Raw genomic sequence first — 144,179 nt, 5'->3', positions numbered from 1 at the left:
ATGGAGCACAGGTGTGGAAGCGCCTAGTACGGAAAAGTAAAGACTGAGTACCACTTTGCGTCGTAGTGGTTTTCAAGCTAACGAAAAGGTTTCTGCTTGAGTTGAGAACACAGAGGGCTATGGAGCGCAAATTGGTAATAGTAACGTTAGAGATAGGAAACGCGCAGAGTGGGTCAGAGAAATAACTCAAGTTAATGACATTTTAGTGGAAATCAAGAATAAATGGACATGGGCAGGGCATGTAGTGCGAAGAGAGGACAACCGATGGTCACTTAGGGCAACTAATTGGATTCCAATGGATGGAAAGCGTGGCAGGGGGCGACAGAGAGTTAGGTGGGCGGATGAGGTTAAGAAGTTCGCAGGGGTCAAGTGGATGCGGCTAACACAAGACCGGGCTAATTGGAGAAATATGGGAGAGGCCTTCGCCCTGCACTGGGTATAGTCCGACTGACGATGATGAAAATGTATACAAAAGGGTTGGATAGAAAATATTTCTGCGCAGTGAGAGGGAATGTCGAGTCCCAATTTCATGTTAGGTATGCTAGCTGTTCTGTCATCTTTCAATACAATGAAGCGAACAGAGTTATTTTGAAAGCGTTCAAGTGAATTGACTAGGATTTCCTGATAAGGATCCCAAACAAGCGTTGTGCATTCCAACTTTGATCGTATTAGTGTGTTATTAAGCAGTTGTTTCAGTATGAATGGGGTCTTGAAAAAGTTAGAGCTTAGATAACCCAATATGCGGTTAGCATTTTATGTTTTGCTTTGAATATATGAAGCGGTGGACTGTATCAGATGAGCTTTTTATGAACCCCAAGCAATTTGTAGAAGTAGACCTATTGCAAGCGTTTATTATTTAATTAATAGGAATTCTGATTTTAACAATCCTTGAGACTCGCATAATTTTACACTTGTTAATGCTTAGCTTCGCTGACCATGTATTACACCAAGTTGCTACAGTTTTAACATCAGTTTCCGAATTGAAGAATCGTCATTAATATCTAAAATTATCGAATAATGCGCAGTCAGAGTTTATGAGGGAGGAGAAGTCACTGATATAACTAATAAAGAAGCGGCCCAAGAACTGTGCCTTGTGGTGACGGTCTTTAACCAGATCAAAGGTTGTAGAAAATTGAAGGTCGAGTATATGTTTTCTTTTTCGCCTTTTTTGTGCAGTATATAGTTTCTAACAATGCGAATGGGAAATGCGGGCATCAGAGGAGGTCAAGGCTGACCGGCATCCTCTTCGTCCTTAAGGTTGAGTGGGCTCTATGCAGAAAGCGGCCTTCCCTATTTCTCCGATTCTGAAGCTCATAAGGCGAACCTATCCGCTACTGCCAGGCTGGAGCTATCTCGCAAACAGCGTCAAGACGGGAAATGCCAGAAATGTACTCTCGTGCCTCTGGCCACGGACAACTGGTACGGAGTAGGCGTGCGAGTCTAAAAGGTGAAGCCTCGCTGGTACATACTAATCTGAGTTGCCGATACGAGAAGGATCTCCTCTGCTTTTTGAAAAGTGCTGGATCGGCAGTGGTTTGGTTCGGCTTATGGGGTTCAACGTCCCAAAGCGACTCAGGCTATGAGAGACGCCGTAGTGGAGGACTCCGGAGATTTCGACTACCTGGGGTTCTTTAACGTGCACTTACATCGCACAGCACACGGGCACCTTGCTTTTCGCCTCCATTGAAAAGCGGCCGCAGAGACCGGGATTCGATCCCGCATCCTTGGGAGGCGTAGTCGAGCGGCCTAACCAGTGCGCCACACCGGCAGGCAGATCGGCAGTGCAGGGTTGACCAGGCGGCGAGACGTTTTCTCTCTCCCTTCTCTTCGTCTTTGTCAACGTCTTAATCACCACCAGTATGAAAACAACCGTCACAGAAGTTTAGTGGAATGCGTACTGTACTCGATAATCGATTTTTTCGCACGCAGCGAAGTACTGGCCAAACTGGCAGGTGTGCAAATGATCGTGGAGTCGAAGACAGGCATGTGTCATGTATCCAAGCTACGACCCAGCACCATTTGGATCTCCGCCTTCGGTGCTGCTTCGCTGCGCAGAGAGTGTAGAAAGCAGTCTGCGTCACCCAAGGGATGGAGCAGTATGAAATAATCAACGAAAACTGAACTAGGAGAGCAATCGATGGTTTTCGGGTAAAGTACACTTTCCGACTTGTTTTTATACGGGTTCATGTTGCTCTATTTCAGCACAGAAGTTGTTTCAACAGCCTAGAAGCTGCGGCGAGGTGTCTATTTGGAACCGCGATGCGCTACTCGAGCGTATTACACAGGGGCGACGCGTACTATACGTTCTTCGTGCGCATACGCTGCTGCAGTAGCTTCGCCACTGCATCCTTTTCAAGTATCGAAGACGGGGATGCCGGCTAACCGCTAGATGCCGCGAACATCCCAACAACTATATCTATTATCGCGTTGTTCGCGTGAGCAGGAAGTTGCAAGGTGGGTCAGAAGCACAAGATCGCGCTGGAGAGTTTAGAAGGCAGCTTGATCGGGTCTGCTTTGAAGAGATAGATATCAGCAACGGACTTTATAAATAAATAAACTCCACATCTGTTTATCCGACCTTGCATTCTTTTGGCTATAACAGGAGTTGGGCGGCGCGCAGAGTGACGAAGCCGGTTCGAGAACAAACGCAGGAAAGGACTCCTTTATTTTCGCAGACGAACTAAATTTAGGCAGCTTTTTAGATGACGTAACAAAAAAGAGCCTATCGCATTTTCCACGTGTAGTTACAGTGCATAATATCAACGGGGCAAGTCCACTTACTACGGACTTCGAACACAACGAAAAAATCAGCTTGACAGCCAAGTTCATTATGCTTAAGCGTCAGTTTCTTGACAGGAAACAGCCTACTGAGCATGATGGATAAGAGGGCGCAGACGGAACGTGGACACAGAGAAGAATACAACAAGACAAGCGCTTGTCTTGTTGTATTCTTCTCTGTGTCCACGTTCCGTGTGCGCCCTCTTATCCATCATGAACAGCTTTCAACTAGCCCAACTTTCCCTTCTGCAGCCTACTGAGGTTCCGTTAGACGCCGAACTCAGACCGATCTTTTCTTCAACTGCTTCGTTTGCATTCCTGCAGCCGAACTGATGTCTAATAGTCGCTAATATCTACAGTTAGGCAAATAATAAATTTTCTTGTCTGGCGCTGGTTTGCAGTACGAGTGTCAACTGCTGCAACTGGATGCTTCACGCGGCTAAGTGAAAAACTGCTACAAATTGCAAAGCGAGTCATGTCTGTGTCATCCCCATGATCCAGTAAAAAAAAAAAAAACTTTTGATAGCAATAAAATACGCAAAAAAAGACGGCCCCTTGTACTGCAGTGAAGCCTACACTGCGTGTAAGGGCGAATTCCGCATGTCGTTAGCATAAGAGGAAATATTTCGCTTCACCGAGGATTGACTGACAGCCTGGAGGAAACCTTAGTGACCAAATAATGACGGTGAAAGTGGGATCTGCACGAATCGGAAAACCTAGGCACATGCGAAAATTCACATCCGTCAGTTTCTAGGAGCAGGCTCTAGAGCTTGCTTTTTCGAGCCCGCTTAATAAATCAACGGCATGCAATTTCGAGCAGAGCTGCAGAGATTATGTAAAGTGGCCAGCTGATTAGATATTCGGGTTCTGTCGTTTTAATGTTGTTTCGCGTTATATCGTGGAATCTGTATCGCCTCATTCCTGCATTCTGTCGATCTACCAGGGCTTAATTTCACAAAAAAAAAAAAAAGAAAAGGTTAACAGCGCCAACAAATAGACACTCACAAATTGGCACACAGGATAGGCGCTGACTTCAACTTCTTTTTGGAAACAACACCACATGCAAACTACTTCTTCAACAAACAAATGCTCCTACACCATCGGCTTCATATGCATAACATTTTAGGCCTTCCTTATCTTACCAAAATTCAAAAGACGACTTTCACTACTAAATAGTGATAGAGATGAGTCACTGATACATTCCGAACCTATTCCTGTTCCTATTTCCTTTCCTGTGTGCCTATTTGTGAGTGTCTATTTGTTAGCGCTGTTAATCTTTCCTTTTATGAGCAATGCATCAACTAGACCAGCAATTAGTTTTACTTAATTTGACAAGTTTTCAACACATACATTGGAGTGTTAATAAAATATTTTACTTTAATCTCCGCGTCGATTGCTACCGAAAGAATTCACCTGCGCCTCTAGTTCTCTGGTTTTCTTTTTGGCGAAAAAGTAGCTTCGCAAAGCAAGCGAGTGATCGCGCAAAAGCGCACTTCGTCCCGGAAAATGTAATGCTGCACGGCCGAATCGCCAAAGCAGCTGCCAGCTATACGCCGGAGCCTGATTAGAGGCGCGCTGGCGATATTTGCTGTATCGATGTCCCGAAACTGGGTGACTCGGGCGACTGCCTAAGCACGCGCGCTATCCGGGATATTTCCTCGCTGTAATAGAGCGGGCCTCTCCGACCCCCAGCTGGGCTTCGAGCAAAGCGGCAGATTGGCCGGCTCAGCGGCGCCAGCTGCCACGGCCAGCCGACGAGCTGGCACAAGGTGGCGGCAAATGAAGCCTACGGAATGCGAACGACCAAACCGAGGGTATCAGGGCAAGAAAAAGAAGGTGCACCGTTAATCCTTTAACCCCCAACCGCCCTTTGATGTCGGCGAGACGCTGCTTAGAACTTTCGCAAACAGGTCACCCAAGAAAAAAAAAACGGGGGGGGGGGGGGGGGGGGGGAGTTATTTTAGCGTTGTCGTAATGATCCACGGTTAGAGGAGCCTTTGCTTCCTGGAGAAAAACGCGTGTCATGATGAGGCACTGTTCCGCAGGCCCTTCTAATTAAATTAAACTGGCTGACGTTCCCCAAATTTTCAATGAAGCTTTTAGAAATGCAACCTTTTTTCTAGCTTATAGTACTTCCTTCCTCGCCGAAATTCGGCTTCCGCGTAAGCATTTGAGGTTGAACCGGCGTGATACACGGCTCGTGGACTGGAGAAGTGTTGGTTCCATCATGGATCGTGTGTCAAACGACTATGAGGCATCAAACATTATTAAGCGCGGTTGTCGCGCGGCGAGCTTGCCAACGAAGCAGTTTGGTGCTGCAATGTCACTTGATGCGCTGAACTCAGGTGAAAATTGAGGGCACATCTTATAAGGAGCTATTCGTTTTTTCATTTGACATGGTGTGGTGACAGCATGGCAGCAGCATCAGGCAAAAGCAACGAGCGGCCGGTTATAGAAATCACGAGATAGCGCCGCTCGCAGCTCGTACCGGCTAGTGCTGAGTTGCGGCGATGAGCCAATGGCCCGGTTGCTTCCGACGGACGCTTGAAAGTCGCACCTTCACCAGCCAGCAACAGGGACCGATGCAAGAGCAAATGAACGCGGAATGAGAACTTGTAATGAATCCTTGCAGAATACTGCCCCTGATTCAAACAGTGGTGTGGGCTGGCCTTTTACGGGGTCTTGACGCATGCATAGGACAAGCCGAATCATAGGTATAGTGGCCACGAACTGCGAGTCAGGCCGAGCGGCTATAGGGAAAGGAAGTTCATTCATCCTTTGCTGACCTCGGAATGAGTCTCACAAGCATCTTCTTTAATCATTTCGCTTGATTTTCCTTTTTAAATGACTCGAATTTATCCACCATTAAATCGCGCGTAAAGCTACAGTGGAAATGTTGCAGGTGTTTTAAAAACCGCCATCGGGTCCGTCGTCCGCCTCCTCGGCAATGACCTTAAGTCTATTATGAGAAATCACATTTAATGTTTATCACACAAGTCAAAGCAAGTAAAAATGTGAATGTGACAACACGTCCAAGCCTTAAAGCTGAGCCGATGAGTGCGCTTAGATAACTGCTAAAATGAAATCGTTATGCTGGGATGCATCGCACAACTTTGCTCGCGTACTTCTGCATGCTATCCACAAAACTTAATTTCATATGGAAAGTTCCAGCCATTCAGTTCGAAATTAAGTGCTTACTTTTTGTTCTCTGAAAAACAGTTACGCCAAATTCACATAACGCTCAAACATACAGGGTGTTTTTTTATTCGTTTACAAGCTCACATTTAAAAAATCTATGAGAGATATAAGTATAGGCGGTCTCTTTACGTAGATTTTACAGAAAAGTGGGCATCATGTACGTGATAGAGCTCTATGATTAGACGATCAAACAATAAAAATTAGCGTATCAACTTTTACTCCCCATTTTAGAAAACAATATTGCGAAACTCAAGGCAGCATCACAGATGAACCCCGTTTCTAAGTTTTATTAGTCGGCAGTATGGTTTGATTTATCGAATGCTAAAGATATGCATTTGAAAGCTTGTTGAATCGACTTTTCAGCATTTCCCATTCATAAACTGGCATCTATCGCATTTCATATATGGACGCTGGATGTGTATTTGATAACGTTGAAAAGGTTATCATTACTTTAGCGACATTATCACGCTATTTTTTGTTCTCACTTTACATTGAAAAAAGAGCCAAGGGAAAAGCCGTTTAAACACGGCTTTGCAGGTTGTCGCAGCTAAATTTAGGCAAGGGTTAAAAAATACAACATTTGGCGTAGGTCAGGGAAACCATTTGCATACATGTGCCAGCTGTCGTGCGAACCACGGGCTTTTCTTATCTTGGAATTAGCTAATTCGTAACTAAAATAATTGTTCTAATTTACTAAATATTGCTTCTAAACAATAAATGTGATTTTTAAATTGAAGGGCACTTTCTGAAGCTGCCAATTTATTTCCGATAAAGAAAGCCCACGTGCTTTTTTTTTTTTTTTTTCAAGCTCAAATGAAAGCCACCGAAACAAACTAGCATGAAAAAGCTATCACGTGACAAATGTGTTCGCGCACTTAGATTGTGTTGCGCCCAACCATGGTGTGAGTGAACGAAATTAGCTGCGGCCCTGACTCAGCAGCCCAGCTCCAGCTGATATGTTGACGATGGTTGCAGCGACCGCGGCGAGCTCGCTCTGCAACTCTCACCGTCACGTGCGCCGACTGGCTGACGCGGGCGAAGACACCACCGCAGGCCAGGGAGATACGGCTGCATCTCACTTCTTTCACTCAAACCACGGTTGAGATCAGCACAATCGTAGTGCACGAAAGCATTCTTTGGAGATCGATGTGAGGCTTTCTCCGTCGCAAATGGAGGGGGGGTTAAAGGTTATATCCAACTTTGCAAATCACATTTATTGTCTAAAGTCAATACTTAGTAAATTAGAAAAATTATCTTAATTACTAATTCGTTGATTGCGAAATATGAAATTGCCTGCTGTGCACCAATTGGCTGGCAAGCTGTACTGTATACAAATGGTTTCTCTCGCGTACCTCAAATGTTTTATTTTTTTAACCCTTGGCTAAAGTTAGCTGGGACATCCTGTGTAATTATGCAATGCGGGAAAGCCCACTGAACGAGCTTTCGAAAGTGCCTTGACATTCGACATGTGGACCACACCACCGGCTGAGAAAACTTAAAAGCGGCGCTCGCTGGTCATGTGGACACCATTCAATTTTGCAAAATGTCTCCTTAAAATCAAAATTTAAATATATGATTAGGAAGGTTTAGGTAATGAATCGTCTAATTATTAAGGTCTGTAATCTAAATGTCCGCTTCGCTGTTAACGCAGACCTGCGTAGCCCCTACAAGTGTAACTTTAATAGTTTTTTTTTTTAAATACAGGTTTGTAAATGGTAAAAAAAAAAGATCCCCCGTCTTACTCTTTGAAAAGTAGCAACTGCAAACAAATTTATTGTACGCTTGGAGCAAAAGTTGTAAACCAAACCATCACATCCTAGCTTCTACTTACGCTCAGACTAACGGGATTAATGAGGTTATTTGTGTTTTTACATGTAAGACACTTGTTGAAACACACCTTGAACACGTGAAAATCACCGAGCTCAAATATGGTTCAAATGTGAGGAGTGGTCTATGGAAAATGCAGGGCCCGTATTCCGAGTTTGCATCGTTATCGAAGTATCGCTATCTCACGTGATCTCGAGTCATCTGATTGGTCGAAACCCCGGAACATGATGTTGACACCTCTTCCGGTTCCGTAGTGGCAACACCCGGTTCCGGCGTTTCCACCAATCAGATGGATCGAGGTCATGTGAGATAGCGACACTGCGATAACGACGCTAACTCGGAATACGGGCCCAGTTCTGGTAGCCGCTTTCTAATAAGCGGCACTTTGTCGAAGGACATATTAGGGAGCTGGGCTACGGCTGCCCCAGAGCGACAGCGGCGAAAGCTTTAGTTCAGGATTTTACATCGAGCAAGAGCCGATCGGAGCCCGCGGAGAGGCCTCTTTTTATGGGTAAAATAAAAGGATTCAATCAATCAAAGCGCGGCCAGCGGTTCTTTTCGGAAAGGTCGCACGCTGTGGGCAAGAGAGAGAGGAGGGGGGGGGGGGGGGGGGAGGGGGGGGAGAGGGGAGAGGGGGGGGGGGGAGGGGGAGGGGGGGCTAAAGAACGGAACCGTAAGGAATTTAGCTAGGCAACGTCCAGCAGGCTAGAAAAAGTCGTTGGAAGCACTAAGCAGAAGAGGTCCCCCGATTAACAAAACGAGGTTATAGCCACGTGCGCACAGGAATTGCCTACCGAACGTTGAGAGAAAGTTCATTTGCTTAATTTTGTTTTTGATGCGGTCTTTCGTTGCAGGAGAGAGAGATCTCGAACGCTAGAGGTGTTAACGTTAGAGAAGGGTGAAAGCAAGGTGGCTTTTAAGAGCAAAATGAACCGTGCGCGCTTTCGGTAGAATTAATGATATCATTAAGTTTCCCGCTTTCATAAGTGACTCAGCTGTAATTGCCCGCTCTTAATATATACAAACTTGCTTTTATTCCGAGCACAATTATTAATGAAATGAATGCTACGGCCGATAGCCATATTTTGTTGCATTTGTTTTATCGTCGGGTAGCATAAGCAGTATGGCGATACTTAGCTTGTCAGTACATACTTTTAAAGCATATATTTACGTTTCCATCTACAATGTTGACGAAATGTTAAGGAGCTCGCATAGGTGCTCCGGATATCGGCGTTCTTCATCGCCCTGATAGTGGCCTTCCTCTGAACCGTGCATGCGTGTTGTTGTTACCTAAATGGAGTACCAACGTATGTTGCCACTTGGTGGTGAGGAAGTATACTTTGAAAGCAAATTTTTCGTTCGGCGCCTGCTCACAGCGCAAGTGGAGCAGTTCAGCCATAGTAGCGCCATCGGAATGAACGAGGTGGCAGTTGGTTTGGTTTGTAGGGTTTAAGGTCGCAAAGCAACTCAGGCTATGAGGGACGCCGTAGTGGAAGCTGTAAGGTCACTCTGGTTAGCGCAGGGAGTTTTCGGAGCGTCCGTCGCCGAAAAGCGAAGGTCCTGGAATTCGCGAATTTACAAATCCACGCGGCACCTGGCGGCGAAGGAAAGAAACGAGGAACGAGGAGTTGAACCTTCCTTGCCCTCCTCGTCTGCTTGATGAAAAACCGCAAGCACAGCACTCATGAATTCAGGAAAAGAAAGAAAAGAAAACAAACGGAAAGCGTATTCCGCAGCGTCCCACAGTGCCAGCACAGTAGCACATCGTTTAATAAATTTCCTTCGTGTTCTAATAATCGGCGCAGCAGAATTCCATGCATTCTTCACAGGTCGTGATAGAAGTGAGGCCGACTATGCTATTTATCTCGCTAGCGTTTGTGGTAAAACGGTAAAACTGCTTATTCCCTGTTATCAAATAGCTCCTCCTGAGCTTCCTATAAGGCACGTAACTTCGGTGCAACTCTTTTGCTCGTGTTCGCTTTTGCCATCACAATGCCGGCACGCATGCTGAGACAGCTTGACCACAGCGCATGTCAAAGCTCATGCTACTAGGAATGCCATCACCAAATGCGCGTAAGGAAGCCGTCTATGGCGATCGGCTTCTTTCGCCGTATTTTTTATTAAAACGAGCCAGCGGCACCGAGCTCAATTTTGGACCGCGCTCGTATACGAGAGGGGCAGGCCGCATTACAGCTTAGCGTACTTGATCCCTGTATGGTTAGTTCTGAGACATCAAGCGGCCCATCCAAATGCTTTTATTATTATTATTATTATTATTATTATTATTATTATTATTATTATTATTATTATTATTATTATTATTATTATTATTATTATTATTATTATTATTATTATTATTATTATTATTATTATTATTATTATTCGTAGAAAACAGTAAAATTCACCGGTGACAACACACACCTGTAAGGTGCTCATTTGGTCAGATGCTTACCTATGGTTCACATCTCATCAACTCAGAATTAGTAGTAAATAGTGTGGTATAAAAAAGAAGAACCGAACAAGGGTAAATAGGGTACGCCTCAGGTCGCAGATGAGCCAACGTTTCGACAAGTGGACTTGTCTTCGCAGACGAAGACAAGTCCACTTGTCGAAACGTTGGCTCATCTGCGACCTGAGGCGCACCCTATTTACCCTTGTTCGGTTCTTCTTTTTTATACCGTGCAAACCATCTTCTTCCTTTCGTTCTAGTAAATAGTGTGCTTACACGTACACACTTCGTCTATAATTAGCCTAGCCTTTAATCAAACTAGGGACATTCAGATTAAGTGGCGAAGATATTGGAATTGCGAGTTTATTCATGGCGCCAATAATAATGAAACCGAAAGAACGAGCCCTTTACATACAGTTTTTGCCAAAAGTAACCGAGCAGCCCAGCCGTCCGACGGAGCAGACGCTGGCTGGGCCTAGCGGCGGCGTGGCGGTCGCCGCCCATGGCCGCTGCTCCCCAGCTGCGAGTGTGAGCTTACTGACGTAATCCTGCGCCCTCGCTATCTTTCTTGGGATGATAAAATGTGAGCGGGTAGCATGTGCGGCGTCCGATTTCGTGCCTTTGGAGCATTGTGCTAGCCATGGAGGGCGCTGTGCACAGCAAAACTTGTTCAACGTTCATATTGGGCTGGCGCCGTGAAAGTGCGCCCTTCGTTGGAACAACTTGCGCGTTGGATCCCAGTACACAGCTTCTAGATAAAACGATTTGGAAAGTGGTTGTTTTTCTCTCGTTTGGAATGTTAGCACAGTGAGATAGGGCACGGATATTGAAACCACGATCTGGTGTATCCCGCGATTTCTAGTATTCGATGGTGACGCTTCGTTGAGCTAGAACGAAACAAAAACGAGACAATATTTTCCGCTGTTTCAAGTGCGGCTATGCCTGTCTACGTAATGCGGCGGATCCGCCATAGTCGCAGTTGCCGCCGCTTGCTAATGCACAGAAATGCGCAACGGTTTTCGCGATTTCAACGCCAAACTGTATGCCGGAATGAGCATAGCAGCTGCCTCAAAAATGTAATTGTTCCCTAGCATATGATCTCCCCAGGATGTTACAAAGGATGCATACGACGTTTTTCTTCCACTTGCACTGAAATTCCCTCCAAATTAAGCTTCACCTTTTTGCGGCCAGGGAGTTCAGTAAAGACGGGAGTCTCAGGTCTGCGAGCTTGATCTTGCGTGGCACTCAAAGGTTCCATTCCAATATCTTATTTACCGAGTTACTGATGACACCACTCTGCCAGCGGGCACTAAGCTACCAATCAAGTAATAGCGAATAACACAAAAATAGTTCGCAGTTCAAAAGTCACGTGTCAGGTTGTCTCCTCATTTCCGGAACATATTGCTGTTAGGTTGGTCAGATGATGTTCCTGAAAAAAAAAAAAATGGCAGCACTTATTGAGAAAATGGGTGACGTATGTTTGAGGTGTGAGAACAACGTTTTTATGCAGTTCGCTCATCAAAAGAAGAAATTGGCCGGAGGTTAACGCATGAACGTGATTACCAACGCGAAAAACATTGCGTACATGTTGTACGTTACCAGATAGCGCGAAATACGGTATGTAGCATGAGGGCCACTTGAAACAGCTGGAAATCTTTTATTTTTCTATCTTGCAGCTTAACGAAGCCTTACAACAAATCCGGTCGTCACAACAGACGACTAGGGATCGCAGGAAAAAGCGCATCGATTTTACGTAATCCATTGCCCCCCTTACTTTCCCGACAATTACAACGACCAGAATAGCATGTATTTGCCCATTCGTTGAAACTACGGGAGCACTGTACAGATATTAAACGCGAAGGCATTATAACGCAAAGCGCAGCTTCACAGCGCCAACCAAAAATAAGCTTTGAGCGAATTCCTCGGTAGCACAGTGCTCCGAAGATGACAAATCAGGTGCCGCATATGATACTCGCTTACTTTTTATCATCCCAAGAAGGAGAGCGAGGCAGCATGCTTACGTCAGTCAGCTTACACCAACGCTTACACTATTACTCCCTATGTGTAAGCACTATGTGTAGCACTTGCTGCCGGAGAGCAGCGGCCAGCGACGGCGATGGTAGCGCCGCAGCACGGCCCCGTGCCTGCTCCGTCAGCCGGCGAGGCTGCTCGGTTACTTTTGGCAAGAACGGTACCTTTCATCCGTTTTGTAATAAGTTTGGTTTTAGGTTCTTTCATGCATTTGATAAGTATAGACTAAATATTGATGAGTAAAGAAATGGTATCAATAAAGTGAATGAATGGTACTTTAGACGTATCCATGCACACATCACCCTGTCAGCTGCCATCATATAGAAGCCTACAGGCTTCTGTGAAATAACAGTGAATGCTGATCAGCCACCGATGCACGCAACTTCCTTTAGTAGCATAAAATGGAAATCATCTGTTGCATTCTTTCCCGGACACGTGCAGATAATTGTAAAGAAAAATTTGTAGCTCAGTTGCACTACAGGCTCTGACCCACAAAACAGCTTTCAAGTGGAATTTGCTACAACGAGGCCTATCCATCAGCTCAGGTACACAAGAAAGCCAACGCACGCATTAATTTTTTTTTTTTTTTGCGCTTTAATGTGATACGTTCTTGCACAGCAGCTACGGTTTAATTAATATTTCTTCTAGCTGTACCAAATCAGCCGGCACAAACACTGTTCTCCTTGTGCCTCCTGTACCTGATGCCTATCTGTCCACCCTCCTGATTCGCCCAGAAGACTCCATATCTTTTACTCAACTTGCCGATTGTACTACTACTGGCATATATATCCCGATTAGTAGTCACTGCCCACGCAGGAATGGTTTTTGTGAAACCGACACAGCGTGATCTGCAGTTTATTTATTTTATTTATTTGAAATACCCTGAAGGCCCAATAGGGCATTACATCATAATCGCATCATAATTACATCATAGTTGCATCATAATCGCCAGCATTAGCATTATCGGCTAAGCAGCCGATTCGATTTAAGCAAAAGCCAATTTAACTGCATTTAACGTGCGCGGTGCACAGTGTGAAGTTAGAATTTTACTTGAAGTCATGACACTATCAAAACCTGAGGAGAGATATTTGCAGATGTTTTTGAAGTCTCGTACCTCTGACTTCTTGTGGTTCATGAGACCGAGGAAAGGCAAATGTTTTGCACAACGTGTGGATGCAACTTCAGCACATTTCGTTTTGGCGAAGGTGATTTGAAACTGAAGCTGAGACTAAAACTGAATTCTGATCACCAGTGTGCAACAGAACACCCCAACACCTGAAGCTAGTGAGGGGTCATCAGTTTAGATCATGTGCTGAGTAAGACTATACTCCGACTATTTTTTGAAGCTAGCAAATTGTCCTATTGCAAAGTCCCCGCTAAAGAGCTCATTCGACACTGCCTGAAAATGTGGGCGAACCCCACTCCGCCCAGTTGAATTATCCCGCTCCTCGGTGGCGCAAATAAAATCTCCCGATTTTTTATCTCGCCAGGTTGGCAGCGTGCCAATGATGTCTGATTTATTGTTCCGTTCGTTTTTAACATAAAAATACAGCCGCACTTGCGGTTGCAGCCTCCTTAGCGCTAAATAAAAAGCAACGAGTTAACTTAGAAGGGTGTCATTTTGTTTTTGTTTTTTTTTTTTTTCAGCAAACGGCACACTGTTTTATAAGGCTTTAACGTGTCCGGGTCTGCATGATATGCAAACATACTGTGCGCGATTGTTTTCCATTATATCGCATGCTTCCCTTCAACAATTTTACTCTTTGCACCATTTCTCACTTTTTTTCGTATACACCTTTTTGAGGCTATATAAGCAACGACAGCATGTGTGGCATTGCTCGAGTAGTGCAGAATCATAAAATGGCATCAGGAAAACTGAATAATAACATACATGGAAGGCATGTGCCATGACGCGCAGCATACAACGCGGCTTGCCCTGTGGTAGAGCTTACCTGAAATGCAAAAATGCAAGCCACGCACAAAGACAAGCTCATTAATTTGACCTCCTTCTGCTGTACATCCACAGTTCTTCCACCGTCACTGGATCCATGCCTCCTGCCTTATGCTTTCACCTCGAATTGTCGTAAACATCAATGCTACCTCTAGAGAGAGAGAGAGAGAGAGAGAGAACAACTTTTATTTAAAATGCCTGCAGAATCGGTTAGGCTCCCTCCAAGCAGGGAGGACAAGCTTTTACCGTGACGCGGCCACTACGTCAGTCTCGTGCGTTGTGCTCCTTGAGGTCTTAATGAATTTATGAAGCAGTGTTCTCCCGCTACAACCCCACCATCTCAATCATCAGCTTGCAAAAAAGAAGAGAGGGGGGGGGGGGGGAGGAATTGTGTTGTTTTTCTACGAGTAGGCACACTAACAAAAGCACAATGCATGGATTATTTTTATTCTACAGAATGCATTGAACACCAGGTGTCCTCATGATAGCTCTGCACCTTTCTCGTCTGTTGTAAACTTCGAGCACCAGTGCTAAACACATCAAGTGCTTTCAATAGGAAGCAAACTCAGAGATGTCATTTCCATCAAACAGCAGAGTATATACATAAATGGCGCTAGTGTTCACACCTGAGAGCAATTTACGATGTCACCTCATAGCATTTACCTGTATGAGCCAATCAAATCCCCACTGCACAACAACCACATACATATTTACTCACAAAGCATTATTGCACTCATCAAAGCCCAGTGTTAAGAATACATACCAATCTCCACCAGCAGGAGCCGCACAACACTGGCGAACACCGAAACACAGGGCAGAAGGCAGAGTGAGACCACCTATAGGACCGCTTTCTCCGCACACTGATGCATTCAAGCACAGTGAAACCTCAAGCGAATGAAATACAGAGTACTTATCCAAAAGCTTTGATCAAGTGAATCTTTTCCGAGGTGCCCAGAACCAACAACAGCTGGTTTGAAAGATTGAAAGAACAAATAATTCATTCTGGTGGTATTTCAATTTATGTCCTAGAGATTTAACTCTTACGTGGAGTATAGTTATAATGTACAATCTTAAGCTACTTTAAGGCCACCCGCCCCTCCTACACAAAAAAAAAAAAAAAAAAAAAAAAAGAAATGAAAGCAGCAGCCGTACTGAACTTCAATAATAACATTAATAAAAAGAAGGCATCGTTTGGATCTCCGAACACAATGGCCTGGAATTCAACGATTTGGAGCACGTTTTGGCCTGAGACCTAAGTAACAGGGCAGACCTCAGAGGCAGAATCCAGGCTCTCGTTGCAGAATAGATATTCAATGTTAACCGTGGAAGCCGACCTTAGCCTAGAGGCAATGAACAATAATTTCAGAGTTGTCATTACTGAGTGAGCGGTAGAAGTAGGTGGTAGAACTGTTAGATATGATTCCAGTAAACTATCTAAAGAGATGAAAGATTTGATTAAGAAACGCCAAAGTATGAAAGCCTCCAACCCAACAGATCGGATAGAACTGGCAGAGATATCAAAGCTAATCAATAAGCACAAGGTGGCCGACATAAGGAAGTATAACATAGGGAAAATTGAGCATGCTCTGAAAACGGTCGTAGCCTGAAAGCGGTAAAGAGGAAATTATGCATAAACAGAAATCAGATGTATACACATGAGGAACAAGGCGGGCAATATTATTACTAACATGGACAAGATAATTAGGGTAGCCGAGGAGTTCTATACGGACCTCTACAGGGGCCAAAGTAGTCAGGACAAAAACGAAATTGGCTGTAGTGAAAAGCAATCAGACGTTCCGCCAGCAACGAAGGACAAGGTTAAGAAAGCCTTAGAAGCTATGAAAAGGGAGAAAGCAGCTGGGGAGGATGAGATAACTACAGATTTGTTGAAGGACGGAGGGGATATCGTGCTAGAAAAACTGGCAGCCCTGTATACGCAATGCCTGATGACGTCGAAAGTACCGGCGTCATAGAAGAACGCTAATATTATCTTGATTTATGAGAAAGGGGATGCTAAAGACTCGAAAAATTACAGACCAATCAGTTTACTATCCGTTACGTACAAGGTGCTTACTAAGGTAATCGCTAATAGGATCAGGACAACCTTAGACTTTATTCAACCAAAGGATCAGCAGAATTTCGGAAAGGGTGCTCTACCATCGATCCCATCCACACTATCAACCAGATAATAGAAAAATCCCTGGCATATAACCAGCCCCTATACATAGCATTCACTGACTACGAGAAAGCATTTGACTCGGTCGAAACCTCAGCAGTCATGCAAGCATTGCGAGATCAGGGTGAAGGTGAGCCATATGTGAAAGTACTGGAAGATATCTGTAGTGCCTGCACAGCAACCATAGTTCTGTTCAAATAAAGTGATAAAATTCCAATTAAGACAGGTGTTAGCCAAGGATGCACGATCTCCCCAGTGCTATTTACAGCTTGCTTAGAGGATGTATTGAAACTCATCGAATGGGAGCAGTTAGGCACCAGGATCGATGGAGAATATCTCAGTAATATGCTTTTCGCCGATGACATTGCCTTGTTAAGTAACTCGGGAGACCAAGTTCAACTAATGATTAATGATCTAGACAGGAGAAGCAGAAAGGTAAGCCTAAATATTAATATGCAGAAGGCTAAGGCAATGTTGAACAGCTTGGGAGAGGAACACCAGTTTAAAGTATGTAGTGAAGCACCGTGGGCAAATATATGTACTTAGGACAGGTAGTGACCGCAGATCCGGACCACGAAAGAGAAATAACTAGGAGAATAAGAATGGGATGGAGCGCACTTGGAAGGTACTCAAACGTTATGACTGGCGGCTTACGGGTGTCACTTAAGAAGAAAGTGTATAACAGTTGCATCCTACCGATAGTCACTAGTGGAGCTAAAATATGGAAGATAACGTAAAGAGTTCTACTTAAGTTGAAGACAACGCTGAGGACTATATGGAATGAAAAATGGTCGGTGTAACGTTAAGAGATATGAAGCATGCAGAGTGGTTCAGAGAAATAACTTAAGTCACTGACATTCTAGTTCAAATTAAGAAGAAATGGGCATGGACAGGACATGTGTACGTAGCGTGCGGAGAGGACAACGATTGTCTCTAAGAATAACCAATTTGGTTCGAAGGGCAGGTAAGCGTAGCGGGGGCGGCAGGAAATTAGGGGGTGGATGGGGTTAAGAAAATCGCAGGGGTCAAGTGGATGCAGCTAAATACGTAGTGGCTGGCTCGTTGGTTCATCGACTACAGCGCAGTATAGCAACACGGCCAGAACAAGAGAGACGGACGCAAACACGGGCGCCTGCGTTTGCGTCCGTCTCTCTTGTTCTGTCTGTGTTGCTGCTGCGCTGTAGTTCTGCTCAGGATGCAGCTAGCACAAGACCGGGTTGATTGGAGGAAAATGAGAGAGGCCATCGCCCTGCAGTGGGTATAGTCCGGTTGATGATGATGATGATGACGACGACGACGGCATACCAGCAGTGGGAGGCGTCGTTACGCAGAGAGGGCTTGGACTTCCAGACAAGGATCGTCCACCTGGTCCGTGAGACAACAAAAGCCAGCGGAGCCCAGAACTAAGAGAACCGACCAAACTACTTGTCACTTTTCAGTTGTGCATTGTCACTTGTCAGTTCTTCCTCCTTCTCATTAACACTGGAGATACCAGCGCTTAATAGTAAGGCTCCTCGAATTCTCTCCACTTACGTACTCCAATTAAGACATCATAAACAAATAAAGAAACCATCTCTAGAACTAGGCCTCTCTATAAATATTATAAATACGCGACGTGTCACCCTACGGGTCAACGCTGTATCCGTTGTACCCCGCACCTCCACCACTTGTAAGACAGCACTTCAACGATCGTCTGTTCTTCCAGTACAACCTGGCACACAGTGCGCGATGCTCCGAGAAGCGGCGAGTGATGATGATGATGATGGGTCTGTACAGATAAAAGAGGTGGAAATTCGCGCACTGCGCTCACAATACTCGTCGGTTGACGTTTGGTTTTCCGACTTCTAGCTGTCGCGCCAGTTATCCCGTGCGTGAGTTTTCTACCTCCCGCACATTCCTCGGCCATGGCCTTTCTCCTATTTCTCGTCTGCGTCGTCTGCAATAATGGACCCTGATCAAGGTGTATTCATCTTGAGCGGATGCGAAAGACACGGCGAATAACCCCGAAGGCATCGACTGAAAGAAGCGGCAGCAGTAAATTGGAACCATGTGCGCGAAGGCCTTGACCTTGCTCGCGCACGCCCGAGAGGCTCATTTAGCAACTCGAGCAAACGATTTTCATAGCTGCTGAAATTGGGCCCGTGCCATCGTGGCTGCCGCGAATGGCAGCCTATGGTGGCCCGACACTGACCGTGACATCACGATAGTTGTGACGTATATCCTACAGGAGAACAGTTCCGAAAACTACCACTACGCGCTGACCAATCAACCTGCGAATTTCAAAAACTGATTGTTTTTAATTTATATTATATTGCTGGCTTCGTTTTAAGGAGATATACTTAGGGCGAACGCTGAAAAGCATTTCTTCTGCACATTGAATACGTTTACCAATTGTCTTCGAACCCATTTCCTGGTCCATTTGAGAGAGCGTTGTGCTGAAAAAGGTGGTTCCTGGTCAGGCTTCATTAACGGGAAAATACAGGTCCCGGATTTTGGAACTGCTGTGAAGAGCGAGCGGTGAGTTCGAGCGTTAGTAGGGCGAGCCACCTTTCAGCTGAAAGTTTAGCCGAGACAGTTTGTTACCTTTCGGTGTATACGCTTCTATATTGTTGTTTTTGTGTATATTAGGGTTGAGTTACTCTGTTTCGCCGCATGTAATCGTCCATCGCCTTCGTGTCTATACAACTCATCCTATGCCAAATCGACGTGAACGTCGAAAGAACTGAGGTGAAGAAAAGAACACCAACTTTACTGCACGGCTCTGGAAATTTCGACCACCTGGGGTTCTTCCTTGTGCACTGACATCGCACAGCACACGGACGCCTGGCTTTTCGCTTCCACCGAAACGCAGTCGACGTCGCCGGGATTTGATCCCGCGTCCTTGGGTTTCACAGTCGAAGGCCCTAGCCACTAAACCAGCGCGGCAGGCCAATTACTATATATATATATATATATATATATATATATATATATATATATATATATATATATATATATATATATATATATATATATATATATATATATATATATATATATATATATATATATATATATATATATATATGCAATTAAATTAAATTTGCAGATAACGCCCTTACACGTCGCGAACAGTCTGAAACATCGTAGAATAGGCGGTGCATGTTCACAATCGCACACGAACTTAGTCGCGTTCAACGAGCATATGTATGCACGACTACTCGCCCCCGGTTCACCGAATAGCGAATGATGACTCCATGTGCTAGAGTAAAGAGTGTAAGTTCAAGAAAACGTTACAATACACACTAAGTAAAAGATTAGGAATCGCTATAGATGCTCCTGGTGGCTTAAAAAATTTAAATTGTGTGTTTATCCGCTCTCGAAGACAATTCGCGACTAACTTTATGAGATAAATAGGCGTAGACCTTGGATATTTTGCAGCGCATGATCATTACAATGATTTTTAAAATGAGCCCAGTAAGTAAAATCTAAGAACTGAGTTAATTGGGGGAGGGAGTGGGAAGCTGATCGAATGTACTTACGATTTAACTGAGACGACTACCTGATGTTGGGGGTCCCTTTCGGGTGAAAGCTTCGGCATTTGAGCCAAGTGATATATAGAGAGATAGAATAAACCTCCGTAGTTACCTCCTTTAATTATTTGAAGGTCTAGTAGCTACTCAAATTCTCATTACAGTTCCTATACTTGCTTCATGCACACCTGTTCATGGGCTTATATGCTGACTTGGCTTTTGTCTTTGGCCGATGAATAAAAAAAAAAGTAGGCACAACTGCTGTGCAGAGGAGGTAACTGCATGTCTCTGCAAAATCTCCTTAGAAGGCCGCGCGCAATGGAGTCGATATTGCGTTCCTCGCAGAGCTGGGCCACTTCGTCCACGAAGGCTTCACCCGATAGGGACCCACAGCCGTCTATTCGATTAACTCTGACCTGTCCCCATCTCCTGAGTAAAAGGTACTCGTCCTCTTATTAACGAAAACCTTGCTTGTTTGTTTTCATGGGCGTTCGTGCGTGTGTCTGGCTCATATCTGGCATCACAATCACCGTCATAAGGCGGCGCTCCAAGAGACGCAGGAGATGGTTCGTTGATTACCCCTCTTCGTTACTGATCGGTTAAACCACCACGATGGGAAGAAGAGGCGTAGTTTGATCAAGTGCGGGTCCCGTCGTTTCCACTCAAAGAAGAAGACGGGAAAGGAGCCACCGCTGCGCCGAAATGTTATTTCGCTCGCGTAGGAGCGTCCTGCTCTGCCGACGCAAGCATGCGCTCTGACGAGGTTTTCATCGTTAATCCGGAGTGCATTAATCTTCGCCGTGGCGGCGTTCCATCGCTTTTACCTCCCAAGATTTCTCTGTCTCGCACTCTTAGCCAGCTCCTGCTGTCCATCATTGCTCAGAGGCGTGCCAGGCTATTTCGAGACCCAACTACTTTTCTCTATTATCAAAAAATAAAAATAAAAATGAGGCTTATGTCTGTTCGGCACAGTCTTTTCATTTCTACACGCTAGCATGGTACTTAAACTCACTCATTAAGCAACAATTAACAGTATCTGGATATTTTATTGCATGCTCCAGGCTCCTTCACATTATACAGCTTATAAATTATTAAGCTCTCTATTTTTTTTTTATTGCTTACCAGTAGAATGATGGCTTGACCGAAGAAAAATGTTTATGGAGCAAGGAAAACATTCTTTCAACATTTCCTAATGATGCCCAGTGTTCGCTCATGCAATCGTTCCTCACACCAAACCAGGTACAGCCTCTGTAGAAGTATACAGTTCTCTGGGTTTTCTTCCAAGAGACGCATTGTAGCTTCTTGCCCATCTTCAGTGTTACAGCTCTTTCTTGAAGCTGACAGGAGCTCTTGTGCTCACTTCTTCGTAGCGCAGGGCTTCCAGGGGAGCATTGCATTGCTTAGAACCAAACATCTTGGGCAGTGCAATATTTGTGGCAAATTATGTCCGGCCCCATACAGTTTCGTTCAAACGATCACTCCCGCAAGTTGCTTAACAAAGCTCCTCCGTTAAGCAGTCACCGGTACTACATTGGCTCATAACAGCTTCAAGTCATTATCACTGTCCTTGTTACACTAGTTATATTAAAGGGATATATGGCGCTAGCGATCCAACACTGGCGCGGGCAAAATCAAACTGAAAGCCTCAAGGCTGCTTTCTCCATAGCGCGTGGTAGACAAGCCCCACACCACAACGGGTATTTAACCATAGCCGCTGTACTTTGTGCTACGTGGGTGGTGTTTGTATTTGAAGCAAGCGCATCCTACTGACGCCGCTAAGTGCGCCTACAAGACGATTGAGAAGAACTGAGGCTGTACGATTAGTTTGTTATTTCTTTTGCTGCCTATCCCAGCATCTATTCCAAGAAAGCTCTATTCAAGCTTTTTAACTTGAATGTGGCCAGAACGTGGACGCACGAAAAAAGACAACTGGAGCCGTATTGTATAAGGATTCATTATTCATTTTGTATTTGCATTTGGTAACGACGAAGCCGCGGTTTTTCAATTGTCCGTAAAAATCTACCTCAGCATTATATGCATGAGGAAGCCATTGCTTAACCAGTGCGCACACCGAATGGCTATACTATCGTCGACGGCGGGACCTGCTATATATAGTGATTTTTGTAGCCGGCCGCTGACTGCTTTCGTCTGGAGCTGCCGCCATGTCGACGTGACGCCAAATGGAAAATAGTCCTTGTAGAATACCGCTCCTGGACGTAGCGTTCTATCCTCACTGACTGATTTCGTCTGGTGCTGCTATCATGTTGAGGTAACACCAAATAGAAAATGAGTACTGGACGTAGCGTTCTGTCCACATTGGGCGCATTTTGCTTTACAGAGAAATGCAGAGCCGACTGACCTCTTTTCTCCGTTCCTTCTATTAAAACACACGCCATGAACAGCGAGAGCATTGCAGGCGGCACTGGTTCGTCTCGAGGCGCGCCACTGGGCCCTAGCGCCTCTTTTCACGCTTTCCGTTCCTCCGTGGCCGTTTTGCTCTTCATCGAAAAAATAAAAAAAAAAAGAAAAAACAATGGACCGCGAAGCAAGAATTCAAGGTCGCCAAAGACTCTGAGCAATCTCTCATTACGGGAATCGGCTTAACCCTGCCACGCAGGGTCGCGCACGCGGCCAGGTACACGACATAGTGCGGGGGGAAAAGCGGAAATGACGGCGGTGGCACCAACATCGTTAGAAGTTGTTTGTTCAGCGTGCGGCGCGTCGCTCTGTTGATCACCGAAACAGCGATCGATCGCGCATCGCCAAGGAGCGCGCTAAGAATGGGGATGAATGCTGCCGGGAGGGAAGGGGACGCCTAATGGGGACGCGAGAGAGGCGACCACGCTCTGAATGGACCCTCTCCAGACGTCGCGACAGATGAAGCTCTGAATGTAATCAATACCGTCTCAAAAGACCGTATGCCATTCTGCGGAGATAGAAGCTGTCCGCTGACCGTATCGTCGACGGAATTTAAAAGCCATTTAGGGAAGCGAGACACTGGTATACCTGCCACGAGTGCGATTGGATTTCGGGGGCAGGTGAAGGGAGGCCAACACGCAACCGCTTGCCAAGAGTGAATGAAGCCCGGCAGCGGTTGGTCGTTTCCTTATCGCATAACCTGGGGGGGGGGGGGGGGGGGGGATCCCATTACAGCGAGCACCGAAAGCTGTTCTTGTCACGTGCGACCGAGCTCTGTATCATGGCTTAGGCACGAAATGAACAAATGCGGGTCATACGCAGGGGGACCGTGAGAGCGCCCTTCGTGGACTTCAGCTACGGGACGAGATATAGCCCCTTCTTCCTTGACCCTTGCTTTATCTCTCTCTCTCTTTTAATGAGACAGGCGCAGTGCGCACTCTCATCGCCGTGAGCTTAATATCCTTTTCTCTTCTTGAAATTCGACGTATATCCCTGTAATTTTTCGGTTGCTTCTTGCGCTAAAATGCAAAAAAAAAAAGAAAAAACACAAAAAAATGCTTACTGGTCTGTATTCTGGTCATGACAAATGATCTCATTGCTCCGGCACACATGGGGAGTTGTTGCAAGGACGCCATATTTTATGTCTGTGTACTTGACAGAAAATAATGAAAGAATGCTTGCACAGTACAAAAGGTGTCAAAGTAAACAGCTGCGAAAAACTTATGGTGTGTCAAGAATGCGAAATTAACGACTCAACAAGACTATACCACAATAGAGAGGTTTAGTTTGCCGGAGACTTACTGACGTGCACGCGTATACCACTTTACCATACCCCTCCCACACAGGCGCAGTGGCCGCAATTGCACTCACCTCTGTCAATGCGCGTGCGCAGGAGGGGTCCGGCAAACCGGCATACGTCTACGTCAGTACAAAACTGCCACCACCTCGCGGTACGTTATTATTAAAATGTTATTATTTCGTTGTTGTTATTGTTATTATTATTATTATTATTATTATTATTATTATTATTATTATTATTATTATTATTATTATTATTATTATTATTATTATTATTATTATTATTATTATTATTATTATTATTATTATTATTATTATTATTATTATTATTATTATTATTACAGCCCTGTCCATCCACCAACGGCAATTCATTACAGGCGCCCTGGGAAACGCGAAAGCTCCACGCGTGTTTCGCTAAGATGCAGTGTAGTATAAAATGGGGCTTTTATTTCCCTCCTCATTTTTCTTTTCTCCTCCACGTATCATACGAATAGGCTCGTTTCGCCGCACTCATTGCGAAAAACAACACGAGAGGCCACGTTGCCCTTTCGTGAAACGCGGCGCAAGGATTTCTCTCTGGCCACTCAACGCTTACCGCTACGCAACCAGCCTTTGTTAAACACAATATTAAATACACTTCCATTTGGATTACTGCTTCAGAGGAGAGTGTTTCCAAAACAAGCCTTGCGTCACCTTCAGGCTTGCGTTGACCAGTTCATGGCATTTCGTGCCGCCTGATCAACGTCATCTCTACCCTGAGTGCGGTCTTAAGATCCCGCTTTTAGCTTCAAGATGAAAGATAAAGGGTTAAGTGTGGACAGCTTCTCCTTATTATTCATTTACACACGTACACCATAAATTAACTGCTTGTCTGTTTGGTTATTTCTTTTTGCAAACTAATTGTCTACATCGCGACGAGTGAAGTTAGATGGCATGGAATTAAGTTGCATATCATTATTATTCCATGCAATACTGACCTGTTGGGTGCTTTGTATATTGTACTCTTTTGTGGCCCTTTGCAGTATTGTTTTGGAAACGCAGCTCTGTGATTGCAATGCTACTTATCTCTCTCTCTCTCTGTCTCTCTCTCTCTCCCTATCTCTCTCTCTCTTTGCATCTTTATCAGGCAGGGAACAGACCTGGATCTATTGTTCAGGGGTAAGACCATGATGATTTTGGCTACGCCACACATGCTTCATCAAGGAACGACGGCTAGCTACGCCGTGAACTATGGTAAACCTTCGTGACAAGACTACGGCTGTCAAATCCCGCTCGTGCGATCACATTCTCAAAGAAAAAGAAGAAACATAAATGAAGGCGCCCTTCCGCTGCGGAACTCCTGCGAGTTTCCCACAAATGCGTCCTTGCCAGCACTGCCGTGATTCGAGAAACTGCAGGCGCGTGTAGAGACCCAGGCTGGTGGCCAGAACGTGAAGTCACAAGCACTTCTTTTCTTTTTTTTTTTCCTCCTCGCATTTATTCAATTTGAAGATAAGGTTGGCCAGACATTCCGGCGCACCCTCTGTGCACGCGTCGCTTTTCGGCCACCGAGGCTGATCGAAGAGTGCGCGGCGACTACAGCGCAGGCATTGATGCCAACAGTTCGGTCCAGGACAGAGCGAGCACAATGCAGGCGTCCGCTGCGCAGGAAACAGGACGCGATAAGACAGTGCGTACCCCGTTGCCGCCTGTCCTTCCAGCAGTGCCGCGTAGTGGAATGAAATGGGAAAAGTGGAAAACCAAGCACCACGCAACACAAAAAGACAACAGGAAGAACAAAAACTCCGCGACCAGGCAAAAAGCAAAAAGGTAACCTTGCGTTTGGAGATGCGAATACAGGAGCTCGGAATTCACATCTCAAGCGGAAGAGACCCCGAAACTGAATTCTATTGGACAAGGCGTTACGAGAGTCTAATAATCTGGCCCACTTTGCTCACGCAGGGATACTGCTTTCGTAGTTGGGTGACATGTTTCTATCGCGAAGTGCCCTGACCAAGCAGTGAAGTACAGCACAAGACCAAACGTCAACAGCACGTACAAGCTAGCATATGTCGCCACTGTATTAATCTACTCGCCGGAAAGAGGCCTGTGTAATAGGAAGACCCACTACACGCACATAATTTCCTGGAACTGGGCCAGTACACAGAGGTCCTATTTTTACTAGCATTGCTTCTCAGCAACATCCGCAGACAAGAAAAATCGCTTTCTGCATCTCTCGCTCGCCTCCGAAGGGCCGCGTCCGAGACATTTGTTCTTTTCCGAATCTCTTTAGTACTCTTCGAACACCCTTTAGCACGCTAATGTAATGGCCAGAAGTGGTTCTTCTATCCCTTTTTACCCTCTGACCCCGATCTTTTACCTCTGATCTACGCAGTCGCGCAGCCTCATGCCTCACAAGCATGCTTTAACACTATAGACGGATTTTTTTACCAGTAGTTTAAAGCGGAATCTCCTACATGACCAGCGATTTAGGTCACTGCGCTCAAGTCCTGCTGATAACGCCCAGGCACAAACATGGCTCGGACATGACTTGCAGTATAAAGTATTTCTTTCGGAAGCGTCCTAGAGGCACAGTACTTCTTAGGCCACTGGGCGGCACTTGGCGTCCAGATTAGCCTGCGTCGTCCACAGTGCGTGCGTGTGGCACGCGCGCGCGCGCACCATCCGATCATGCAACGGCGCTCTGTCAACAGGTACAGCAGCAGCCAGCAGAGCCGAGGGGCTCCCGATCGTCGGGAGCTGAGCCCTCCTCCTCGGAGCAGATTACGACCTTCGCTTGCGATCCTTCCCCGCCAGAAAGGGTCTGCGCGTCCCGGCCGACCCTTTCCTGACCGCGCACGGGACGAGGGGGAAAATTCGATATTCCTTTGTAGGCGGGCGCTGCCGGGCGCCGCCGCCAGGGCGACGCTTCCGTCGAGGTGCCCGGCTGGCCAAACCGCCATGTCCGCCTGTTGGTTAGGCCTCACCTCGCAGCGAGTCGCCGCGCCGGAGCCCGAGCAGCGCTTGCAACGCGATTCGGGGCGCCCGGAGGCGGCGCAGCCCCGCAGGCCCCGTTCGCCGCCGGACGCAGGCCTCTCGCACCGACAGCAAGCATCCACGGTGAGCTGGAGTGCAGCGCGCGCGCGCCTACGGGCGAGTGGCGGGCGTCCGTGCGTCATACGGACAGCACGCGTGACCAGCGGTCTCTTCGTGCACCAAAACAAAAATTAAGGAGGCAGGGCATGAGGGGCGACGCGTGGCGCAAGGGGGGCGACGGTGGTGGTGAAGGGTCCGAGGCACCACCGCGACCGTCGCCCGCTTCGGGGGCCCGCCGCGCTTTTTATACCTCTGCCCGGCTGTCTCCACGAGGAGCGATCGCGGCCTGTAACAACGGCTGGAGCGCACGGAAGCGCTCGCAGCGAACGCCGACGCAGCAGTTCCTCTTGCTCTTCAAGAGGGGTGCGTCTTGCCCCGACCTCCGAAGCTCTGCAGGCCAGTTGGCGTGGCAGGCTCATTAGTGCTCACTCTTCCCTTCCAAACTGTTGCCCCGGCGATGGTCACGCATGTCGCGCGCTGTTTGAAAGGCTTCGAGTCGCGACTGGGCAAACTCGAACAAATGCGATGCGTTCGGTACTGTCAAGGGTGGGTTCATGGGTTCACGCGCCGCCACGTTGAGCCCCCTGCGTTCAAAGTGCACACGCAGGCACAGAAGAGAAGGCCATCCCCTTTATAGCTGCGGAATTTGAGGACAATGTTTTAGCTCAAGGCAGCTCGCGCGACATCGGGGCGACGCCCCCGCCCCCTCAAGGTTGTTTTTCATGAAATGATATCTGCCCCGGCCTTCTCGCCCAAGTTAACGAAGTGACCCGGTGGACAACGTCATTTACGCGCGGTCTCCAGTGTGTGTGCGTGTGTGTCTCTGTCTTTGTGTGTGTGTTGCCCTGTGTTTATGCAGTTCGGGTCGATACTGATCCCGTTCCGGAGAAGAGAGCGAGAATAAAAAAAAAAAGAAGTGGGAGAAGGGTGCTGGCAGACTCCAAAGAAGGCGAAAACCAGGCGGCCAGAATGTCGTCTACACTGCGCTGCTCAATTTCTAGGCGTAACTCAATAGCTGGCCGCACGGGGGATCTGCACTGGACTTCATTTCATTGAAAGCGCGTGACTGCTTCGGTCGCTGGCACCTCATCGAGTTTTGGGGAACCTGCCACGAAGGAGCATATTGCACTGAGCAAAATGAAACTGCGGGAAAGATTCGAAGTTTATAGCAATTGCCACCCCAGCACGATGAATTTAGGATCCATAGGCTGGAGAATATTTCAACGTATAATGTGAATACCCCATGCGGTTATCCGAACGCATAGACAAAGAAGTAACCTTTTATTTTTTTGCGAAATCTCAATGCACGCGCGGGTCATTGCGTATTCTAGTAGCTGAAGCAATGCTCAATGACGTGCGTAGCAAATGGCTGTATTGCGGTCATATTGTATTCGGAAGGGTACTCCGCTTTGATGCGCGTTGTCTCCTTCGTCGAATGACTGAGTTGTTGACAATCCAGGATAGAGCGAGAGGGAGATGTTGACAGTGCGATTTGCCAACTATAGGCGCATCTTGCCTGTGAGCAAGGTGCCCACATTTGCGCCGTCAGGGCTTACCACTGTGAGAAGCGGTACCTTATCTCATTTAGAAGCTCAGCTCGAAGAGCTGATGGGAGCGCAGCGAACTCCTGAACAAGACACGTTCCACAGTCACATGGGGCGCGCGAATGCGAAGTCAGTAAGGGTCCGGTACATACTCACCTTCTCAGGCCAACTACGTACGGATGGCCACATTTTATGAGCGTCTTTGGTGTCACTTAACAGAAACGTGTCTGCAAAGTGCCCAGCTGGCGGGCAGCAGGTTCGCACAGCTCCGTTTCGTGATATCTAACGAGTAGGTATACTACGGAAATGAATACCTCGGTCCTAGCCACGCACTGAAGAACTCTGACCGTCAACGCGCCAGATGCTACGTGTGCGCTTCTTTTCAGCCAGAGCCGGGCCTTTCTTTATATTGATATGCCTCACACCGCGTGGCACAGAGGCGGGTCTCACTTAGTAAAGCATGTGCTGCCACGTGGTTTGGCTGAGTCAGATGAACAGTGACGCTTTGTGAGTGAAACATCACAAGCATAACCTGGCATGTGGCGTTGTCAGGTGCCGTACACTCACTGGTCGCCCCACTGTGCGACATCACGGGGCCCGAGTTGGCAGGCAATGCAAACTTGGGCTTCGCCTATGAGATATGGGAGATCAGAATGCAGCCCTCCAGGACCCTCGACTCCCACACGTTGTCCCTGTAGAAGATGCCGGGAGTTCTTTCGTATAATTATCCCTGGTGGCTTACGACTGTTCGCCAACGAGTATGTGCGAGATAGGCACAAATGAAGGAATTAGTAGAATAAGCGAGTAGCAAATTGCATGTATACGCGAACAGGGATCAGCAAGAAAAATAGAGATGGGAGCCATTAACGCTGTCTCGTCATTCCCTTAAAGGCGGAGCTTAAGTGTTCGTAGTTGTTTCTGCTTGCGCAGACAATGCGTGGCGCATGGAAAGTATCCGTTCATTCCAGCAAGTTCCACGATTGTTTTAATGTAGCTTCATTCGCTTGCTTAATCGTATACCGATAGCTTCGTATGGACGAACGCGGTTGCCCTTACGTTGTTCGAGTAATGTACGTGAATCCTCAACGTCACCGGTTGCATTTGGAAAGAGAGAAACTATGACCTAATGGTGCGCCCATATAAGTTCTGCCCGAAAAAGAGAATGGGAATATGGACCCCCCCCCCCTCCCCCAGTCGTAGCAAACGCGAAATAAACGATTGTGCTGCCAACAAGGTGGCTTGCTTTCGCCAGGTCTTGTCGCGCACTGTAGCTTGAACCAAGCCGCGAGATTTTAGTTGTTGTTGTTAGGGGGGATGTACCTACGCCATAGTGCCGGCCATTTGTGGTGCATGAAGCACGGCAAAAGGCAGTAGCCTTTACTAATCTAATCGACTTAACGTTATCTGTTTCGGCTTGCACCGCTGAGCTCTGCACTGCAAAATGCACCCGTGACGTTACTTGAATACCTCCTGTACTACGGATTTCGTAAAAATAAACAGATAGGTGTTTTGTACGTTGCTCACTAGTTAAAGGAACACTGAAAAAAAAAACTATCCATGCAATTACTGTTTTCAGCAAAAACTGATTGCCTGGCTCCATCTGGCTGTTTACCATGCACCGAACGATGCAGTTATCGCTGATAATATTTTATTAAAAAAAAATTTCCGCCGGTGGATTTAGGCCGCTTAGAATGATTGCAGCCGTAGCGAAGCTCCAGGATGCGCAAAAAAAAAAAAAATCAAAATCCGTGTCGACGCACGTATTTTACTTGTGAAGGTGGCCGGTGAGGGCGACGCTTGTATTTTATCTTTTTGTCCTTTTAGAGTGCTCCGTCTTCGGTGGGAGTATTGTCTCGATATTTCGTGATCAGAAGGCGCCATTCTATTAATGCAGGCTGATTTCAATGTTCCTCCCCCCCCCCCCCCCCCTGATGTTGCTGCCTTATTTGGAATACGTTTACTGTAGGAAAGAAATTGTTTTGGGGATCGATAAAAGAAGCGTATAAACCCGAACAGTTTCCAACATGAGGGTGCAACACACGCTCTTCTATACTTGTTAGTTTATAACTGAAAACATATGGAAAAAATGGCAGAATTTAAATTAAAATAACCAGTGACCAGCAGGATTGTAATACACTGCAGCTGCAACATTCTTTATTTTCCCCAGAAAACCGCTATAGTTGTTAGAGTTACCAATTAATTAAGGCTTCCACGTAGAACCTGAAGCAAAGTTTGTGTATGTTGTGTTAACATTTATTCAAAGCATATAATTAAATTAGGACGCGTTATGTAGTCAACGTTCACAGATGATTGAACGAGTCTTGGTGCACCCAACTTCAGAAGCGGCTCGCTGTAGCCATTGCATCATTTCTGTGTTCTTTTTTTTTTTTTAATCTGCATTAAATATACCGAAGCACTTCGTACACAGAGAGATATCTGGGTGATACGTGAAAGCCGCAAGATATTACTGACGCCTTGCAACTTAAATCGTCCCAGATTTTGGTTCACAGAATGTGCATAACAACGACCGACGTGCTTTGGTGTTTGCTCGGCCATTGGCATGTACAACGGCTCGTACCCGTACCCTATAAGTGCCTGGGTAAAACGCGCCTGTCGCCAGCCAAACCCCGGCTCCGTTTCGTAACATGATTGCAGCGTCACCCCGCTCGCGAACCACCGGAGGCTGACAAACTGGCTTCTCTTCTTTGTTATCTCAATCGCTCTTTTGTTTTTTGTTTTTTTTTTTGTTTGTTTTTTTTTTTTCGTCGTTCGCAGCACGTGCTTTGTGCCGTCGTCATGCACGAGGGCGCCCGGAGCACGCGGAACCTGCTTGCGACAGGGCTCGGTTGGATCGCGTGGGTGTATACTGTGGACTCTGCAAGCAGCCTTACGAGCACTATATTTGAAGTTGCTCTTATTTCGCCTATACTTCGCGTACCATTCCTGTTTGTAATGCTCATTGAGTCGTGAGGAAATTCTAAATGAAAGCAATTCATTTACTTTCTTCTTTTCATCACGTTTATACTCTCACACGCTAAATACAGCACTGATGCGTGATCCGAATCGACGCGCCACGTCTTGCGACAGAGGGGCGGAGCGACATCCCAAAGGCGGCGTCTACGTCTATACGCAGACGGCGCCGAGTTTCCACGATCGCGGAGGAACACCAGTGAGGGGGAGGGGAGCGAGAGTGTGCGTGGAAAGGGGAGGAGCTTCCGATCAGCTTTCTTGGTTTGTGCATGTCACTAATGGACCTACCGCAGTGCGTTTGACGACTACGTGAAGTTTGGCAGGCAGACGAGTAAGATGCAGGCCTCCACCATGCGTTTCCCGATAAGGCGAGAGTTCGCGTCCAGCCATCCCTTTGTATTGAATGTCATGAAATATTTTCGACGTAACCGCTTTCATGGATAGAAATAAAAGCAATTTCTCACTCGCCCCAAACCAAAATCCAAACTCTGCATCCGACCTGGAAGTAATTCCGCCCATTACCGCTTTATGCACTAGTGTATAGCAGGAGCATCGGCTTGTCTGAATGGCTAATGTGTACGGCAATGTAATGCACCCGGCTTTGGCACAACATCGACCACTCTATCATCAACTCGGTTTCACTCCGCCCGCATCCATCCGCATGTTGACATAAACCAGTAGGCCGTACGGGAGGAAAATAAGCGCAAAGCAGACGAACACAAGACAGGACAACGCGCTTTCGACCGAATAGCCCAGCAACAAATTTTACACCGGTAGACCGGACCGTCTCCTTCTCTGCTCGCAGCTGCCTTGCAGTTGCGCTGTTCAGACCAACAGCGTGGCGCAGAATCAAAAGCTTTATTCTATCCATACATTGGGGCATTGGTGTTCAGCGAAGCCAGTGGCTCGAAATACAAAGCAACCTTGTAACGCACGCTTGTAACGCACCCTTATTACGCACCCTTGCGAAGGGTGCTCAGAGGTGTCAACTAGCTGGAAAGAGCCCACGTTCGCGCTCAAGTAGACGCGCAAGGTTTTACACTCCGCTGGGAAACGTTGCGAGCGTTTAGGTCACTTCTGTGGCCCAGACCTGCAAACATGATCAAGGGCTTTCGATCGGATTATTTCACGTCTGCGGATTTGTGTACAAGGGCAGGATGCTTACAGCCCTTAGGCAAACATGGGACTTTCCCGGTCTCAAGTTGTTATTTTTCTTTCGTTGTTGGTGTTCGCCGGTCGGTATAGCCGGCTGCTTCTGCGGCCCGATGGTAAGAAAGAAAATTCTTTGGGCACTTAAAGCTATGCCTTCGTGCCATTTCATTCCGATTCTATACTCGGCGAAGCGTTTCAACTCCTATGTCATTCTTCTGAGTGCACATGCGTTCTTATTCTCACGTCGTCTTTGAGAAATGCAGTATTGGGCCTTGCATTGCTTCATTTCTAGGGCGACAAGTCGGCGCATGTAGTGGCCACCACTTTTGCTCCTTGGTTTTGCTCCATCGACGCCGCGCAGTGCAATTTTCTGCATTGGCTTCGTACCGTCGTTATTGGATTATGCATCCTGTCCACGACTCCTCTTTTGCGCGCGCTGCGGTCAAGCGGTCGATGTGTTTAGCGTGTCAAGCCACTTACGCCGGAGTGGTACAATCGATCGATTCGCTGGCATTGTCGATGCATTTTGAAGGACCAATGGTGCGTACAAAGCCGGAGCGCAGATCTTTCACTGTCAGGAATGCAAGTTGATTTAAATTGTTTAAAAATAACCCGTGGGTTGTTGTGGCATTGCTCGTAACCACCAACTGCGTCATGGACCCCATGTACGCAATACGCAAATAACCTTGTGCATGTATATAGTCAGACAGACAGACACACGCACGCACACACAGTCAGTGCAGTGCTTTTAATCTCATCGTCCTGCATGTTATGTTGGCTCCATTCATTCAAAGGCTAAATTCCGCACACATTTTTAATTCGCAAGCTTTCAGACGTGTCAGCTGACGTCCGTGTTGCCCGAGGTTTGCTCACGTATTCTCACAACACATATGCGAGACTGCGCCTATACTGAAAATTCATTTTCCACCGACTGCTTATTAAATTACCGGCATGTTGTCTGACGCTGCTACCACAAACGATTGAGAAACGAGATTTTGAGAGAGCTCCTTCGCAAGAGTGTACAGATGTAATTTCAGCCCGCATACATCGTACGAAGGCAGCCATTAGCATAACACTGTCGCCATTGGATTTAAAAAAGGCACCCGCATCAAAGTTCTGCATCGTGACGCGCGACTTATCCGCAAAGTCTCTCATAATTGGCTCCCGCGTTGTCACATTCACATCGCTCATGCTTATCCTTGCTCGGAAATGACCTTTTCAACGGGATGCAAAGCTTTGGAGCGTACCTCATACCAACCAAATGCGAACTTGGAGGCCGCTGTGTCCAGAAAGTGGCTGCCTGTATCGTATACCGTGAGCTGACTCCGGCTACTTGCATAAAGACGCGGACGTCGCAAAACAATGTCACTTTCGGGAGTAGGCGACGGCTAAACACGCAGGAGAAAGAGAAAGCAAGCGTGACTGAATAGCGGACGACGTGACGCGCATAAGCAGGCAGCACGGATACTTTCGACTGGACTTACGCAATGCGATGGCAGCGCCTCAGAGCGCTACTGGCATCGGCGAACCCAAGCTGAGACGGATAAAAAGCAGGTAGCAGAAAAAGACAAAACGGCTAAATTCGCGATGCCGTTGCATAATGCAGTTTGTGCGCCCTGCATGACGCTCGTGTCGTTACGTATACACCATCTTTATGTCAATTTATCTGGGAAGACTGTTTCGCAAACACATGCATCTCAAAGCGGCACCGGTTCCCGTTAGTTCTGCACGAACGTTTTATGAAAAGCCTAGTACTGGAAAATTCGTTCATATTTATCGCAATTCAAATGTTGTTCGTAATCGGAGTTGCGATAACATTAACTGGTGAGTTATATCAGAAGATGCGTTGTGCCGTCCTGGCAGGCGAGGAGTGACGCATATGTTACCATATATGATACGTTCTCTACACGAAACGCTCGGTTTTAACCTTGTCTTGTATGGAGGAGAATCGTTCTGCGGTATCGTGAATTTCGAGAAATGTGCGATAAAACACGTCACCAGATTCTCTCACAACCGCTCATTTAGGCACCTGAAACCGCTTCTAGTTGCCTTCGTCACCATTTGTGACTTGATTCACTGTAATGAAGATGTCTGAGAGGATCGCGGAAAGCCTCCCTCTGGAGAAAATACCCGCTTCCCTTGCGCTGAGAAAAAAAAAAAAACTACTTCGTTTACGTAGAAACCTGGAGGTAGTTTGTTTGCAGCCACTTTCCTTAATTCGTAAAACAGGCATCTTGAGAAAAACAGAAGATTCGTTAAAAAAAAAAAAAAACTGTGTCTTCAATTACTGGGGCCACGTGCAGTTTTGTACGACAGATAGCCTGTAGTACAGACGTCACAGCCTGAATTACGCTGAGAATGTGAGTTTTTATTCAAAGATTATGTATGAACCATATCTCGTCAGAAGGCGTAGAGGGCACAATGCCAAGGGCACTACCAATGCGTTACAACTGCCACAATGCCGGTACGTTATTCGTAAGTGGTTGCCCCTGCTTATATACTAGAATAATAGAACTCTCATTACGAGGCCAATCATGATTGCCTATTTATCCCAGTTATTTAATTTAATTTCAATCGCAGTGATAGCGCTTTTGATGAATGCAGTTAGTTTATGGGGTTTAAGCAATGAAAATGCGCAAATGAAGGTATGGGCAAGAAGAGCACAAGGACGGGAGCATGAGGTTTAACACCCCAAACCGACTCAAGCAATAAGAGACGCCGTAGTGGAGGGCTCCGGAAATTTCGACCACGTGGGGTTCTTAAACGTGCACTGACATCGCACAGCACACGGACTCCTTGCATTTCGCCTCCATCGCCGCGGCAGGAATTCGATCCCGCATCTCTGCGCATAGCAGTCGAGTGCCCTAACCACTGCGCCACCGCGGCGGGTCACTTTGATGAATGCGGTTTAGTAGGTGAAGCTGCTGATAACTGCTATTACAAAAAACATTGTTAGTGCTGCGTTGGTTGTACAACATGGAGATGCTCACATGAGTGCAGTGAAATGGACCAGTTGGATGCAAATGGGGTCGCGCAGTTGGCAAAGGCTGAGTGTCCAATTAGGACCAAATAATGGCGGCGCCCATGCATTCTATCGCACTGTGAAGCTCCCATGGGGACAACATAGCAAATACACAGCACCATCAAAGTTTTCAAGATACGGAAAAAACAAGGACTAAATATGGACGAATCGCATGTTTTCCGCTTTATGGCACATGTCATGACCTAATTATGAATTATTGTACGATAGTAAGCTTACGGAATTTATTTTTACAGCGTGTTTGAAAACGGCGCGTTATACAGAGCACTGTGACACCTCCACCCTCTTCAGAGATGTGAGCAGAACCGGCCTCATCCTGTCTGGCTTGACGATTAGTTCTGCGGCCTGCTTTGTCTCGCGTTTTACTTGACGTTTAAATGCGAACTGTAAAATAGAAAGTCCATATACACTTGCCTATAGAAAGACGCGAAGCCAGGAGCTCTCATTGGGCCTCGAACTTATGCCGCCAGGTAATCGCCATTTTTTCCTATTTCGTTGGGCTTCAGCTTGAACACTCGCTAAAAGCTAAAGCTGATAAGATAGTAGAACGCGCTTATAGCGCTTCCCTGGTCGTTTTGCCTTTCGGTGCCCTTATCGCTCCACTAGTGTGCTACCTCATGTCACAAGAAAAGAAGTAGTGAGCTCGGGATTGATTTATTCGTACCAACGGCTAATACATGCCATGAGCGTCAAACGAAGCGAAAATCATCATCATCATCATCATCATCATCATCATCAGCCTGATTATACCCACTGCAGGGCGAAGGCCTTTCCCATATTTCTCCACTTAACCCGGTTCTGTGCTAGCTGCATCCACTTGACCCCTGCGAACTTCTTAATCTCATCCGCCCACCTAACTTTCTGCCGCCCCCTGCTACGCTTTCCTTCCCTTGGAATCCAGTTTGTTACCCTCAGCGACCATCGGTTATCCTCTCTTCGCACTACATGTCCTGCCCATGTCCATTTCTTCTTCTTAATTTCCACTAGAATGTCGGTAACTTGAGTTATTTCTCTGACCCACTCTGCACGCTTTCTATCTCTTAATGTTACCCCTACCATTTTTCGTTCCATAGCCCTCTGGGTTGTCCTCAACTTAAGTAAAACTCTCTTAGTTAGCCTCCACGTTTCAGCCCCATAGTTGAGTACAGGCAAGATGCAACTGTTGTATACTTTCCTCTTGAGCGATACCGGTAAGCTGCTAGTCATAACCTGCGAGTGCTTGCCAAATGCGCTCCATCCCAATCTTATTCTTCTTGTTATTTCCTTTTCATGGTCCGGATCTGCGGTTACTACCTGTCCTAAGTAGACATATTCGCCTACTATTTCCAGTATTTCGCTACCTAATGTAAACTGCTGTTCCTTCCCGAGGCTGTTGAACATTACCTTAGTCTTCTGCATATTGATTTTCAAGCCTACCTTTCTACTTTTTCTGTCTAGGTCATCAATCATTATTTGCAGTACATCCCCCGATTTGCTTAGCAAGGCAATGTCATCAGCAAATCGCGAAAATTCCAGTACTTAAATTAGCCGACGATTACGATACTCTGTAATGCGAAATATGAGCGCAGTCCTCCAAGTATTTTAGCTCTGCAATATGCTGAGGTAAAGGAATTGAGAGACGTATGTTTCTATATAATATGTGCCGTTCGAGCATATATTCAATACTGTAACCGTCTTTCAAATAGCGCTCAGTCCTTTCCCGGTTTTTCATTTCTTACAAAGGAGGCGCTTTCATGACACCTGCCGTCTTTCGACGACCTCACCTGAAGCGGCGAACAGGTGACGTGGGCGCGTTACTCTCCTGCGCGCATATTTCCACCGCAGAAAAAATTGAGGGATGTTCTTTAAATGGACCACGAAATGGCTACGAAAGCCGGTGATAAGCATTTTCAATGTGTAGAACGAATGCTTTCGGGCATTCGCCTTAGGTAGCACTCCTTGAGACGGGGCCAGCAGTTTATTCATTTCTGAAATTTTCAAATTCTAGGGTTCGCGCGTAGTGGTATTTTTGAGCTATTCTCCATTATTGTATACGTCACGATTATCATGATGGCATGGTAAGTGAGAGGCCATGAGAAGCTGCCATTCACTGCAACCATGACGACTACAACGTCGGTGGCACACTCCCGGTACCTAGAAAAGTCGTCTGTGCTGTGTGAGCCCTTCGGGCGTACGCGAGCGAGGTCAATGCCTTCGCACACAGGGTTTACTGCTGCCGCATCTTACTGACGGCGGTTTCCGTGGCCGTGTTTTTCGCGTCCACTCAAGATAAATACGCCTTGCGTCGCTGTGAGCATGCAGTGCTGTCCTTGCAGACAACGCAAACGAGAAGGTATGCACGAGCGAGGTATGTTCGGGAGGGAGAAAAGCCACGCTCTGGAAAACGGGCACGACAACCGGCAAGCCCAGCATCAAACGCTGACGTATTTACTGGCGGGGCGCAGTGCGCGAGCTTTTTTCGGTATTATTCTCGTGTCTGGGAGTTATGAGTTTAGAAGAGAGAGGAGGAGCGTCATTTTTAATCGCCGATATCTCCGGTGTCGATGAAGCTAGCTCAAAAATTCTTGCCATGTGGTGGCGAGTGATGAAAGCCTGTCTCTCGCCAGCAACCTCGGTAAATGGCCTCTTCTGGTCGGGGTCGACCGCGTTAATGGTTCCCCGTCTGCGTCTGGCTTTTCGGATGCACGTGAGCATAGATACAGCTTGCTGCTCGCTTAATTACTGATCTTTTAATTTCTGCCCCTATTATTTCACGCACATATTCACCTTGCACATGCACAGCATACAGTCGTAAGCTATGTCCAAGATGTGAAATAACACCCGACATAGAAATGAAGCGCCGATTCAATCAAGCCCCTCCCAACGTCCCTGCCTGGCCTAGGGTTTAAAAGTGTGGCTCAAAATGGTACCAGGGACGATTCCCATTTCGCCTTCCCATTTGGCAGCTTCCGAGTTAGAAGCTGCCAACCAGGGTAGCAGTAAATTCTACCTGTTGTGTCTTGAATAGTTGAACCTGTGGCCTTTATGTGCCCTCAACAAGCCATGTCCTGTCTTAACGACCGCTGATCTCATGGCATTAAATAAGCTGTTCCCTATATCCTGCGCCAGACCCCCGGACGATAAGTTATTTTCACGGATTCCAGAGCATCTCTGCACATCATGTATAACATGCTGGAGAAAACCAATCATCAGCCTGTTTCCCTTGTCATCGGTTATCTGCATCATTTGGCTATTGCCGCAGGCCACTGCATAACATTTCAGTGGATACCAGCCCACTGTGGCATTAAAGCCAATGAAAAAGCCGATGAGCGGCTCGTAAAGGCCACCAGCATCAAATATACATTCGGACCTTCTTCACGAAATTTGATGCATGCCAACTGGCTAAAAAATTTGCTACCGAAGCAAAGTATCGACGTTGGAGCTTGCCGACAAATCACTATCAATTTCTTTACTCGATTGACCTACATCTAAGATCAAGACTCCCTCCAAAATTTCCTCGCCAACTAGAAACTCTTTACTACCGACTGCGCCTGAACTGCGCATATACAAATGGCTTGAGATACCGTTTTGGTCAAATGAACAGTCCGCATTGTGACAACTGTGGTTCGGTTGAAACTGTGCAACATATCCTGCTTAAGTGCACTGCGTACGCTGACGAGCGTGCGTACTACGAACATAGCATGGAAAAGCTCTCCCCAGTGCATTTAACAATGGACATTGTTTTAGGTCCCTTAGCCTGCCCTAGGCAACAGAGACTCGCAATGTTTGGACTTCTAGACAAACTCTAAGTTCACCTTGAATGTTAACCTCACGCTGTGAACTCTCTATGCACATTTATCGGACTATGCATTTCATCGTTTCATTTTATACCATTACTCCACGATGAACCCTACAATGCATTTAATGGTCTCATTCTATCTCCCCCTTAATTTCTTTTAATCTCCTCACCATTATTTTTCAATCTTTCCCTCCCCAATTCCCCTTCCTACACAGAGTACCATGTCAGCGAAATTTAAACGCCGGCTATAATCTCTGTTTTTCATTAAAGGCTCTCTCTCTCTCTCCACCTGTTGTGTAAAGGGAGTTGGCAGGGATTCAATCCCTGTCAACACCCTTTCTCGCTCGCAACGCTCACTTTCAACAGCGGCGCCAGGTGCCCCGCTGAACGGGAGCCTCAACTCTCCCGCGCTGATATTACGCATCAGCCGACGCGCCCTTCCTCACTCTCCAGCCCCATCCTTGGCTTTTTTTTTTTTTTTTTTTCCTCGCCGTTGTGCGGGGTGCACGCCTGCGCTCTCTCTATGACTTCCTGCTCTCACGGTATAGTCAACCTTCAGCTCTTCCTCGTATCACCATCCTGTGGTTGAGCATTCTTCATCTCTCATCAGGAATTCCTCTTTACACTGTATAACCGCCTTCCCGGTACTTGCCGGGGCAGCCACATTCCTTCGCCACTACCACACAGCCCAAGCCAGTAAATAACCGACCGCCTCTGACTCTCTTTCCTTTCTTCTAAATGCGGGGAGAGGATTTCTATCTCTCCACCCGGCCACTTGTTATCCGGACAAATGGGCGGTTACGCCGACGACCACGCCAACGACTACGACGCTCAAACCAGGAACGGGCGCCTAAAAAGAAGTGTAGGAGAGGCTCATTAACACGTTCAAAGTGCGGCAGTCGTACTTTCAAAGGGAAAATCAACTACGCTATTACTCACTTTTTTAACTTGCAGTTCATATATGTGAGTTGCCTTGTTCGTGTTGAAATTGATGCCAGTAGTACATCTTCCGTTATAATTTCTAGGACATTGCCGCGAGGATCATTTCACCAAATCACAGCTGACAAGCAGTGCCGCCGAGTTGGGCCCATGATTCTTCATCTCCCGACAGTACGCCTGTAGAATCCCATTCATAGCTCCCGTAACGCAGATTCCTTACCCTTGTAATGATAGCCGCTAGTCAAGGGAAAATCGCACTTAGAAAGGGTATGCTGAGACCATTTTTTTTTTTTTTTTCAGTTTTCACATTTACCTTGGAATAGGAGTTGATATTCGCAATGGATGAACTGTAGTTCCGCGACCGAAGGAAGTGAGCAGCAGTTTGTATAGATCAGGTAGCGATCAACGCGCGTCTGCTTCCACTTGTGACTCCTCCTGTTTAGTGCAAGTCTGTCCTTTCTTGATTTTTTTTTTTTCTTTGCCCGTCCTCGCAGACGTTGTAGGTTAGGAAGTCTATCGTACTGATGGCGGTGAAGTACTGGTTCATGAATGCAAACGAACCGGATGTGTCCATTGCTTGCGCGCATGTCTTGTCTCAACTTGTTACTTTTGTGGACGGGAAAACATTAAATGCCCCGTTCTCCGGGAAATCACTCGTTGTCTCGCGCTGTGAGCGAAAAATCACGAGCATGCCCGACGGGCTGTGTGACGTCACTAGATCACGCGACGTTGACGAATTGTCAGGCGCTGGCAGCTAGGGCTTCGCCTTTGAGGTGGGATGATGAGATCGGTATCCAGCCCTCCGCGATCCTCGGTTCCCGAGTTAGGCTTCAAACACATGCTGTCCCTACTAGGCCAGGCAGACAAGTTCGTACGGCTCAGTTAAAGCAGACCTTTATATCTACTCACGGTGGTCTTTCCATATTGCGGTAGCATACGACTCTGTGCTAATGAGTATGAATGAAATAATCGAGCCACAAATAAAAAAATAATACCAATTAAGCGAATAGCGAAGTGCATATACCGGAGCCATTAACGCTGCCGCTCCATACCTTTAAAGGCGGAGATTAAGACCCCCCCCCCCCCCCCCTCGCTTCCCTCAAATTTTAATTATGGCGATACTGTTTAACACATTATTAGTATACACGGTAAAAATAAACAGGAGGAAAAATGCAACGCTGCGCCTTAATAAAATTGGGAAACACACACACACAAAAAAAAAAAAAACTACAAATGTTGAAGGATGTGTTGACTTCTTTGCATAGCACCGAAGTAAATTAAAAAGTGTGCTTTACAGGCGAGAGAAAAAAAATCGGCTGATACACTTCAGTACTTACCTGTGAGAATGCCGAAAGCATAACGTTACCTTACATTAACTAGTCTGTAATGTGTTGAGTCATGTTGTGATGCGTAATGACTGCGAGTCATGGTTATGCGCAACATTTTCACAGACTTCACATTACGTTACTGTTTAAAGGGCTGAGTTATGCTACGACCGATCTGTCAGTGCCCGGTCATGTCACCTGTCAATTACCCATCGGCCTGAGAATGTTCGTAAATTACGCGCCGTGACCGCAGCCGCCGGCTTTTGTATTAATGGAACATGTATTCTCGCATAAAATAAAAGGCGAGGGGGGGCGGGGGGGGGGGGGGGGGGGTCGTGCTTTTTCTTCTAGAAACCCACGTGTATTGAAGCAGTAGGCAAGTAGGGTCATATGTCTAGCGGCAAACGAACTGTTCCTCTCAGCAACTAAATTGCTTTGAAGACGTTCAGTCTGGCACCTTATTCGTAAATTATATAGTGTCGCCCCTCCCCCCCTCTCTCTCTCTCTCTCTCTGTTGCTTCTGAGGTGCTTTTAGCTCCCATTCTCGATAATCTCAGGCTAATGCAGAAGAGCACAGACACACTAGTTTTCATCGGCGTACTGAGTCGTCAAAGGTAATCAATCGCACTTGAACGCTACGAGCCATACTGTTTGCACATCTCAACGCAGCCAGCGTTCCCTCATGTGACCTTTTCCCGAGCGCTGTCATTGAATTCGATAAAGTCATAGCGAACACTGCGTGTGCGAGCCTGACCAAGATGTTCCAGTCTGACCCCATCCGATGCTGGCTATTATACTTGGTGATGCTCGCCCGGCGTATGTTTGTTTAAAAAGGCGTCTGCCGTTTCGCAGTAGGAGTGTGCGGCTTCAATCGGATTGCCGTCAGTGGTGGAGGCATCGGCGTGACTGGGATGCGCATTTGCAGAACTGCTCCTCTGTAAACGCCTTGGCGCGCTCGTGCCTCCACGGTCGACTCGTGTAAGCACCTCTCATCGCGCGAAAAGAGAACCAATGAAAAGATATGCAAAAATACTTGCTAGCTTTTAGAGGCGTGATTTCATTTTCTTTGTTAAGTATTCCTGAAAGGCGAAAAACCAGCTCTTTATAAAACGTACTCGCTTTCCTTCAAGAAGGAAACAGAATCACAGCTGGCTCGTTTAGATCACCTCGCTGAGGGTAAGATTCGTTCATTTGTTTCAGTGTTACGAAAGCCGCTGGCTGGGTATAGAACTAGTGCCCTTACTACTGTATTGAAGAAGCGTAGCTTGATGGGCCAGTTGTTGCGTGGTTACGGGAATAACTAGCGAAAAAAGAAGCATTCACAAGGAGAAGCAGTACACAGGGTGACGCTGGAACCATGTCTTCGTTATCATACAATTATTCTTTCAAACAAGCAGACAGCTACAGATACAAATATAGTAAACATATCGCGTTTAATAGCAAATACCTGCATTTGATGCAATGATGGCGTAGAGGTAAATCATCCGAATCTCTATGCCACGCAATTATCTACCGCATAAAGAGAGCAATCTGCGTGTCGATGGATCGAATGGCATAACCAAGCGGTGCGGCCTGATACCCGTGGCCGTAGCTAACAACGCACTCCCTCACCGTAACAGGGTTGGACCACCCAGTTTTAGTGCTTGGACACCAATATGAATTCATTAATTAACCCCCGGCCCTCAATCCCATCGCTGCGGAGCAAGGGACTAAGGGGGTGCTAAGAATTACTGGCTTCGGTCAGAGCGCAATTGGAAACTGAACTTGATTCAGTGCTATAAAACCAGTCCGCCGAGTCTAGCCGTTCTGTTCAAGAAACAGGAAGCGAGAAACCAGATGTCGTAGGGCCTAGGGATGACGGGGAAAGCATATACTCTGCTGTGGGCAGACGTGGGATTCTTGGTAAATAAGGATGTAGATGGGAATATAAATTCTGCAGTATTAACAAGAGGGTAGCAATTATCGTAATGAAGCCTAATAAGAGGTGCAAATTGAAGGCGGCTCAGGTCTACGCTCCTGCATCTAGCTGTGATGATCAAGCAGTCGAAAGCTAATGTGAAGCATGGAATCGGCTATTGGTAACGTAAAAACACAGTATACTGTACTGGTGGGTGACTTCGGTGCCTATGTAGGAAATGTAGGGAAGAAACAGGCTAGTGTCCAGGCATTGAGTGATTATGGCATATGTTCTAGGACTAGCAGGGCTTAGTTAATAGCAATGACAGGTTCGCACAGCGAAATAATTCGCAGATCATGATTGCCTTTCACCGGTAGTGGACATCCAAGAGCCCGAATGGCGACCATAAATATGAAACAGACTTCACATTGCGCGCTCGCCCTGGCACCGTGCAGGATGTGGACGCAGATGGGAAGGTTGGTTTTGTTTCATAAGGTTCAACGGCGCAAAGCAACTTAGGCTATGGGTTACGCCGTAGTGGAGGGCTCCGGAAACTTCGACTGGCTGTTTATTTTTTTTTAACGTGCACTGACGTCCCACAGGTCACGGGCGCCTCGCTTTCCACCCGCACTGAAAAGCGGCCGCTGTGCCCAGGATTCAATCCCGCGTCCTTGTGTTTAGCAGTAGAGCGCCGTAACCACTGAGCCACCGCTTCAGGGACGCACAGGAAGATGCGAAATTGTGACCAGGATGGTAAGGTCGAGACTCAGGCTATGCTTCAAAAGGGAACGGAAGAAATCAGCAAAGTAAAGGAATTCTGAATCTCGCTGCAGAGAGAAGGGAGAGAAATAACATTGTTTGCACCCATCAAAAGGTTGACGAGGATCCGACGGTCCCAGCCGTGTCCTCCCCCTCAGTCGTCGGCCATCCCGGCCTACGGCTGAGGGGAAGACACGGCTGAGACTCCTGGACCTCAGCAGCGGCCAGGTCGAGACGGCGAATGTTTTCACGTTGTCCTTTTCCGCCCTGTTTGAGAATTATGGCCTCCCAGGACACATATGTTCTGTCAGAATTTTCTTTACTTTGCCTACTTTAGCCGAGGACGACGACCTCAGAGTTCAAGCAATTAACTATAATCTCAGAAATATCATTACAGAGTGTGCTGTAGGAATAGGCAGTATAGTATATTTACCGGATACCGGTACGCTCTCTTAAGAGACGGAACATCTGATTAAGAAAGGCCAAGACAACTCACAAACAAAAAAACTGGCATAGCTATCAACGTTAATCAATAATTGTGCGGTAAGTGACACAAGGGAGCTTAATATTTAGAGCGTTCTCTAAAAAAACAGATGCTGCCTAAAGACTCTAAAGAAAAAACCAGGCATAAATGGAAATCAGATGTATGCGCAAAGAGACGAAGAGGTCGATGTCATTACCATTGTGTATAACATAATTAAAGTAACCGAGGATTAAAGTGCCCTCCAGAAGATTGCCTGACTGTAGTTCAATATGTCTAGCATCAGATCCGCCGTAAACGTTATCCTCTTGTTCATTATAAGAACTTCTGGCGCGGCGTGACGTAAAAGTATCTTCTTGACGAAACATTTTGGATCTTGCTTCGCAGGTCTCTTATTTCGGTGTAAGAGATCAAGTAGTCCGTCGCCACTATCATGTACATTGTTGCCGGATGTCGACGTGGGGAAGGGGTCAATAAATGCATGCCGAGATGTTGGAAAGGTCTCGTTGGCTGTTGGATTGGCTGTAGAAATCCTGCATCTCGTGCCGGTGATATTTTACGGTGTTGGCAGTCGCGGCAGCTCTTGACGTAATGTACGCTGTCAGCCGAGTGAAGCGGCCAGTAATATATATTCTGAAAGGCGGAGGGTGCGAGTAAATAGACGAGGTGGATAGCTGTGGGCTCATCGTGGGACGCCTGTACGATTTCCTCGCGAGTGTCTGTATAGCGACGACAAGAGGGTAGGAGGTCTTTTTAGGCCTAAAGCTTTTCTTGACAAGGATACCGTTATGATGAGAAAAGATCAATCCACGTTTGAACGCTTTGGGTGGTGAAGACTTGCCGTCCAGGTACTTTACGAGGCGCTGCAACTTGCGGTGTGCACGCTGACGTTGTGCGAAGTCGCTGGTGCATACATGATTCCCAAAAAGGCGTTCCCTTCATCATCTATCGGTGACTTCTCGACAGCTGGTATCGATAGACAGTCCGCATTAGTGTACTTACGTCTAGACGTGCCGATGACGGCGATAAACTCCTGAAGACCTATAGGCTCCATCGAGCGAAGCGGCCAGTGAGGTGTCCTTTAAACTGGTGAGTCAGTGCACAGAGCCTTGTGATCGCTCACAACCTTGAACAGCCTTCCTTACAAGTAGCCGGGGAATATTGATGTAGCCCAGACGACGGTCAGGCACCCTTTCTCGGTCGTGGAATAGTTAACCTCGGCTAGGGTATAGGCTTTCTCCAACTCATTGTTTTTCTGTGCGAGGAAAGCACGTAGGCCCACATGGCTTGCGTCGAGGACTAGAGGGGGCTGTAACGAAGCTTTGGTTGTCTGACGGCTTCTGCTTGGGACGTTTCCCATTTAAATGGCACATATGAGTCTGACTTTGTCAACTTGATCAAAGATTCGTGATGCGTTTCTGACAAATCGTCTGTAATAGGCGCATAATCCAAAGAGTATGCATACAGCTTTTTTGTCGGCAAGCTTCGGAAACTGTGCGATCGCATATTTTTTCTGCGGGTATGGGTGGACTCTGTCTTTGTTTATGATGTGACTTAGGAACAACAGCTCCTATATTAGGTGAAGTGACACTTTTCTGGTTTCAAGGTTAGCCCTGATGACTTCATTATTTGCGGCACTGTCCGACGCCTTTTCAAGTGACGTTATACGTTTGAAGAGAAGATAACAAATTTGCCTGTTAAAGTCTGCCAGAACCATGTCCATTACTCTCTGGAACATCGCGGGGAGGGCAGAGACATATAACGGCGTCACCTTCAACTCGAAAAGGCCACCTGGCATGATAAACGAAGTCTTCTCGTTATCTCTTTCTTCGACCTCAATTTACCAGCAGCCGTTATTCAGGTCCATCGATGAGAAGAACTTGCCGCTTCTAAGCCGGTCCAGTGTGCAGTAAATGTGGGAGACGGGGTGGAGATCCTTTTCTGCTAAGTTGTTCAAGCGGCAGTAATCGACGCAGAATCGAATTGCACTGTTTTCTCCTTCATCAGAACGATCGGAGCCGCTCAGGCACTCTTCTATGGCTGGATGACGTTTTTACAAAGAATTTCCTTCACTCGGCAACTTGGCGTTGTCGCGGTGATACACGGCAGAGGATTTGGCGGAGAGGTCGGGCGTGTGTATCAATGACAATGCGGTGCTTAGCAATCGCTGTTTGCCGCACCTTCGATGAGGCCGAAAAGCATTAGCTATAGTTTCGAAGAAGAGTGCAGATCCAGTCTTGACTAATGGTCATCGTGTTGGTTAATTAGGGAGTGCGAAGACGTCTTGAATGTCTACTAACTCGTTCACAAAAACAATCGACGGGCCTTTGTTGAGACGCCGGTATTCTTTGGTAAAATTCATCACCAGCGCTTAAGCTTGTCCATTCCGTAAACGGAAGATAGCGAGCCCTCGTTCTAAGTGCAACTCGGAGGTTTCTCTCGATGAGGCCTTCGACGGTCTGGATGTCTGCTGTACCCAAGAGAATGATTTCGCGTGATCGGGGTGGTACTCTCACTTCATTGAAAATATTTAGAGCAACGCGATACTTCAGAGTAGTCGTAGCACGTATGGATTGGTCCATCGACAACTTCATGATCTTCGATTGTTCACTCAGAAAGTCCATACTCAAAATCACGTCGCGGGAGCACTGCTGCAAGACCACGAAGCTGTTAGGTGAAGAATGTCCATTTAATGTTACTCTTCGATGAATCGCCACGATGGTGTAATAAGGTGACCACCAGCGGTGCGGATTAGCGGGCCATCCCAAATGATCGCTAGTTCCTTGAGCTGGATGGATAACAGCCCTCTGATGATAGCAGTTAGCGCTCGTGTCTACCAAGGTAGCGATAGTGCGGCCGTCGATAGCCACTTCATGGTCAGTTGTTGCACGTTGGTTTCGGAGTCCGATCAAGGATTCGTCGTGTGCTGAGGTCACAGGTGAGGCTGGCCATTGTCATTTAACTGGGCGGCGGTCGTCGAGGCTGTCTTCGTGTCTTTCTCTTACTATCTTTGTGTTGTGCCGTCAGTGGCGGCGGATCTTCGTTATTTCACCGTGAAGCAACCTCACCAAAAGGCTGCTGTCTTCAGTTTCTCCTACGGTGGCTATGGGACTATCCTCGCTCAGCGGCAGCGTACTTACAGCTCGGCGATACAATAAGTGTTCTGAATGGGGCAGGAGGGCGGAACAGACAGCTTGACGACACGTACTGCATGCCCTCTGCGCAGGTAGTCGTAGATTTCTTGTAGTCGTTCTCAGGGGCGGGCTCGTGGGGCGTCGATTGCAAAACAATCGTGAAGGCCGATTCGCCTGCACGGCCTGTGACGAAAAATGTGGCAGGTCACACCGCAATTTAAGCAGAGCGGGCGGTTGTTGGAAGTCCTCCAAGCGTCGCACTTCCTGGGCCTTGGGCTTCGCTCGTAGGCTGGGCGGGCAGGGACCAGGTGGCGGCGTTCGGGAACAGAAAGCTTGAACCGACGAGGGCTTGGTGTCCGTCGTCGAAGAGCTACGTAATGCAACAGCATCCCCATGGTTTGTGATTATTCCTTGGTGGCCGTAGTCGGAAGGCTTGACTGTCTCCATTTGAAGCTGTGCCGTCGTAGTGGCTTGTATAGAGTACTCAAAGTGGTCGATTTTACTGCCACATCCGGGCGTACATGGTCTTGTCATTGGTAGCTGCTCCTTTCCTAAACTCCACCATGGTTTGCGGCGACTGGCTTAGAAGGCGAGCAAAAATTCGCTCCTAGATGCCACGTATCAGCACTATCACCTTCTTTTCCTCGGTCATGTCCAGATCGGCGTGGCGAAAGAGACGTTTGTTGTCTTCGGCGTAAGCGAGGACGGGTTCGTCCTAGAGCTGAAGCCTTGATTAGAGCAGGGACTCTCTCTCTCTCTCTCTTTTCTGACAACGCTCGTGAAAGCCTTTCATAGCTCCTTCTTGAATGTGTCCTAGTCCTCCAAAGAAGTTTTATAATTTTCATACCAGGTCCGGACAGGTCCCTGAAGTACGGAAAGTAAACTTGCTCGAACTCCGTCACTGCATGCGTTCGAAGAAGAAGAGCCAGTCTTCTGCATCTTCGTCTGGCCGTTCTTGAAAGGTACCTACTGAAAAATCTGTAAGGGGCAATAACCTCACATTTTCTCACACAATCTCACTCAATTCACATAAGAAATCACGTACAAGTCGCATATAATTGCATAAGTTCTCATAGTTTCTTGTACATTATCATAAATTATGTACGATATTTTATGGTAATGATGTGCGCCTTATGAGACTCAATGCGATTGAATGAAATTTTATGAGGTTATTGCCCCGTAGAACTTTTGGTTTTTCAGTAAGCCACAGGCGGTGTCTTTTTGGCGGGCTTCATCTTGGGGTGTCACGTTGACGGGATTGAGAACCTCCATCAGATGTCGCGTAGTTTATCGGCAGTACAGCACTCGAGAAGACAGCGGAGGGCTTCATGGAAACTATTTACTGGGCTGATTTACGCCCGCAAAAGAATTGTACAGGGTCGTCCACTATAAGTGCTGTGAGGAAGTACTGCGAAAGGTACGGGTATCGGTACCCCGCACCTCAATCAAGTGGAATGGGGATTCACTAACTAGATGCCGCTGCTAGCACATGCAGCAGTCCGGACGCAGGACAACCGGAGGCGACAGCTTCAGCGCAACACTTGCACACAGGAGACCAGCGATGGCGATAAAGTGCCGCAGCACTGAGGGTTCCTCATATTTACAGTGCAAGCACGGCTGAGCGTGGACACGCTCCGCGGAGCGTCTGTGCATTAGGCGGGGCCGCGCATCGAAGCTCAGCGGCGCAGGCACACAGGGGACTAGAGGCGGTGCTCAGTGCAGTCTGCCACAGCGCGGAATAACTGCGCGCTGACAGCGCCCGAGCGCGCCCAGACTACGTTGCGGAAAAGCGCGCTTCACTATCGGACTGTGTTCCCAGTCCCGCGATTTCGGTTAAATACATGTATTGTTGCAATTTATCAGCTCTGGTTTGATTTGGTTTAGGGGTTTACCGTCCCAAAGAGTCTCAGGTCCTGAGAGACGCCGAGAGGGCCCTGAATGATTTCGGCCATCTTGAACGCGCTGACATCGCATTGCACACGTACTTCCCGCCATAAGAATGTATGGATTTGGTTAGCTTCTCTCCTCGCGGTTATTTAAGTCTATATTTGTATTTCTCTGCGTTTTACGATGAACGAAAAAAAAAAAAAGGTGTTCGCAAAAAAACATCATTGGAGGGAGGAAAAACGATTGTGGCGTGCGGGAGCAGAAAAAAAAAAATCTAGATATATTATACGGAATTTCAGCGCTACAATTAGGATCGTGTGACTGGTGTCATAAGCATCTGACTAAATACATATCATCGTTCAGCCTGCTTAATGCTAAAACCTATGACACGCATATGAATACAAATTGTATGATGGATTACACTTATTCTGGTTTCTTTTCAAACTCATTACTGGTGTTGATGATTTCCATAAGTGATTAAGTTAATTTTGAAGTGGCATCAAACAATCTGCGAGCTCTTTCGCGATAGATCGATCATGGGACCACTCCGACCAAGAAAAGCGAGCCCGATGCCATCTATGCGCCCAGGGCTTAGGAACTGCTTCTGCGACACATGTCATCCGCCTTAAACAGCACGCGCAGAAAATAAAGATGTACTTACATCGCTGTCAGAATGCTGTCCCGAGAATGACTCAGCGAAGAGCGCCAAACTGCCGAGTCCGAGGACGCAAGTTCGACCTTGGCCACGGCAGCTTCGTTTCGATGGAGGAGAAATGCAAGCCGGTCGTTTAATGAGTGACGTCAGTAGAGATTTCAGTTGGTGTATATAATCCAAAGCCCTCCATATAGGCCTCCCGCAGTTAAACCCCATGAACCAAACCGAAACTAACAAATTTTTTGCAACGCATGCATTTCACCAAAATCGTGGCACTGAGAACACAAGCTACTGACTTACCGTATAACGCGGAACCAACGACAACTCGTTGCAGTAAGCCAAGTGCGCTTTCTCGCAACGTCGTCTCGGCGCGCTTGGGACAATGTCAGCACGCAGTTAAAACCGAGTACGCTATACGCTTTCGCGATTTAGTAGACGACACTAAACACGGCCTCCGGGCCCCTGTGCGTCTGCGCTGCTCGATGCGCGTCCACGCCTAGCAGTGTTCGTATTTATAATGGACGATTCTGTACAAACCGGGGGGGGGGGGGGGGGGGGGGGCAGCACGAATTGAAGAAAATAGAGAGTTTTAGCACTGCGTACGTAAGCATACGCAGAACCCTTGCGTACGTAGGCGGCCTGCGTGCTGCTTACTGCGCATGCGTCATACGCATCACGATTCTTGCGTACTGCGTATACGTTGCTCGCGTGCGCAGAAATCCCTACCTCTGCGTGCGTTCGCTGAACCGTCTGCGTGTTGCTCTCGCGTATGAGAAAGCTCGACAGACACGTTTGGCTATATGGCCGCGCATGATAAGCAGCAAACACGCAGCGCGTGTTCGTTTCTTTTTTTTTTTTTTTTTTTCATTGCAGGCGATTTGACGTTTCGCAAGAAGTAAAATCTAATTCATTTGTTGCTCCGCAGTAGAGGGCGCGGATTGCCTTATGCGACGCACAAATTGTTTTCTATGAATGCGCTGCGCGAACGCTCGAACTTCTAGCTGGTGTATTTCGTCGCCAGGATCTCTGAAACTTTAAGCAGTAAGTACCAAGTTTCCCATGGGCTTTACACCTATAGACAAACGCAGTATTCAAGAATATGTGGAGGCGAAAGATTTCAAAGCCATTTTATGTCTTCACGGGGGCACCTATGATTTTGTTTTTGGTATAGAGCAACTACAAACATCCTAGAACAGACTGTGAAAATATGAAATGCCATTTCAAAGGCGGAGTATCTATATAACGCTGCGTGACTTATAGGGGTACGAGCTGGTAGGGATCTTAGAAAACATGTAAACACAACTTACCGCAGTATCTTTCTTGTTTAGTACAGTACCAATGGAGGCTGCTTATCATTAAATGTTGGCGAGTGCTTTGAATAAATGTGTGACAAAGTATGCTGAGTCCTTCCGCGGGTAATCTATTTATAAACGGCGCTAAAATATGTGTTGTGAAGCCGTACATACCGCACACACGCTCGCTATGCGCTGGGTGCTTTTCCCAATCGCGGAAGCTTCTCGTATACAGCTGCCGTATGTACTAAATTTTCTTAATACCTTTCATTCAAAGTAAGCAGCCTATAGACAAAACTACATTCAAAAGGCATTTTTAAACTTCGGAGGGGAACGGTTTATTGTAGCAGACGGCGGCGCAGCCGACGCTCTATTCGATCGCAGACGACGCCGGCGACCGCGAATGACATTCGTGTGAGCAGACGGACTGTTGGTCGTCTGCTGTTGTGCACGGTTCGTTTTTCGTGCCGAGCGATGACTGCTTTTAGCTTAAAAGCTTGTATCATTTGAGCGGCCGCCTTTAAGAGGGAACGTTGAAACTTTCGGAAGAGCAGACAGCTAAATTTCAGGCGTATGCAGGTTTTTACAACGCAGATTCATCAAGGCGCGTTAAATATTGTTTGGCTCCAAAAAAGCTGTAGCATATTTTGTCGTACTTTTTCTTCAAAACATTCGCTAACTTTTAACCATCTGCCGTGTTCATTGGAGCTGGCCTAAACCGGAAAATTATTTTGGTAAGTTTTCTTTGCCTATGGGCCATGGTGTCGACTTTTACGGCATACGTTTCGTGGCATTTTAAATATACTCCGCCTCTCTAATGAGACTTCGTATAGTTTCGCAGTGTATTCTCCGAGGTTCATAGTTACTTTGCACTGAATGATGACATCATAGGCGCACTTTTAACTCGGAAAACTGCTTTGGCATGACATTGTTTCTTTCGGAAAAACAGTTTGCTTCTTCGGATTTAAAATTTGCACGGGGTTGTATTGTTAATTTTCGTTTTCTACTACGTTTGCTGGGGGTAGTGCTCCGATTCGGTTAAAGTTATTAATTATATCCTCATCCTCTGTAACAACGACGAACCAAATCAGCACCTTTGCAGCATGGGTTCCATCTCTCGCCTGCCGGAAAAACAAAGAAGCGGGAGTTCCTGCGCTGGAAAATTCAGTTCTTGAATGGCTGCGAGATGGCACTGCACAGGCCACTGCGCTTGCCGCGTTAGCTTTCAGACCCCTGCGTACGTATACGCTTCCGCCCTACTAAAAGTCTTTCTGTGGCATGTACGCGACCATGGCGTAGCGTTCCGCAAAGTACGTGGGCTTTGCGTACGTAGCGCTCACTACGCAGTACTAAAACTCTGCAGCTCTAAAAGTAGCTCTAAAAAGGCAGCTCTAAAAGCAATATCGTGGAATTGCAATGTTAATTGTACAAACGTGGATATTCTACAACGAGTAGCATAAAGCTCTCAGTCTAAAGCAGCGTGTTTTGCAATCCGAATTTCCTTCCGATATTGTTGTCGCACTCGAACATGTATTGAGGTCATTTTTAGCGTTCAGCGCTAGACTATTTATAAAAGCACACAATAAGATTTAATCAGACTTTCAGCTAGCACATGCAGCGCCAATGGGATCTCCAGCCATGCAGCATGAAGAAAGTTGTCTGGCGGTAGTTCGCTGGCTTCACCCAGCGTACGAATAACAACGGCCTCAGACACATGAGAGAGAAAAAAAAAAATGGAAAAGGCAGGTGGGTAAGAAAGAAATCAAAACAAGCACGAAAAGCGCATTTCAAGAAGCGTGCTATTACGAAAGACTTCAAGCAGCATCCTAGGACATGCATGTGGCGGGCTATTTCCGCAAGGAGGGCTGCTCACCCAGTATAAACAAGTTCCACAACGACACTGCCAGTCGAAAGAATAGGGCACATTCGTTGACAAGGCCGCCTAAAGTAAACGGTTGTATTCCTGTTTATTTGTAGTGCGAAGCTGATTGACTTCACAACCATGCTCTCAAAAGCTCCACGAGGTCATGTCGTGCGCGAGTCCAAGATTTAAAGTGCAACCGTCGAAAAGTGCGCGCTACTACGCAGTTGTCAAATTCCTGCTTCTGTGTTTTTAGAATCCCAAACTGGGGGAGCCTTTATTTGGCTGGCAAGGCTCCCATTATGGACGCACCAGCGAAAATCTCTTAGGGTATCCTGCAAGTCAGGGCATTGAGGTCACTTAATGCCTTAAGGTCACGCGTTTTCCTTGGTGCTGGACCTGGTGGCAACCTGCAAGAGAACGCCTCGCACGATCACGATGTTGGTTCAGTCCTCTTCGGGGAACACTGTCTCAAGCTGTGTGCACATGCGTGCTACCGCCGCGTAGCATGGTAAAGGTGCAATTGCTTCGGGCACGTTGTTGCCAGTGGCGCGGGGCACCAAAGAACGACAGTGCGCCCCTAGCCAGTACAAAAGCAGGGGCCTACTTACGTAATCTACCTGGTCTACAGGGCTTTTCACTCATTTAACACACGGTGTTCTGCAGAATGTTACCAAGCATGGCATGTTCCATCCTCCGCTGTCACGCGCGGAATGAATAAGGGCTCGCGGAACTAGTTCGGTTTTGCCTTCCCAGACACAGTCAAACATCCAAGTGTGTAGTTCACGCACTGCTGAGGAAGGAGGAAACGCGACGTGTTGTGCAACAAACAGTAGCTTGCTGCACAACACGTTTTTCACAATGTATGCCCTCTCACCCAGAGACAAGGCAGGCAATGGCAGCCATACGCAGCGATCTTCTGGCATGTACGCAGAGAGACGCGACGTGTTCGGAGCGGGTAAGCACGTCCGGCAGTATATTAGCAGAACGCCCCCAACATAGCGCCTGATATTTACTTTCGTTCAACTTACTGCCGGAGAGAGAGGCGTACTCAGTGTACCCCCATGCAGGGAAGCTCCCCAGGCTGTCTGTAGCAGGTAAGAGCAAGGTGACGGGCATCCGAGTATGGCCGAACCCTTCACACGTCATAACGGAGCTAGGATCTATTACCAGCACGATGAGCACCGGAGGAAGCGGGAAGCCCTGCCTGCCACACCAAAGAAGCGTTCGATGGGGCGTTAGGAGTCGCGTTGCTGTACAGCAGCTGAATTTGGTGGCTTCGGGAAAATTGTGGCAGCGAAGGGTCCCTTCCAGGTACGAGTGTTCTTTGCGATTCAACGCCTTTTTTTTTATCCCGAGCTGACAACTATACCCGTTAGCTTCGCGTGCGTTAGTAAACTAAATGACGTGCCAAATTGGTACTAGTGAGGTGGAAATGCTGCGTCCGGTAAATGAGCAAGATTGCTGGGACCTATTAAGCTTAGGAAAGAGCTGGTTATAGGTCTTAACGAGCATAGCTGTCAAGATTCCGTAACCTGCGTTAAGCAGCGTAATAGAACGCCAGCTGAATGACTGTCACCTGTCTTCGTCCAGTTTTGGGGAAAACACGATCCGACCATTCCGAAACCAGCACGGAACGAAGTCCTCAGCAGGTGCGCCCTTAGAGGTGTTGATTAGCATAGGATGTACTTCTGGCCAGATGGTGCGGTAAGATTCCTAAGGTATACCATAAGTGCCTGGAGATGTGCTTGCGTTCATGCCCTGCCAGAATGGATAGCACCTCGGCTGTGGCGGTTGTTGGACGCATGAGATGCCGATTCCTTATGTGGGATGATGAACTGTTTCACGCGCTTTCTTTATCCCTGGTCTGCAACGTAGCTCGGAGGTAAACATCGGAATTCCAAAACGAGCGCTCGATGTCGCGCGCGGTTCACTGCTCTCCCTGCCACAAACACGCTAGCAACGTTTGTCGGCAATTTCTCCGCGTTCACGTCACGCTAATTTAGGCGCAATATTAAGGCGAAAGCATTTAATGCCTCATACTGTCGTTAGCAAATGTGTCCGCGTTTCGGGTGCATGCCTTATATGGGCATATGTCAATCACCATTGAATCGATACTTAATCTATAGCAATCGGATGACATCGGAACATGATTTCAGGCATTTTCAAGATAATTTCATGATAATTTACGACTGAAACTAAAATAGGCAGATGCCCATAGAAACCCATGCATTTGGAGGTCATCGTAACTACCACCACTTACTAGTTAAGGAGTGTTTAACTAACGCTAACCAGACATTAACTAGTACTAAGAAAGTGCAAGTCATTGTTGACTATCACTAACCAATAGTAATGGTTAGACGTTTCGAGACGTTCATAGCCGTCACATGGTGACGTCATCGGCCGTGACGTCATCATAACACCTCATCCGGTCATGTACAATAACCAGAAGTGATAATGACGTCACATCCGGTCGTGACGTCATGACTGGTGATGACGTCACCAGGAGATTCACTCATATACGAAGCTGACCCCGCCGGGCGTTCGATCCAGGCGTCCGTGCGACGCCTTTCATTTGGCGTTTCCTCAAACGCCGCACCACAGAGCATATATAGAAATAGACGCAGTACAGCAGGAATCAGCGGTGTTTAAAATTGGTTGACAGAAAAGAAAAGGCGCAGTATCTGTCGCAACTCTAGTTAATCACAAACAGTCTCGCAATCAATAGCTAAGCAGCGCGGCGGGGAAGGCTTCCGCCTTGAAGCACTTTAGTGAGCCAAAGTGCCCCCTGAATTTTTTTCAGATTAGGAGATGAGTCGGTTTCGCGGGCTTTAGGTTCCGCTCTGCCGTGCATGTCGTGATGCGTGTATGCAGGCACAGCAGGCGCGAGTAGCGATCACGTTGCAAAAGGCCTCCGGAGCCCTTGAACCACCTATCCCATGCGGATGCGCTGCAAGCAGTCCTTGAGCGCAGTTTGCGGCGGCCCGCACTCATATTTTCTTGAGCACATCCAGTCACGCGGTCCCAGCCTGGATTGTGCAAACAACGTCGCAACTGCATCTTGAACCTCACGCGAAACCTGCGGATGCTGCATGCAGAACCGAAACACCGAGCCGCCAGATATCGCAGCGTTCTCCTTGCCGACCGGAGAGCGGTGGTGATCCGACAAGTGACGGGCTCCTTGTGTGACGTTTAGTAGAAACTTTTGCAAAGTCTGTGACGCGAATTGTTTTCGCCTGACTACTTAAGTTTGGCGATAAATTGCTCAATTAAGAGGAACGAGATAATTAAATCTATTATGGTTATATACGCATCATGTAGCTTTTCATACTCATTTCATAACTGCATTTTTTAGCAAGTAGCTGTTGAGTAATAATAATCGTAAAGTCACCCTTGAGGAGTTAAATATCTATAAATGATCTTCCAATTACAGACAAACTTGACTTATTTTCCTTTTTTGGATTCAGCTTGTTCAGGAGGAAAACGCTTTGCACATCCTTCTTTTTCAGTTAAATAAATAGTTGGCAGTGCGCGAATGTATCGTTCTCTAACCTGTCTTGCGCCGTTTCATCAGTCTGTCACTCCCTGCATGAACACTTGACAACATGACACCGGCACTATAGGCGCTGTGCAAAGAGTGCAGGCGACTTGAACACAAAAAACGCCGTAGAAAATATTACAAGCCACATAGCTTGCGCACTGGTGCGAACGGTTCGTAGCGTCATTCCCAAGGCAGTGAACAAAGCTGGTATAAGAGCCCCAGGTCGCTTGCATGCACGGCGACTTGCATCAAGATGCGGGCACTGCGCACGAATTCTTTCAGCTTGGTCACACCTGTACTAGCTGCAAATCGTTCTCTCGTACCCTTTTTGATTGATTGATTGATTGATTGATTGATTGATTGATTGATTGATTGATTGATTGATTGATTGATTGATTGATTGATTGATTGATTGATTGATTGATTGATTGATTGATTGAATTCCACAAACAATCGGGTGCAGGGTTGTGGTGCAAAGAAGGCAGCATGTTCCGTTAATGACAGCAGCAGGGCAGGAGTGAAACTTATTTAACAAAAAATGATAGGTTAGGTTTCTGGGGTTTTAACGTCCCAAAGCGACTCAGGCTATGAGAGACGCCATAGTGGAAGACTCCGGAAATTTAGACCACCTGGGGTTCTTTAACGTGCACTGACATCGCACAGCACACGGGTGCCTTGCTTTTCGCCTCCATCGAAAAGCGGCCGCCGGGGCCGGGATTCAATCCCGCATTCTTTGGCACAGAAAGTCGATCGCCCTAACCACTGCGCCACCGCGCCGGGTTTAAACAAAAATGAAAAAGAAGAACGGCAAATTCACATGATTTTATATGTGCAGAAATACATGAAAAAAAAAAGGGAAAAAGGAACTACAAGTACATCCGTACACGGTCATTTCTTGAGGAACAAGTATATTGCACCTGGTAAGATCATTCAGTAGTAAGCTTGGCAGCCGATGCTGACCATTAATTAGTACGTACGCGGAGAGCACACCAAGTCTCTGGAGCTCGAGTTGCGTAAGGTGCTGCTCGTTTTGTGAGATTAGCTGAGGATGCCAATATTTTTTACACCTCTTCTGTAAGTTGACAATAAGCGGCGGTGTATTAAGGCATGGCATTTTAGGATTCTAAGCACACTGAAAGAGAAGCGCCGTGAGGCTTATTTAAACAATTCGTGTGAGCTGACATAGGTGCAGGACGTACACTCTACGGCCCTGGTACGAGCAGGCATACCTAGTCCAAACCATCATGCACGGCGCAAACGATGGAGGCGAATAGACGTAAGTGGTGATCAGTAACGGCGAATTCACGGCAACTTGAACTGTTGCTGCCTTGAACACACTGGAACCCGCCAACATGTTCGCATGTCTTGGGGCGCACAGCCATGGGATGGTGCACAAGATGTCAAAGGCATCAGTCATTCCGTTAGGTTTTTCTTCAACCACTCTGCAGTACACAAACACAGAACCGCGAAGCTTTTGAGACAACACGTGTACTAGCCACGACAAAGAGACTGTAGCATGTGTGTTCGTGATTAGACTACGTAGTACACACACGGCAAAACATTTTGCGCCCTTATAAGCTTGCTTTTTGTATCGACCTATAGCTCACATCGTTGCACCCCTCACAAAAGGCATTTAACCTAGATAAATCTTCCAAGCAACAGGGGCTCCATCCTCACTAACAATCGCTTTTAAAAGGGCTTTCGAACAGACACCTTTGTTAACTTTGTTGACAACACCTTTCTCACTGAAATTACGGGTGTCGTAATAGAGGGGTAGATTCGCTTGCAGTGCAGAAACAGTTGACGACGGTCGATTGTTGGTCTGGCCCGTTATCCCAGTAGGCCCCAGACAAGAGACTATAGAGCACTGCAAGCGCTCGGGCCGAAAGACTGCTGTTTTGCCGGGCTCGGGTAGGGCTCGGGCTTGACGTCTCGGGCCTGGGCCGGGCTTGAAGACGCGGGCCCAGGCCGGACTGGCACGGTTTCTTTCGGAAATGAAGGAATGCCGACGCTACATTCGTTCCAGTGGTTTATGAATAAACCGCTCTTTTGTTGGCGCCGAATGAGAGAAAGCTCATTTGTAAACCGAGTTTAATCAGCGCCACTCAATGTTTTCTCAAGTAATTTAGGACGCGCACACCTGGCGGCGTTGCAGGTGTTACGGAGCGCTGTAATGAATGACACATAGCTCGTTTGCACGAGCACGCGCCTATACTAAAGTACGCCACCCCGCTAGCTTTGCATTTTCCAGCTATCAGTGAGCGCACTGTCGGACCTAGCAGGCGCTTTGTATCTTTCAGGTTTTGTGTTACCGCTAACGACAGGACATTTGAAGCCCGATAAGAGCCGCTGGACAAGAACCTCCAATGTATTACCCGCCAGGCAGCCGTCAGTTCAAATACAGTCTTTGATTGCCTGCCTTCGCATCGCCCCCTCCATTCCAAAACAAAATAAAACAAAAAAACATCGCTACGCTACGAGAAAGTTCACTGGATAAGAGCGTCAGGAATATGCGGGTATTCAAATAGATATATGCGCAATGAACAAGCGATATTTTGCTTTTCGTTCCCAAAGATATACGGTAATGCGGCCATGAATTCTTCACGAGGATATCCTTGCACAAGAATATGTAGATTTTTGCTTTTCTCACCCTTGGCCCCTCGTGTTCTTGTAGCGTAGTTTTCGGGAGAATTCTCTTTCTATGTGATTAAGCAAAGAACTTGCCGCAAGGGCTAATTGCTAATACGAAGCCATATTTAAAACGCCTGTAATCCATCGATTTTAAAGACACATTGTGCACGGTAGCTTTAAACGAAATGTCCCGCCACAAATTTCTTTACCAAGAGTTTGCTTCTGTCGGTACCCTTCTCTACCGCGAAGAATAATTTCGGAGATTTTTCTCACATCTTGATTTAGTCTTACGTACTCGTTAAGCAATACATTTCTAAGGCGTCTGCTCAGATTTGCTTTCTGGTCTTGTCCATGTCAGCGTGGCCCGGGTCGTGCCCGCGCTTGGAATCATGGGCCGGCCCGGGACAGGCTCGGACTTCAAACGGTGGGCCCGAGTCGGGCACGGGCCTGAAAATCCGACCCGTGTAGGGCTCTACCAGAGACTCCATGAGGAGACGTTTTGGTAACCTGGTAACAGGCTCTTTTTTTTTTTTTTTCTCGCTCACTCCTGGCAACTAACAGCAGCACCGGGACTTAGAGCCGAAGCGCTGACATTCGGCTGAATGTAACTGCACAGCCACAGCCGCATCCAAGAACTAAACGTAAAAACTAAGTTATGCAAATATCCAGTGTGCGCTGAATAAAACGTCCTGAAATGAGCATTGTGAAGAGGCAGTGAAGAAATACCATCCGTTTCTACAAATGGTTTAGTCCAATTTGCTACGCAGTGCTCACCTGTGCGGTCTAGCTAGAGCCCTGTTGCACTAACCTCTGGCCGAAACGCATCCAAAGCCACGGTCCGCGAATGCGCACGCTCGCGGAAACCTCCCCGGCGGGTCGTCTGCGCGCATTTCGAGCGGCAGGCGCCGTTCTTAATGACGGCGCTGGACAGGCTTGTCCGCGAAGAATGATAATTTGATACAGGCTGCGAAGCGACGCCGCGGGACCACCTGAAGCAGCGCAAGGACATTTCGCGCGCCGCGTCACTGCCTCGTGCCACAACATGAAATTATCATTCATCGCCCAGAGGCCTACTGTGCGACCACAGTGGCTTCCCGAAACGGCCGCGAAAACGGCGTCTGACCAGCGCCCAGGACAGCGCACCTAAGAGCCGGCGGTTTGGCATGCAAATTTTTCACGAAGCCCGCTTAATTACGCGAAAGCCTTCACCGTGGAACGCACTGAAATATGCGCCGGCAAGTACTCGCCGACGTAAGGAAGCTGTGCGGAAAGACGCGTGACAAGGCACGACCCGCGGCTCTTGGGCTGCGAGGAACTTTCTCGCCCCTCGAGACGTCGGGGGGATGCGACAGTCGTCTGCCCTTGTTCTTGTCCAGGACGAAATCACCGGGTGCTTTGTTCCGAGAAGCTGCCGACACCGTGTAAACCTTTGCTCGGGAACCGACCCCGGAGAGAGTGCAGCCGGCATTCGTTTCGCTGGGAGGTGTGGTCCCCTGGGCTCAGCGCGCACTTTCAGTGAAACTGCACGAAACATCGAGCGCATTCAGAGGCTTGGCCCCTTTCAAAGTTCAACACAAAGCGACCGAAATAGCTCCTGAAAGTACGATTTTGATTCTCCTCTTTTTTACGCCGCCAGGCAGCGCAATCTAATCACCTTGATCTTTTCTGGATTTTGATGATGAGCTCAGCACAAAAGAAAAATATAACTCCGCTTGGAAAACTCGCAGAGAAAAAAGACAGGCAAAATAAATTTCCCGCATGCCGGAACTAATCAGCGCACTTTGGTGATTGCACTTTCGGAAGAAACGCGCCCAGAGGGTGAGCACACTGGCCCGGATTTGGCCTTTACGTTGCAGCCTCGCTGACCACTAAGACGGTCTCGGCGCCTCGTTCGCCAAAATCTCTTTGGGCGAAATCGTCCCCGGCGTTTCCTGCCTTTGTGTAAGCTGAGCGAAGGGAGCGAATTTGTGCAAACACCTTGCATCGATCCTGCGCAGAAAAAAAGAAAATTGATGAGCAAAAATGTGAACCTCGGGAGCCCATGAGCATCGTGCGCCTCAGAGCCGAGGAGTTTTTTTCTTCAGAGCCTCTGAGGCGGCCGTGCGCAGGAGCGCTGCGCGTTGTACAGCCCTAAGCTCTTTGTAGTGACTTTCCGATGTGCTTTACGACGCACGCATGCTCAATAGACAAGTCATAGGGTGGCTAAGCAACGGTAATCAAGTCGACAGCGTCTTGCGTGCACCAGCGCTCCTCGAAAGCCGTTCACAACTTGCCTTCCTAAGCGACGGCTTGGGAACAGCTGCATGCGCACAAAAGTAGAAGACGCGCGATATTCCAGCACCCTTAATTTCAATGTGGCATGCTGTTTGCCGACAGAAAATGTCAACAAAATTGGTACCGCGCCGCTCAACTCCCGACGTCAAGACCATTTGGCAGTGAATGGTCCTGACGCACAGCAGTTTACGGCTCGTCGGTACCGACTGGTTTCAAGGTTTCGTGGCCGTGAGATCTACTTCCGCTACTCAGTCAGAGCTCACTGCTTTCGCCCTGAGGAGGGACTGCAGCGGTGCTTTACTGATAGAAAACATCAGTCGATCTTGCAAGCACTCAACCCAATTTTCTCAGACTTCTTTTTCCCAGGGTTGCTCGATGCTCGTGCATCGCACGTGCACACACCGGAAGAGACGTGGTCAGTTGCCAGTCTTTATTAAGGCGAAAGCCTGTAAGCTCTCATCGTTGTCAGCAGGAGCTGTCGGCAGAGGCTGTCGGCAGATCGAGGGTGTCACGCTTTCGAGAGCGAGAGTTAAAAATAGATTAATAAACCCTGTCTCCACCTAGGATTGAACCTCCATTCCTTGGATCCCCAGCCAAGCGCTTTACCAACTGCACCACGCCCCGGATTGTGAAACGTTCATCATAATTCCCCTTGTCTACCATGAGGATAACGGGATTCCGCGAGTGACATATACTGCGCCTTTCCTTTCCTGTAAACGAATTATAGAACGCCGGCGAACTTTGATGCGTTCAATGAAATGCTGGTTGTGTTCGGCAAGGGGCTCGCGATGTACCGTCACGGTCATGACGTCACCAGGCGATTCATGCATATAGACCAACACCGATCTGTGACATAAATACGATGCGGTGGCGCTTCTATCGCCAGCGTGGTCCGACTAGGGGTGAAAAATAGGCTTAGCGCCCATAGGAATACATGGAAGCGAAAGATTTCAAAGCAGTTTTCTCATTTCGCAGGGCACATATGATGTCGTTATTTAGCACAGAGCAACCATGAACATCCTAGAACAAATCGTGAAAGTATGAAATCTCATTACCGAGGCGAAGTATTTTTAAAAACACCGCGAAACGTATGGGGGTGCGAGTTGAGAGGGCGACCCATAGAAATACATGTAAACACAACTTACCGCAAGATTTTGCTCGGTTCAGCAGCGTTGAACCCTTCTCATTTTTTGGTGAACGTCTTGTACGACGCCCCGACGTCATGTTGAATGCCGCACTACATTCTCTTGCAAGTAATGCAAGTCTGGCGACTTGCGGGACCGCTCACAGCACGATAAACTGACCGCGCACAGTTGCAGACGGCCATGCATCACTGGCGCTGTCGCCAGCAGACGCTCCGGAGCTGGAGGCGGCCGCGGTGGGTATCGCTAGCTGCGCTGTCGTCTGCTGGAATGCGCGAATCTCGTTCGGTCCATATTGTCGTATGGCGTTTGACAACTGCTTTTTAAATGTAATTCTGTTTAGGAAGTATCACTGGAGCGACAGTATTATCAAGCTTATTTACCCTATGCGGCAGCATATCAGACTGTAAGCAAAAATGCGCGATTCACTACACCCAGCTTGCCTTTTGGCGGTGTCTGTATTCATAACGTAGGTTACTCGGGCAGTTTTAAAAGTAGACTGCCTCTGTAATGACGCACCATACTTTATCACACACTTCTTCAAAGCGCAGGTCAACGTTTAACGACCGGCCACCACTTCTGATGCTCTGCTAAATGAGAAAAATACTCGGATCCGGTAAGTTGTGTTTACATGTATTTCTACGGGTCGCCCTCCCAACTCGCACCCCCACATAATTCGCGGTATTTTAAAAATACTTCGTCTCGGTAATGAGATTTCATATTTTGACGATCTGTTCTCGGATGTTCATAGTTGCTTCGTACTGAATAACGACATCACAGGTGCCCCGTGAAATGAGAAAACTGCTTTGGAATATTTCGATTCTATGTATTCCTATGGACGTTAACCCTATTTTTCACCCCCAGTCGGCTGCGGCGCCGCGAGCGCCCCCTTTGTTTGTAAACACGCTGTTAGACCAACACCGATCTGTGACGTAAACGCGATGCGGTGGCGCTTCCATCGCCAGCGGGGGCCGATTGGGGGTGAAAAGTAGGCTTAGCGCCCATAGGAATACATGGAAGCGAAATATTCCAAAGCAGTTTTCTCATTTCACAAGGCACTTCAGATGTCTTTATTCGGTACGGAGCAACCATTAACGCTCTGGAACAGATCGTGGAAGTGTAAAATTTCATTACCGAGGCGAAGTATGTTTAAAACACCGCAAAACGTATGAGGGTGCGAGTTGAGAGGGCGATCCCATAGAAACACATGTAAACACAACTTACCGCAACATTTTGCTCGGTTCAGCGCCGTTGAACCCTTCTCATTTTTTGGTGAGCGTCTTGTACGACGCCCCTACGTCATGTTGCATGACACATTAAATTCTCTTGCAAGTAATGTAAGTCTACCGACTTGCGGGACCGTTCGCAGCACGATAAACTGACCGCGCACAGTTGCAGACGACCATGCACCACCGGTGCTGTCGCTAGCAGACGCTCCGGAGCTGGAGCCGGCCGCGGTGGGTATCGCCAGCTGCGATGTCGTCTGCTGCAATGCGCGAATCTCCCATATTGTCGTATGAAGTTTGACAACTGTTTTTTAAATGTAATTCTGTCTAGGACGTATCACTGGAGCGACAGTATTATCAAGCTTATTTACCCTATGCGGCAGCATATCAGACTGTAAGCAAAACTGCGCGATTCGCTACACCCAGCTTGCCTTTTGGCGGTGTCTGTACTCATAACACAAGTTATTCGAGGAGTTCTAAAAGTAGACTGCCTCCGTAATGGCGCACCATACTTTATCACGCACTTCTTCAATGTGCTGGTCAACGTTTAACGACCAGTCACCACTTCTGATGCCCTGCGAAATGAGAAAAATGTTCCGGTAAGTTGTGTTTACATGTATTTCTACGTGTCGCCCTCCCAACTCGCACCCCAACATGTTTCGCGGTGTTTTAAAAATACTTCGCCTCGGTAATGAGATTTCATATTTTGACTATCTGTTCTAGGATGTTCGTTGTTGCTTTGTACAGAATAACGACATCCCAGGTGCCCCGCGAAATGAGAAAACAGCTTAGAAATATTTCGGTTCCATGTATTTCTATGGGCGCTAACCCTATTTTCCATCCCCAGTCGGCTGCGACGCCGCGAGCGCCCCCTTTGTTTGTAAACACGGTGTTGGTCTATAGACCAACACCGATCTGTGACGTAAGCACGATGCGGTGGCGCTTCTATCGCTAGCGTGGTCAGACTGGGGGTGAAAAATAGGCTTAGCGCCCATAGGAATACATGGAAGCGAAATACTCCAAAGCAGTTTTCTAATTTCACAGGTCATCTGTGATGTTGTTATTCGGTACAAAGCAACCGTGAACATCCTGGAACAGATCACGAAAGTATGAAATCTCAATAACGAGGCGAAGTATTTTTAAAACACCGCGAAACGTATGCGGGTGCGAGTTGAGAGGGCGACCCATAGAAATACATGTAGACACAACTTACCGCAACATTTTACTCAGTTCAGCAGCGTTGAACCCTTCTCATTTTTTGGTGAACGTCTTGTATCACGCCCCGACATCATGTTGCATGGCATACAACATTCCCTTGTAAGTGCTGCAAGTCTGGCGACTTGCGGGACCGTACACCGGCGCTGTCGCTAGCAGACGCTCCGGAGCTGGAGGCGGCCGCGGTGGGTATCGCCAGCTGCGCTGTCGTCTGCTGCAATGCGCGAATCTCGTTCGGTTCATATTGTCATATGGCGTTTGACAACTGCTTTTTAAATGTAATTCTGTCTAGCACGTATCACTGGAGCGGCAGTATTATCAAGCTTATTTACCCTATGCGGCAGCATATCAGACTGTAAGCAAAGCTGCGCGATTCGCTACACCCAGCTTGCCTCTTGGCGGTGTCTGGATTCATAACACAGGCTATTCGGGGAGTTTTAAAAGTATACTGCCTCCGTAACGTACCATACTTTATCACACACTTCTTCAAAGCGCTGGTCAACGTTTAACGACCGGCCACCACTTCTGATGCTCTGCGAAATGAGAAAAATGTTCCGGTAAGTTCTGTTTACATGCATTTCTACGGGTCGCCCTCCCAACTCGCACCCCCCTACGTTTCGCGGTGTTTTAAAATACTTCGCCTCGGTAATGAGATTTCATACTTTCACTATCTGTTCTAGGATGTTCATGGTTGCTCTGTACCGAATAACGACATCATAGGCGCTCCCTGAAATGAGAAAACTGAAATGAAATCTTTCGCTACCATGTATTCCTATGGGCGCTAAGCCTATTTTTCGCCCCCAGTAGGCTGCGGCGCCGCGAGCGCCCCCTTTGTTTGTAAACACGGTGTTGGTCTATACGAAGCTGGCCCCGCCGGGCGTCCGATCCAGGCTTCCGTGCGGCGCCTTTCATTTGCCGCTTCCTCGAACGCCGCACCACAGCAAACAGAAGCAGATCCAGATGTCTATGAGGCGTTAGTACAGCAGGCATGAGCGGCGTTTGAAATTGATTTATTACACGATAGAAAAGGCGCAGTATCTGTCACAATTCTCCGCGGACACATGTACCACGCCGTAAAGGAAGGGAGGAAGGTGGGAGTGAAAGAAGAGATGGAGATAGAGGTGCCGTAGTGGAGGGCTACGATCCACCGCGCTATAATAGCACTTTAGGGGCCCAAAGTGCCCTCTAGAAGTTTTCATTCGTGCTGGCAACGTAATTCTCTCGTGCATATCACACACGTGCGCCAACAGTAAATGCCTGGCAGAGAGGCATTATACCGCCAAAACATGTACCGTATCGCTCTTACTGTTACGTCACAAAGGCTTGATGGCTTATCAATCGACCAGTTTCATTTTTATCTTGCACGTTTTCTCTCTCTCTCTCTCTCTCTCTCTCTCTCCATCTTCTTTAAAACACACTTCTTGCACCCAACTCTCTTACTTAGCCGTCATGACTGCTCACAGACGTCGAGGAGAGAAAAAGAAAAGCCCGTGCCTTTGCCTTCGTCGACCAGCTTGAATACGTAAAAATACTGTGCACTCTGATATGGCTGATACGAAAGCAAGGAAGCGTGGATTTTGGGTCTTGCATTTTTCAAAATAAAATGGGGCGGGCAATGACGGGCGTTCAATCCGCAAGTTGAAATACTCGGCACGTACTTTGTAAGCTTTCATACCATGCAGTAATAATACAAAGTAACGGTTGTTGCTAAGCATCAAGAAAAAACGCCCAGGCCATGAGAAATTGAAAGGTGCATTTTAAGCTGCCGCAATGTGACGAAATATAGCTCCTGTTTAAACAATGGTCCTCGCCCACTCTCTCGCCACAGAATGGCTCAGGTTTTTAAACACAAAATTTGCGTCCAAGCACGCTTTTATTACCGCCCATCGCCCAGTATGACACTTGCGGTCAAAAAACTTACCGCGCAGTTTTTTTTTGTATTTGACTGAGGGCATAAGTTGGGTATGAGAAGAAGAAATGATTAAATGAATGGGAGAAGGTTGGCTGATTTTATTAATTACAGGAGTGAGTGATGATGGGGTCCCTGCGTCCAGGCGATATACGATGCAGGATTGCTTGCTGGTTGGCAAGCTATCGTCAGTTGCCGGATTCTTTTTGTTTACAGTTCTGGGCAGTCGCACTGCAAGTGATGAATGTCGGCTTCAACATTTTTGTCTTTAGATATCGGACACCCTGGGCAGAGATGTAAGTTCTTCCTCCGTAAATGCTAGCGTGATTTAATTGTTGCGCTTAGTTTCATCAAGAGTTCCGTGTTCAGCTCCCATATCTTCATTTTCGATGTCATTCATCTATCCGTCGTCTTCTTTTCCCCAGTAAGTTCCCGCCTTGTTTGAAGCAGTTATGTCGGATGTAGCCTCGACCTGACATCTGTGGCCACCATAGCAGGCATCATCCAACACTCTAATACAATTACAGCGCACGTTTCTGGGAAGGACAGTAGCTGGTCAGCTCTTCCCTGTTAGCTCCATGATTTCAGGGCTACCGCTACAGGGCGTTATCTCTGGGACAGGTGCAAAAACGGGGCATGCAGTATATTTTCATATTTGCTGTCTCAATTTAAAAATGTAGGGGCCCGCAGAAGCTGCACATGGCGTCGGCCAATCAGAGTCAGGGCTATTGACGAGAGCCACGACAGCGAACAATGAATGAACTGGCAACAGCACTGGCATCTACTTTTAGTGTAAAACAGCTTTAGCCATAATAACTGTGGACCTCGCGCTGCTTTGCATCGGCTGAACAGAGTGCCGGCGGGCCCCACGCATTCTCGCTTTGAGACTTCGGCACGACTATGCGTCCTCGAGCAACAGCCAGTTGCAGCGAAACAATGCATTCAAAAGTCAGCGTCCTTGCCTCTAAACATCGCCGCTGGGGCATCATCACGAAAAGCTCACCTCTTGTTTGACACGGGGCAGTGGCCGCGATTTTCTGCGAACAATACCGGACCCAATCAAACTTGAACAAAACGCTCGAATTCAGATTTCGCGCCACCGGATTGCGTCCAGTACAATTGGATCAATGATGCCATCGAACAGACTTGCATAGCGTGAAGTCATGAATGGTGTTCCCATGCACCTTCCTATGTTCCACTGTCGCCAGACTATATGAGAGCGGGTGTTTTTGTTTTTTTTTTGCGCTTCACTAGATCTAACGGCTCACAACAGTGGCGGTCATATTGAATTTTATGACGTCAATTAGTTCTCAGATTAATTCGGAGCGCCGATGCAAGAAATGCTCAACGTTCGCGTAAACGTTTACCATGCGCAATGACTAACTGGGAAGCTTTGTAGTGAAGTATATATATATATATATATATATATATATATATATATATATATATATATATATATATATATATATTGTGAGCAAGAAGATGGACCCCTTCGCTGGACGCTGACGAAGAAGTATGTGAAATTGCTATCGTGCAGATCGTCTGGTCTTAATCGCCTCGCCGTTGTCAGATGGGGAGGGGGATTGACACCCGGAAGTGCCGTGCCCCAGAGTCACATAACTAATCAGCCCATCATCATCCATTCAACACCTCCGGCAAGGTCCCTCCCCCCAGGACCAAGTGGGGTCTGGGAGAGCTTTCGCCTCACTTCCTCGCCGACCTCGACGCCGTCCTCAACGTCGTAAATTAAACCTTCTACATTTGGTGGAGTTGCGGCTTGATACCCTTGCCTCACGCTGGAGCTTCGCACCCGCACGCTACCGGCACCTCGATGGCCGAAGACGAGCACCCACCAGGCCGCCAGTCGTCTGCTCTGGCTCCTTACGCCAGCGGGACCCTGCGCTCTTCAGTGGGACTGACGACACTGACTGTGATGACTGGCTTGCTTCATACGGGCGAGTGAGTTCATACAATAAGTGGGACAATGCCACAAAGTTAACGAACGTCATCTTTTATTTGACCGGAGTTGCCAACCTGTGGTATCGTAATCACGAAGCCGATATCACGACTTGGAACTTCTTTAAGGGGAATCTTATAACCGTGTTTGGTCGTCCTGCTGTACGCAAGCTCCGCGCCGAACAACGCCTGCACGATCGAACAGCGGTTCGGCGAGACATTTGCAAGTTACATTGAAGATGTGGTCCATCTGTGCAGTCACGTCAACGCCCAGATGTCCGAGGCAGACAAGATAAAATACATCCTGAAGGGCATCGAATATGACGCCTTTCAAATTTTAGCATGCCTGGATTTGACTACTGTGGCTCAAGTTTTCAGCCTTTGACAGAGCTACGATGAACTGGTTGCGCAAGCAGCGCCTCCTCCCTCGACAGCCTCCTGCGCCGGTTGAGTCACTTTCTGGCCTCTCCGCTACATCCGAGAGCTCCTCGCTGCTGCAGCAGCTCAAAGACTTCATCCGGGAGGAAGTTGCTCGACAGATATCACTATTGCCCACAAACTGCAAGCTGTCCCGCTATTTGGCGCCCCTTCGACAGGTCATCGCCGACCGCGTGGCGGAGGCACTTCCCTCTGTCCCTCCGCCAGCGCCCATGCCTCAGCCCGCACCAGCCGTTGAGCCCCTCGCATATACGCCGACGTCCGTCCCTCTACCAAGACATGCGCCGCCACTCCTGTCAAACCGCTGACGTACGCTGCCGTCGCTGTCTGGCCAAGGCCACCTAGCTACCCTTTGGTGTCCGCTACACCTCCAGGGCCTACACAGGATTTTTTTCATGCGCCACAGCCTTTGGTTCCACCTCGTCCGCAACTCCGCAATCCTTGACGAGCAAGTGATAACCGCCCCATCTGTTATTCCTGTGGATTTCCTGGCCATATTGTCTGTTACTGCCGAAATCGCGCTCCCGACGATTTTCTGCCGTGCCGAATGCCAGCTTCCTGGCAGCCGCCCAGAAATCAGTGCGCAGCCGCCGATCCACCTGCAAATTCCGTCGCGAATGACCGTGCCACCTTTTCTCCTCGCCGCTCAACTTCGCCACGTCGCCTAGATGTCGCCGCTCCCTGTCTCCTCTGCGACAGCGTCCCAAGCTTGATCAAGAGGAAAACTGAATGCCGCAGTTCCTAAGGCGAAAACTGCGCAACCAGCGAAATGTAAAAGGTCTCACGTATCTCCCGCAAATCTGCTTGAAGTTTCTGTTGAGGGCGTTGTAGTACTGGCTTTGGTCGACGCTGGCGCTGCTGTTTCTGTCATGGCTGAAAGTCTTTGGCGTTCATTGCGCAAAGTGACGACACCTATTTCAGGATTCTCGCTATGCACGGCAATTAGTGCCCAGCCTGTAGAGCCTATAGACCAACACTGATCTGTGACGTAAGCGCGATGCGGTGGCGCTTCTGTCGCTAGGCTGGGTCGGTTGGGGGTGAAAACTAGGCTTAGCACTCATAGGAATACATGTACCCGAAACATTTCGAAGCAATTTTCTAATTTCACGGCGCACCTATGATCTCGTTATTCGGTACAGAGCAACCATGAACATCGTAGAATAGATAACGAAAGTATGAAATATCATTAACGAGGCGGAGAATTTTTAAAATACCGCGGAACGTATGCGGGTACGATTTGAGAGGGCGACTCGTAGAAGCACATTTAAACACAACTTACCGCAACATTTTACTCGGTTCAGGAGCGTTGAACCCTTCTCATCATTCGGCGAACGTCTTGTATCACGCCCCGACATCATGTTGCATGGCACACTACGTTCCCTTCCAAGTACTGCAAGTCTGACGGCTTGTGAAGCCGTTCACAGCACTATGAACTGGCCGCGCACAGTTTCATACGACAATGCACCACCGGCTCTGTCGCTAGCAGACGCTCCGAAGCTGGAGGCGGTCGCGGTGGGTATCGCCAGCTGCGCTGTCGTCTGCTGCAATGTGCGACTCTCGTTTGGTCCGTCCATATTGTCGTACGGCGTTCGACAACTGCCTTTTAAATTTAATTCTGTCTAGGATGTATCGCTTGAGGGACAGTAATCAAGCTAAGTTACTCCATTCGGCAGCATATCACACTGTAAACAAAACTACGTGTTTCGTTACATGAGCATTTTGGGGGTGTCTGGATTCACAACATAGATTATTCGGGGAGTTTTCAAAGTAGACCGCCTCCGCAATGGCGCAGCATACTTCTTCAAGGCGCTGGCCAATGTTTAACGACCGGCCACCACTTCTGGTGCTCTGCTAAACGAGAAAAATGTTACGGTAATTTGCGTTTACTTGTGTTTTTATGGGTCGCCCTCCCAACTTGCACCCCCATACGTTTCGCGGTGTTTTAAATATACTTCGCCTCGTTTATGAGATTTCATACTTTCACGATCTGTTCTAGGATGTTCATGGTTACTCTGCACCGAATAAAGACATCATAGGTGTCTCGTGAAATAAAAAACTGCTTAGAAATATTCCGGTTCCAAGTATTCCTATGGGCGCTAACCCTATTTTTCACCTACAGTCGGCTGCGACGCCGCGAGCGCCCCCTTTGTTTGTAAACACAGTGTTGGTCTATAGCTGTGTGCACAGCTTGAGTCATCATTCAGGAAGTTGTGTACGCAATAGAGTTCGTCGTTTTGCCTTCCTACTCTCATGATCTTATCTTGGGTTGGTATTTTCTGTCGTGTCATAATGCGGTGATCAACTGTGCTCGTGCAGAACTGGAGTTTTTTGCGCTTGACGAACCGTCGCCAGACGTTCCTTTTCCCAAAGTCATCGTTGCCGAAGATACTGACCTCCCTGCGTGTTTTTTCGTTCTTGTGCCCACCGCTCTGCTTTTTCCCGCAGTACTGATGTACTTTTCACCCCATTGCCCATCTTTCTAAACTGCATGCAAAAATCTTCCCCTGCCTTACGCCGTACTTTCTATATCAACTGGCCTCACCGTGCTGTGGATTTCTAATCCGTTCTCATATCCCGTGTCCTTGCGTCGCGGTGAATGCCTCGGCACCATACAGCTCATTGATTCCATTTTTACCGCTGACGCAAAAACTGCTTCGCAGCCCGCTGACTTGGCTGCACTCACACCGCCTGTTCTTGCGCTGGACCAATCTTCTGCCGACGTTTTCCTCCGCTCCATCGATGCCAGTCTTCCTGGGCCTCAGCGCTCTGACCTTCTCGCACTGCTTTATCAGTTCTGTTCTTCGTTCGACTCTCACCAGCTTTGACCCGCACATCAACTGTCGCCCACAACATTTGCGCCGGTTCCCATGCTCCTCTGCATCAGCGCCCCTATCGAGTGTCTGCCACCGAGCGCCGAGTTATTGAAGCCCAGGTTCACACTATGCTTCAGAATGGCGTGATTGAGCCTTTAACAGCCCGTGGTCCTCCCCTGTTGTCTTGGTGAGTAAGAAAGACGGTTCTATTCGCTTCTGCGTCGACTATCGTCGCCTAAACAAAATCACGCGGACAGATGTCTACCCTCTTCAGCGCATCGATGATGCATTGGACTGCCTTCAAGGCGCTGAACTCTTCCTTCGATTTACGATCCGGTTACTGGTAGGTGCCCATGGCTGCGGAAGATCGCCCTAGAACAGCATTTGTCACCCCCGATGGCCTCTTGCAATTTACCGCCATGCCTTTCGGTCTCTATAATGCCCCTGCTACATTCGAGCGTATGATTGATATGATTCTGTGTGGTCTGAAGTGGAAGACGTGTCTCTGTTACCTTGACGACATCGTAGTGCTCTCCGGACTTTGCGACCCACCTCTCTCGCCTGAAGCTGATCTTGACATGTTTTGCGAACGCCGGTCTGCAGCTCAACTTGAAGTGTCGTTTCGTAGCTTTGTGAGCTGACCATTTTAGGCCGTGAGGGTATCCGCCTTGATCCCACCAAACTTCGAGCTGTGACTGCCTTCCCGAAGCCTACTACCATTAAGTAACTAAGGTGTTTCTTGGGCCTGTGCTCATATACTTTCGGCGTTTTATACGCAACTTGCTTCCATTGTCGCCCTGCTGACTCAGCTCCTCAGCAAAAACTCAGATTTTCGCTCTGGTCAACAGCATGCGACGACGCCTCGACACATTGCGCCGCCTCCTCACAGCCCCGCGCCATGCATCCTGCGCCATTTTGACCCTCAGGTGCCCACCGAAGTGCACGCAGACGCCAGTGGTGTCGGCCTCGGCGCTGTGCTTGCTCAGCGCCCCTCTGGCTTCGGTGAATACGTCATCGCTTACGCCAGCCGTACTCTCACGGAAGCCGAAGCGAACTACTCCGTAACGGAAAAGGAGTGCTTTGCCATTGTCTGGGCACTCACAAAGTTTCGCCCTTACCTTTAAGGCCGTTCTTTTGATGTAGTCACGAACCATCATTCCCTCTGCTGGCTTTCATCGCTCAAGGACTCCTCCGACCGCTTGGCACGGTGGCTCTTCGTCTGCAAGAATACGATATCCGTGTTATTACCGATCTGGTCGCAAGCATAAAAAATTACGAGGGTTCAACGCTGCTGAACCAAATATTGAGCATGCCCCGCCCGGGTGGCGCAGTGGTTACGGCGCTCGACTACTGTGCCCAAGGAAGTGGGATCGAATCCCGGCCTCGGCGGCTGCGTTTCGATGGAGGCGAAACGGAGTGGCGTCTGTGTACTGTGCGATGTCAGTGCACGTTAAAGAACCCTAGGTGGTCGAAATTTCCGGAGGCCTCCACTACGGCGTCTCTCATAGCCTGAGTCGCTTTGGGACGTTAAACCCCACAAACCAAATATTGAGCGAAAGCATTAGCTGCGGGTGACCGAGCGTTCTTCTCTTTTTCTTCTTCCTCAACCCACATATAAAGCCCCGCTTTAATCAAGCCTTATGAACGTGCCTGACGTCACGTATCACGTGAGCACCAGCTGCGCCTCTAGCACGCCACGCCGACCGCTTTTGTGTCACGTGGGGTGTGACGTCACGCGCTGCTACTGAAAAAATTGTATGAGGCAATAACCCCACATTTTCTCACACAATCTCACTCAGTTCACGTAACAAATCCCATATAATTGCATAAGGTGTCATAGTTTCTTGTACATTATCATAAATTATGTACGATATTTTATGATAATTATGTGCACCGTATGAGAGTCTATGAGATTAAATGAGATTTTATGAGGCTATTGCCTCGTAGAAGTTTAGGTTTTTCTGTAGGGTGTGACGGCGCTACGCCGACCACTTGAGTTGGTAGCCCAGCTCTCACCCTAGTGTCACGTGGGGTGTGACGTCACAGCGTCACGTGGGTGAGGCCGAGCCACGCTGAAGACTCGAAAGAGTAGTATTGCTTTCGCAATAAAACGCCGACGCTTTGTCTCACTCGCCGCTTCCAGCCGACCTTGCCAGCCTCTCCGTCTTGGACTCGGTGGGTACATTCGATTTTCCAGTCTCGGACTACTTGCTGACAGGTCTCGGCTTCCGCTCTGACAGGAAGCAGCGTGATGGTCACATGACCTTGCAAGCTCCTTCCAACGTTTGCTTTCAGCTGGCGGACGATCATGTCACCGGACTCAGTTCTTTCGCAGTAACGCCGCACGCACGTTTACCTTTTGGCGTGTGTGTAACACTAAAAATAGATAACAAAGGCACCAGTCAATCGGTGATTTTTGCAAACGGAGCGTGACATGCCTGAATGCGAAGCGTTTTACAGAACTCTGTGCAGGGTTGGTTTGCTATTGCTATTAGCGAAGTTCCTCCAAGGACCCAGCTCACTGCATTCGAAAGCTAACGAAAGCGTTTGAAAAGACATTTACAATAAGCGTTAGCTGCTTTAGTACACAGCGGTTCGCTTGCGACGCTTTCAGACCTGCGCGTTGAAAAGATTGCGAAACAGCGGTGAAGAACTTGACAGCACGAACAAAGATCAGTGTTAGGGGCTCTGGACGCTTCCAGCTGTAGAGAACATAAGACATAAAAGCGGAGATGCAAAGCTGGAGCTTGTGTCATTATTTAGCGCACGATATCGTCTGCAGGAACACGAAAAGTACCCAGACTGCGCTAGGAGTCTAACTCAATATGGCCGCCGGCTCAGGAGCTTTACTTGTGGGCGGGGCTTCTGGGCTGCCCGAGGAAAAACGAACGCCGGACAGCTGTCAGCAAGTAGTCCCGGACAGTCCGGGACTGATAATCGAATATATCCGGTGGCGTCTTCTCTCGACGTGCAGTGACATGCCCGCCGAACAACTAAAGGAGCCATGGATCGCCTCTTACCTCTCCAACCATTCGGCGATTACACCTGTCCTTCACGTGCCCTTCGCCGCCAAGCTTCCCACTATGAGATTCGGGATAACCTCCTTTACCGGCTCAACTACAACTCAAGTGGACGGAAATGGCTCCTCGTGATACCGCGCCATCTACGGACTCAAGCATGCACGTCCGCAGTGCGGTCACGCCGAAATTTTCAATACGTACACTCGAATTCGTCTTCGCTACTATTGCCGCGGTATGTACAACTCGGTGCGGACAAAAGTAAACGGAGCACGCTATTTCCTTCTAAACTTTTCACCCGTTGCATAATTGAAACTGGCAGAAATGGTATATGTGATCCGGTAATACACGCCAGTGCCCTTTCACTTGCGCAAATATCGTTTTCTTATCTCGGGTGCAGAAGTCGTGTTTTATTTAAACGGAAAAGCGTGCTCCGTTTACTTATTTCCGCAACTCTGCGTTCGATCGTGCCTGGCTTGCCAACGCCGGAAACCTGCCTCTCACCGTTCGGCTGGTGAGTTAGCCTCTCATATGTCCACTTAGACCATTCGACCGCATTGGCATTGACCTAGGGTCATCTTCCATACACAGCTGATGGCAATAGCTGAGTCACTGTCGCCGTCCACAACCTGATGCGATATGCCGAAACCGCCGCGCTCCTAGCTGCAACAGCCCGAGATGTGGCCGGTTTCCTATTGAAGAACTTCGTTCTTCGTCACGGTGCTCCTCGTGAATTGCTCAGCGACAGAGGCGTGTTTTTTTTTTGTTTCTTTTTTTATCTGACGTCATTCAAGCCCTGCTCGCTCAGTGTAAAATCATTCACCGGACTTGCACCGCCTACCACCCGCTAACAACCGGCCTTACTGAACGATTTAATCGCAGCCTCAGTGACATGCTCGCGTAGTACCACACGAACTGGGACATCTCCCTTATATCACCTACGCGTACAACACTGCTATGCAATCCAGCACCCCTCCGTTCTTTTTGCTTTACGGTCGGCATCCATCTGCTCCCCTTGATGCTGTCCTCCCCTACAACCCTGACTTATCTGAATGTACCACGGTGACCGAAGCTGCACAGCACGCCGAAGAATGCCGCCAGATTGCCCGGTCGTTGACGACCGATTCTCAGTGGCGCCAAAAACATCGCCATGACACCGATTAGAAGAATGCACCACCATTCACTCACTTGTGTGGCTATGGGTTCCATCCGGCAGCCCCGGCCTCTCAACAAAACTGATCTCCAAGTATCATGGGCCCTACCGTGTCGTCAGCGCACTTCACCAGTGAACTACATTGTTGAGCCGCTTACGCCATCTTCCGATTTCCGGCGCCGTGGCCGTGAGGCTGTATATGTGCAGCGCCTTCACCGCGAACGGAGTTTGCTATTGTTCCTATAATAAATAAATAAATAAATAAATAAATATATATATATATATATATATATATATATATATATATATATATATATATATATATATATATATATATATATATATATATATATATATAGCATAAGTAAATAGACATACTTGGTTGCTAGAGGTTACATACAAGTGAAAAATTGCTTCATACTGTTTCCAAGTTTATTTGGAGTGGACGTGTCGGCAGGAGCCCTGCCTTTCTCAAGACTTGAGAAAGGCAGGGCTCCTGCCGAAGCGTGTGTGTGTGTGTGTGTGTGTGTGTGTGTGTGTGTGTGTGTGTGTGTGTGTGTGTGTGTGTGTGTGTGTGTGTGTGTGTGTGTGTGTGTGTGTGTGTGTGTGTGTGTGTGTGTGTGTGTGTGTGTGTGAAGGAAAGCAGCCAACAGTCGGCGAGGCCAAGGAAAGCATTGTGGATTGTACTTCATGCCTTTTTTTTTCATTTTTACTTGGATAATCACAGAAATTAGTAATGTAATCTGTTTAGGGGAAAGATAATTAAACACAAAGTAGAAGAAAAAACAACGTGCCGATGGTGGGAACCGAACCCACGACCTCCGAATATCGCGTCCGGCGCTCTTCCAACGGAGCTACATCGGCCGCTGTCCCCCCTGCTACTTGCTTGGGTATTTATGTTGTCTGTTGTGAGGGTTCTTACTAAGCCGTCGAGCCTCTTCTGAGGCCTAGGCCGCAAACACAGAGCTCCCGCGATCACACACCACGGGCAGCCGTTCTCACGGCCGCAAAGTGGTAATGCGAAATACGACACAACACAGAACAGGACTTTGCCCGGAACCAGATGTTTATTGGGTTTTCCCAAAAAGAACGCTGGTGAAGGTCTTGCTGGCGACCCTATCCTTTTGGATGGGGCCTGACACTTCGAAGGGCAAGATGGCGACAACAAAGAAGTAGAGCGGGGAGGTATTTATTTACCTTGCGTCCTTCCGTTGTCGCGGCTCGCTGTCGTCTCTCTCCGGCGGTAGCCGGTTCCCGCCGGTCTCGGCGCATCTTGCCCTTTGTCCTTTTTCGGCCAATGAGCGTCGCGTCTGCGACGTCTAGCGGTGCGCTCCTGCGCCCGGCGAGGGAAACGCGGCGCTATCGAGCAACCCGTTTGGGTTACTCATCCTCGGAGGAGAAGGAATACTTTTGTCCCCTTCATCCTCCGCGGCGCGCGGCGTTTCGGAGGGATGCGCGGTTCTCCGCGATCGCTACACTGTATACGAACCTTGAGAGTGTTCACCAGCGCCACGCTCAATCACAGCGGCGGACGTGGAACGTCCTGTGATACCGCCAGCGTCACGTAGAACGTGATCAAGAGCAAGGGTGAAAGCTGTGCTAGAACCCTCTTACGATCCCTATGGCTGCAAGACTGCCAGAACCGAGACCCCCGTAAGCTACAAGCAGATAATGAAGGGGAAATGAGGGTGCTCGTTATAATACATGAAGGAAAAAAGCCAACAGTCGGCGAGGCCAAGAAAAGCATTGGGGATTGTACTTTGTGTCCTTTTTTTATTTTTACTTGGATGATCACAGAAACTAGTAATGTAATCTGTTTAGGAGAAAGATAATTAAACACAAAGTAGAAGAATATATGTATATATATATGTATATATATATATATATATATATATATATATATATATATATATATATATATATATATATATATATTGTCACGCACTTGTGACATGCGTGACATGCTTGTGTGTGTGTGTGTGTGTGTGTGTGTGTGTGTGTGTGTGTGTGTGTGTGTGTGTGTGTGTGTGTGTGTGTGTGTGTGTGTGTGTGTGTGTGTGTGTGTGTGTGTGTGTGTGTGTGTGTGTGTGTGTGTGTGTGTGTGTGTGTGTGTGTGTGTGTGTGTGTGTGTGTGTGTGTGTGTGTGTGTGTGTGTGTGTGTGTGTGTGTGTGTGTGTGTGTGTGTGTGTGTGTGTGTGTGTGTGTGTGTGTGTGTGTGTGTGTGTGTGTGTGTGTGTGTGTGTGTGTGTGTGTGTGTGTGTGTGTGTGTGTGTGCGTGTGTGTGTCAGCTAACTTGGACCAAGGTTTTAAAAGATAGTTTACCCTAGCACAGCAAAACAAATTCAGATGTTCAGAGTCACTTAGCTAACCTCCAGTATTTTTTTTGTTCACTACAGTTGATTAATTAGTAAACAGTGATTAACTATTTTTAACTAATGACTTGAGAGAAAAAATGACAATAAAAAAGTTGTAAATCTTCTCGAAAAACGGATAGCTATGTTGTTTCCATCAAGCTAGCGTTTACGTAAAGTGATATTTTTAGCAGCTGAAAACGACGCCTGGTGAAAAAAAAAAAAGAAAAAAGCATCCTCGTGACTGCGGCGTCACTTTAAAGTCTCGAGGCGCGTCCGAGATAACAAAACCCGCTTTTCTGGGCCGTGCTCTCTACGATGAAGCTGGTTGTACGCACTTGGCAAATTATTTAAAATAACAGCTGGTCACGTGACAGCATTTTTTTAAGGCCTATAAATAAGGCGGCGTAAGTCATAGCGTGGTGGAAATAATGTAGCTATCCGTTTTTAGAGAAGATCTACAACTTTTGCATTGACACTTTTTCTCTCAAGCCAATCATTACGAAAATAGCTAATTATCTTTACTAATTAATAAACTGTAGTGAACGAAAAAAATACTGGAGGTTAGCATAGACTTTTGTTTCGGCAGTAGAAAATTCACGGGACGTGGGGAGTGGGGGGGAGGGGGGGGTAGCATCTACTTTTATTTGTATCGCTTTTCTAAAGCAGTAGATCGCCTGCGGCAAGTCTCTTGGCCGCGCTAGAGAGCTTGAAAAGAGCGATGGACTTCAGATGTGCACACATGTGCATGCCCGACTTTTTATATAGTGTCTGAAAACCTCTAAAAGAATACAGTCAAGCCCATTTATTACGAGCGCCGAACTTGGTCACACGGTACTCCCGTAACGCTCTTCATCCGTTTGGTGAACGAGCGCTGCCTATGCTCCCTTGGCGGTAGCCACGACTCCGAGTCAGTGTCGACGAACAAAAGGCTTCTATAGACCAACACCGTGTTTACAAACAAAAGGGGGCCGCAGCTGACTGGGGGTGAAAAGTAGGGTTAGCGCCCATAGGAATACATGGAACCGAAAGATATCAAAGCAGTTTTCTCTTTTCGCGGGGCATCTATGATGTCGTTATTCGACACAGAGCAACCATGAACATCCTAGAACAGATCGTCAAAATATGAAATCTCATTACCGAGGCGAAGTATTTTTAAAATACCGCGAAACATGGGGGGGTGTGAGTTGGGAGGGCAATTCGTAGAAATACATGTAAACACAACTTACCGGAACATTTTTCTCATTTCGCAGAACATCAGGAGTGGCGGCCGTTGACCCGCGCTTTGAAGAAGTGTGTGATAAAGTTTGGTGCGTCATTACGGAGGCAGTCTACTTTAAAAACTCCCCGAATAATCTGTGTTTCCAGACGCCGCCAAAAGGCAAGCTGCAAGGTGTAGAGAATCGCGCAGTTTTGCTTACAGTCTGATATGCTGCCGCATAGGGTAAATCTCGCTCCAGTGATACTTCCTAGACAGAATTACATTTAAAAAGCAGTTGACAAACGCCATACGACAATATAGACCAGACTAGATTCGCGCATTGCAGCAGACGACAGCGCCGCTAGTGATACCCACCGCGGCCGCCTCCAGTGCCTCCAGCTCCGGAGCGTCTGCTAGCGGCAGCGGGTGGTGCATGGTCGTCTGCAACTGTGCGCGGTCAGTTTATCGTGCTGTGAGCGGTCCCGCAAGTCGTCAAACTTGCATTAGTTGCAAGAGAATGTAGTGTGTCATGCAACATGACATCGGGGCGTCGTACAAGACGTTCACCAAAAAATGAGAAGGGTTCAACGCTGCTGAACGGAGCACAATTTTGCGGTAAGTTGTGTCTACATGTATTTCTACGGGTCGCCCACCCAACTCGCACCCCCATACGTTTCGCGGTGTTTTAAAAATACTTCGCCTCGGTAATGAGATTTCATACTTTCACGATCTGTTTTAGGATGTTCATGGTTGCTCTGTGCTAAATAACGACATCGTATGTGCCCTATGAAATGAGAAAACTATTTTGAAATCTTTCACTTCCATGTATCCCTATGGGTGTTAACCCTACTTTTCACCCCCAGTCGGACCACGCTAGCGACAGAAGCGCCACCGCATCGTGCTTATGTCACAGATCGGTGTTGGTCTATAGACAAGCGTCAGCCCGTGACGTCAGTGGAGATGCGGCGGCGCTGGCGACAACAGTGACTTTCGTGGTGTAGGCAGAAGCATGGGCTGTCTGCATTGGATACGCTGCGCTTGCGGTGTTGGTCTATAGTACAGTGCCTAGAATATACTGGCAGTATATTCTAGGCACTATATCTATAGACCAACACCGTGTTTACAAATAAAGGGGGCGCTCGCGGCGTCGCAGCCGACTAGGGATGGAAAATAGGGTTAGCGCCCATAGAAATACATGGAACCGAAATATTTCTAAGCTGTTCTCTCATTTCGCGGGGCGCCTGTGATGTCGTTATTCTGTACAAAGCAACTATGAACATCCTAGAACAGATCGTCAAAATATGAAATCTCATTACCGAGGCGAAGTATTTTTAAAACACCGCGAAACATGTTGGGGTGCGAGTTGGGAGGGCGACACGTAGAAATACATGTAAACACAACTTACCGGAACATTTTTCTCATTTCGCAGGGCATCAGAAGTGGTGACTGGTCGTTAAACGTTGACCAGCACATTGAAGAAGTGCGTGATAAAGTATGGTGCGTCATTACGGAGGCAGTCTACTTTTAGAACTCCTCGAATAACTTGTGTTATGAATACAGGCAAGCTGGGTGTAGCGAATCGCGCAGTTGTGCTTACAGTCTGATATGCTGCCGCATAGGGTAAATAAGCTTGATAATACTGTCGCTCCAGTGATACGTCCTAGACAGAATTACATTTAAAAAGCAGTTCTCAAACGCCATACGACAATATGAACCGAACGAGATTCGCGCATTGCAGCAGACGACAGCGTAGCTAGCGATACCCACCGCGGCCGCCTCCAGCTCCGGAGCGTCTGCTAGCGACAGCGGGTGGTGCATGGTCGTCTGCAACTGTGCCCGGTCAGTTTATCGTGTTGTGAGCGGTCGCGCAAGTTGTCAGACTTGCATTACTTGCAAGAGAATGTAGTGTGTCATGCAACATGACGTCGTGGCGTCGTACAAGACGTTCACCAAAAAATGAGAAGGGTTCAACACTGCTGAACCGAGCAAAATCTTGCGGTAAGTTGTGTTTACATGTATTTCTATGGGTCGCCCTCTCAACTCGCACCCCGATACGTTTCGCGGTGTTTTAAAAATACTTCGCCTCGGTAATGAGATTTCACACTTCCACAATCTATTCCAGGGCGTTCATAGTTGCTCTGTACCGAATAATGACATCACAGATGACCCGTGAAATTAGAAAACTGCTTTTAAATATTTCGCTTCCATGTATCCCTATGGGTGCTAAGCCTATTTTTTACCCCCAGTCAGACCACGCTGGCGATAGAAGCGCCACCGCATCGTGCTTACGTCACAAATCGGTGTTGGTCTATAGGTTCATTTTACATGACGTCATCGCACGAGCGCCGTTCGCCATTGTTTTGGTCACGGGCGCGACGCTGCCCGGTCGTCGCATACCAAAGTGGACGTGTGGTGGAGTCACACGACGGACAAAATCGTGAAGCACTATCGCGATCTGGCATTGCGTGACTATATTGAGTTAGAATATTCTAGCAAACTGTAGACGTGGCCCTTAAGTCAGCGATTTCCACCGCTTTGCTTCCGTCTGCAAGCAGCGTTTTCGCAGTTTGAATTCATGCACGAACGACACTTTCCTCTTTTATTTTTTGTAGCGGAAAGCATTCCAGCCACACCCTGGTGCCAAAGCATGTACAGCGTAACATGTATTCTACTAAAACGCCGGAGGAAAGCGGGCTTTGAGGGACTGACTAGTACAGCCGCAAAGTAGGCACGAACGGGCGTCGCACTGTTCTGTATCCCGATCATCTTAGCCCGACGCTTGTAGTGCGCGCAGCGGTATGTCTGGTCAGCGCCTGGTCTGGTACCCAATCACAGGGAAAAGCTAGCAGGAGCTAATTAGTAACGTGCAACGGATTGAAGGTATTTCTCGCTTTCCTCTAGCGCTTTAGCGCGCTTGCAGTTACGCTGCATACACGTACCGGGAGCAGAAGGGCAGCAGTCCGAAAGGTTCTCCTCCAAGGGTTGAAAGTAGCATGTTTATTAAGTTGTCATTGAGTAAGTGCGATCACTTGCACATACACAACCGCGTTTATATCACATCGAGCGGAACAGTCAGCACAGCAATGCTTTAGCAAAACGACGCAGCAGAAGCGACAGTGCAAGACCCGCCACAGCAGGCGTCTTCCCCAAAAAGTTGACAGCTGTGCTGTTCTCGGAGTTTTACACCTGTAGGACCTATTGCCGCATCCGCAGACAGCGCAATTTGTCATTATATTGTAGCAAATTACAGAGTTCACAGAACCTTGCATCTTCCGAACTACCCAAACGAAACCTCAACAGACGACGACGATGACCAAGGCTATGGCGGACCGGAAGCGGAAAGACTTCATTTTTCCCGTCGTTCCTCCCGCAGCAGCCGACAGTGAATACAACCTATAAACATTATTTACAAGACATTACTTGCAGCACAAGATCGGCACAAGGGTCGAAGGCTACTAGCCATACGCGACTGTTCTCGCACAGCGACGGCCGAGGAGACTACGACGCGTCCCCTCCTTGCGTGCTGCACTGCACTCGGCAGACGAGGCAACGCTCCCGCTTATATAGCCTGTCAAACGGTTGCCACTAAAATTTCCAATCCAGAGGCAGCAATTGACGGCAACCCGAGCGGTCCAATCGGCGAGCGCGCTGGTCGCCCGCTTCAAATCTGTCGCGGCACGACGGCGTTCCGCCGCAAGGGGACCAGCGCCAAGCTGTCTGGGGATTCACTGGCACGACGCTTCCAGTACGCCACTCTCTTGCGGCGCAGCACCAGGGCATGCAAGGGGCGTTAGACGGAGAAGTTTGGCGTTCGGCTTAGCTGGAATCTAGGTGGCTTGCCTGGACACAACAATCAATGTGTTGTGTACGAAGTTCGTAGAAAGAGGACTTACACTTCTCACCCAAAAAGATGCAAAGTTTGAAGCGGCATTTCTTTCCTTACAGCGTCGCTTGTCACACGTGTGCACCTTCAAAGAAGACACTATCAAGCCACATTAAGCTCTCATGCGTGATCATATGCACCTGGCCAGGACGCGTTCTGGCGACCAGCCATTTCAAGAATGCAGTAACGGTAGCGGTTGAGGCGTTCACGGCATCTGGTGGTAGATCGCCAATCGCGTATTTTATTTCTGACAAGAAAGCAGCAAAGAAACAGCCGCAGTGCTTGTGTGTGCACAATGTACTTTATACGTCTGCTTTCTGGACGCTGCTTCACGCGGAAGCAGCACAGAAGGTGGGCATACGACTGGGCAGGCGACGCACGCCACAAACCGGGTGGACCAGAAAGACCCACGACATCACTAGCATTAAAACCTCAAATGTGTGGATGGTGGCTGATCATCTGCCGTGTGCAGCAGTTTCCTTTTCAACGCTCCCCCTTCTCGAGCTTACCACTATTTTGCTTTCACTATGCGACGCTCTTCCTAACCCGGTAGAGTACACACATGTCGAGGCGCTTGGCGTACAGAGCGGTACGCCAAAAAAAGGCGTACAGAGCGGTTAACCGCTTTAACCGCTCTGTACGCCTTTTTTGGTTTACGGAAGGGTCGACACATTGTTTAGGGTGGGGGTGCGGTTGCTTTCACATTGGCGGTAAATGTGCTTTTCAACTGCGGCGGCAAGTCTGCGTGTCTCCCAGTTCGTTATAACCGAATGATGTGGCCACGGTTGTTCGTCTTATCCGAGGTGCAGCGCCATAGCCATAACGCGTTTGGCTGTAGCTCTATTCTCGTTCGTAACAAGCAAATATTTTTTTATAACTGCAGCCATTATAAAAAGGCTCCACTGTGTACATCCACCACAGGAGAGGTTGACGCATTTTTCATTTAGCGTGCCGATATCAGAACTTTATTCGTCGACTTTAAATCATTATATTATCAAGTTATTCGCAACATTTCGCACGAGCTATGAGCTCATACGGAGAATTCGGCCAATTTTGACAGCAACTGCCAGCACGCCTCATGTAATTAGCATCTCCCTCTGTCAAGAAAAATGAAATTGGCTGGCATAGACATCCTAGCTAGGCGGTTTTACGGAGCGATAACTAGGAAACCGAATCTGAAACATTTGCGTTTTCATTCGTTTTGGATTTAGTCCCACCGTGACGAAGTTTCGATGGAGGCGAAACGAAGACATCAGTGTACTATACGTGTACTGCACAATGAAACCTTCTGTGAATGACAATGACGAGGCACCTGCGTGTGCTTATCGATGGCCATGTGTGTGTGTGTGTGTGTGTATACGTCATGTATGTGTCCAGTAAAAGCTAGTTGCAGTCTAGTGGGTGTTCCTTGTGTATTGTGTTGTGTCCGTGTGTTTTTACCACCAACAAAATGATTCCAGCATTAAGTTTTCTTCTTGCTTAAAACCCCCGCACGTATAAATTGCGGTCTCGGGAAGCCAATTTGTCGATATATTTAAGAGTAACCCCAAGAGCACCTGCCCCCTTCTTCTCGTCACACCCCTGGTTACCCCTCTAGTCGCCATATTCTGGTTCTGCAGGTGGTGGGTCTATGTTTCAGGATGCTGTAAAACACTGAATGTGGCGGGAGGCTGCCTCTCCTAAAAAATGTGGCCGTTAAAACTGTTCCCATTCGCAGGCCATGCAGGAGGCCAGAGCTTGAGGAGTCGCCCGGCGCCGGTAGCATGGGCGTTCCGCGCGGACGGCGTCTCCACCATTGGTAGGGACCGGCGAGCCATGGACCACCACCACCAGCAGCGACGGGGCACCGTCCGCTCAACGCACGGGGGCGGCCGATCCCGGCGGCCCTCGTCGGCAGTGGACTCCAAGTACCCGAGCATGGACCGCTCGTGCGCCATCATCCTGATGTACGGCATCTACTTCTGCTACGTACTCGCCTGCTTTGGCGCCATGTTGGCTGTGGCTGGTCTCATGTTGCACATTTCGAGCGAACAGCCCGGCGCGCACGACAAGGGCAAGATTATTGCGGGCACGGGCATCGGCATCTGCGCTGTGTGCTTCGTGATCGCCTTCTACTGCCGCTCGGTGCGGCTGGACGAACAGATCATGGAGACCATTAAGGAGACCACCGACGATCGTGAGTGGTCTGTCTTCAAGAACCCCAAGGCTGGTTGGTGGCACATGCGCTACGGCATGGCCGACCAGAGCTCCATCCGCTCCAGCGCCACCATTCAGTGCAATGTGCGGCCAGACTCAGCTGCCTCCACTTCGTCGGTGGTCGTCTACTACCAGACCAAGGGGGGGTTGGAAACTACGCCTTCCGAGGCCAGCCCCAGCCACTCGAACAGGATCAAGGACAGCACGGACAAACTCTGAGTCGCCGGCGCATTCCACGCGACTGAAACGCCTTTTCTGTAGGCGTTCTCCGCATAAAGACGAAAGTCGACGCAGTGGTTATGCGGGTTCATTTGGCAGAATGCATTGCCTTTGGTGCTTTTCGTAACTTTTTTTTTCCCGAGAGCAATTGCAATAGTGTCTTGAAAGTAATTTGACAACCTCAGTAAGCGAAACGAGAATGAAGCCCTAGCATGCGTTGTTACATTTTCTGAGCATTTACAGCAAGGAATGAAAGCTAACTCACAGGGCATAAAAATAGTTTAAAGGGAATATAAAATCTGCTCCACAATTAGCAAGCATTGAGATGTTAATATATTTCAGAATTTATCTGGCATCAGTTCTTGTGTACTACAGTGCTGCACAGTCAAAATTACTGCTAATGCTTGCCCTAAAGACCTTCGCTGTGGCAAATTTCTAAGCGGCACAAGTTCCTGTTGACCAAAAGCCCAATCTGCTTGAAAGCCACATGCAAAAACTCTTCATGAAGGTTATATACGGTTCAATGAATGAGCAGATTGCTAAGCTGAAATCCAGCAATTCTATTTAAAGCCATCGTCACTTCTCTTACTCTGACCATTGATTGAAACTGCACCCGGTTAACCAAATTATGCAAAACCGAACCAAGCCCAACTCTGCAAAAAGCTGCATTTGTTAGCCAGGCAGCCCTGCAAAGAAATCAAAAGTAAACTTGCACAACCTACCAGTACTCTTTAAAGACTCATAATTTTTCATGTATAAGGTGTTTTCATCACTGTTTTACATTTATATAAGATCGCATAAATTTAGGTTATAAAACTGGTTGTCACTACTTATGATGGCATAATCCTTGACATTAGCTCGACTCTGGCAAGAGTGGCTCTTTGCACTTAACATCTTTTATTTCATGAAAATCAAAAATTATGAACAAAGCATTTCATACAGCTTTCAGTCACATGGAATGCCTCCGAGCAGAGCGTTGACCATGCTTTGCACCAGCGTCACAGCGCCTCGTCTAGTTGCTGCCGATCAGTATCACGCTGAAAAGGCGCACATATGGTTGCCTTCCGGCTGGATACTCTCATGGGACCCTTGTGCTGCCCAACCTATACCAGCGACTGTGTAGACATGCCACCGTGATACCAGAGACTTTTGCAAGACGTGTTCTCGAAGGCATTTATCTTCCTACAAGCTTGAGGGGAAAGAGCTTTCTCACAGGGACACACAGCTCTTATCCCCGAGACCTTCGCTGCCGCTACTACGACATTCAAGAGCGCAAATAGGACTACTTCTGGATGCAGTTTCTCGGGCAATTACACTCACCAAGAACAACTCCCCACTCTCTTGTTAAAAACACGTACACACACTATGCGTGAAAAAGTGTCCAGTGTACAGATGCAGATCTAATTGGTAGCTTGCACTTGATGTCATTGGCCCCATTTTTGAGTACTTGCCACAGCCTCCTCTGTATCTTCATGGTTTCCAAAGAAAACATCCAGTCCTGCTTGCTTAAGCAAACTGGACAGCCCACTAAAAAGACCGTAGTTGAATTTTATACCTCGCTACCTTGCAGATGGAAAGAAGTGGGCAGAGTTCCAGCTGATTTGAGGTCTGCTGCTATATTTGGGAGTGTAAGCCTCAAGGTCTAGTTTGTTCAAGCAAGCTGGCCAATATGGGCAGATGGCATTTTACTGTCAGAAGTGGTGGTCACAATGACATCAGAGCAAGTCATCTACAAGTCATGATGAAACAAGGATTAAGCCCTTTCAGACACCACAATGCCTACAGGTACTTTTGTTGAAACATGGTTTCACATGCTCAATTCTGTCTTGATTGTGGCTTATTTCCTTTTCTGGTAAATGGAAGCTTTCGTTTGCTTCAAGACTTCCAAGCACATATTACTGGCTTCCAGCATATTAAGCGCAATACGCATTCAACATTCTCCAAAAAAGTTTAAAAAAAATTTGTGCAAATCCAATGTTTGTGCTCTCTAGTGGTAAGACCAGCTGTTGAACCATACATTGCATGTGAAAAATATTTGTGCAACTACACCCAGCAGCTGCAAGACATGATACTACAGCTCTTCCTACACACTTAAGCAGTATGCGTGTTGGCTATGTATTGACAAAACTGCTTTTATCGGTTCCATTCATCATCAGACACGACGATGACTGAACATTTGGTAAGATCAGTGCTTTTGGGTGTGTTACCAAAATGCATGAGAGAGTAGACAGTAGAAGGCAACTTAAATGTGTAATGTGGCTCTAAACTGAAGGAATATGTTTCAAGCATCCTTTCAAAGCATTTGGCATGGCTGATGAAGTCTGAGAACAGGTGCACTGCACACCAGTCCTCAGGCCGCATTCCTGATGTGCTATATCTGGAAGACAAACTGGAACTGCTAGTCGATGATTTTTTCCACTACCCTATCTCCTTTCCTTCATCTAAATTGGTCCTTGCGGCATTTATGACTACACCGACATAGAACGCAAAAGCAGTATATGTGACTGCAGCTAACTTGACCAGATTCCTGTTTGCCATTGTCTGCTCAAGGAAGAAGCCCACAATTGAAGTGGCAAGCTAAAAAAAGGAAGCTTCGAAAGTGCATGTCACCAGGATGGTATGTGTAAAAGTTGCCCTTGCACAAGTCGCCAGCACAGTGGCATACGCACTAATGTACAAAGCACTGTGTCACATTTCAAGCATCGACTCTCTTGTGTTGCTGCTGTTCTGCCAGGTAGGATAAGCAGCCACCTGTAACTGGTGATCAGTTTGTGATATCAAAGCCTGTAGTCTTCACATGGGAGGTGCGATGAGACTCATCTTCGTAGAATCAAAACACAGGCTTCAATCTGTTGTGCAATGTGTGGTGACGTAAAAAAAAAATGCTTCTGATGTTCAGCGCTCTTTCCATGCTAAAGAAAAAAAAAACATTGCGTTCATATTTATATGTCTTGCAAAATATGCTTGATGGGCCTCATGCTCTGCTACAAATTGTGTTAAAAATAAGTAGACTTGTGGCCCTCAAGGCTTAAATCACCGTCTTTCAATTGGTCATGTGCAATTTTTATGTTGAATAAAGTCACTTTACTTTCGTACAGGTTCCTCCATTCCCATAAAATAAGGTGCCACTACAGCTCAAGATAACAGTAGACAAAAGTAAGTGCCAAGCAAATTCATGTACAGAGAAGATTTTAAGCTGTGGCTGTTGTACAACTTCACGGCAAGCAGTACAAGACAGAAGCTTCTGCAAACTGTAATGCACTTTATTCAGTGCAAGCATCAACAGCTGTGCAAACATCACAGGGCAGTAAATTATGCCCACAAGGCTCTGTACAAATAAAAGTTTAATCCAGGGGAACAGGGTAACTAAAAGCCATGAGAAAAACTGAAGCTGCTTCTGCTGTGTTTCTTTTTGTATCATGCAAAATTATTTTCCTGTGCTTTCAATGAATCAACCTAACCTAGTGGGAAAACTCCAGAACAGTGAGCATAATTTATCAGCTTATACACACATAAAAATCTCTATGCACTCAAAAAAAAAAAAAAGAAATGCAGTCTGTTCTTCTCATTGATGGAACTAAGCAATGCACTAAGACTATGCCTCAGACAATGACAGAGGGAATTGAAATTTAGCAATTAATTCAAACCTAAACATAAATTAAAATCCAAAACAGAGTTCTGGCAGCATTTTTATGACACCACAAAGAGGAACCATTATTAAGTGTGGTGTTACTTGACAATAAAACTAAAAAAGCACACACAAAGATGACATGCATTCGGCACTTTCAGCATTTGTACCCTGTTCCCTTAATATCAAGGCTGAATGTACAGCCAGGCTAACTCTAGAAAGCAGACATTGCACTTGCCTCAATATATTCTGTGCAGTGCTACAGATTTACAACTATCTTAAGCTCTGCAGAAAAAGGTTTTATTAAACCTTCTGCGCATTTATTTCTCCAACTTTCACAACACAACGAAATCTATGACGATATAATACATTGTGAATCCCACCAATACAAACTTGTGACATAACTACAGGCACTCAAAACAGGTCAAAAAGTTACTGCTACTTGTAACATTGACAGCATGTTGTGCAGACAACAAATATAAATACTGAAAGCTTAAATATCTGCAGAGAAAATATCCTGCACAAATTTGCAAAATGCTGGTTCTGTGGTTGGCCCCGTTGATCACTCTGGCTGAGATGGGACATTATCACAAGCAACGGCTATAACACACTCTCATGAGCCACGGCTACGCAGGCACTGCGACTTGGGCACTATGCTGGCAGAAATACTGACTAGCCCAAAACTCATGAAAAATGCAATCACACACTGCAATCAATAGTCTACTAAGCAGCATGCAACAGAGTGCCCTGTGACACAAAGAAATTGCAGTAGGTCTCACATGTTGACTAGCCCTGGACACACACTTTGAGCTGCTTCAGTACATTCACACACACAAAAAAAAAGAGGGTTTCTCCTACCACAAGCCAGTGAAAAGATGAGAAATGCTCAGTAAAGAAGAGTACAAGCCGTGACTTGGAATACCTGTACTCTAGTGGTTGCACATATGCACGGTAACAAAGTGCACACACGGTGACCTTGTTCCTCTCCAAATGCTAAACATCTCCTGCAAGAGTAAAAAATAAAAAGAAATGTAAGTCCAGATCACTAAGCTGCATATTACCACACTTACAATGGTGTAGAGTTGATCAAAAGTTCACAGGCTATAAGGTCTGCTTTTCAATAGTATATCCAGGTACTTAAGATCCCACTTAGGCTATCCGGGCTATTATAGTTGTGAATGATACTTTTCCTGCCATGCACAGAGATTTTGAGATTCTAAGGTTTAGTAACTGCCTTACCGTACTGCTCAAAAGCAGATCGTGTGGCCTGAAAACTTTTGACCAACCCTGTACCTAATCAGCAAGTGAACGCAAAGCCTACAAGTAACAATGGTCCCCATGGTTGCACATTAAAAAAAAAATTAATGACTGGGTCAGCAGTGCGACCAGAGCTCCCATCCTTTCTAGAAAGAATGTAAACTACTGCTTCAGTCTTGCTACACCAAAAAAAAAAAAAAAAAACATTTTGAATTACTTCATGCCTCGATGCAACAGAATTTTCTTGTCATTGGGGCCTTACCTTGCTCAAGCATCTGTGCAATCCGAGAACATAAATCTTTCTGCAGTCTAAGAACATTAGACAGCTGAAAAAGGAATGTAAAAGAAAGATTAGGATCCATCAGCATTGATTCAAGGTCATGGCTAATACCTTTTCTTTCAGCTCAGAATAGCTCACACAGTCCTTGCACGGTTGAGATAGCAGAGCTGCCATTTCATGTGAGGAAAGCATGCTATCTGCCCGCTTCACTTCATGTGATATTGCTTCACGTAGCTGCCAAATGGCTTCAAGGTCAGGCCTGCACATGAACACAAAGAAGGAAAATGATGATCACTTGGCGAGAACAAAGTGCGCAGACTTGTCCTGCAATAAGTCAGCTGATCACACAACAGATGAACGAAATGACAAAAGCTTCCGAAACTCCTGTGCAAGAGGTTAAGAGACAAACTTTTTCCTAGTGTAATTTTGTTTTGGAACTGTGCATATGACATCACAGCATCAGCCAGCACACCACTCAATAAATAATTTACATTTAAAATTTCTATTATTATGTAGTTTCAGTTTCTATTTCAGGTTGCTGAACGAAGGTTCCGAAACACAAGTGAGTATGAGACTATGTGACTCATACAAAAGCTTAATATATTCGCTGCTTTGAAAACTCGTAAAAGTAAACTCGCACACTAAGCTGCTCCAGAAGCCAGAGTGATGGGAACTGGACACAGAGAAATAATACTGCAGTTCTTGTGGGTCTCATATGATCTCATACTCACTTGTGACGTCAAACCATTGTTTGGCAACCTGAAACTGAAAACGAACTATGTGACAGAATAAATTCAGTTGTAAATTATTTACCAAGCGTACACTTATTTCACACTGTGATCTAGGTTTACTGACACCTTACGTATAATTAATTACAAAGCAGAACTACACTAAGAAAAATTTGGTCTCTACCCATTTACGTAGCATTTATTCAGCAGCAGTTAGTTTGAGCAAAAAAAAAAAATGAAAACTAGAATTCACCAAGAGCATCCCTACCCTGAAACTGACATACACTGTTGCCACCTAATACATCTACCAAATTAAGCCTGTTCAATTTTCATAAGGTGTGCAATTGTGTAGTTGGCAGCAAAAGTATGGGATGAGAGGGAGAGAGACAAAAAATTAATTTCAGCACGGTCACGCAAGTCAATAGGCTGAAATTCCTACAGGTAAGAGAGAATGTGTACAATCTATCCATTAGAACAGTAAAATCTCATTAATTCGACTCCTGTTCATTTGGATATTCAGACAATCCGAACTAGAAGCGTGGCCTCTACTGACGTCCATGTAAGTCTACGAAGTTGGATGCTTGTTAATTCCGACATGGACAAGCTTGCACCGGTTAATTGGGAAGAGGTTATGCCGACGTACAATCTGCGAAACCAGCGATCGTCCAAACAGACTTCTTCAAACCTGAATAGCATAAAACAGTGGTGTCTGCGGGTGTGCGCACTGTAGCAGGCATAGTGAAAACTATCAAAACAGAGCCTAGCAGCACAGTTTCAGTTCCATGGATCTTAAATTTATGCCATCCCACCGCTGCCACCAGATGTGAACATTTATGCCATCCCACCGCTGCCACCAGATGTGAACATTAGCCAGTCATACTGTTTCAGACATTGCCTAGTATGCCGCTGGATTTTTATGTAGTGGTGCCATCACACCATTCCAATGTCCTCCGCTTTTTGAGTATGCTGAATGGCTGTCACGTTTCTAGGATGCTTCATCGCACGGAAAGCATACAGGGGCATTTGTGGGCCACTGCTACTGCATCGCACTGCGAAAAGTGCTGCTGAGGCACTTATGATTTCTTGACAGCGTGCACAAAGCAAAGCACTTGAAGAAACCACGGAAAATCACTGACATCATTTAGTTTTAACCTGGTATCTAAACAGCCATATTACAAGCATTCATTTGATACTGTGATTCAGTACTGTGATTCAAACATTTTCTGGCAGCTTTTAAGGAACATTCAATGCTTATAACTTTTGGATAATTTAAGTATTCTTCCTAACCTCTTTAAAGGGACACTAAAGACACCCAAATATGCTATCAAAATTTAATAAACGGCATTTCGTGACATTGTCGCCACATATCGGGCAGCAAAAAGTCGAATCATTCTGAGATATTGCGATAAGAAGTTGAGGGGTTTTTTTTGTTCCCGCCGGTCGAATTCAAACTGGTTTGCTCCTAGTACGTAGTAGGGTAGAATGACGCACACTATGACGCAAGAGAGAACTCCGTGAGTGCTGGCGCGCGGGGAGCGGAGAATACTTCGCAGGTGTGTGCCTAGCTGCCGCTGCCACAGTACACACGTGTATTTCGCGACATGCGGGGCTCGGCACACAAAGGTCAAGTACAAGAAGGACGAAGCACTGATCCACTTCGTCCAGTCGTCCTTCGTGTTCTTGTGTTTCGCGCTTTGTCCTTATTTTTGTGCTTCGCCTTTGTGCACTGAGTCTCGCAAGCATGGAATAAAACCAACTAGCCCAGCAACAAAAGCTGTCACATGAGATGCTGCGTGCCAGGATGCTAGATGGATATACCGCCCGGGGCTGTCGCTCCAACGGTGAGCATCCTGTTATGCGTATTCCTCGAGAAACGAGATGTTTGCAGACGAAAATCGTCTGCTTCATTTATAAAACGCAGACCTCAAATACATGTACTGCTGCAGCCAGCATGCAACGTACGTTATTTCAAATCCGTAGGTTAAGTGTGCCTATAAACACGCGAGTACAATGCAACATTTGTAAACAAAGTAACTTATGTGTTACGAGGAGACGCGCAACTTTCGGTAGTCCACTTTGGTAGGCTTTCCGCTGGGGCATCCACAGTCACTACAGAATACCATGTACCCAGCTGCTTTTGAGTCTGGCAACTATGTTGGCTAAATTCCCAAGAATCATTGCACGCAGGAGAGAGAAGGGAGCAGCGTCAGAGAAGGTTGGCTTGCAGAGGCTGCCTGCGCTCCCTCCTAGTTTTTTTTCTTCCTCCATGGTGCAGAGTGATGATCTTCCTTCGATAAGCACTTAGGGTAGGCACATCTGCTGCTCCGAGCTCGTATTTCAGGCGCCGCAGGTCCAAAACGAAACTATCCAAGCACACACGAAGTGCCTAAGCCGGAACACAACCGAAACTGAAGTGGGCGCCTGTGGCACCGCCACGTACATCTTTATACCGTCGACGACTGATTCTTCGGACACCCAATTTTTCGGACATGCTTGATTATTCGGACTTTTTCCCAGCCCCAGGACATACCTTATAAAGTCAATGTATTATGCGGCTCAAAATTTCGTACACTCTAGGGAGGGCTATTCGATTTTTCGGACGTTCCAAGCATCAGCCAGGCCAACTGCCACACATTTTGAGCGGTGTCGCCGCCATCTTGTTTGTTTACGTTTTCCTTCGATAGCCTCAAAACTGGTGCCGGCCTTGCGTGCCGCTTTTCAGCTAAAATGACGCTGGACCGAGGCTATATTATTTGCCTAGCAGCTTTCACTTCCGGAATGTCGCTGCTCACTGCCGGAGTGGTTTTTTTTTTTTTCTTTAGCTTTATCGCTTCGATTGCCTGTTCCTCTGTGTGTTTGCCATTTCACGTGCGTTGCCGAGCATAGCGAGTAGGCCTAGCCCTGGTCGTGCTGATGCGAGAACAACGTTCTGACGCTACTGTGGCTCATTTAATTGAATCAGTTCCAGTTCTTCAAGAAGCTGTTTCCGGATTTTATAAGCTTTTTTTTTGGCGTTCAACGCGGCAGCGAGAAAGCACTCAACGGAGTCTGTGTTGTGATCCAGTGGTTGGTGGTGGTGGTGCGCCTTGACAGTGGGAAAACCTACTCTGTCGATTTGCTTGGAGCACTTAGTATGCTCGCCGATGAGTGGAAGTTGGTAGCACCCACAACGCTGCACAATTGCTTCCGCCACGCGATATTTGTGCTGAATGACGAGTTGGCTGCCTTGGACGAGGAGAGCGTCGTCGAGCAGCTGTCAGGCAGTGAGCAGCTCATTGATGACCTTCGCACTGCAGGTGACGACATTCCATCGACCGCCTCGTTTTCAGAGTTCACAGACGTGGACCACGAGTTGGAACTGTGTGCTGGGCTCACAGATGCAGAAATTATTCACCAAGTGCTTGCAGAGTCTGAGAGTGACGAAGACGATGACTCACCGACGCAAGCGGTCGCAACCCTTTTGTCGGCTTACGACAACACTATGACTCTCGCCGAAATTCAGGCGGATCTGTTAGCACGGAAGCGGAGCGCGATGCAAAAAGGTATTCATGACTTTTTCTGGCCTCAAAGTCAATAATAGGCAATAAATTGAGCTTTTTTGGTGCTCATTTGTTTTTTTGGACATTTTCACGGTCCGTTGAGAGTCCGAAAAACGGTCGTAGACTGTATTTGCCTTGCAACATTGGCATTGTCATTTCACTGTCGTTTACATGTGATAAAAGCATGTTATCATGTTCGAGACAAAACCTACTACTGCATTCAAACGGGCAACGTAATTCGCATTTGGCAGCCTCCGGGATCCTTTGCGCGTCACGTGATTTCTAGTTGCGAGTCTCGGCCGTTTCGGCTGTGGCGGCGATACCTGTATTTCTGTTGTTCCTCTTTACTATTTTATAACTGCTCTATTTTCAGTAGAGTGTTTTTCTTGTAATCAGGAACTTGCATTCTATCGATGCAAGCCCACTTCATTTTTCGATTTAGTATCCCTTTAAGGCCAAATTAGCAAGTTCTTATTTATCAACATACTAGCAGAATGGACTTGAGGAAGTGCTACAGTAATTTTTCTTCTTGAAAATATGCATCCCAGAAACTTTTCCTACTACATAAATGTACAATGAAAACACAGAAAGGCAAGGGGGGTACCGAGAGAAACAGTTAAGCTGGACATTCAAAGAAAGTCTGATAGAAACATTGAGGATCTTACGCTGGTTGCTGCACCTTCCGTCCCAGATCAGCAAGGGAGCTTCCACAACGCAAATGCTTTGCTTTGTATTCTCGTAGGGCACGATGCAAGTCGGAAAGCTCAGTAAGAGTGTGCTCCTGCAGGGAGAACCAGGCAAAATGATCACATTTCAACAAGGCAGCACCGAGGACTGAATTCTGACCCACTCTTACTGAACAAAAACTGCCATAGTATAGTATGCAGGTAACAAAACAAATAGTTTCAGAGCATACAAGACGCTGAAGTTTTCTGCATGCACCACCAAAGCCAAACAATGATGAACTTAATACACGTACCCTTGCTAACAAATCCAGAAAAATGCAAAAGAAAATTTAAAGAAAAAGTAGGAATTTGTTAACAGAGAACACACTATTTTAATTTAAAAATGAACCTTTGCATTTTTATACAAAAATGTGCGCATCACACACACTCACTGACTACCCATAATAAACAGCCATTGTGGATAAGACACCCAGAGTGCCTACACTTTGCACATTTTCCTGTCATTGCAGGCAGCCCCATATAAGGTTCAAGCTGCCCTAACGAGGAGGCAACCGAGGAAGCAGCCACCACCTATGCGCTTGCACACATGGAATCACGCTACATAATTTCAGACTCTAAAACTGCGATACTAAATTTTGCGCATGGCAGAGTTCACGTTTCTGCGTTCAGCATACTGAGCTCGCCCGCCACTAACCTGCCCCGTTATGTGGAGCTGATATGGGTGCCTGCGCACTCCGGGAATCCCGGTAACGAGGCCGCCAATGCGTTAGCCCGAGGTTCTTTAAACCGGACACTGGAGGCCTCCGATCCGGGATTCATGCGTGATCGCATGCACTCTTCGGTGAGCTAGCCCAGGCCTATCGGGCTGAGCGACTTCTCTACCCTCCACCTCACCCATCTTTAGACAACTACCACTAGACGCTCTGGCGATGACTAAAAACGCGCACACTCCCTTCCCCTTATAGTGCATCTCACTACCACCACACCCTCACCGATCCCTCCTGCACCCTTTGCAACAACCCCACTGCCACCCTCGCCCACATCCTGTTCCAATGCCTGCCGGATCCTCCCCCCCCGGGGTATAGAGCACCTTACCACCTGCGAGGACTGGGAGACCCTGCTGCACTCTGAGGACCCGGTTCGGCAGAAGATCGCCACAGACTGGGCTGCTGACGTCATGAACCATAAGAACATGAACTTTTAAGTGTAGAGGGGCTGCGCAGGGGCCCCAGGAGCATGAATGCCCCAAACTCCTCTGTTTTAATAAAGTTATTACCACCACCAATGACGCAGAAGCTGCGGCATGCACAGACATGTCCCAAGGCGTCACACTTGCTTCCTGGATTCACTGATGCAGCCTGCAACTTTAGCAATGCAGCTCAAACATCTGAGACATCATAGGCAAATGGATTGCAGCTTACTAAAAACTAACATGGCTGAAAAAAACCCAACAGCTATCAGGATGCAGTAGCATACCCACACTAAATTAAATGCCATTTCATGCCTCCCTCAAATAAAAACAAAGTAGGCCTTCATTAGCCCAGACATGGTTAAGCCCAATTATTAACTATGCCAAGTCTAGCAGGGCCAGTAATTTCCCACTTGCACACCAGAAAAAAAAGAAAAAAGAAAACTGGCCGAGGATTACAATACCTGGTAATGCAAACTTGAACACAGCTATTCAGGTATGTTGGTAGTGCGATATGCCAAGGTAAAGAATTTGAGAAAGACATGTTTCTATACAAATGCTGTTAGAACCTGCTCTGCTAACAATCTATACCATCTCCATGCCCACAATCCCTGTGACCTGCCAACTCATATATGCCAGAGGCATGCTCGTGACTTCTGTACCCTCCATACCCTCCCCTTCTCCACTTTCCATCTTACACTTCCACCTTCCTTCTTCTGCCACTGCCTTCCTCACTCTTAAAAACATCCCCCTCCTTTGCCTTCCATTCTCACTCTCCTGCGGAGCGCATTCCTGCGCTCTCACCATGACCTGCTTACACAGTAGTGACCCTTTGGCTTTGTCTTGTATCACCCTCTGCATTCTTTAACCCTTGTCATAACCTCCTTTCATGGTAGCCAACCTTCATGTTCTAATGGTTGCACAGTCCTTCACTCTTGCCACATAGCTCAAGCCAACTACTGACTCTCACCCTCTTCCCTCCTTCTGATTACAAGGAAGGGATTTCATTCTCTCCACTCGACCACCTGCTAAGCCATGACAGGTAGTGTTTCGCCTGCCACTACCATCTGCCATGACAGGCAGGTGGCATGCTTGACTATGTTGACGAAGTGCAATGGCAAAGCACAATCTAGAAATAGGTATCTGAGAGTTGCACTCTAAAAATTATTCTAGATGAAACATGCATGCGCAAAACGGTCAGGCTACCAGCGAGTTGATGGCGCTCCACGCTTGCCCACTCGTCTACTCATCCCAGCGGAGCGTGCCCAGCGAGCGAGCATCGCCAAAGTGCAACATGACAGCCTCCAGTGCGAAAGCAAAATGCCAGAAGCTTTCTTTTTTCTAACATGACATACTTACTGCTAGACTAAAGGGCCCATGTAAAGCTATTTACTAAAATTATAAAGCGTGCATCAGCAACAGGTGGCCCATCAATCCTCTCTGCAACGAAAACATTTTTAAGCTAGTTCCATTAGCCCTGAACGTATGGCCAGTAAAAAATGATGCTCCTCCTCTCTCCCCTAACTCAAACCACGCCGGCATGCAAGGAAAAATGAAGAAAACTTGGGAGCGTCCAATGAGCGAGTGCGCCCAGCAGCCCCAGTGATGTCAGTGGGGAGGCTTGCGCATGGCGATGTGTTGCCCAAATTGGCTGCGAGCGGTTGCCAGGACCACCTTTTAAGAATATTTTCAAATTATCGGCTCCATGTAAAGCTTTTCAATTTGACTCAAATACTCGCAAAGACCACCTCTATGAATTGCTTGCATTAAAATTTTACCCCAAGTAGCATTTCAGGGGCTTTTTAAAAGAACCAGTAATGTTAAATACACTAGAAAGCAGTTTTATATAATAGCAGCAAGCGTGATCCATATTCATTTCAGCGTAACTCTACTTTCACCAATAAGTGGGGCAGCACAGCACTCTGCTCTGCTATGCTTAAATGGGTGTTGTAGATGCTGCACTAAAACTCTTTACTGGAGCTACACTCCGCTGCAGAGCTCCCAGCGGAGCGGAACATAAAGCCCCTTTGCTAAGAGCCTCTACAGAGCCAGACACGTGTAATGAAAGAAGGAGACCTTTTTGTTTATTGGATGGCTCCATATATTATAGTATTATGGTTGTTCTGGTATAGTGCTGATAAGCCAATTTTGGCTTTCCTTTTCTTTTGCAAATATAAGCCGTTTAAACTGTCTAAAATGCATTCATTTGTTTATTACTACTTATTTTAAAAATAAGTGAATAGAAGTATGCTTCACGACTTGAAAATAGTGTGCAGTCACGATATGTATATATGAGCACCAGACTGAATTAACTTAATTATTATTCAGGAAGAATTGGATTTGTGTGTGCGTGCATGTGCAATCTCCTAGCATGTTCCTCACAAAAATCTGAAATTATAAATTTTTGTTGTGAAAGCAACACGACAGCCAAAGCGAGACCTCGGGTGGCTGCAGCTACGGCGTAGCTACAAGAAGAAGACGAAGAAAAAGAGACGACAAAGAAGAAGAGGAAGAAGGAGAAGAAAACGAAGAGGAATTCTCTTTTTTTTTTTCCTCTGTTGGATCTTCATTTGCCCCAGAAGGGGTTAAACCAGGTTTGCTTATGGCACTAACCTGTTAACATTCCAAATGGACACCTGAAACCTTTTTGTAAATGTACTAAGCAAGCATCACTTTTGCGCTGCGCGCCTACCTCATAACAGAACAGAAAATTTTCAAGACACAGTAGCCATTGCTTGCCTGTGTTATGAAGTCAGTGGTGGAACTGACAATAGGCCTTTTGTAGCAGCTTTTGTAGCAATGTTCGTTTTGTTACAACAAAAAAATGTTTCAAAGCGAAATTTTTTTTAGAGTGCACAAAAAGGGAGATAGTACCAAAATTTTGCCCACTGCAGCTACCAAGTTTAAATTCTTACTGTGATTGCAGTAGAACAAAATAACATCAACCCTACATCCGAGCTTCACCTTTACAGCACTCTAAAAACCATCAGGCTGAAAAATTAACAAATAATGCAAAAATCTGCACAAAAAGCAAGAACCTTATCCTTGGCACTGAAGCTCCCTAGCAGTATTTCTTGTTCCTACAAGTATTCTGCAGAGGTATGAAGTGGCACATCGCTGGCAAATTGCAATGAGAGAGCTCGCAAAAGAGAAGCGGCAACTTGGGCATAAATGCAAGTGGCACCGTCCCTTGCACATTCCTTCGCGACACTAGGATAGTAGTGATAGCAGACAATGCTGCTTACTTGGTGAGAAACACCATGTTTACTGCCAACAAATTGGTCCTGTATGTCAACCTTGCAATGGACTCAAAAATTTCACATTTCAATGATAAGGGGTTTTGGCAACAATACTTTCTTCTCAGCCCATCAACACTTCGAGTGATTTGAACCTTAAAAGGTAGTTAAAGTTGTACACAAAATATTTTGTCATGCTCCAATTCCTTTTCAAGAGTGCAAGTCATAACCAATGGCATTTAAAGGGCACTTTCACAAGAAGAACAAATGGCCTTAAAGGCCCACTGTCCACCCTCCGGTCGAAAATATTTTCTTCCCCGGTGACTGTGAGACTTCGCCCCTAGAACGCAAGGCCGCAAAATGTTTTTGAAAAGAGTAACTAATAACGCAGTTACAGCCACCGCAATCACCCGATTCTATCATGCCTCTCTCCTTCCGTTCCCTCGCAAAGGTTTTTCACTCTCCTGCCCGAGGTCGTCTAGCCTCCGCAATACAAATTCCCCTTCCTCCTCCGCGTTTGGCGGGAGGTGGGGCGTGGCTCTCCGCGAGCGCGAAAAAAAAAAACGGTCGAGGGAGCGCGCGCCGCTGGATTCAGTCTGGCCGTGGCGAGGGAAAAGCGCGCTGCGAGCGGTAGACACCCATCCTTCTCCCGTCAGTCAGCGAGACGGACCAATGGACGCCGTTCCCCGGTACGTACGTCATTATCGGGGCCCGTCGGGCCAGCGCAGGAAGCGGTGAAACTGGCTTCTCAAAGGAGAGCATGAGGGAGCTTTGAATTGTATTTTCGATGCTTTGCGGCGCGCGTGTCGCTGTAGAATTTTGCACAGACTATCTCCGATACCTGATCGAAACACTGGGCTCTTTTTCTTAAAAGGGCCTTCCCTGGACAGTGGCCCTTTAAGTTGGGACTGTTCTGTAAAAAAAATAATAAATTTGTAGATTTTGCAACCTTTTCATAGAGCATTTCTTTAGCGTTCAGAAAATATACGACAATTATACATCCACGATTTCAAAAATGCTTTCTGACTGCACTTTTGAGACGTCTAGAGGAAAGGTAGAAGTAATCAGAAGCTTTATTTGCATTTTTATGGTTTTGTAAAGAAAATTAAATTTTCAGGTTCCGCATCCTCCTAACATGGTACTATATATAAAATACATTACACTTGGGTACCAGTGGCCTCTAAGATATTTTTGTCCTTTTTCATGCTCATGTCACGCAGAAAGGTAGGAGGTTTAGAGACTTCAGATGCCTTTTTCTCAAAACACTATTTTTGGAACTTTACGTACCTTTTTCTCAAAACTTATAGTATGCAAGAAAAGCAAATCTTCTACAAATGCCAATTAATGCCTTTTACATGACTGATAACAGAAACGATAGCCTAAAAGCCTTTTTATTTTTACTACCAAGAAAAGAGCATTCACGGGTGGCAATTATAATACATACACCAAGACAGAACATATTAAATTTAATTTCTGTTTTAGGTGTGTAGCTTTGTAGCAGTTGCACAACACAACAGTTGCAACTCACATAAAAAGTTTAAATGCACTGCATTTGGAAGGTTGTAGGGTAACAACAAAGAAAATAAACAATGAAACACAGTAAGCAAATTCTTGCTTAGTTTCTAGCTATAATGCAAGCTGTATCTATTTAAAGATTGCTAGCAAGTTTCATAGCCATAGCTTTTATTACAGGTGCTCTATAGCAAACTTTCGAAAACATTTTCAAATCTCGACCCCTGTTAAGTGTAAGAAATCCTAAGGAAATTTCCAACAAGCTCCAAGTGTTTATGTGTAGCATGAATTTCATTGCTAGTGCTGACACTATCCCATCCATGAAGCGAATGTGAGTATAATGGGAGTGAACCATTATTTTATATCCGCTTCTCAACCTAAATGACCTAAAGGAACATTGTAAGATATCAGGAGTAAAACGGCCGCATTGAATACGCCACTAGAGCGCTCATGTGCTACGAACCGTTTTTGTGAGCACAGAGCATCATGGGAACCGAAAAGGGCAGGAACCATCAAAAAATTTATTTCATGCAAAGCCTGCCACCATTGCGTGGTCTTTTCCATGTGCTGGCGATCGTGCATAGCAAGGCGTCATGCCAAGCTAGTGAGCGCTGTTTAGTAACGCCACAATTTTTGACCACGAGCTTCAGGGAGTAGGTATGCCTGTAATGATTTAATATTTTGTCCAGGACTTCAAATAGAAGCATGCAATACGGCTAAGGTTGAACAACAGATTCTGTTCAAAATCCCTTCAAAATTTCAAGTAGGTATTTCCATACTCCTACTTTCTGTAACACAATCTTGAAAAAAAAAGTGCAGCCATCCTTTAAAAGCACCAACTTCAGTTTAGCTCTGGCCAAAGTCTCTCAATGACCTCCTGGCATGAGTGTGATAAAAAAGTGAGGAAAAACAGAACTGTGTAGGAGCATGTTACGGAATTTTCCCTTTGGTGCAGTTTGACGCATATGGCACAGCTGTTCCACTAGTCCGAAATGGAATATATGCCAAAGTGGTTCCTGTGACACCATAGCATGCAACTGTCGAAAGCACTGCCACGCGTACTTAAGGCCACTGAAAGCCACTGGTAAACATTATGGCAAAATGCAACATGTGGAAGCCAACTAATGAAGAGGGTCCATAACTGCAACTGCCCAATTTTAGATAACAAAAAGCAGTGCAGTCATCTAATATGGCAGAATGCCTGCCACGACTGATGGAATTTAACTCAATAAGGAACAAAGCTGTGCAGATATGATCTGGTATATTGGATCACGTTAACCTGAATAAAGCAGTCAAGCTGAGTGGAATACCTAAAAATGTGGTGGTGTCAAGAATAGCGCAGTACTTGGTATTTTGCTTCCAAATGTTTAGAAGAAAATGTTTTGAATCTAAATCTTTGTAAAACCACATATTAGGCTGTTGAGTTAAATCATTATATCAGTGGCAATAGAAAATGTTTTGAATCTAAATCTTTGTAAAACCACATATTAGGCTGTCGAGTTAAATCTTTATATCAGTGGCAATAAACACATGAATAATGTGAGAAGTATAAGCTCATCTAAAAAATATACTGATAGGTTTAATCAGTGGCCAAACTTATTGGGTTTGTGACTACTGCTCCGCAAAGCCAATGTTCTCGTCTTTTTGTTCACTGTATTAAGACAATGTAGTCTGTACTGATGTAGCCTGATTCCATCTATTTTATTTTTCCCCAAATACACACCCACTGCTCCAAATATCCACTATACGAAGGTAAGAATTGTAGTAACTTGTGAAATGCCTACTTATGCAGTCTGTCGCACATGAGACCAGGCAATATGTCTGCACAGTATAGTAGCGGGGCAAGAAATTTTCACCACAATTCACTAGTTTCACTAGCAAATGGCCACATTAATTTAGGATTGCAGTGAAACATATCATGAGACTGAACTGACCCCAGACTCTTCACTGCCGTCCTGGTTACTCGGTTCTAAGAGGTCTGCTGGCTGTCCTGCTCCCGCCTCTTCTGTTATAGTGGACTGCCTGTATAGTAGTGGTCTCTTGTGACGCTCAACTGGAATACTTTCACAATCCACTTCACCACCATCACCGTCATCCGCTGCACTTAAAAGATCCTCCCCTTGAGACACGTTCTTGTGACCATTATTGCTGGGGGCACAGCGGTCACTGGAAGTAGAGTCCACACTGTCTCCATTCACACTGATCAGCTCGCCAAGCCCCGAGTCACCAGCTGGACCATCCAAGCTTGGGTGTGCAGAACACTCTGGTGTTTCACCCGATACATCATGGGCCTTCTGTCTCTTGTCGAGGATGATACGCACAGCACGGCGCCAACGCCAACGCATGCGTCGGCGTTCAGAGGTGAGAAGCATGAGTCCCGACTCAAGGTCGAAGCTGAAAGTCTGGTGTCCTAGAACAAGCCTCTTGTGACCAGACATCTTGTTTTCACCTTGCCGCTCTAAGAACTCCCGATTTGCTGGCTCCAAAATGCTGTCAGAGCTACCTCGGCTGGCACTGCTGAGCAAGAGGCTGCTGGTTCGTGCCAACTTTGCAGTGGCAGCAAAAGACCGTGTCTTCTGGTTTTGTTCCATGGCCTCAATAATCTTGGAGCTGATAGCAGAAGGCGGACTGGACTGATGCATCGGTGCTGCAGGAGAACAAAGCAGAAAGATTGAGCAGAACTGGCAAAAGATAAATGAAGTAGAAAAAATTAACTGTTAAACAGCGGCTGAGGCTGAAAATAGCCTTAGGAGTGGACTTAATTTGAGGTATGGGAAAACAGGATCAGCATAGGGCCACTCCGAAAATGAGCCCATTGGCAAATGTCAATGCGTGCAGGACAAGAGTCATGTGCAGCAGGCATAAGCACCCTTATTTTGTCTTCCTGGTCTTGTCCCTCCTTAGTTCAAAACTAAAATTAGATAAGATAATTCAAAGTGCATCAACAAGTGTGCAGATAACATGCCATAGTAAAATAACTTTGTAAACACGAATAGGTGCTACCCCACATTCAATGTTGAAAATCTTATTAAAAGTAAAAACAAATCCTCGCTTGTACTGCACAAGCGACATTCATGCAGCAAACAAAAAGTCCCACTGAAGAGTAGTAGCAGCATATTAGAGCTGAGCTAATACATCTATTAAGAGTACCAGAAGGCTAAATTGAGAGCTTCTCATACGTGATAAATTCACTTTTTACTGTTTGTATCAAGAATAAGACATATAGACAGTTATAACAAAAGCAAAGCTTGAAAGCAAAATAAAAACAAAAACCCCTCCCTTCAATAGCTACCTTGCTTAAAAACTCAACAAATCCATCATATGGCCATACACCTGCTAAGGCCATTAGAATTCCATGTTCTGAAATCGTGCAGTAAAAACTAAGCAGTAAATGTTATCCATCCTTAAGGCACTGAAATTGGTAAATCAAATGACTTTTCACAGCTATTAGCACAGAACTAGTACAGACAATAATTCATGCAAGTGCAAAGAACACAGTGCGACATCAACAGAATGCAGTGCAAAACTTCAAATACATGTTATATATATTCAAATTTGTTCAACATATTGGCAAGTGATATGCATATGTTAAGACAGCTGTCAAACCAGGAAGCCCAGCTAAAAACAGTAATTTGGACAAGACTATGCCATGCACCATCAAATACATGCAAAGAAGAGTGCTAACATGTCACAATCACATCCCATTAGAAACATGCAGCAGGTGAGATACTCACATCATACTGGAAAGGTTCTAGACAGACCCAATGACTGTGGTAAGAAAATAGAAAATTCTGGGAAGTTTCCGAGCCACAGATAGAATTCAAGAAAGCCTATCACAGAGGAGCAAAGACAGTGCTGCCAGATTAAGTCAGAAGCATTTTAATGCTAAAGACCTTGGTGCAGCTAGCAGTACAGCAGGTACAGAATGGATTTTCAAGGCAAGACACAAGAACATTACTCAGCTGTACTCTAGATTACAGCCAGGGAGAAAATATGAAAAACAACAACACACAGTCCATTGAAATGCTGGGCCACAAGAAGAGAAAGTACATTGCTTTTAAAAAAATTCTGCCACCAAAGAAGGCCAATTTGAAACCATTCTCCCTTAAACAAGTATAAATAGATGTATTTTGTGCATGTGCATATACATGGAATTTCATCATATATCCTATCATGGTCTATATCACATGTGGGATCACAGAAATCAACTATGCCCAACAAAGGTGATTCAAATTAATTAGCCAAATGCTGGGGACACAAATATCCAACTGCAGAGGCTTGGCTTTGAAGGTTGGTTAGACTGAACATAGACATAATAAGCAATGTACTGAGATGAAAATTAAGAAAAGACCAAAAGCATATAGGACGAATACTTAACCAAGCAGTACGAAAAGAAACTTCAAAGCACTACCATCAAATTCAAGTCGTATTAAAAAAGAAATAACCAGAAAAAGCCATTTAAAATTATAAGTTCTTACACTCAGTCATCAAATAAAAACTTAAAAACATGCATACAAAAAATGTTCACAGTACAAACAAGTGCCACACTGCTGTGATCCACCACTGACAAGAGTGGAATGCAGAAGAGCTCAAGTGCTTAGCGCCCACATCAGGTACCAAAGCTTTCATTCAGCTGCTCCACACTAAAAGGTGCAGTAGACTGAGTGGTCAGAACTACTCTTGTTACTATTAGTATGCAAGAAGAAATGCACTCATATGTGTTCACATCTCTTCAATAGTACAACAAAGCAGTCTGCCGATTGGAAAACACACAAGCACAAGCAGCATGGATAGCCACAAGGAGCATGAGCGCACCTACCGCTATGCAGGTGTAGACAGGTCTTGCAAAAGTGGATCACGGTACCAGAATGCGCTGCACTAAAACTTTCTAATCACTCACTTTTTTTCTCTTCTGCACATCAATTACCTCTCACACAAGGTTACTAGCAAGGGCAAAAGATAGCGTACAGAAGCGCGTTACCACTGCATAAAAGACAATAACGAAATATCTGAGAAAAAAAAGTGACTTATAAGCCAGAAAATATGGTACTAACAAAACAGACTTTTGAGGTTTACTTTGTGTAAAAAGGCTAGCAAAATAATTAACTGAGAAGAACCTGAAAGTTTTATTTGACTGCTTCTTAAGATGAGCAACATTTCACTTGAGTTCCTCTGTACAGAAACACCTGCCATCCCTAATGCTCCCATTGGTTCAAAAAGAAGGCAATGCAGCACATTACACACTGCAGCAAAGAAAATTAGGTTATAATGAGAGATGCCAATACTGGCAAAACTCACATTAGATGTTTCAGAACAAAGGTATGCAACACAGCAAAGTGGTCAACACTCTAACAATCAAATCAACAAAAAAAGAAAACACCATTCATCCAACAGTGTTCAATAGCTCTGCATTCATGCCACTTCGCTTAACAAGGCAGAAGAAAACAAGATCTCATATGTTATCACAGGGTGGAACCTACGACTGCGAAACATTTACATGAAAAGGGTTATAAAATAGTATTGATCCCACTCTTGCTTCAAAGTCGTAGCCTCTTGTAACTTTTTATCACAACTGGATTAGCTTGTAACCAGCAGCATAAACAAGATGCACTGTGCCAATGTAGGCATCAGGTCTGGCTGCCAAGTTATATAGTGCCCTAATGATCAAGCCCAAACACGAGACTGACACCATTCCCGGTTTTGGATTTGATGGTTAAGGCACTGCACAATAACATATGACCACAGACATCTTGGTCCTTTGGCCACCTGCAGGTAGTGTGTAATTCAACTAACAAACAAACAAGATGGGGTTGCACAACTACTGCTTGCTAAAGAATGCGGCCAGCTTTCAAAATGTTTAATAATGATTATTCAACATGAGCCTAAATTCAGCAGCACGAAGCCTAGTGCCTTCTGCAAAAGTCCAAGTCTGGCTTAGAACTGTGCATTTAAGCCAAAAGAGAAGGAAGATGGGGACACTTATAATTCTCCCAGAGGTACCTCCGCCACCTGGGAGCTGGACTCTCGAATTATTTGGACAGAAAACTAAAAAATGACATAGCCAGAAAGCATTCAAATTCAAGCAAAGAAAGGACTGTTATAAGTGCAGCGCACAGTGAATATTCCAGCTTGCTGCTAAGTGTAGAACATATACTAACAAATGTTCCCAGCCATGCACCAACAAAGCTTGAATAACTACACAGGTAGCAAAGTGAGCAACCCCAACAGTTGTTCTTACACAGGCAGGCATACAGGTGCCAACTGATCGCTAAGTGGAATGTATAACATGTTATTGCCTCACAATGTCTTCGCTTCCTCACATTCAGTTGAAGCCCTTCTGGCATTCGTTTAGCTTGTCAGCTGTTTACATCCTTAGTTAGGAATACAACATACCATCACTACATACTCACTCTTGGAAGTTAAGTTAAAATTCAAATGAACCAAAAGAAACCACCAGAAATTATAGCAAAATGCATACTTCACCATGCAGTTATGCACACAGCCACTGAACTTCCATTGACTAGCCATTGTGCAAGAAAATGGCCAGTTAAATTTCTTTTTATATTTAACTGCAAGGCACATGTGACAAGCTCCTCGCGCATGTTAGAAAAGCTCCGTGAAAGAGTCCCCAGCTTTTCAACATAAGTAGTACCATTGCCATGCACTGTTACAGCCAGTACCAAAGCATGAGAAGAATAAGACAACGCTGACAAGTTACAAGAACAAAATATGGTCACCTTCAGTTATTTAAATTTACTTCACCCTCAATAAATTAATGTACTGAAAAGCACTGACCAGTGCCTATGCTTTTTAAAATTTCAATTAATAATGTTACCAGTGCTGGCAGCTGTGCTAAATGTGCTAATGAAAGTACCTGTTACATCATCTGCACCAATGGACACAAACAGCTTCAACTGAGCACACTCTGAATTAACTGTATGCCACACCCAACAGCAACCACCAAAGAAAAAGCACCACTGCTCGAGTGTGAGCCCTAATGAGCCAAAAAACTAGCACGATTTTCCCCTTATTAAAATTAAACAGCCTTATTGAAGTTACACCCAGTTTTAGCTCATTGGTAGCTCAATTTAAGACTGTTTGAGCATAACTGGTTGCAATGAGCCAGTGTTCCATCACTTGCACCCCAGTGTTGCACACAGGTGCATATGGCCCGCCCAGAGGACTAGTGCTACAGTTTTCAAGTGCAACTTAATAGTGCCCCAGGCAAAGTAGTGATACTTTTTTTTTCTGCAGACCTGAGCTTCATTTTGTTTTGGAAGAACTTGTACATTAGTGAATACATCTACGCTAATGGCACATGTCAAATGGGAAGTCATTATTTTATAAACAACGGGTTTTTCTTATTTGGGCCTTTGAGATCAATGAAGTAAACATCATTATGCTGTTTCATTTCACTGACTATAAGCAACGCACAGTGCAATTTTGTAATAACGTATTTACTGCACTATGCATGAAGGGCACTGAAAGCTAAAAAAACAAGATCCTACTTTAAAATGGAATAAGTCTAGTTCTCTGTTTCTTTCTCCTCACCCCAGAACAGCTATATATATGTTTGTTTATTTCTTGCTTTCCATCTTTCTCCAAGTGCTATGAAGGCAACCAGCTGAGCGGCCCTGCATTTCTCTTATCTCACACCCTTTTCAGCACAGCTGTCGCAAAAAACACGAGCAGGCACATCATGTGCCTTTCTATATGTCACACGCAATGTGTGTGGCACTTGGATCTGGCCATCTCTGCACAGCAATAATGCATGTTAAAATGCCATGTCAGTCGAAAAAGTGGCCCCGGAACACTTCAGCCCCAAGTTACCGAGCAGATGCATTTTAAGGATTTGTGCCTTTCAGTCTGAGCGCGATGCCGAGACCTGATCATGTCAAATCTTTGCACCAGTACAGGTGCGAGGCTTCTCCAAGAAAGCATGCTACCAAATTAAAATTGTAAAGCCTCATTTCTTGGTTATCGGAGTGCTCAGCCCTTAAAATGTGAGGCAAGATCTTTTCACCTCCATCACAATCTCATGACAAGTTTCTGTCAGTAGTTGCTCAATTTAAAAATTTATTTTTTTAGCTCAGCCCACTTCTAACAGTCACCATTATAATGAATGCTCGCTTATTATGAATAAAGATGGAGCTATGGCCGAAATATGCATTAGGGCCATGGCACTACATCTGAGAAAATAACAAATGACCATGGCTCCTCATGAACGAAGAGGCATTTTAAACTCCCCCCTCCATTTCAAAAATACTCACTCCCTGCCAGCGTGGTGATCACATGGTGTTTTGTCCCACTTTCTGTGATACCTCCTGAAGAAACTGCCGACCCCCAAAGAAGCAATAAAAATGATGGCATCAAAATTTCAGTCAGTCATCGGCCAAGTGCACCCTGAGAGTGCACACATGCAAGCATGGGAGCAGTGGAACTGTGGAAAGCATGAGGAAAGGGTAGCTTTGAAGGCAAAACTACTGCGCATGGCCGCTGATGACCCAATGAAAGTGATCTGAGATATCAATCACACAAGGTGTGAACCATCTGGTCACCCAGCGGCCTGCCCAGTAGCACCTGCTGGAGGCCAACCCTACCGCATGCAGGCAGCACACAGATGGTAGATGCACTTGCTGCGTGCGCATGCGGTGGGGTAGAGTCACTGCTGCATGCTTAGAACCCAGTCGAGGTTCGAAGGCGAGGACGCAGACCTACAATTAGTTTATGGGAACCACTCAATCTTTATAAGTAGTATTGCATCTCTATAGCTGCCCATCCACAGTATAGGTCTCAGCCAGAAGCATATGACTGCACAGGAGAATTTAGAAAGCGGGCTTGACAGGGTCTGCCTTGAAGAAGCAGACTTGCACAAGGATCTTACTGAAGTAATACTATAAAATTCACTTTTGTACAACTGTATTTTTTCACTGTGATAGGCCAAGTTGACTTACTACGAACATAAGATACAATGAGCGCAATGCACGTAATTGTCAGGTTCATAATAAGTGGGCTTAAGCGTAATTAAACAACAACCATGATATTATTACGGACTTGGTCTCAAGCAGAGCACGGAGGAGGAAAGAAGAAAGAGAATGAAGCATTGGTTTCTGGGGACTAGCAGGCTTCACCAGGTCTGGCTGCCACAGCACTGTAAATAAACACCCCGTTTCTTATTTCACCGTAACAACTTGGTGGAAGGTGCTCCGTTCGATCCCTACCTACGGCGCTGCAAGACCAACTGGAGTTCGACGTAGTCGCCGCTTTGCTGGACTGCCACCACTCCCGACCATCATGGACCACACCGACTCTAACCGTGCAAGCCGCGACGCTGCAAGCCAGGCTGGCGACAGGCCTGCCCCCTCCAGCCCTATTCCGTCCCAGCCTTACCGAGAACCACGACCGTTTGCAGGAGAAGGTGAGGACGTTGAGAAGTGGCTACTTCATTATCAACGAGTAAGTCGGCACAACCGGCAGGACCCTGTCACCATGCTAACAAATGTCGTTTTCTTTCTCACACAGCGATGACATGGTTTGAGAATAATGAGGACAATTCGACGACTTGGAAACGGTTTGCCACCGAGTTAAAACAGCGTTTTGGCGACTCTGTTCTTAGCAAAAAGCGGGCTGAGCAGACCTTTGCTCAAAGAGCTCAATTGCCCAATTAAACTTGTACCACTTATACGGAAGGGATCCTAAGATTATGCGGATGTGTCAATTCCAACATGCCTGAGGAAGACAGAGCCAGACCAGGTGAAGCCTGCTAGCCCCCAAAAACCAACACTTCTTCCTCTTCCTTCTTCCCTTCTCCGTGCTCTGCTTGAGACCAAGTCCGTAACAATATCATCAGGGAGCTTGCATATTTGTATACTTACTCGAAATATGCCATTTATTTCAAGCAAACAAAGTGCATACTCATGTAATTCGTTATGCAACTACTTGCCAAGATCTTGAGAAATTTCACTCCAGGAAACTTGTTGAAATGCATGCCATTAGTATCTCTTGGCAGCAAGGAATGTAATAAGAACAAAATTGCCCTTCTGTCCGTCATAATACTTTAATTACAGGGCTTAAAAACTGCAACTTCAAAAGCAGTAATATGTTCTTTTCTTCCAGCTTCTGAAGCGGCAAATTCAAAACAATACATATAACTCGGCCTCCCAGGATCCTCCATCCTTATTGCATTCTTACTGCCAAAAGAACCCAATGGCATGCATTCATCTAGTTCTCTGCAGCAAAGTTTCTTAACTTTCTTCTAAAAACATACATTACATAGGTGCACAAGGGCTTGTTTAACATGAAATCATCTTACATTTAGAATCAGTACACAAAAGCGCATGTTTGCAGAACTGTAACTTCAATAACAATTACTTTTTTTTTTTACCCATTCTCTTCCCTTTCAACTGAAAGAGAAGACTACAGCCTTTGCCTGGGCACAAATTACCACTCACCCAGCGGACAATACCTATAAGAATTAAGAGTCCTGCCCGTTATTCCAATACGAACATGTATTGCTAAGTCTCAGCACCTTCTTATTCCACTCACTCGTGCAGTATCTGCAATATTTCAAGTTGAGAATGGCCCCAAAGTTTCAGTTTTGCTACGATCCGTTGCCCGTCTGTGAAAGGTATCCACAACATGGACAGCCTCTTCTATTAGAACTAGTAAGAATAGCAGTGTAACAAAGTACAGGGGTCTTCATCCCACTCTGGTGTAAAGAAGACACTCACTCCTCAGTCCACTTAGAGAGCATGCTAAAGGTTTTTGGTGATAAAAAAAAAAATGGCAGCAATGACATTGACATCTCTAATCCCAGAGAAAACCCCCTGAACAGCTGTCACTGTAAAATAAAACTGGTGTTGCTAATGCCCACCTTGATGCGGCCCTCATTGCAACAAATATAAGTAAACATATCATAAGCAATTTTTCACCAGTGGCAACCGCAACAAACATCATGCAGGTGTGGTGGCCAGTAGTAATGGCCCTGCCATTCAATACAGTATGCTAGCATAAAGGACAAATCAGGCACAGAAGGTAAAGGCATAATTGCCAAGGAAGAATAGATACAATCATAAACACTGCACTTGCTCTGGCATTCCCAACAAAGCAAATACAGCAAAAAATTCCTGCAACTTATTCCTAAGCCTGCACACTACACATGGGGATACACCGAGTGTGCATGTTATCATGTTGCATGCATTGGTAGTATTAAAAAAAAAAAAAAGAAACTATAAAGTAGCTGTTTGCATCATCGCCTGCTGTTTCATTGGAGAACACATTTTTAAAAAGACAACATGCAGTCACAGGCAATGCATGCAACTGTCTTCTTTTCTTTTACCTTGAAAGAAACTCGGATCCTTGTCAATATGTACATTCTTTCTGTGCCACTGGTGCAATGATTTCTGCTTTATGTGAAAAACAGTAGCTTTCCAAAACAGGTCATTTCCCTTCAAGCAAAGGCAATTACAGGTTGTGTGCTCTTTTTCTATAAATTCTTAATCTGTAACTGAACACACTGATGGTCTCCTCAGCTGCTTTCAGCTATTCAAGATTTGTTTTTGCCTCTCTGCCACTGCAGCAGGAAAATTTACAGGACGATTACCATACTCCGGAATGCAAACTTTGAGCACAGCAGTTGAAGTATGTGAACTATAGATGATCACACATGGAACACACATACTAAACGGCGATGGTGCTTGGGCAAAGATGAGGCCAAGCGTGGAGTCTAAAATTTTGCGACACTGCAACTGCGGCTCTGCTCGGTCAGCACTTTTTGCAACAGCTACAGCAGACACCACATACTTGCCTACACTCGCTGTACCCTCCACTTCCCTCCTGCCACTTTCAGCATACCCCTCACCTCCTCCTCCACTTTCCTCCTCGCATGCTAATCACTGCCTCCATATGCTTTCACCATCTGCTATGCTCCTCAATCGCTTTGCTAGCTACAACGTTGAGGCCACGCCTCTCAACCCTGGAACAGGTTGCCAAACACCTCTAAAAATCCATGGCATGCTTATCTGTTGCTGCCAGCTGCATATGCTCTAATTTTAAAAACTGTGAAATTATCTGTTCCTATTGTTTGAGCTAGTGTAAATAATTATTCTGTGACACATGTGGCATACGAAATCATACCAATCAACTGTAAGGCTGGCTGCATTTGATCCTGTGTTAAAGGCTCAGAGCAATACTTAACTGTATGTGCCAAACTAACAAAAGAAAACACTGCTACTTTTTAGAAAGTACTAGTAAAATACCGAGTGCAATCTGTGAACAAACATGGATTGCATCCAGCTGATAAACAATAACTATGACATTATATACACCAGCAAGGCAGCTGCAAATGAACACCATTTCAAGACAAAATAATTAAGCCCTATCAACTTTTAATGGAAAGCAACGAACCCTCAAAAGTGCACTGTTTCATCCATGTAGGGGGATTGCATGGCTCTAAATGGGCCTTGCTGCTCAATATAAATACAGAATAATGCACAAACATGCACGCTAGAAATAACTGCCCCTTAGACAATATTTTAACAGTATAAGCTTGCATTACTCTACCATACATTTCATCCTACAGAATTATTTAAGGTGAACTTCTGTACACAGTTACAAAAATCAATGCCCCTTAAGATTTCAGGTCCCTGTGTGGATCATGCCTTTCAAGCGTAAGCAATTAAATCACACCAGAACCTGTAAAAGAGTACTGAACAAGGTTTGCGGGGGAGCCTCTGTTCGCAAGCCAAGACTTTCGAATGTTGGCTCGACTTGCGAACTGAGGCTCCCCATCCTCAAGCCTTGTTCAGTTTTCTTTCATACCGTGTAGCCATCTTCTTCCTCTTATTCTACCCCAGAACCTGTGAAGCTTTATGAAGCTGCATCTAGAAACAAGATATTCAACATGATCATTATAATTATGCCAGAGCTTCAAATATCAGTTGGCCACATTTCAATCTTAACTTCCACAACTAGAGCTCACTGAGGTATATCCCTCCTCCAGAAGGGAATGCCTCTATAATCAATCACACAAGTTGCATATCGTAGTCTTTGTAGATAAGAAAAGCGCAACAAAACAAAATTAAGAACTTACAATAGAAACACAGGGCTCAGTACTGGAGCATGTATAACACACTTCACTGAAACATTGACAAATGCATAAGCTGGAGTCCATCAAAGACAGCCATACACTCGTTCAGTGTAACAAGTACTACAAAGCAACTGAGCAAGTTTAGGTTCAGAGTGCTCAAGTGAATACAAGGCCTTACAAAGGGACAAATGGGACGACAGAGTCACAACATTTTCAAACAGTGTGAACAACATACGCACACACATAGTTCAAATAAAGGACATTAAGAAATGCAAAAAAAGCACCCTCCTAGCACCCTCCTGTTGTGTGAACAACATACACGCACACAGTTCAAATAAAGGACACTATGAAATGCAAAAAATTATGCACCACGCAGTGTACAACAACAGGTTATATAAAAAAAATTCTATTTGCCAAAAGTGTCCCAGACTAGGGATCCAATCAGCCTTCCCTTAACCTAACTCCTTGCTGCACTCAATAAGTGTTTTCATCATCATCATTAGCTTGCCTGAATCTTTGATGTGTCAACAGGATATTTCTTTCGGAAAATGCGCAGACTGCTTGAAATTAATAAAAATATTCATTTCTGTTGTGCTTGAGGTCGTTTTAAAGTAGACTATGACAATAAGAGCTGCAACTAAGGCACCAGTGTAGAATGAAACTGCACTTCATGATGGTTGTATTTAGTTCATGCGACTCTGTAAGAGCATAGCTATGGCACTTCAAAGCATAAAACTGATTTTTCGTTTCACCACATGGTAAATAACATAACATCAATGTGAAACTAAACAGCACTACATTATACCTTTCTACTTACTGCCCAAATGTTCAAAATGCTCTCAACTATAGTCAGCCTTATGAGCATTTATGTTTCTTCTTTTTTTTTAAAACAGAGATGCTCAAGCCTATTGCAATACACAATTTTTGCATTGCAGTTAAAATTAACACGAACATTCAGCCCAGGAAAGGATCACACAAAGGTAATACATATAGTTGTACACTGACTACAGACAATGCTCCAGTGTTCCTAATCACTGAAGCCAACCAGATAACAATTGGACACCCTCGGCGGTATATGTGTTTAAATACCAAATGCATATATGAAAGACATATCGACACCTGGGCCGACTCTACTGAGAAATGAACAGCCACTTGCTGCAAGCCATCACACTCCCAATCTCCATACCAGACTTGGATGAGCCAGGGTCATTACAAGCCGGCTGCCATTTCTGGCCCCTGACTGGATCCTGAAGAGTCCAGCTCATCACGAGTTTCATGGCACTCTGTGTATAGTTTGGGACTCGCCAACAAACATTTTTGATCAGCTAACAGAGTGTGGTACAGGTAGTATAATATTATACTGGCTCACACTTTCTAAAAAGAAACTTCTGTCAGGCATTTAGCCACATACACATTATGCTTGTGCACTCCACATGGCTTAATTCCACTGCAATCAAAGGAAGTGTAAAGTGTACACTGATTAAATTTGTTTTATGAAGGGACACAGCTTTCTAGTCGAGAAAAATGGCCCTTAATCTTTTTTTTTTCTTTAATCGCTGTACCGCTTTTATGCTTTGTTTTCTATGTTGCAATGCACCAGAAAGTAACAAAAAAAAAACTTTTCTGAATCATGGCTATCCTGCATACTGAAAGAAACGTGAAAAATAGGCGTTTTGTTACAAGGTTTTCCGACTAGAGCTCACATTGTAGAGTAGATTTCGCCATAACTGTTTTATCAGTGTCTACCTAGCTTGTTTCACTGCACTCACAGAATTGCACTATATGTAACGGAAGCATTCTTTAATTTGATGAACTGCAGAGTTTTGTTGTGACACCTTCTGTGCAGTTTGGATATTTACACCAACTGCCGGGCAAAAAATAAAAGCAAAATACATGTGACTGTGAAAAAGAAAATCTAAGACTATTATCATGTGTAGCATGCATTCAAAAATGCAGTGGATGTATAACCAGCTTTCTAGTGCATTTTGTTGTGTCTGCAGGCCTTCTACAAAGTGTAGAAGAGAAAAACATTTGCAGAAAAAAATAGTTATTTAGACATAATGCTGAGATTTTGTGCACTCAAGAGCATTATAGTATGCAAAGAAACTTTCACTGATTTCAATGAAAAAAATAACAGTTGCAATGTGCCGAAATAAGCTTACTTAGTACAAATACTAACACATTAACCTCAACCTGTGTTGAGGAAGAACGTAAGCCTACTTTTCAATATTTCTAACAAGACCACTCCCTTTTTGAGTGTTTTGAAGTTTATTAAATGCTTTATATTGATTAACAAATCATGACTCCAACTGCCAAACCGCAACAATAACAACAGTACTTGGTATATGCTGACCATTGTCATTACTGTCATAACATCATACACCTTGAGCTTCCAGTCCAAATACACGCACAATCTGAGGTCCTACCTCGATTTTCTTTACTTCACAAAAACTGTGAGCTCTCATTGTTCTTGGTGCTAAAACTGGATTGGCTCTTGATTCCCTTCCTCCGTGAAGCTATGACGCCAAATGTGGCCTTTTCGATGGTGATGACAGTAGCAAAGAACGAGGTAGTTTAACCTAACCATAGCGACCTTCCGACTGTATTATCCGGGATTTTGAATGAACCAAGGTCGAATTATCAAGATTCTACTGCATGTAGGAAGTTTCCTACCCCTGGATATGCTAAAAGGTGTAAAGCTAACAGACATCTAAGCATGTCCACATTTTACTCTACCAAACAGTGAAAAGGATCTAGCAACTACTACAACTGCTCCATGCTGGCAACAGCTATCAGACTAGGCTCGACCGCACAGCCCGGTGTCCAACTGGAAGCACAACGCTGTCCTCTTTGACAGCATCATTTCCCCGCTCCAAGCCTTCAATGTAGTTCTCCCATGTCATCGTTGTGCCACCGTAGGTTACAGATATGCTTGGCACTCCACTGCCACCCCACATCCCACTTGGGGTGGACCAGTTGTTATCGGCCGTTGCCTGATCAGATGCCACATGGCATGCACCCTCCTCCTCTTGCCGTCGAGCAATCAGCTGCTGAGCGTGCAATCGCCGAATGGCACGCTGCTGGAGCCAACGAATCTGAGCATCACGCAGCTGACAGCGAGAGCGCGCATCCTCGCCAAACTGACCTGGCAGACCGGTTTCGTGTCGCTGGCTCAGTTGCTCTTGGTGCGTGACGAAGCGGCGCATGTCAACTCCTCGTGCCTGTGACGGGTGTGCCAAGAAACGTTCAGGAATGCGAGAGACTGGATTCTCATCATGCACAGGACCACCGAAACCAAGTGCAAGTAGGAGCTCCTCAGGGTCCTCCCGTCGAGCTTCAAGAAGAGACTCCACACTGAAACAAAAAGCCTTGTGAACTAGCACTGTAGTTTATAAACACCCTTGTACCCTAATAAGGCCTATTCATCATTGGCACTACAAGTATATACCCTGCGCACTGCCTGTAGAGGCGCCACTGAAAGCTACCTACCGGAGGCTGTGGGAAGTAAAGATGGGGCACAGTCCCCGGCTGCTCCATTGAGAAAGCAAGCGTGGCAGAAGTTCGCACATGTGATTTGCCGTTTGTGCAGGTGTGTCGCAATTATTTCCACGATGACAGCGTCCGAAAAGGAATTGAACTGCTCCAAAGTGCCCTTTTGTCCACTGTCGCAGTCGGACTTTAGTCCGAAGTCGGACAACCCGACCCGCGTTCGCACGAAATGTTTGCCACAGACAAGCATCACCAAGACCGGCTGCATAGCGAAGCTTATCATGAGCACTATCCCTCTTTTTGCGCTTTAAAATCAATACCCAAGCTTACACAATGTCTTTGGAGGAAACCCTGATAAGTCCTGTTTGTTTTCCTGGAGTGCAACATGGTGCTGCTTCGCGTGCTCGATCAAGCGACCGTTGAGAGAGGCGAGCGAAACGGCCACTTTGGTGGCACGCTTGTTTACAGGCGAACATGCTGGACTAATGGCAAATAATTTGCACCATCTTTATTGAATTCGCCATGATTGTAATATGCTGTTGAAAGAGCGAGAATGTACTGTTTGTAGCTCAAATCAAGACTATTTTAAGTAGCGCTAGCTTTTGGTGCGACTGCCTCCCCACGTGCTGTCCCCTCACAAGCTCTGTTAAACACTGTTGTGGAGAGCTCCGCATAACTGGACCGCCACCGCGGCGGAAGAAAATCGCACATAAAATCACGGTTGTGGCATTATCTATTACTGCTTTTTAATGTAAGCTAAGAAGCTAGCGCGACACCCCCAGCTACTCAGAGTCAGAAGTACCTTTTTACATTGTCAGGTCCTAGCTCCGTTAGCTGTTTACCCTTATTTTTCGCGATACCCACGCGCATAGCATGTACACATAGCAAGTCGCGCTTGGTTTGAAACAAGAAGACAGCTGTAATGCATTTAGTAATTGTTTGACCTCTTCAACCTGCATTCTAAAATTTGCTTTCAAACGCATTTCTTTTTTTTTTTTTTTCTTTTTTTTTTTGCTAAATGCCTGGCACCACAGCATTTTTGCCTAATCTGTAACAGGTGAGAAGCTCGGTTTGAAAATTTTGTGCCATGAAATTACCTAACTTGCATTACCTAGGTTGAAATGAAAAGCAGGAAAACCACCAAAAATAAATTTACGCTTGTTACTTCTTCGATGTTCCTACCATAGACCATCTGTAAGCGGTTGAAATATTGTGGGTAGGTATTCTGGCTTTTTCGGGTCATTTTAGTAGTATTTCGTAGTCTGCCGACTGCGTTTCAATAACTGGGTTGGCTTCCATGGACTCCCATATTTATTAAATTTGAAAGCAAAACAAACGTGCGTCAAACAAGCTGCAAGAGCTATTAGTTACCAATTGAGTCCCGGCAAATGTAATATCACAACTGCCAAATAACTTTCCAACCAAAAGCTTGTCATTTACATACAAAAGAGAAGGTTATAATTAAGGTGAACCTAAGTAAAAGTCCTAGTCGGGAGATAGAGTTAGCACCCAACCACCACAAAGGTGAGCAATGCCCAGACGTGCACAAAGGGTTCACAACCCATCCAAAGCCATGCGTGAAATGTGGTGCGATCTATGTTGCGATTCATGCAGCGTTAACTTTGACAAATTGGCACCGCGAAAATGATGCTCGCCTGTCAATTGTGATGAGCAGAAGAAGTGTACTACTTCCTTTTACATACAAATATGAAAGGAGCATTCAAAATGCACCGATGATGCTGAACAGTGTACTAGCAACACACAATGTGGAAAATAGTATTTCACAACGCGGCACAATAAAGCGACGCAGTAAATATTACTAAAGCGGGTAGGTCTCTCTCTTTTTTTTTTCCTCGGAATGCCAATGTTGGCTTTGCTCCCGTTCGTAAGAGAAGCCAGGAAACTTGTAAGGCATTCTGGGGCAGCTTTTACACCTGTTCAAACATCTCACTACACAACCATTTTTTTTGTTTTTGACACTACTTAAGTCATACATGAAAAAAATATCTGAATGATTGCAATTTTCATATGTCACAACATTCAACGATGCAGAAACGCAAGGAGCAAAGCTGCCAGAAGCCCCGTCTGCGTTTTGTGGCGCCGACGACAGGCAGTGCAACCTCTGCAATGCTCAGGGCGTGTACATAAATGCTTTATATTCAAGCACAAAGAAACCAAAGGTCAAAAAAAAGAAGAAAAGTCACAACTAATTAAGACAAAAATGGCTGTGCAAACATACTACCCTGTTTTTTGTTTCAGATATCCAGATGAAATTGCATGTAGCTTCTGATTACTTCTGGTCTACCTTGATTATTCCCACTGTGGTGTCACTTTGCCTTACATGTGTCAGTGAATGTGCATAAAGTGACCCATGGATATAAAAACACACTTATTCAGCACACTAAACAACAAAATGTTGTATTAAGGAGTTCCTCTACAGAACAGAATAAGACACTCTCAAACAGAGACCAGCTCGCGTGTCCCCAGACTGCTGAAACATTATGAAGTAGCTTCACACCATGCACCACCATCCTCAAGGAATTGCTTGCATTTTTACTACAGCAAATACGGAAGCCATTTGTATATTTTATGCTGCAGAAGCAGTTAACATGATTCTCCGACATTACTATGCCTAGCGGCTCCATTTTAAAATATTGGAGGTTTAAGCTTCGGCTTTAAGCGTTTAACGCGGTGAAGTAATTGGACCCCGTTAGCATCGCCTTCTCATGCTCTTCCGCCTCACAACGACATACCTCTCATGACACACCACTTCTTTTTTTGTATTTAGTGCAGGGTGAAATTTCACTCCTGCCTTGATTTTAACCACCAATCAGATAACGTCCGCTTGGTTATTTCTTCCTGCTTAAAGTCTGTAGTCTGTTTTTTCTCCGCTGTCCTTAAATCCCAATGCTTTCTTGAAGACAATGGATGGATGTATAAGGCATTAAAAGCCTTATTCATCTATCCTCACATCATCTGCTGCGGCAGCGTCATACAATCAAGGAATTTTCCAGTGAGCGCCCCGCTGTCCTTAAACCCCAATGCTTTGAAGACGATGAATGGATGTATAAGGCATTAAAAGCCTTATTCATCCATCCTCGCGTCATCTGCTGCAGCAGCGCCATACAATCAAGAAATTTTCTAGTGAGCGCCGCACTGCAGGTGAGAAATGAAGAAATGTTCTTTGCTACCCGCTTAACTATTACTTCCATAATTAGTTTCTAATGACACACCTACATTGGCCGACAGTAATAAGGCAATGCATACATTAGGTTCACCTTTATTCGAAGAGAAGCAATGCGGTTCTGTGGCAGAGTGGTTACGTGCTCGCTTCGCACTGCGAAGGAACCATGTTCGACTTTGCGGGTTTCCGCAAAACTTTTATTGTTTCTTTACTGTCTTCTGATTTTCGCATTACAACCACAATGCCGACACCGGCTTTTCTGCGACACAGGAACCTTAACGCTATCGTGTTAAAATGTGCACTGCAAGAAGACAAATTCAAGAGCTAAAAAATGTATATTTTTGACACTAAATATTTCAAAGTCCATTGCTGATAAAGGAAACATAAAAACTGGATTCAGCTCCTATGTTGGCAGCCTTAAAGTTCTTAATATAATGCTGGCCCTTGAAACCAAAAGCAAAAAGGTTCAGTAGTTAATTTTAGTCAATCATTTACCACTGATGTCTATCACATACACAATGTCTGCCTTGCTGTACAATCCACCTGCACTGACCACACTGGCGTAGCTCTCGCAGAGCATAAAATAATGATGTAATCTTGCAAGCAGTGAAATCAGCAAACAAAATGCATCACTAGTATGATTAAAAGCATGAGTGACAATAAACTAGTCACATTTACGTCAAAAAAAAACAAAAAAACAACAAAAGTACAACAGCAGGACGAACCTGGACATGCTTGAAATAGTAGAAAATCCAGAAGTTTCAGAGTTGAAGCTGCTTTGTTTGCTTCGCAGCTCAGCCAGCATAGCTTTCCCCGAACCACTGAGGGCACAAAAGAGAGAACATTTGTTTGCTGATGCTGTTTATAATTAAAAATAACACCAATACAGAAATACAAGGATATGGTCGAACAAAAAATATTGCTTTCGTCCTCGACAGCCAGTCCCAAAAATACCGTTTTCCTGCCCGAACCCTCTCCTGTTTCCAAACAAGGAAACAGACTCCATGAAAACAAACCACAATAAGGAAACACAAAATTCATGCATCCCTCCTTGGTAACAATAAATTTAGCACATCTATAAACATCTGCATTGTTTGGTTGTTGACAACTCACACACAAAATCATATGCTCAAATTTAATACTTCAGTAACTCTGCCACTAGAAGCTTTTTCTACAGACAATAACACTCAGAAAAGAATTCTGACTCCTTTTACTAGCTAATATTCGGTAATAGTTACCATCAAATGCTAGAGCCTGCAACACTGAAAACAAAAAAAAACATGTTGCAACTCTCATTATAAAAAATGTCTACCTAATGTGCACAAGAACTCTCAAAAGGCAGTTTATAAATCACGAAGGAATACCAGGCGTTTCAGAGAACACTCGAAAATTGCTACAAATAGAGGGCTCAAAAAAGAAAAAAATATTTGCAGAAATCAACTCTCAGCCACAGTGTAATCTACTTCTATTCACACAGCTAACTAACTAAAACTCACATTAATATTTTAATTGTTGCAGTTCGGCAGTTAGCGTCACTGGCGAGTACAGGGCTGTGGAGAAGACTGTGCCATAACAGTTTGTTTTTGAAATGATGAGAAACTCATTTACTAAAGCCCTTAGATATGAGGAAATGCAGTTTTTTTTTTTTCTTGAATAAACCGAAGTTGAATGTATTGGAAGCTCGGTGCAGATGCAACGTCCGCTGCTGACACGTTAGTTACTACAGTGCAGTGCCTAATTCGAACTGCCTGCTCTACTGCGTCATGTCATGCGCATTGTACAGTTGACAAAACTTTTCTTGCGCCAAGCTGCAAAGCAAAAGAATGTGTATGATGTGGCACAATAACGCTCGCAGTTCGAACACTGTTGTTTTGTTGTTCGAACTTAGCATCGCAGTCATTGCAACACGTCATCAGCAGACAAACAGTCTGCACAGAGCTTCCTGCATGTCTAATGCACTCAGTTTCAGTTTCAGGTTTCAAGAAAAAGGCTGGTTTCCTCACATTGAAGAGCTTGAAGATTTAGTTTTGCACATTTTCAAAAACTGATATGGCATCATCTTGTTCCTGGCTTCAAACTCCCAATAGGTGCTAACCATTGGACTGACTGCATTAATTTAAAAGTTAGAGAGTTTTAGGTAATTAGTCAAATAAATATGTTAGTTTCGCAGTGAATTGTTTGTTACTGTTGATAGTTTGTTCCTACAAAATCTATTTTTTTCTTTCTCTAACTTACTTTTACGAATCTGCAAAGTGTTCGGTAAATTTTAATACCAACTCAGTCTGTTGCATAAAACTTAGCAATACAAGCAATAAAGTACATTATACACTACACTGAAAGTAACAGGCTTCCATCTTTTGTGTAAATGCAACTCATAGTACTTAAGGGGGATGCGGTGCTAAAATCAGGATTTTCACAAAAAAAAAACGTTTTCACATTTTTGTTGTTTTGGACTATACCTGTATTAAAGAAACTTCTCACCAAGTTTGGCTGTCATCTGCGCGATAGAAAAATCAAAATTAATTTTTTACAAGGTGGGATGCACTCACCACCGAAAGTGCCTATGAACTCTGATTCAAGATGCAGCTGCAAACCAGGCAAGGAACTGAACGCGGAGTGTCTCCCGAAATTAGAATGCTTGTCTTTCGTGCTCTCTAGCCAAAAAAGACCTTCTGTCAAGAGTACAGCACGCATCTAAAAATAAAAGCGGAAAGAAAAGGCAAATTTTGGGCTGTGGCAACAGCGGATTGGCTGGTCAACTGAAATAGAACCTTGGATTGAGTAAAACACGGCAGGTAACCTTCGAATGCTATTTTTGCCCCCTGGGAGCCTGGCTAGCTAAAGTACTTGACAAGCTGGAGGTAGAGTATGGAGCCTAGATGAAGAGGCAGGCCCAGAAAGCAGCCATGGAAAGCATTTCACGAGTGCACATAAGAGCGATGGACAGCTGAAAACTGAAAAAAAAAAAAAAAAAAAAACTGAAAGCAATTACTATAGAGCAGTGTTGTGTTGAAAAGGAAGGCCTAAAGTATGCGCCAGGCTAATTTGACATATTAATTTAGGCCCTAAATTTGAATGGCATGTTCTGAAATCTTTGAATTCATTTTTCTCAGTTTCCACTTTTTACAAGAGCACAGCCATTAGGAAAACTACCATTTCCAAACTCTTTCGTCAAAAGCTGCTTTCAAGGTGGTCTCTGAATTAAAATGTTGTTGAAAACAAGATAAGATACTCTTTAATTCCAAATTCTCCAAGAAAAGAAAATATGAAATATATGCGATATGACAAATGAAAAAATGAAGTTCTTATTCAAAGTGCTCAGATTTTTACAAAAAATGCCACAGAGAACCTGAAATTGGTCTTATCCATGGAACTACCTAGAAGTTATCTGAGCACAAACAGTCAGTACCTCTTCCATAATTTTTGAAATGGTAGTTTTCCTAAGCTGACACACTTAATTACTCATTATGACAGCTACAACGTATGACAGCATAAGTACTATTTGTGCCAAAGTGATGAAACGTGCAATGTATTCCAATAGGAGGAAGATAAGCCATTCCTGAAAAACTTAGCCGCAAATGGTGCAAAATTTAAAGAGTTGACCCTTAAGCCCCGCATCCCCTCTTAAGAAGGACAAAGGTGGAAACCATACTCTGAATTCAGCAAAAAAATAAAAATTAATTTTCCTATTTCAAATCTACACTTAGGGGCCATGAAGTGCAGCCAGAGGATTCCAGGTTAATTTCAACTAACTTAAGATTCTTAAAGTGCAATGAAATCACTATCTTAGGAACCCTTGGAATCGCCATTATTTCTGATCCTTCTATCATGGTACACATCATAGCCTGAACATAGACTTAGAAAATAAGATCTTTTTCCTTTTTTTTAGCATTCTTTTTGAAGCAGTCAGCAAGCTTAACAACAAGGAACTACAAGGTCTGACAAACTTCAACAAGAAACAGGCATGAGCATGCAGCAAAAGAGTTTTATTGCTTAAGACTTCAAAGAGGACTTTGTCAAATTGTGAATTTCAGGCCAAGGGCAAGCACATTGATTACCTTGACTGAAGAGACTTGGCTGAAGTAAGGATGCACTGCCCATTGTGCGAGCTAGAAAAGTAATGACACATAGAAAACGGCCCATCACATAAAACAAAAGCAAAAACAAAGAACCAATGCCCACATCTTACCGCAAGTGAAATCATTTCAGGAGAGCAAACAAGAAAAACAAAGAAGAAAACCCCGAGGCTTTTCACTCTGCTCACAGGACCAGCGACAGCACACCTTCAGGAAGCATTCGTGCTCTTACATAACACTCATGAGCCAGCAAGCAGACATAGGCGGATATATTATGTCACACAGCCCGCCTTTACAGAAAACGTTTGCATTGAAGCTATTACCGAAATAACCACCTTAAGGGTGCCCTTCCTTTTACCAGTAACTCTGCAGTACCGAAAATGCATCAATGAGCAGCTATAAACTCCCTCAATCTTGTATTTTTAGGATCATGTGTTTTGATGCAATAAAATGAACTTAGGTTGTTTTAGGGCAGTTTCTGGTAGAAAATGAGTAGCAGATATTATGACACTCTTGAAGAACACAGCAAAACTTTTGTTCCAAGTTGAGACTATCCATACCATAGCATCACTGTTGTTCTCCATGCCAGTTCAATCTTCTGAGGCATATTCTGGCTTTTAATTACATCATTGCAGGTACCCTTACCTTTTTCCTAACAATAAAAATATATGTAAAAATGTCAAACTGTTCATGCTGTCTTCTCCCTTACCCTAAGGCCTAAAGAAAAAAAAACTGATACAAGAAATAAAGACCAAGAGTCAAATTTTGCTTCATACTGAAATGTAGTGGGCAGCAGTTCAGATAAGCTTCACAGAAAAGGTGAAAAGATGACTGTCCTAGGGCTGCAACTTCTCAACAGCGTACCCAAAGCACATCCCTACACTTCCCATTGATGAATGAAAGTAAGCCTCACATCTTCTGAATAAGCTGCTTCATACTTGCACTCAACCCAACCCTAGAATTCAATTTTACTCTTCAGCTTTGTCCACGTACAGGTGCGACCAAATTTTATGGAGCATGCTTTAGCATTTGAAACTGCCTCACATAAGATGGTTTCTTGGGCTCATATGAACTGCACCAGCAGCATGTGCAAACGTGTCTAAAGCACTTCTGCAAGTTTTCCTACGCAAGGCGTGAGAGCAGTTTAATCATCAAAGCGTACTCCACATTATTATGACTGGGAATGTACCCGCATCACCCCAACCCCATAAGCAACACAATTCTTCCTTGAATAAAATAATATGTTTCTGCAAAAGTAGTTTTCCACACATTTGTTCACCCATGTCACCAAGAATCCAATGTCCCTGGACTGCAAGCTTTGCTAAAGTAACAAGCACTTCAACAAGTTCCCTTACACATTTCAAGACACACATACGCCCATGCAGCTATCATATCCCCTCCAATCTTATTTGTGCATATGCAAAGGGACAGGACAAACATGTGCCATGCCCCACTCTGGGATTTAAACGTTAGCTTACAATTTACATTCAGAATCACCCCAACCTCCTACACATCCTAGAGACAGAAGCAACACAAGTAATCATTCAGAATGTTTCAGTCAGGGGTGCAACAGCAGAAATAGGATTTGTAGCAATTTTAGGAGCAGCAAAATATTAGTTTTGAAACAGTAAATTCCGTATTTGGAGCAGCTCACAGGAAAAAAAACTGCACTTTGCAGCATGAATTCAATTTTTCGAGCCGTTAAACAGGAAGGAAACCTTACCTTCGGCACAAAAAAAAATGAATAGATGTCAATATCGGACCATATGAATGCGATCCAAAAGACATCTAGCAAGGACCACCTATCACTGGGGCTTAGTATAGTATATTCTTTAGGAATCCGGCGTATACCTATTTTTGTAAACAAGCGTTTTGTACAGCAAGGCATGCTATCACAAAATAAAAAAAAAAAGCCATAAAACGAAGGAGGTTTATTTTTCCAAACTTCGGGGGCTGAATGGAAAAAGCTAGATAAATGCGTTCCCCCCCTTTTCTTTTTTGCATCAAGCACAGTTTGACAATCTTAATCATGGGATCTTATCTTGCTCTCAAGACTCATAAAATAATGTTTTACTCTCGGCGAAACCCATAGCTTGTGTCGTATCGAGGGCCGCTCCAGAACAACCCAATTTGAAGCTGTAACTGGGATGAGCCTGTGCCTAAAAGCGAGCACAGTACAAAAACAAAATGTTGATTCAAAAGCAAACACCGAAACAAAGACAAAAGAAAATAAAAAAAGTGATAAAAATGCCAAACGGCAAATGTCGAAAGCAGACAGAAAGTAAGTCATAAGCAAAGAAAACTGATAAGCAAGCGTGTCTCTGGCCCGTGACTGACACTTTCTAGGGGCTGGCGATGACTCTGTGGTTTTAACTGAATATTTTGATTAAGGGGAGGTGGGCGATGACTCCGGATATTAGGTTATATATTTCGTGCACAGAGCAGACTTTACAGTATTTTGATGTTCCAGCATTCGTAAATGTAATTTTGACAGTCTTGGGCTCCACTTCGGCGTTATGGAATTCAAAACCTAAGGTTTGCTGCTCGTTTCCTGACCTGCTAAAACCTGAAATAAATTTCATATGCACCACCTCACGTTATATTAGCACGACCACAGAAGCCATAACTGATGCACCTCCTACACTACCTGACGACGGGAAAGTGAGTCTATTGCCGAGACAACATAAAACCAACCTTGCTGTATATGAATGATCCAACAAAATACTGAAAACTTCCAAAAGCTGCATAAAAAGCAGAGATGCATCCATTAAAAGCATGCGGCGATTAAACACAGTGATGAAGTATTGCGCCAAAACTGCAAGTACCACAATAGCCCTTTTCACACTGCAACACAGTAGTAGTGGTGCCGATTGTTACAAATGGCCCCTTTGTGTCATGGGGATGCTTCACCACACAAACTGTAACCCGTGCAGTGAAGCATCCTCAAACTGCAACAATTCAGCGTGCTCAAAGAGCGGAGGAAGCAGGTGGATGCAAGAGAGAAAAAATTCAGGTGTCACTTTGACTGTCTTAAGTGGTGAGAGGCGAAAGCCTTTCTCGCCGCAAGCCCGCAACTGCTACGAATTACCTCGAGATCGTTTGTGGTTGGTCCCGCAGACTGTTGGCGGCACCCAGTAGCAGCCGTCGCAATTGCTCAGTCGACAGAGTAATTGCGACGGCTGCTACTGGGTGCCACAACCAGTCTGCCGTGCGGTGTGACAGGAGGCAGAGCAAGATGTTTGATGGTTGTATCAGGTGCAAACCCTTGCGACAACTGCTACTGGGTGCCGCCACCAGTCGTGCGGTGAGCAGTTGTGATTAATGATCGATAATTAATTAACTAATCATTGTTTTGTTTTGAAATTTGGTAGATCGGTTCATTATTACCACTACTACCACTCCTAATCATTAGTTGGGCTTCACTGATGTTATTTAGCCGTTGCGAAACACGGACACTTCTGTTCACAGACACTTCCGTTCGCAGACACTTTTGTTCACGGACACTTTTGTTCACGGACACTTTTGTTCACGGACACTTCCGTTCAAGGGCACGAATGATGAGGCATTAGAGGCTTTCACCTCAAAATATGAGTAGGCGTTAGAATGGCATGGCGCCATGAGAACATTTTAGACCTACTCTAACACTGCTCATATCTCTCAGCTTCTGCAGGGGTAAGACTGATCAGTAAAGAAAGACCTGTCCAGCACAAACTCACCTTCAGCTCCAAGGCTAAGGTTGTCATCCTGTGTCTCACTGATTGGGGCCTCCAATGTGTGGCTTTCCAAATGGCTTTGATAGCCGCTATCCTGGTGCAGAAATGATGCCAGTTCAGCTGGCTGCATGTTGCTTGTCTCCTCCCTTGTTATTTTTCAGTGTCACAAGACAGGGAAGAGAGGCAGAAAAATACCATGGAGTTATTCCTCAAATGAAGTACCAGCAACACACATAATGACAGCAAACACCAACATGGAGTCTGTAATGAGCAAGAAAAAATCCTTATTAGCAGCTTCACTAAAGAGCAACTGCTAATTTAAGATCTCATGTATCAAACAACGTGATGCAAGAGGGATGCACAAATATACATTCATCTGCACACCTCTCTGCCTCATTCTTCCCCCTTCCCATTTTATGCTTTACTAGGCTGAATGCAAAACTATACTTGTCCTCCCATCAATTTTCTCAAAACCTGGAGCCAGCATTGAATTAACAGTTCTAGTTCATTCTTGTCAGAACAGGTAAATACAAAGCTTAAAGGTAATAATAACAAAGGCCACAGCTAATCCCCCCCCCCCCCCCCCCCCCGGCCTCTATGTGAAATCTGAGCATGAACAAGCAAACGATAAAGCAGCATCAGCTGTCCCTCTTAGCAACACAACAATCTGCAAACCCACATTTCCCAAGGAGTGAAACTTAATTGAAAATGCCTTCAGCATCAAGCAAAGGTGTCAAAAGCCAGCTAAATCATCAGACGAAAAAAAAAAGAAAAATAGAGCTTTGTTAAGCTTTGTTACTGCATGGTTACTGCTTCAGTTTCAGTTGTTTCAAGCATGCAATTCCCACCAAACTGTTCAGAACTGCCCAGATGTACCTATAACTGCCCAGAAAAGCCTCTAGCAGTAATGCTTAGATTAAGCCAGGGGTTCTCAAACTGGGTTCCGCGGAACCCCTGTGTTCCGCGGGCTGTCTTCTTGTGTTCCGCGAGAATACTCAGAGCTCAGGGCAAGCACTGCCCTCAAAGAGAAATTTAATGGTGAAGGCTTGGTGACATTTTGGATGGAGACTGCTCCACTTATTCCATGCCTCTTTGAAAAGGGCAGTGGATATTTTGCTTCCCTTTGCAACTACATATGCATGTGAACAGGCATTTTCAGCCCTCGCCTATCTGAAGAACGAGCACAGGAGCCGTCTTGACCCGGCAGCTGATATGAGACTGGCTCTGAGTGCTACTGAGCCACACTTTGACTTGCTCTTAAAAGGAAAGCAGTACCACCCATCACATTAGTATTTGTATTCATCTGTGCAATAAACATTTAACCTTTGCAACTCTCTCTTTGCAAAAATGCACTCGACTACATTGCTGGTAATAGAAGGGGGGGGGGGGGGGGGGGGGTCCCTGGAACTTATTGAAGGCTTTTGGGGTTCCTCCAAGCAAAAAAGTTTGAGAACCCCTGGACTGAGCAATCGTTAAGCCACGCTATTACACTGACTTACATTAATGTGACTAGTCAATTACAAGAAACAAGCTAATGTAATTGGAGATAATATGGTCTATCAGAAAGTGCACAACTTCTTGACCTGCTCATTCATTAACACTTTCAAGGCCACCCCGCTGGCCGTCAATCACATATGATGTGACAGTATTGCATGCTCTGCTGAACTCAGATTTCCATGCATTGGATGTGTTTTGTGTTGTGTTAAGTTTTATGATGCGTAAGCAACTTAGGCTATCATGGATCATAAACAACGCCTAATATGTTCCAGGCTGCCATTTCACTTTCAGCATACAAGATGAAGTGGTAGCACTTGACACAGTCTTCAGACTCCTTGCTACTGCTGTCATGAAGAAAATCCAAGCAGCGGAATCATGCAAATGGCACTGAATGCATAGTGCATTGTGATGCAAGCTGCTAGACACCATTTTTGTAGACCATCTCGCTTGGAATTGTTTCTTCTACAACACCTACGGCTGAAAACAAAATGTGGACAACATGACACCTACAGTCTGAGTTGCCATTCTATCTACCTTAATGGGGCTACATGATCCAACAAATTGAAATTTGTGTTTGGAAGGTTGTTAAAAGCCATCCCTCATGTATGAATGATGGCCTATGGGGCTGTCCCAAAAAAGTTAAAGGGCAACACCAGAGGTTTTTCGACATTTGAATATTCTGGTGAAAATTTTAGTGTAGGTTTTCCTCTCTGCCCTGATGTATTCTACCAAATTTTGGGCGCCGTGCGATAATTCATTCGCATAGAACACGATTTTAACTTTTTCGCTGTCACGAACGTACCAGTAAGTTTTCGCGCTTCCCCTCCCCAGTGTCACCAGTGTACACGTACGTTCTCTATCGTGCATTCAAAACTTCGCGCATGAGCGCGAAGCTGGCGCGCTTGGACAGGCTGTGCACTCTGTCAAATCTTTCTACAAGTTCGTATTTTCACCCCGCGTTGTGTTGGTACGTATACACTGAAGAGTATAGAGTGACCGCGCCCACCCCCGCCACCTTATTTGCTGGGGGGGCGCGGTCGCTTCCACGCGTGCTACTCCATCGCGCTGAGCGGTAATGCGGCGCGCACGTTTCACAGCGCATGCGTGCGGTTACGGGCTCAAGGGTTGTTCTGCCATCTGCCGCAGGTTTGCAGGTTTTTATTTTTATTCTGTTGGCGTGTCTGCTATGACGCGTCACATTCAGGAGCTCGCGTTGTTGCCTTTCCGATAGGTCGACGTATGACTCGATCGCTGCTTTCGCTCTCTTTCGCTGCGCCCTTGCTTGCGGCTAGCAGCAGCAAAGGAGGTTGTTTTAGCCTCTTTTCATCTCCCTCTGTCATCTTTATTTCACAACGTGCCATTTATCTCCGTTGTGCGGGTCACCGAAAGTGCGCCCTCCGTGCGCGCGGTTACTTTCGGATGGCTGACCGCGCGGGACCTTCGACTGCGGACTGGAGCGATGGCTCTTTTGATTATAAATACAAGTCGTGCTCGGATTCGGTCTCTCAAAAAGTATTGAGCAGTTTTTTTTCTTATATAATTCTCATTTATCTAATTTATAATCAGGCTGATAATGACGATGATGTTAATTAACAACACCTGCAGAACACTGAAATGTGCATATTCCGTTGACTATGTTATTTGTATATCAATCATAATCAAAAATAAATTGCTATGCTCATTCCCCGATATGCTCGTCCTCTGCAACCAAGCCGACACTGGGGGTGCATCACGGCCAGAAACGCCCAACAGCGAAAGGGTTAAAATGTGCAGTTTTCGCGGCTTCACTTGAGACAATTTCAACACTCAACACTGCGTTTGTGACGTCACAAATATTATATCCGCGTTTTCCACTCCCGTTCAGGCAATGCATGAAATAAATATATCATCGCTTATTAAAGTTTTTTCGCGCCTTAAGTTATACCTAAAGCCACCTATATTTTCACAAGTGTAATCCGTTATTTGTAGCTGAAACAACGTCACAAATGATTTTGATTGCAAAATGTTCACAAGTTAAACAGACGTACGAGATGACACACATATGCCCACTCCCCACGTTATGAAATTCGGAGGTCTGTATTAGGTTATTTCAGACATTTTAAGGACTGTGTCATGATTTCCATGTTTTATTTCTACTCTCCAAAGCGAGTGTGAATGTTTTTCCGATACTGCGTGTGACGTCACCGTTTTGTCAGCTGGAACGTCGTTTCTGGTCATAGAAGCACTTTCGATTTGGATTTGCTGTTTTTCCTTCTTAAAATTAGTTGTACTTGGAATTTCAAAAAACGCTTTTTTGTGTTGGGAGTCTGGGCACACCAAGAAATGTAATGCAATCAAAAACTCAAAATGATGAAAAAACCGCCGGAGTTGCCCTTTAACTGACTGACAAAGATATTAAAGATGGTAAACCAGCCCATAGTATACATATACAGACACAATGAATTTATTAGGTGTACTGTGAACAGTGATGTAAGCAAGGATAGTGCAATGGGATGGTGCAATGCTCAGTGAAATCGATAGCAAGACTGCAGCATAGAAACTGGAGCATACTTACTTGCGCGGCTCATCAGCTGGGAGCGAGTTCACCCATTCTTGCACAGAAGTAGGAGACTTTGGGGGCGTTTCAGCTCCTTTGAAACAGTGAAAAGAATTAAAACCAGTTTTGCAAGTATCATTGGCTGCACAGCTGATATAGCCTCTTGAAGCATTATTTGTACTGAAAATATTCTACAGAACATATCATTACGTAGTATTTTTGCCTGTGCTGTTAAAATGTTTACCACTAAGACGCATGGCACTGCAAGTACCATTTTTCACTTTTCTACTAGGCTGAATATAAGGCCCATGTGGTCATAATATATAGCACAAAGATTCTTAACACTCCCTGCTGGAATGAATTCAGAAGTATGGCCAGCAAATGCAGCACAGGTGGTGAGGCCCCATCACCAAGTGAGCTGCAAAGGCACTAATTAATAGTGCTTACTATAAAAGCCATCAGCGGAGCGCTTGTGGAAAGCCAAGTAGCTGTATTAGTAAACGTTCCTACAATATGCCAATCGCTGATCTCAAAGAGAGAGAGATTCAAACACTTGGGCACCTGAAATGTTCATAACCAGAGGTATTACATAATAGGTAAATTTTGTTTTATGGCTGTCATAACTAAATCCCAACATGCTGATCCAGACAATCACTGGTAGACGAGTATTTTCAGGCCTACAGGACATATGCACAACAGGGAACATGCAATAAAGAACTTAGAATTCAAGAATCAAAACAGTTGATTTCAAGACTTGCTTTCCCTTACAAGCTGAAAAAATAACTATCTCAATCAGACACCACACTCTAACACGAAGCAGAGCACACACCAGTGCTTGGCATCAAATACTAATATCCCAACCAATTAATCAAGCTCCTTTTCAGAAAAAAGCTAAAATCCTATTATATTAACCGACAACTGAAAAAAAGCGACAGCAGACCAGAAACATTCCCACCTGTCGGTATCACTTTCTTCTGATTCGTTTGCTCCACCAAACACACGTCAACTGATATCGCTTCAGTGACAGTTCTGGAAAGATCTGGAACATACCTAACATTCTGGTTATCTGCACAACAACTAAGCAACCAAACATACAGAGGCCATGCCTGGACAATCACAGCTGAAACCATGGCCCTGCAATGTACATGCGTGCTTCCTCAAATTACCCTTTTTTTTCCCCCTTAGTATATATCACCATTACTGAAATTCCTTGCTACTCATGCAATAATGTCTATGTTGATATGAACAACAATGTTTAACCTGTTTAACCATGATAACAATGCCTTTATGGCTAAATTTTCTGCTGCCTAAATGAAATAACAGCTGTATTAAAAGAACGAAAAACAAAATTTACAACAACGCCAAAGCATGCTTGTAAACAATTAAACAAACTGCTACTCTCTGAATCAGTACAAGATGACCGAAAAGTACTGTAATGCACTTTGAAGTTTGTTTAATTCATTATTTTTGCATTTTTGAGGAGAAAAACTAATTCTTTTGTGTTCAGTGGGCTTTTTTGAAACAGAATTGCTAATTATCTCTGAAGTGTGGTGCTGTATTGTCACTCGCCACAAATAGGGAATGCCCATTCCAAAAACAGCACAGATACTAAAATTGCAGCGAGTGCAAGAGCATCCCATCGTCAAATGATTTCAGGAGACAGGAGGCATCAGGAATTGGCAGTGAAGCGGGAGGTTTTGAAGTCCTCTGAAAAGAAAGCAGAAACTCGCCAAGGTGCATGGAGTTAGCAATTTCTCCATTCAGTTATGATAAATGAGGATCTTGGACTCCAGACGTGCAAACCAGTGAAATAACAGCTTCTCACATAGAAGATGAAGGCCTCCAGCTTGGAAAAGTGCCACAGGATGAAACAGCTGTGCCGCGGTGAAGCCCTGAATTAGATTCTGCTCACAGATGAAGCGCTAACCGCATGAGGAGACAATTCGCGGCGACATGCCGCGCGACGGGCTGAGGGCCGCCAAAGCATTGCCGCTCGTCGCTGTCGCTCAGTTTCTGGGTTTTTAGAAAACTTCGCGTGTCGCCCGGAAGTGACTCGCGAGGGAGCCAATCGCAGAAGGCTTTGGAGTGCTCAACTTCCGCTCTGGCTTTTTTTTTTTTTCATTTGAGTGTGAAGTTTGTTGGCCTAGTCCGGTTTGGGCGAAGAACCTGATGCCTGCACGTGCTCACTTTGTCTGATCCGTGTGTATATGAATGCTTCGAGACAATTCAGTAAAAGCTTGGAAATATAGTAAAAAAAATGGCTAATGTGGCTAGATATTGTTAATTTTCAAAAGGAGCAGGAAAAAGCCGCTGCTTGCAATATAAGTCTGCATTGCAGTGTTGTAGCGCACCACTTCACTGTGACCCTTTAAAATGCGATGCATTACAGGAAATTTCATGAGTGTTTTATTATACTTCATGCTGTTTAGTGTTAGAAACGGGATATAGCGTAATTGTACTCCCCTTGACCGAATGACGAGGCAGCGGTAACAGAGCAACGCTGAATACGTGCCTTTCTGTCGCTGAGCCTGTCGCTCCGTGTGGTATGCACCAGCGACAACGACAGGCGTTGGCGGCGGCGCGCGACGGATCGCTAGGGGCTGTCGCCTCATGCGTTACCGCTTCAGAAAATTTTCACAGCTGAACCAGTCTGGAATTTGCAAAACCATCAAGAATTGTTGCTAGTCGTGTCTCTTCAAACTGTGGAAGTAGAAAAAACCCCATTTCCCCAATAACATAGTTTGGGGCGGAATTTCAGGCCTTGGGAAGGCGAAGCTCGTTTTTTTCCTAAAGGGGGCAAAACCAAAATCAATGCCAGGACCTACCACGAGCTGATTCTGGAGGGTGCCGTCATTCCCTGGGCTCAGGACAATGCAAGAAACATTGAATGATGGCTGCAGCAAGACTGGGCCCCGACCCAAGGAGCAAAGACAACCGTCAAGTAGTGCGAAGCGAATGTTCCCGGCTTTTGGGGAAAGGATGTTTAGCCGTCCAATTCCCCCAATCACAATCCGATGGACTTTGCTGTTTGAGGGATCATGCAGCAAAAAGCATGATCTTAAAGACACAAATCCATCGAATTCTTGAAACTGCTCAGGAAAAGGCTTGGAAAAAATAACTCCTGAAGGCACTGTGGTAATCTTAAAGGAATCCTGAAAGCGTCTGAAAGCCTGCATAAAAACAGAAGGTGGACATTTTTAAAATGAAATGTGAGCTGTTTTGCAGGATTCATTGCACTCACCTCAATTCCTATCTTTGTTGAAGTTATTGTGACTTTTTGTGCTACAGTACATTTAGGTCACCCTGCACAACCAGTATGCGTGATAAACAGACGAAGCAAATAGGTTCAGCCATAGCCTTCACAAGTGGAATAGCTCTAAAAAACAAACACATAATGTTACTCCCCCAACTGAACCCTGTAAAAGAAAGGAGAGAGAATGCATTCCTGGCATGCACAAGGCATCAGTTGTGGGTTACAGTAATATTCTTCTGATTAAACCATCTATAGTGCACTCTAATTAAAAGCAATTAAATAATTAAGCTGAATTCGTAGTCCCCTTCATGCTACCTCTAATAGTAGGAGTTCCAGGTTCAAGAAACTAAATGACCTACAAGCAATACAATAACTACCATATGTTCAAGAATTTTTCAAGAAAAAAACAAATATTTTGCCCGAAGCCAATCTTGATCATGCTTCGTTTTTTCAATTACAGATGCCCAGAATGTAAAATGTAAAACAATTAAGAAGTTCAAGACACTTGCCTACTTCAGCAAGCCAGAACTTTCTCAAACAAAATATTCCCAGAAGGTCCCACTAACTCTTCAATGCGGACTTATCACCTCCTGATATGAAAGGTAGTAGTACTACTTTTAACCTTTCTTAATCTTCGCTCTTAAAAAACTTATCCCGCAAAATAAGAAAGCACACAATCACAAAAAAAAAAGGGCGAGGGAGCGCTTGCTGCTGGATTCAGTCTGGCCATGGCGAGGGAAAAGCGCACAGCAAGCGGTAGACACCCATCCTTCACCCTTAGACAGCGAGACGGACCAATGGACGTCGTTCCCGATAAATACGTCACAGCTGCGGCTCGACGGGCCAGCGCAGGAAACGGGAAAGCTGGCTTCCCGAAGGAGAGCATGAGAGAGCTTTGATTTGTATTTCCGTTGCTTTGTGACGCGCGTGTCACTGTAGCATTTTGCACAGACTATCTCCGGTACCTGATCGAAACACTGGGCTCCTTTGCTTAAAAGATCCTTCCCTGGACAGTGGTCCTTCAACACCAAATTAAATTGCTTGAATGATAATATCTATTGCTCTAGAAATGCTTCTTTGGCGCTGATGGTGCCCAAACGTAGGTGGCTGAGAGTTGGTTGGTTTGTGGGGTTTAACGTCCCAAAGCAACTCAGGCTATGAGAGACGCCGTAGTGGAGGACTCCGGAAATTTCGACCACCTGGGGTTCTTTAACGTGCACTGACATCGCACAGCACACGGGCGCCTTGCTTTTCGCCTCCATCGAAAAGATGCCGCCGAGGCCGGGATGGCTGAGAGTGTGATTCAGTGGATATAAGTGTAAGTGAATGTGAGTGTGAGTAAGCCATCTCTCATGGCACTGTGGTACGTTCTTGAGCTGTTTGACCATCCAGTTAGTGATGGTGTACTGTCAGCTAGAATTCGGACTCCAAATGCAAAATTTACCATAGTGAATACAGCAACGTTACAGCCATGCCACGACGGTTGACCACGACAGCTGATCTAAACCAGTATCTGCATTGGCTCTCAACTTTATACAGACATATAAACAACCAGCTTGAAACATAATGAACAATTCCAGCTTTTGGATGAATGTGCTTTCAGGATGATTTTTGTTTTTATATTTTAAGCCAATACAGAATGCAGAAAAGTCATAAATTACACAAGTGATCTAAAAAATAGGTAGGCTCAACAATATTATATTTTAAGCCTATTTGGTTAGTACAACCACTGCTTACAAATCAGCATGCAGTTACCACCTCAAAACTACTCAACAAAATTTTCACGCAAGACAAACTGAAATCCACAGCTTACACACTCTTGAAAGGACTGAAGCTAACCGGAAGTACTGACCTTTGGGTAGTTCCAGGATGGGGCCCAGTTGCTTCATATCCTGGAGCTTGTGAAGACCGCGTCGTGAGCGCTGGTTCTCAGCACCCTGCTGTGGCCGTTGACTTGGGCTTGGTGTGTCACCCATTGAAGAGCCTAGTGCCAGCCAGCGGTCATGGCCACGCTTGATGGCGACTAACTTCTCTTCCGATGTGATATCACTGCGCAATACTGCCAAAACCTCACGCAGACGTGCAACCCCGTATAGTTCTGAGCTGCTAGGCTGGCCACTGCATGGGACAGGGCACGGTGTTTCAACACAGGGCTGGGGTGCCAGGGAACCAGCCACAAATGTGTCAACTGACGTTGAGTGCTTTTTTTCAGGCCCACTGGAGCGGGAAGAGGGCTGATCATCTGCTACTGATGCAGCCGGTGCATTACATTTCCGTTGTTTACAGACACCAACTGTTCGCTTCGACTCCCCTGAAAAGTGCAAAGAAGGAAAATATTACGGCACCAATGGCCCTACACACAGACACAGCCTCACCTTCCACCTTTTAAGTGCAACGCTTACAGCTGTCATAAAGAAATGGCATAAAGGGAGCCCACAATACAGCACACAAGCTGCAACGGGCTTTCCATGTGCTGAGCCACCTAAATAAATAGGATACTGCCCTGCACAATTTTCTGCAGGCAAAAGTAAAAATACTCCCTTAATAGGATATTGTGCTGCCAGCCCTGGGGTTATTTTATGCATTTCAGTACCAAGCAAACCAACAACATTACCATTTTTTGCTTTTAATGCTGCGTCACAATTTAGGCCTCCCTTGCTTCACACATACTCCCCCCTGATGTTGTTCAACAAAATAATTAATAGTCAACTTTTTCAACCTCAGCTTTTGCAGCTCACCAGAAGGCAAGGAACTCGGTCGAGCTGCACTCCCAGACCTCTTCTTCTGAACAGCTGGTGCCTTGAGTAGAGACTCAGACGAAGGAGCACGACTGCACGAGGCTCGACGAGCAAAAGCCGAGCTGGGGTTTTGCTGAAACTTGCGGGCAAGCTTGGGGCTCAGGCTTTGAATGGCCCGGGAGAGCCACGCCTGTGCTGACCGACCAACTCCGCAGCCCGGCGATGAGCTGCTACAGCCTGAAGCCAAAGGCACAGAGCTTATATAAAATCAAGATGCCACACTAAGAATGTGCGACCATAGTTAAGGCACTAGCAGCTACGTTAAGCCTTCAGATGACAGAACACAAATAAAATGGCAACTGCAAGCAACTCAAATTTTTTCCGAACTTCACTGCACTTGAATAGTGATGTGTAATTACATTAAAGCCTCCTCCAGTGACAGTCATTCCTAAGAAAAACAATACTGATGAAAAGAGTAACTAAATTTTAGAAACAACACAAGAGTAAATGTCTCGCTTGGATAATTTCACAACTCCCAAAGACTGCAAGAACAAATTATTGTCACATCGGTCATAAAGTTGTCAATAATATTTAATGGCATTTGAATGCACCTAAGTGGCATTGCATCCAATTTTACTCACTTTTCAACAATTAAAGTCTGCATCTCATTTCCATTAAATATATAAGATATAAAACTGAAATAGAACAATAAATGTGCAACACCAAAGATTCTGTGAACATTTTCAGTTGGTGATTGTGTTGTATTTTTTAAACCCGCCACTAACTCTTGCAAAGAGTTTTTAGAAATAAAAAAGCAAGAAAAAAAACCGAAACTGCACTTCAAGGTCAAAGACAGTATTTTGTACTCCCAGGCATCATACATCATAAACATTAGTAGCAAAATTCTCATTCGCAAACTAATAGATAAACTAGCAGCGGTAAGCAATAATCCCGTACACTGAACATCTCAAAAGACTAAGCCAAGTCCAGGATTTTCCTAAGGCAACTGATGAGCACAAACAGTAGACAATCCACAGAGAAGAGAAAAGATCAGGCGATAAAGACAGTAGTGCCTGTCCTTGTCTCTTTTCCGTGGATCGTCTACTGTTTGCACTCATCTGTTGCCTTAGGAAAGTCATGAACCAACTAACCCCAACCAAAATTTTATTCAAGTCTAAGATTTTCATGTTTAGTAAGCACGCAGCAAGCGTCAACAGGCAGGCGATATTTGTGGCATCACAAATGTAAGGTCAATAGGAATCGCCCCAAATGAGCTCACCAAATGGGAAACTTTCAAACCACTGTCTCTAAGCGAAGTGCCGTACGCTTGCAAAATCTGGAGTAACTGATTAGGAAGACCAGGAAAACCTAATGCAGAAGATCTATCATAATTAAGCAATGGATCTTTTGATTGATATTTCTTTAATTTTGTGAACTTTCTGTCAGTGTTTAAGACAGTTCTGTTTTATTTTGCGACTATTATTTCCTGTGGATGAATGGCCTTTTTTTTTTTTGCTATGTGATGTGGTTTACAATCCATTCAAAAGTCACCTGAAAGTTTATCATGTTTGCTTTTCTTCTGAGACACAATATTCAATTTACTAGTAATTAATGCACAAATGGTTGTGAATTACTAATAAACACTTACAGCTGTGCTTGCAGAAGTAAATTCAATCACAAATAAAAAATAATACATATTAAACGATAGAACTATTCGACAAAATGCAAGTCCCAGTTGACTTCTAAAAGGTACATTTCTATATTATGTCCCTGTTGTGCTAGGTTAAGCAAGAGGGTGGGATATTATGTGGTCTCCGTTTCGATGAATGTGATACCCAGAATAGATTTGGTTTGTGGTTTTAAAGTACCAAAGTAACTCAGGCTGAGAGACACTGTAGTGGAGGGCTGCATCGAAAACCGGCCGCTGTGGCCGCTTTTCGATCCTGCATCCTTAGGGCACAGAAGATACCCAGAATAACACACTTTTTTGTGTGATGCTTATGCATGGTTTAGTGTCCTTACATGCAGTGGTGAAACCATGCTTAACCAAGTAAGTGCCCAAAGATGGCGACGACAATGGACAGCACTAGCCTGCAGACGGCATTTGGATACCAGGTGGACAGTCTACAGAAGCGTACCAGATTGCAGAGCAACCCTTCAAGGTGCACAACTGCACTGCTTAATCTAATGGTGGGACACTGCCTCACCTTGACTCCCACACAATTCCTTCTTGATAGACAGTTATGACATTGACTTTTTTTGGTTAGAACTGTATTCTGACCATGGATTTCAGCATACTTTTTATTATTATTTTTTTTTTCCATTTTAACTAAGCACACCTATTTACAATGCATGAACAGCCTTGAGAAATACCCCGCCCTCACACACACAAAGTTGTCTTTTAAAATAACACATGCTTGCCAACAATTACAAAACATGTAACCTCAAAAACTGCCCATTTAAAATGCATAACGATTCTGAAGGGCATCTGTTTCCCCTGTCCGCATAGTGGCTCGGCGCTCGACTACTGTTCCCAAGGATGCGGGATAGAATCCCAGCCTCGGCCGCCGCCGCTTTTCGATGGGGGCGAAAAGCAAGGCGCCCGTGTGCTGTGCGATGTCAGTGCACGTTAAAGAACCCCAGGTGGACGAAATTTCCGGAGTCCTCCACTACGGCGTCTCTCATAGCCTGAGTCGCTTTGGGACGTTAAAACCCACAAACCAACCAACCATTTTTCTTGAGGCAGGTGCAACACAGTACTTGTACTCATGCAGCAAGGAGAAACTTCATGGCAGTGCCCCTGACCTGCCTTTCTGCTCACTCCACCACTGATCCTATGCAATTTCCACCACTTTAAGTAGACCACAGAGGCCATACTGATGCTTCAGCTCATACTCAAATATTTGCAACATATGCTTTCATCTCATTACTGCCCAGACAATAATTTTCATCATAACCTTTTAGGCAGTTAAAAATAGAGGTTGGGTTGTTCAGTTTAAACTGAAAAAAAGTATGCCAAACACAATTCTTGAAATTCAGTTTTAACAAAGGTCAGTTTTCTTTAACATATCACAACGGAGGAAATTAACTGCAGAAGGTGGTGGAATGGGGAGACTGGGCTACAGTTGCATTAAGTAGCATGTTTGTGCGTTTATGTATTAGTGCCATACTTTACATGCCTTTGCAGCCTGACAGACTAGAGGACTCAGGCTGGCAGGTCACTGTGCAAGGGTCATAAAGGAGCCCACACCTAGACGCCATAGGCTTAGTGCTTTCTTTAGTTATTTTCTTTAAGACTGGTCATGTAGTCCCCCCCCCCCTTTGCAGTGCCAATCGAATGGGTCTGTTTGAGAACAAATGCTGTAAACTGCAGGAGCGGCACTTAGCCAACCGAGAAAAGCAAAGGTCTTCGAGTATTGCTTCCTTCCTAGAAGGCAGAGCCAACAGGTACAACCCTCTGGTTTCGAGAGGGCAGTGAAATGTGGCAGTTATCAGCAAATTATTTGATGGGGACCAGATGTACCAGATACAGAAGAAAAGGAGGGAGCATTGACAGAGTTGTATGTGCAGTCCCGTCTGCATGGAAGTCCCTGTTTGGTGGCTGCAATCCTTTTTATGTGTGGTTTGTGTTGTAGCTGTGTGTAAACAGCTCCATAAAATGGATGTTACACACACATTTAAACAACCTCATGGGTACTCATTTCCGATGATTTTCTAAAATACCCCCAGAGTTTTGTGCATTTCTGGAAAACCGAATGGAGAGACTTGACTCAGTATTTCATGGATGGCAAAGGAGAAAGAAGAGAGAGTCAAGGCTGGGTGCTGGTTTTAGTCCACAGAACAATGAACCGCTAGGCTTTGCACTAGTTAAAATGACAACGTCTCATAAGGAACAAGCTCTGGCCTGACATTGCAGATAACTTTGGTGATAGTGATTACCCTGATAGACTAGCAAATG

The 144,179-nt window shown here is 45.7% G+C and overlaps 2 protein-coding genes across 2 annotated transcripts; one reads left to right on the top strand and one right to left on the bottom strand.

The window, feature by feature from the left end:
* Positions 1-85,908: 85,908 nt before the first annotated feature.
* LOC146206600 (uncharacterized) lies at positions 85,909-86,724 on the top strand. Its single transcript, XM_084591359.1, has one exon. It carries the CDS (start codon positions 85,994-85,996, stop codon positions 86,591-86,593), a length of 600 nt encoding a protein of 199 aa, XP_084447485.1. The 5' UTR covers positions 85,909-85,993; the 3' UTR covers positions 86,594-86,724.
* A 3,371-nt stretch (positions 86,725-90,095) lies between these two features.
* On the bottom strand, positions 90,096-140,458 carry olf186-M (Ki-ras-induced actin-interacting protein-IP3R-interacting domain olf186-M; the record flags this gene model as incomplete). Its single annotated transcript, XM_084591360.1, is given in 13 exon segments — positions 90,096-91,225; positions 91,741-91,804; positions 91,870-92,017; positions 96,691-96,806; positions 104,583-105,295; positions 118,881-119,089; positions 123,134-123,266; positions 126,482-126,517; positions 130,201-130,343; positions 134,249-134,324; positions 135,186-135,269; positions 139,336-139,794; positions 140,222-140,458. Coding segments are annotated over 13 exon segments (2,429 nt in total), but the record flags the coding sequence as incomplete, so codon positions are not given.
* Positions 140,459-144,179: the final 3,721 nt, after the last annotated feature.

This window comes from Amblyomma maculatum, chromosome 1, assembly GCF_055883805.1.
Source record: "Amblyomma maculatum isolate TAMU_Amacu chromosome 1, ASM5588380v1, whole genome shotgun sequence".
NCBI lineage: Eukaryota > Metazoa > Arthropoda > Arachnida > Ixodida > Ixodidae > Amblyomma > Amblyomma maculatum.
The sequence above is the reverse complement of the archived record's forward strand: the minus strand, read 5'-3'. Positions and strand labels throughout refer to the sequence as shown.

What these genes read in the sequence shown, in the direction of transcription:
- LOC146206600 (XM_084591359.1), top strand. Translation starts at nt 85,994, where the DNA reads ATGGACCACCACCACCAGCAGCGACGGGGCACCGTCCGCTCAACGCAC.